The following is a 144179-nucleotide window of genomic DNA, read 5'->3' as shown; positions in this document are numbered from 1 at the left end:
GTGAGACAGCGAGATGTTTACGAACTTCCGTCATTAAAATCCTGGGTTCGATTCTGATTAATGGACACAGGGCATTTTTCAATGTGGATTTATTCTAAAAATAAATATTTTCACCTAGTCCTAGGGTAACGATGTCTGAGGGATTACGAAGGACAGCAATAAATCTTCAGCACCTTTGGTGTGAAGAACCCGAAGAGTCCATTTTGAATTCTAAAAACAATTTAGAAAAAACTTAAGACTAAGATATAGAGTCATTTTGATATTCTGATGATATTTTGATTTTGCTGCTCAAACAGCACAAATAATTATCTCATTGACCAAATATATTAATTTATTCCAAGTCCTAATGTATTATTCTATAGATGGATAAAATTAATTTTAATTAGGCTTTGCAGTAATAACAACACTTTAGGGTATCCATTTATTAGTCTGACATTTAAAAGTCGAAACATTTTAACTCTTTTTTTTGTTTGTTTGGGAATTTCGCACAAAGTTACTCGAGGGCTAGCTGTGCTAGCCGTCCCTAATTTAGCAGTGTAAGACTAGAGGGAAGGCAGCTAGTCATCACCACCCACCGCCAGCTCTTGGGCTACTCTTTTACTAACGAAAAGTGGGATTGACCGTCACACTATAATACCCCCACGGCTGGGAGGGCGAGCATGTTTGGCGCGACGCGGGTGCGAACCCGCGACCCTCGGATTACGAGTTGCGCGCCTTACGCGCTTGGCCATGCCGGGCCCGTCACATTTTAACTCCAATCCAAGGACAGACTCACAAAGCGGGCAACTGGAAACACTAGTGACTCGAGACGAAAAATATTATTGACCGAGCAGAATGTTTTACAACTAGGTAAATATATATATATCCATTTTATTTCTAACCCAAAATCTTATACCACTACGTAGCTCACATTGCATTATGACACACTGATCAACTTGAAAACATACCACAATGAATGAAGAGAAAATTATTTTTAACGAATTATGTTATAAAAAATTGCTTATATTTAAATTTTCGATTATTAGAATAGTTATATTTCATTAAAAATCTTATTCATTTCAAATCTTATCTGTTATAATAACGCTTAATTGTTTTATCTTGGAAATGCGTACGCACCTTGCTATATAAATGCGATTGTGACATTGTAAACAAAAGGCGAATGTAAATATACTTCAGCAGACATTTGTATAATAAAGTATAAAAACTTATCAAAGTTTTAAAAAGGTCTAAAGTTAGGTCGCATAATAACATGGTAAGTTTATTTGTTGATAGTATTAAGTATGGTGTATGGTAAAGTTTAGTCCTAACTAAATGGAAAAGACGTTCATAAGTTAAACTGTTAATTTATCTCTTCATCGAATATAGGCCTTACTTATTAATTAAAGGTTTAACTAATGTTAGGCCTAAGGCAAGTGGACTTAATGAAACCAGTATCTGCGATTATGATTATTTTGCGTTATTCTAGAAATCTTGTATTTAAAGAAGTACTTTTGCAATAAAGATAAAAAAACTTACCGCAGTTGTTTTGCGGTTCTCTGCTAGTGTAAATATAAATATAGGTTTACAGTGGGGTGTAAACGACAATTGACAACACCATAGATAAAAACAACTAATATTTTGCGGAAAAAACAATTTTTAAAATATGAACTGAATTTTATTTTAAAAAATAATTTGATTAAGAAAAGAAAACTAAAACTAAAATAAAATCAGGGGTTCGTTTCTCCCAAATGGACACAAAAGATAGCCTGAAGTTGCCTTGCTATAAGAAAAAACAAACCAAACGTTGAAGTATGAGGTTCGATTCCTCTCTGTGGACAGAGCACACATGACCCATTATATTCAAAGAAACACGAACTATTTATGTTATCTGCTATCCTCTCTAATTTCAAACTGAAGGAATCGACTGTTCTTCTTACAACGCGCTTACAGCTAAGCTGTCAGAAATGTTTTATAGTATCATACAGATTCATGTCCGACATGCTAGTATCGAAATTCGTAGCTCTAACCTAGGGTTGAGCCACATTCTACACATAGAGGCGACAATTTCAGTAAAAATAGAAAATGCCTAAAACGTAGCAATTATAGGTGACTTCCGTTTCAGTAAGTGTTTTATTTTTAAGTGGAATAAAATTGTGCATTATTAAGCTAAGAAATCGGGTTTTAACGGCTCATAAACTTAACCAGCCTCAGTCCACCTCTGCTAGTAGACAACTAGAAAAACATTAAGCGACTTCCATAAGCGACTTCCCAGTTTTGAGAACTCTGAGGTCGTATTTCGATGAAGGAGACAGAAATTGCTGTACGTAAGTAACTGATGTTGTAACGTTAGTGTGATCCTCTTACACTTATCACTTTATCTACGAACACAAGATAAATAATGGACCTTGAAACTCAAAACATGAAACGTCTTCCTTTGCATTTTATCTAGATTTTGATTACATAATAATAATAAGCCTTCCTAACAAGAGGAACCAGTTACAACAACCTCTCCTGTAACGTTTGAAACTGTAAAAGTGTTTAAACATAAATCAGAGAGTGTTTAATTCTTGTACAAGTAAATAATACGTGGCAGCTACTTCTATTAATTTATTTTACCACGAAATGTGATTGAAGTTGTTTAAGTATTAGTTTGTGTTAATATATTTCCATTTCGTCTTATTACTGACTTTTCATACATTAATGGAATTTATGTTAGCACTCGCGATTTGTTGCACATCCTGATTGAGATCTAAGTACAAAATTCAGGCCTGCTAGTAGTTAAAGTACAGGATTATGTCATTCGATCAATCTTGTGAACAGCCTAAATTATTAAAAACAAAAAACGTAGCGAAAGTCTATATATATGTAAAAACGGTTAGTTTGAGTTGAGAAATTTTTTTATGTAGAGGAGCAAACAACGTTTCGACCTTCTTCGGTCATCGTCAGGTTCAAAAAGAAAGAAAGAGGTAACTGACCGATAGCTGACCATATGTTTGAAGGGGTTGTGTAACTGAGTGTAAGAATGTAGAGGGCGTGCTAAGATGTTTGATTGCATTTATTAATACAGGTACAACAATAAACCAAAATTGGTTTATTTATAGCCTCTTTCCAAATCCTTCGAATTCCTTACAACATTATTGTCACTTTGGGAAAACAACAAAATAGGCATTTAAACTTTATAATATGCTGAAACGTTTATGTTAAAACAAGAATGAAAGAAATTTCAATTTATATACTTTAAACGTTTTAATAGATTGAGATAAAGCATTAAAATGCAAATTATACAGTTATTGTCCTCCACAGTCTCAAGGCGAGACATTAGAATTTACGGAATCTTGTTAATATTGTTGTTCACAACCTGAAGGTGAAACATTCAAAAGTACAGAATATTGTTAATATTGTTCTTCACAACCTGAAGGTGAAACATTAAAATTTACAGAATGTTGTTAATATTGTTGTTCACAACCTGAAGGTGAAACATTCAAAGGTACAGAATATTGTTAATATTGTTGTTCACAAGCTGAAGGTGAAACATTCAAAGGTACAGAATATTGTTAATATTGTTGTTCACAACCCGAATGTGAAACGTTCAAAGGTACAGAATATTGTTAATATTGTTGTTTACAACCTGAAGATAAAACATTCAAATGTACAGAATATTGTTAATATTCTTGTTCACAACCTGAAGGTGAAACATTCAAAGGTACAGAATATTGTTAATATTGTTGTTCACAACGTGAAGGTAAAACATTCAAAGGTACAGAATATTGTTAATATTGTTGTTCTCAACCTGAATGTGAAACCTTCAAAGGTACAGAATGTTGTTATATTGTTGTTTACAACCAGAAGGTGAAACATTAAAATTAATGTTGTTAATATTGTTGTTTACAACCTGAAGGTGAAAGATTCAAAGGTACAGAATATTGTTAATGTTCTTGTTCAGAACTTGAAGGTGAAACATTCAAAGGTACAGAATATTGTTAATATTGTTGTTCACAACCTGAAGGTGAAACATTCAAAGGTACAGAATATTGTTAATATTGTTGTTCACAACCTGAAGGTGAAACATTCAAAGGTACAGAATATTGTTAATATTGTTGTTCACAACCTGAAGGTGAAACATTCAAAGGTACAGAATATTGTTAATATTGTTGTTCACAACCTGAATGTGAAACATTCAAAGGTACAGAATATTGTTAATATTGTTGTTCACAACCTGAAGGTGAAACATTAAACTTTACAGAATGTTGTTAATATTGTTGTTTACAACCTGAAGGTAAAACATTTAAAGGTACAGAATATTGTTAATATTGTTGTTCACAACCTGAAGGTGAAACATTCAAAGGTACAGAATATTGTTAATATTGTTGTTCACAACCTGAAGGTGAAACATTAAACTTTACAGAATGTTGTTAATATTGTTGTTCACAACCTGAAGGTGAAACATTCAAAGGTACAGAATATTGTTAATATTGTTGTTCACAACCTGAAGGTGAAACATTCAAAGGTACAGAATATTGTTAATATTGTTGTTCACAACCTGAAGGTGAAACATTCAAAGGTACAGAATATTGTTAATATTGTTGTTCACAACCTGAAGGTGAAACATTAAAATTAATGTTGTTAATATTGTTGTTTACAACCTGAAGATGAAACATTAAAATTTACAGAATGTTGTTAATATTGTTGTTCACAACCTGAAGGTGAAACATTCAAAGGTACAGAATATTGTTAATATTGTTGTTCACAACCTGAAGGTGAAACATCCAAAGGTACAGAATATTGTTAATATTGTTGTTCACAACCTGAAGGTGAAACATTAAAATTTACAGAATGTTGTTAATATTGTTGTTTACAACCTGAAGGTAAAACATTCAAAAGTACAGAATATTGTTAATATTGTTGTTCACAACCTGAAGGTGAAACATTAAAATTTACAGAATGTTGTTAATATTGTTGTTCACAACCTGAAGGTGAAACATTCAAAGGTACAGAATATTGTTAATATTGTTGTTCACAACCTGAAGGTGAAACATTCAAAGGTACAGAATATTGTTAATATTGTTGTTCACAACCTGAAGGTGAAACATTCAAAGGTACAGAATATTGTTAATATTGTTGTTTACAACCTGAAGGTGAAACATTCAAATGTACAGAATATTGTTAATATTGTTGTTCACAACCTGAAGGTGAAACATTCAAAGGTACAGAATATTGTTAATATTGTTGTTCACAACCTGAAGGTGAAACATTCAAAGGTACAGAATATTGTTAATATTGTTGTTCACAACCTGAAGGTGAAACATTCAAAGGTACAGAATATTGTTAATATTGTTGTTCACAACCTGAAGGTGAAACATTAAAATTAATGTTGTTAATATTGTTGTTTACAACCTGAAGGTGAAACATTCAAAGGTACAGAATATTGTTAATATTGTTGTTCACAACCTGAAGGTGAAACATTCAAAGGTACAGAATATTGTTAATATTGTTGTTCACAACCTGAAGGTGAAACATTCAAAGGTACAGAATATTGTTAATATTGTTGTTCACAACCTGAAGGTGAAACATTCAAAGGTACAGAATATTGTTAATATTGTTGTTCACAACCTGAAGGTGAAACATTCAAAGGTACAGAATATTGTTAATATTGTTGTTCACAACCTGAAGGTGAAACATTCAAAGGTACAGAATATTGTTAATATTGTTGTTCACAACCTGAAGGTGAAACATTCAAAGGTACAGAATATTGTTAATATTGTTGTTCACAACCTGAAGGTGAAACATTCAAAGGTACAGAATATTGTTAATATTGTTGTTCACAACCTGAAGGTGAAACATTCAAAGGTACAGAATATTGTTAATATTGTTGTTCACAACCTGAAGGTGAAACATTCAAAGGTACAGAATATTGTTAATATTGTTGTTCACAACCTGAAGGTGAAACATTCAAAGGTACAGAATATTGTTAATATTGTTGTTCACAACCTGAAGGTGAAACATTCAAATTTACAGAATGTTGTTAATATTGTTGTTCACAACCTGAAGGTGAAACATTCAAAGGTACAGAATATTGTTAATATTGTTGTTCACAACCTGAAGGTGAAACATTCAAAGGTACAGAATATTGTTAATATTGTTGTTCACAACCTGAAGGTGAAACATTCAAAGGTACAGAATATTGTTAATATTGTTGTTCACAACCTGAAGGTGAAACATTCAAAGGTACAGAATATTGTTAATATTGTTGTTCACAACCTGAAGGTGAAACATTCAAAGGTACAGAATATTGTTAATATTGTTGTTCACAACCTGAAGGTGAAACATTCAAATATAGAGAATATTGTTAATATTGTTGTTCACAACCTGAAGGTGAAACATTCAAAGGTACAGAATATTGTTAATATTGTTGTTCACAACCTGAAGGTGAAACATTCAAAGGTACAGAATATTGTTAATATTGTTGTTCACAACCTGAAGGTGAAACATTCAAAGGTACAGAATATTGTTAATATTGTTGTTCACAACGTGAAGGTAAAACATTCAAAGGTACAGAATATTGTTAATATTCTTGTTCACAACCTGAAGGTGAAACATTCAAATATAGAGAATATTGTTAATATTGTTGTTCACAACCTGAAGGTGAAACATTCAAAGGTACAGAATATTGTTAATATTGTTGTTCACAACCTGAAGGTGAAACATTCAAAGGTACAGAATATTGTTAATATTGTTGTTCACAACCTGAAGGTGAAACATTCAAAGGTACAGAATATTGTTAATATTGTTGTTCACAACCTGAAGGTGAAACATTCAAAGGTACAGAATATTGTTAATATTGTTGTTCACAACCTGAAGGTGAAACATTCAAAGGTACAGAATATTGTTAATATTGTTGTTCACAACCTGAAGGTGAAACATTCAAAGGTACAGAATATTGTTAATATTGTTGTTCACAACCTGAAGGTGAAACATTCAAAGGTACAGAATATTGTTAATATTGTTGTTCACAACCTGAAGGTGAAACATTCAAAGGTACAGAATATTGTTAATATTGTTGTTCACAACCTGAAGGTGAAACATTCAAAGGTACAGAATATTGTTAATATTGTTGTTCACAACCTGAAGGTGAAACATTCAAAGGTACAGAATATTGTTAATATTGTTGTTCACAACCTGAAGGTGAAACATTCAAAGGTACAGAATATTGTTAATATTGTTGTTCACAACCTGAAGGTGAAACATTCAAAGGTACAGAATATTGTTAATATTGTTGTTCACAACCTGAAGGTGAAACATTCAAAGGTACAGAATATTGTTAATATTGTTGTTCACAACCTGAAGGTGAAACATTCAAAGGTACAGAATATTGTTAATATTGTTGTTCACAACCTGAAGGTGAAACATTCAAAGGTACAGAATATTGTTAATATTGTTGTTCACAACCTGAAGGTGAAACATTCAAAGGTACAGAATATTGTTAATATTGTTGTTCACAACCTGAAGGTGAAACATTCAAAGGTACAGAATATTGTTAATATTGTTGTTCACAACCTGAAGGTGAAACATTCAAAGGTACAGAATATTGTTAATATTGTTGTTCACAACCTGAAGGTGAAACATTCAAAGGTACAGAATATTGTTAATATTGTTGTTCACAACCTGAAGGTGAAACATTCAAAGGTACAGAATATTGTTAATATTGTTGTTCACAACCTGAAGGTGAAACATTCAAAGGTACAGAATATTGTTAATATTGTTGTTCACAACCTGAAGGTGAAACATTCAAAGGTACAGAATATTGTTAATATTGTTGTTCACAACCTGAAGGTGAAACATTCAAAGGTACAGAATATTGTTAATATTGTTGTTCACAACCTGAAGGTGAAACATTCAAAGGTACAGAATATTGTTAATATTGTTGTTCACAACCTGAAGGTGAAACATTCAAAGGTACAGAATATTGTTAATATTGTTGTTCACAACCTGAAGGTGAAACATTCAAAGGTACAGAATATTGTTAATATTGTTGTTCACAACCTGAAGGTGAAACATTCAAAGGTACAGAATATTGTTAATATTGTTGTTCACAACCTGAAGGTGAAACATTAAATTTACAGAATATTGTTAATATTGTTGTTCACAACCTGAAGGTGAAACATTAAAATTACAGAATGTTGTTAATATTGTTGTTTACAACCTGAAGGTGAAACATTAAAATTTACAGAATATTGTTAATATTGTTGTTCACAACCTGAAGGTGAAACATTCAAAGGTACAGAATATTGTTAATATTGTTGTTCACAACCTGAAGGTGAAACATTCAAAGGTACAGAATATTGTTAATATTGTTGTTCACAACCTGAAGGTGAAACATTCAAAGGTACAGAATATTGTTAATATTGTTGTTCACAACCTGAAGGTGAAACATTCAAAGGTACAGAATATTGTTAATATTGTTGTTCACAACCTGAAGGTGAAACATTCAAAGGTACAGAATATTGTTAATATTGTTGTTCACAACCTGAAGGTGAAACATTCAAAGGTACAGAATATTGTTAATATTGTTGTTCACAACCTGAAGGTGAAACATTCAAAGGTACAGAATATTGTTAATATTGTTGTTCACAACCTGAAGGTGAAACATTCAAAGGTACAGAATATTGTTAATATTGTTGTTCACAACCTGAAGGTGAAACATTCAAAGGTACAGAATATTGTTAATATTGTTGTTCACAACCTGAAGGTGAAACATTCAAAGGTACAGAATATTGTTAATATTGTTGTTCACAACCTGAAGGTGAAACATTCAAAGGTACAGAATATTGTTAATATTGTTGTTCACAACCTGAAGGTGAAACATTAAAATTTACAGAATATTGTTAATATTGTTGTTCACAACCTGAAGGTGAAACATTCAAAGGTACAGAATATTGTTAATATTGTTGTTCACAACCTGAAGGTGAAACATTCAAAGGTACAGAATATTGTTAATATTGTTGTTCACAACCTGAAGGTGAAACATTCAAAGGTACAGAATATTGTTAATATTGTTGTTCACAACCTGAAGGTGAAACATTCAAAGGTACAGAATATTGTTAATATTGTTGTTCACAACCTGAAGGTGAAACATTCAAATATAGAGAATATTGTTAATATTGTTGTTTACAACCTGAAGGTGAAACATTCAAAGGTACAGAATATTGTTAATATTGTTGTTCACAACCTGAAGGTGAAACATTCAAAGGTACAGAATATTGTTAATATTGTTGTTCACAACCTGAAGGTGAAACATTCAAAGGTACAGAATATTGTTAATATTGTTGTTCACAACCTGAAGGTGAAACATTCAAAGGTACAGAATATTGTTAATATTGTTGTTCACAACCTGAAGGTGAAACATTCAAAGGTACAGAATATTGTTAATATTGTTGTTCACAACCTGAAGGTGAAACATTAAAATTTACAGAATTTTGTTAATATTGTTGTTCACAACCTGAAGGTGAAACATTCAAAGGTACAGAATATTGTTAATATTGTTGTTCACAACCTGAAGGTGAAACATTCAAAGGTACAGAATATTGTTAATATTGTTGTTCACAACCTGAAGGTGAAACATTCAAAGGTACAGAATATTGTTAATATTGTTGTTCACAACCTGAAGGTGAAACATTCAAAGGTACAGAATATTGTTAATATTGTTGTTCACAACCTGAAGGTGAAACATTCAAAGGTACAGAATATTGTTAATATTGTTGTTCACAACCTGAAGGTGAAACATTCAAAGGTACAGAATATTGTTAATATTGTTGTTCACAACCTGAAGGTGAAACATTCAAAGGTACAGAATATTGTTAATATTGTTGTTCACAACCTGAAGGTGAAACATTCAAAGGTACAGAATATTGTTAATATTGTTGTTCACAACCTGAAGGTGAAACATTCAAAGGTACAGAATATTGTTAATATTGTTGTTCACAACCTGAAGGTGAAACATTCAAAGGTACAGAATATTGTTAATATTGTTGTTCACAACCTGAAGGTGAAACATTCAAAGGTACAGAATATTGTTAATATTGTTGTTCACAACCTGAAGGTGAAACATTCAAAGGTACAGAATATTGTTAATATTGTTGTTCACAACCTGAAGGTGAAACATTCAAAGGTACAGAATATTGTTAATATTGTTGTTCACAACCTGAAGGTGAAACATTCAAAGGTACAGAATATTGTTAATATTGTTGTTCACAACCTGAAGGTGAAACATTCAAAGGTACAGAATATTGTTAATATTGTTGTTCACAACCTGAAGGTGAAACATTCAAAGGTACAGAATATTGTTAATATTGTTGTTCACAACCTGAAGGTGAAACATTCAAAGGTACAGAATATTGTTAATATTGTTGTTCACAACCTGAAGGTGAAACATTCAAAGGTACAGAATATTGTTAATATTGTTGTTCACAACCTGAAGGTGAAACATTCAAAGGTACAGAATATTGTTAATATTGTTGTTCACAACCTGAAGGTGAAACATTCAAAGGTACAGAATATTGTTAATATTGTTGTTCACAACCTGAAGGTGAAACATTCAAAGGTACAGAATATTGTTAATATTGTTGTTCACAACCTGAAGGTGAAACATTAAAATTTACAGAATATTGTTAATATTGTTGTTCACAACCTGAAGGTGAAACATTCAAAGGTACAGAATATTGTTAATATTGTTGTTCACAACCTGAAGGTGAAACATTCAAAGGTACAGAATATTGTTAATATTGTTGTTCACAACCTGAAGGTGAAACATTCAAAGGTACAGAATATTGTTAATATTGTTGTTCACAACCTGAAGGTGAAACATTCAAAGGTACAGAATATTGTTAATATTGTTGTTCACAACCTGAAGGTGAAACATTCAAAGGTACAGAATATTGTTAATATTGTTGTTCACAACCTGAAGGTGAAACATTCAAAGGTACAGAATATTGTTAATATTGTTGTTCACAACCTGAAGGTGAAACATTCAAAGGTACAGAATATTGTTAATATTGTTGTTCACAACCTGAAGGTGAAACATTCAAAGGTACAGAATATTGTTAATATTGTTGTTCACAACCTGAAGGTGAAACATTCAAAGGTACAGAATATTGTTAATATTGTTGTTCACAACGTGAAGGTAAAACATTCAAAAGTACAGAATATTGTTAATATTGTTGTTCACAACCTGAAGGTGAAACATTCAAATATACAGAATATTGTTAATATTGTTGTTCACAACCTGAAGGTGAAACATTCAAAATATTGGTACAGAATATTGTTAATATTGTTGTTCACAACCTGAAGGTGAAACATTCAAAGGTACAGAATATTGTTAATATTGTTGTTCACAACCTGAAGGTGAAACATTCAAAGGTACAGAATATTGTTAATATTGTTGTTCACAACCTGAAGGTGAAACATTCAAAGGTACAGAATATTGTTAATATTGTTGTTCACAACCTGAAGGTGAAACATTCAAAGGTACAGAATATTGTTAATATTGTTGTTCACAACCTGAAGGTGAAACATTCAAAGGTACAGAATATTGTTAATATTGTTGTTCACAACCTGAAGGTGAAACATTCAAAGGTACAGAATATTGTTAATATTGTTGTTCACAACCTGAAGGTGAAACATTCAAAGGTACAGAATATTGTTAATATTGTTGTTCACAACCTGAAGGTGAAACATTCAAAGGTACAGAATATTGTTAATATTGTTGTTCACAACCTGAAGGTGAAACATTCAAAGGTACAGAATATTGTTAATATTGTTGTTCACAACCTGAAGGTGAAACATTCAAAGGTACAGAATATTGTTAATATTGTTGTTCACAACCTGAAGGTGAAACATTCAAAGGTACAGAATATTGTTAATATTGTTGTTCACAACCTGAAGGTGAAACATTCAAAGGTACAGAATATTGTTAATATTGTTGTTCACAACCTGAAGGTGAAACATTCAAAGGTACAGAATATTGTTAATATTGTTGTTCACAACCTGAAGGTGAAACATTCAAAGGTACAGAATATTGTTAATATTGTTGTTCACAACCTGAAGGTGAAACATTCAAAGGTACAGAATATTGTTAATATTGTTGTTCACAACCTGAAGGTGAAACATTCAAAGGTACAGAATATTGTTAATATTGTTGTTCACAACCTGAAGGTGAAACATTCAAAGGTACAGAATATTGTTAATATTGTTGTTCACAACCTGAAGGTGAAACATTCAAAGGTACAGAATATTGTTAATATTGTTGTTCACAACCTGAAGGTGAAACATTCAAAGGTACAGAATATTGTTAATATTGTTGTTCACAACCTGAAGGTGAAACATTCAAAGGTACAGAATATTGTTAATATTGTTGTTCACAACCTGAAGGTGAAACATTCAAAGGTACAGAATATTGTTAATATTGTTGTTCACAACCTGAAGGTGAAACATTCAAAGGTACAGAATATTGTTAATATTGTTGTTCACAACCTGAAGGTGAAACATTCAAAGGTACAGAATATTGTTAATATTGTTGTTCACAACCTGAAGGTGAAACATTCAAAGGTACAGAATATTGTTAATATTGTTGTTCACAACCTGAAGGTGAAACATTCAAAGGTACAGAATATTGTTAATATTGTTGTTCACAACCTGAAGGTGAAACATTCAAAGGTACAGAATATTGTTAATATTGTTGTTCACAACCTGAAGGTGAAACATTCAAAGGTACAGAATATTGTTAATATTGTTGTTCACAACCTGAAGGTGAAACATTCAAAGGTACAGAATATTGTTAATATTGTTGTTCACAACCTGAAGGTGAAACATTCAAAGGTACAGAATATTGTTAATATTGTTGTTCACAACCTGAAGGTGAAACATTCAAAGGTACAGAATATTGTTAATATTGTTGTTCACAACCTGAAGGTGAAACATTCAAAGGTACAGAATATTGTTAATATTGTTGTTCACAACCTGAAGGTGAAACATTCAAAGGTACAGAATATTGTTAATATTGTTGTTCACAACCTGAAGGTGAAACATTCAAAGGTACAGAATATTGTTAATATTGTTGTTCACAACCTGAAGGTGAAACATTAAAATTTACAGAATATTGTTAATATTGTTGTTCACAACCTGAAGGTGAAACATTCAAAGGTACAGAATATTGTTAATATTGTTGTTCACAACCTGAAGGTGAAACATTCAAAGGTACAGAATATTGTTAATATTGTTGTTCACAACCTGAAGGTGAAACATTCAAAGGTACAGAATATTGTTAATATTGTTGTTCACAACCTGAAGGTGAAACATTCAAAGGTACAGAATATTGTTAATATTGTTGTTCACAACCTGAAGGTGAAACATTCAAAGGTACAGAATATTGTTAATATTGTTGTTCACAACCTGAAGGTGAAACATTCAAAGGTACAGAATATTGTTAATATTGTTGTTCACAACCTGAAGGTGAAACATTCAAAGGTACAGAATATTGTTAATATTGTTGTTCACAACCTGAAGGTGAAACATTCAAAGGTACAGAATATTGTTAATATTGTTGTTCACAACCTGAAGGTGAAACATTCAAAGGTACAGAATATTGTTAATATTGTTGTTCACAACCTGAAGGTGAAACATTCAAAGGTACAGAATATTGTTAATATTGTTGTTCACAACCTGAAGGTGAAACATTCAAAGGTACAGAATATTGTTAATATTGTTGTTCACAACCTGAAGGTGAAACATTCAAAGGTACAGAATATTGTTAATATTGTTGTTCACAACCTGAAGGTGAAACATTCAAAGGTACAGAATATTGTTAATATTGTTGTTCACAACCTGAAGGTGAAACATTCAAAAGTACAGAATATTGTTAATATTGTTGTTCACAACCTGAAGGTGAAACATTCAAATTACAGAATATTGTTAATATTGTTGTTCACAACCTGAAGGTGAAACATTCAAAGGTACAGAATATTGTTAATATTGTTGTTCACAACCTGAAGGTGAAACATTCAAAGGTACAGAATATTGTTAATATTGTTGTTCACAACCTGAAGGTGAAACATTCAAAGGTACAGAATATTGTTAATATTGTTGTTCACAACCTGAAGGTGAAACATTCAAAGGTACAGAATATTGTTAATATTGTTGTTCACAACCTGAAGGTGAAACATTAAAATTTACAGAATTTTGTTAATATTGTTGTTCACAACCTGAAGGTGAAACATTCAAAGGTACAGAATATTGTTAATATTGTTGTTCACAACCTGAAGGTGAAACATTCAAAGGTACAGAATATTGTTAATATTGTTGTTCACAACCTGAAGGTGAAACATTCAAAGGTACAGAATATTGTTAATATTGTTGTTCACAACCTGAAGGTGAAACATTCAAAGGTACAGAATATTGTTAATATTGTTGTTCACAACCTGAAGGTGAAACATTCAAAGGTACAGAATATTGTTAATATTGTTGTTCACAACCTGAAGGTGAAACATTCAAAGGTACAGAATATTGTTAATATTGTTGTTCACAACCTGAAGGTGAAACATTCAAAGGTACAGAATATTGTTAATATTGTTGTTCACAACCTGAAGGTGAAACATTCAAAGGTACAGAATATTGTTAATATTGTTGTTCACAACCTGAAGGTTCAAAATTTACAGAAACATTCAAACCTGGTACAGAATATTGTTAATATTGTTGTTCACAACCTGAAGGTGAAACATTCAAAGGTACAGAATATTGTTAATATTGTTGTTCACAACCTGAAGGTGAAACATTCAAAGGTACAGAATATTGTTAATATTGTTGTTCACAACCTGAAGGTGAAACATTCAAAGGTACAGAATATTGTTAATATTGTTGTTCACAACCTGAAGGTGAAACATTCAAAGGTACAGAATATTGTTAATATTGTTGTTCACAACCTGAAGGTGAAACATTCAAAGGTACAGAATATTGTTAATATTGTTGTTCACAACCTGAATATTGTTAATATTGTTGTTCACAACCTGAAGGTGAAACATTCAAAGGTACAGAATATTGTTAATATTGTTGTTCACAACCTGAAGGTGAAACATTCAAAGGTACAGAATATTGTTAATATTGTTGTTCACAACCTGAAGGTGAAACATTCAAAGGTACAGAATATTGTTAATATTGTTGTTCACAACCTGAAGGTGAAACATTCAAAGGTACAGAATATTGTTAATATTGTTGTTCACAACCTGAAGGTGAAACATTCAAAGGTACAGAATATTGTTAATATTGTTGTTCACAACCTGAAGGTGAAACATTCAAAGGTACAGAATATTGTTAATATTGTTGTTCACAACCTGAAGGTGAAACATTCAAAGGTACAGAATATTGTTAATATTGTTGTTCACAACCTGAAGGTGAAACATTCAAAGGTACAGAATATTGTTAATATTGTTGTTCACAACCTGAAGGTGAAACATTCAAAGGTACAGAATATTGTTAATATTGTTGTTCACAACCTGAAGGTGAAACATTAAAATTTACAGAATATTGTTAATATTGTTGTTCACAACCTGAAGGTGAAACATTCAAAGGTACAGAATATTGTTAATATTGTTGTTCACAACCTGAAGGTGAAACATTCAAAGGTACAGAATATTGTTAATATTGTTGTTCACAACCTGAAGGTGAAACATTCAAAGGTACAGAATATTGTTAATATTGTTGTTCACAACCTGAAGGTGAAACATTCAAAGGTACAGAATATTGTTAATATTGTTGTTCACAACCTGAAGGTGAAACATTCAAAGGTACAGAATATTGTTAATATTGTTGTTCACAACCTGAAGGTGAAACATTCAAAGGTACAGAATATTGTTAATATTGTTGTTCACAACCTGAAGGTGAAACATTCAAAGGTACAGAATATTGTTAATATTGTTGTTCACAACCTGAAGGTGAAACATTCAAAGGTACAGAATATTGTTAATATTGTTGTTCACAACCTGAAGGTGAAACATTCAAAGGTACAGAATATTGTTAATATTGTTGTTCACAACCTGAAGGTGAAACATTCAAAGGTACAGAATATTGTTAATATTGTTGTTCACAACCTGAAGGTGAAACATTCAAAGGTACAGAATATTGTTAATATTGTTGTTCACAACCTGAAGGTGAAACATTCAAAGGTACAGAATATTGTTAATATTGTTGTTCACAACCTGAAGGTGAAACATTCAAAGGTACAGAATATTGTTAATATTGTTGTTCACAACCTGAAGGTGAAACATTCAAAGGTACAGAATATTGTTAATATTGTTGTTCACAACCTGAAGGTGAAACATTCAAAGGTACAGAATATTGTTAATATTGTTGTTCACAACCTGAAGGTGAAACATTCAAAGGTACAGAATATTGTTAATATTGTTGTTCACAACCTGAAGGTGAAACATTCAAAGGTACAGAATATTGTTAATATTGTTGTTCACAACCTGAAGGTGAAACATTCAAAGGTACAGAATATTGTTAATATTGTTGTTCACAACCTGAAGGTGAAACATTCAAAGGTACAGAATATTGTTAATATTGTTGTTCACAACCTGAAGGTGAAACATTCAAAGGTACAGAATATTGTTAATATTGTTGTTCACAACCTGAAGGTGAAACATTCAAAGGTACAGAATATTGTTAATATTGTTGTTCACAACCTGAAGGTGAAACATTCAAAGGTACAGAATATTGTTAATATTGTTGTTCACAACCTGAAGGTGAAACATTCAAAGGTACAGAATATTGTTAATATTGTTGTTCACAACCTGAAGGTGAAACATTCAAAGGTACAGAATATTGTTAATATTGTTGTTCACAACCTGAAGGTGAAACATTCAAAGGTACAGAATATTGTTAATATTGTTGTTCACAACCTGAAGGTGAAACATTCAAAGGTACAGAATATTGTTAATATTGTTGTTCACAACCTGAAGGTGAAACATTCAAAGGTACAGAATATTGTTAATATTGTTGTTCACAACCTGAAGGTGAAACATTCAAAGGTACAGAATATTGTTAATATTGTTGTTCACAACCTGAAGGTGAAACATTCAAAGGTACAGAATATTGTTAATATTGTTGTTCACAACCTGAAGGTGAAACATTCAAAGGTACAGAATATTGTTAATATTGTTGTTCACAACCTGAAGGTGAAACATTCAAAGGTACAGAATATTGTTAATATTGTTGTTCACAACCTGAAGGTGAAACATTCAAAGGTACAGAATATTGTTAATATTGTTGTTCACAACCTGAAGGTGAAACATTCAAAGGTACAGAATATTGTTAATATTGTTGTTCACAACCTGAAGGTGAAACATTCAAAGGTACAGAATATTGTTAATATTGTTGTTCACAACCTGAAGGTGAAACATTCAAAGGTACAGAATATTGTTAATATTGTTGTTCACAACCTGAAGGTGAAACATTCAAAGGTACAGAATATTGTTAATATTGTTGTTCACAACCTGAAGGTGAAACATTCAAAGGTACAGAATATTGTTAATATTGTTGTTCACAACCTGAAGGTGAAACATTCAAAGGTACAGAATATTGTTAATATTGTTGTTCACAACCTGAAGGTGAAACATTCAAAGGTACAGAATATTGTTAATATTGTTGTTCACAACCTGAAGGTGAAACATTCAAAGGTACAGAATATTGTTAATATTGTTGTTCACAACCTGAAGGTGAAACATTCAAAGGTACAGAATATTGTTAATATTGTTGTTCACAACCTGAAGGTGAAACATTCAAAGGTACAGAATATTGTTAATATTGTTGTTCACAACCTGAAGGTGAAACATTCAAAGGTACAGAATATTGTTAATATTGTTGTTCACAACCTGAAGGTGAAACATTCAAAGGTACAGAATATTGTTAATATTGTTGTTCACAACCTGAAGGTGAAACATTCAAAGGTACAGAATATTGTTAATATTGTTGTTCACAACCTGAAGGTGAAACATTCAAAGGTACAGAATATTGTTAATATTGTTGTTCACAACCTGAAGGTGAAACATTCAAAGGTACAGAATATTGTTAATATTGTTGTTCACAACCTGAAGGTGAAACATTCAAAGGTACAGAATATTGTTAATATTGTTGTTCACAACCTGAAGGTGAAACATTCAAAGGTACAGAATATTGTTAATATTGTTGTTCACAACCTGAAGGTGAAACATTCAAAGGTACAGAATATTGTTAATATTGTTGTTCACAACCTGAAGGTGAAACATTCAAAGGTACAGAATATTGTTAATATTGTTGTTCACAACCTGAAGGTGAAACATTCAAAGGTACAGAATATTGTTAATATTGTTGTTCACAACCTGAAGGTGAAACATTCAAAGGTACAGAATATTGTTAATATTGTTGTTCACAACCTGAAGGTGAAACATTCAAAGGTACAGAATATTGTTAATATTGTTGTTCACAACCTGAAGGTGAAACATTCAAAGGTACAGAATATTGTTAATATTGTTGTTCACAACCTGAAGGTGAAACATTCAAAGGTACAGAATATTGTTAATATTGTTGTTCACAACCTGAAGGTGAAACATTCAAAGGTACAGAATATTGTTAATATTGTTGTTCACAACCTGAAGGTGAAACATTCAAAGGTACAGAATATTGTTAATATTGTTGTTCACAACCTGAAGGTGAAACATTCAAAGGTACAGAATATTGTTAATATTGTTGTTCACAACCTGAAGGTGAAACATTCAAAGGTACAGAATATTGTTAATATTGTTGTTCACAACCTGAAGGTGAAACATTCAAAGGTACAGAATATTGTTAATATTGTTGTTCACAACCTGAAGGTGAAACATTCAAAGGTACAGAATATTGTTAATATTGTTGTTCACAACCTGAAGGTGAAACATTCAAAGGTACAGAATATTGTTAATATTGTTGTTCACAACCTGAAGGTGAAACATTCAAAGGTACAGAATATTGTTAATATTGTTGTTCACAACCTGAAGGTGAAACATTCAAAGGTACAGAATATTGTTAATATTGTTGTTCACAACCTGAAGGTGAAACATTCAAAGGTACAGAATATTGTTAATATTGTTGTTCACAACCTGAAGGTGAAACATTCAAAGGTACAGAATATTGTTAATATTGTTGTTCACAACCTGAAGGTGAAACATTAAAATTTACAGAATATTGTTAATATTGTTGTTCACAACCTGAAGGTGAAACATTCAAAGGTACAGAATATTGTTAATATTGTTGTTCACAACCTGAAGGTGAAACATTCAAAGGTACAGAATATTGTTAATATTGTTGTTCACAACCTGAAGGTGAAACATTCAAAGGTACAGAATATTGTTAATATTGTTGTTCACAACCTGAAGGTGAAACATTCAAAGGTACAGAATATTGTTAATATTGTTGTTCACAACCTGAAGGTGAAACATTCAAAGGTACAGAATATTGTTAATATTGTTGTTCACAACCTGAAGGTGAAACATTCAAAGGTACAGAATATTGTTAATATTGTTGTTCACAACCTGAAGGTGAAACATTCAAAGGTACAGAATATTGTTAATATTGTTGTTCACAACCTGAAGGTGAAACATTCAAAGGTACAGAATATTGTTAATATTGTTGTTCACAACCTGAAGGTGAAACATTCAAAGGTACAGAATATTGTTAATATTGTTGTTCACAACCTGAAGGTGAAACATTCAAAGGTACAGAATATTGTTAATATTGTTGTTCACAACCTGAAGGTGAAACATTCAAAGGTACAGAATATTGTTAATATTGTTGTTCACAACCTGAAGGTGAAACATTCAAAGGTACAGAATATTGTTAATATTGTTGTTCACAACCTGAAGGTGAAACATTCAAAGGTACAGAATATTGTTAATATTGTTGTTCACAACCTGAAGGTGAAACATTCAAAGGTACAGAATATTGTTAATATTGTTGTTCACAACCTGAAGGTGAAACATTCAAATTGTTGTACAGAATATTGTTAATATTGTTGTTCACAACCTGAAGGTGAAACATTCAAAGGTACAGAATATTGTTAATATTGTTGTTCACAACCTGAAGGTGAAACATTCAAAGGTACAGAATATTGTTAATATTGTTGTTCACAACCTGAAGGTGAAACATTCAAAGGTACAGAATATTGTTAATATTGTTGTTCACAACCTGAAGGTGAAACATTCAAAGGTACAGAATATTGTTAATATTGTTGTTCACAACCTGAAGGTGAAACATTCAAAGGTACAGAATATTGTTAATATTGTTGTTCACAACCTGAAGGTGAAACATTCAAAGGTACAGAATATTGTTAATATTGTTGTTCACAACCTGAAGGTGAAACATTCAAAGGTACAGAATATTGTTAATATTGTTGTTCACAACCTGAAGGTGAAACATTCAAAGGTACAGAATATTGTTAATATTGTTGTTCACAACCTGAAGGTGAAACATTCAAAGGTACAGAATATTGTTAATATTGTTGTTCACAACCTGAAGGTGAAACATTCAAAGGTACAGAATATTGTTAATATTGTTGTTCACAACCTGAAGGTGAAACATTCAAAGGTACAGAATATTGTTAATATTGTTGTTCACAACCTGAAGGTGAAACATTCAAAGGTACAGAATATTGTTAATATTGTTGTTCACAACCTGAAGGTGAAACATTCAAAGGTACAGAATATTGTTAATATTGTTGTTCACAACCTGAAGGTGAAACATTAAAAGGTACAGAATATTGTTAATATTGTTGTTCACAACCTGAAGGTGAAACATTCAAAGGTACAGAATATTGTTAATATTGTTGTTCACAACCTGAAGGTGAAACATTCAAAGGTACAGAATATTGTTAATATTGTTGTTCACAACCTGAAGGTGAAACATTCAAAGGTACAGAATATTGTTAATATTGTTGTTCACAACCTGAAGGTGAAACATTCAAAGGTACAGAATATTGTTAATATTGTTGTTCACAACCTGAAGGTGAAACATTCAAAGGTACAGAATATTGTTAATATTGTTGTTCACAACCTGAAGGTGAAACATTCAAAGGTACAGAATATTGTTAATATTGTTGTTCACAACCTGAAGGTGAAACATTCAAAGGTACAGAATATTGTTAATATTGTTGTTCACAACCTGAAGGTGAAACATTCAAAGGTACAGAATATTGTTAATATTGTTGTTCACAACCTGAAGGTGAAACATTCAAAGGTACAGAATATTGTTAATATTGTTGTTCACAACCTGAAGGTGAAACATTCAAAGGTACAGAATATTGTTAATATTGTTGTTCACAACCTGAAGGTGAAACATTCAAAGGTACAGAATATTGTTAATATTGTTGTTCACAACCTGAAGGTGAAACATTCAAAGGTACAGAATATTGTTAATATTGTTGTTCACAACCTGAAGGTGAAACATTCAAAGGTACAGAATATTGTTAATATTGTTGTTCACAACCTGAAGGTGAAACATTCAAAGGTACAGAATATTGTTAATATTGTTGTTCACAACCTGAAGGTGAAACATTCAAAGGTACAGAATATTGTTAATATTGTTGTTCACAACCTGAAGGTGAAACATTCAAAGGTACAGAATATTGTTAATATTGTTGTTCACAACCTGAAGGTGAAACATTCAAAGGTACAGAATATTGTTAATATTGTTGTTCACAACCTGAAGGTGAAACATTCAAAGGTACAGAATATTGTTAATATTGTTGTTCACAACCTGAAGGTGAAACATTCAAAGGTACAGAATATTGTTAATATTGTTGTTCACAACCTGAAGGTGAAACATTCAAAGGTACAGAATATTGTTAATATTGTTGTTCACAACCTGAAGGTGAAACATTCAAAGGTACAGAATATTGTTAATATTGTTGTTCACAACCTGAAGGTGAAACATTCAAAGGTACAGAATATTGTTAATATTGTTGTTCACAACCTGAAGGTGAAACATTCAAAGGTACAGAATATTGTTAATATTGTTGTTCACAACCTGAAGGTGAAACATTCAAAGGTACAGAATATTGTTAATATTGTTGTTCACAACCTGAAGGTGAAACATTCAAAGGTACAGAATATTGTTAATATTGTTGTTCACAACCTGAAGGTGAAACATTCAAAGGTACAGAATATTGTTAATATTGTTGTTCACAACCTGAAGGTGAAACATTCAAAGGTACAGAATATTGTTAATATTGTTGTTCACAACCTGAAGGTGAAACATTCAAAGGTACAGAATATTGTTAATATTGTTGTTCACAACCTGAAGGTGAAACATTCAAAGGTACAGAATATTGTTAATATTGTTGTTCACAACCTGAAGGTGAAACATTCAAAGGTACAGAATATTGTTAATATTGTTGTTCACAACCTGAAGGTGAAACATTCAAAGGTACAGAATATTGTTAATATTGTTGTTCACAACCTGAAGGTGAAACATTCAAAGGTACAGAATATTGTTAATATTGTTGTTCACAACCTGAAGGTGAAACATTCAAAGGTACAGAATATTGTTAATATTGTTGTTCACAACCTGAAGGTGAAACATTCAAAGGTACAGAATATTGTTAATATTGTTGTTCACAACCTGAAGGTGAAACATTCAAAGGTACAGAATATTGTTAATATTGTTGTTCACAACCTGAAGGTGAAACATTCAAAGGTACAGAATATTGTTAATATTGTTGTTCACAACCTGAAGGTGAAACATTCAAAGGTACAGAATATTGTTAATATTGTTGTTCACAACCTGAAGGTGAAACATTCAAAGGTACAGAATATTGTTAATATTGTTGTTCACAACCTGAAGGTGAAACATTCAAAGGTACAGAATATTGTTAATATTGTTGTTCACAACCTGAAGGTGAAACATTCAAAGGTACAGAATATTGTTAATATTGTTGTTCACAACCTGAAGGTGAAACATTCAAAGGTACAGAATATTGTTAATATTGTTGTTCACAACCTGAAGGTGAAACATTCAAAGGTACAGAATATTGTTAATATTGTTGTTCACAACCTGAAGGTGAAACATTCAAAGGTACAGAATATTGTTAATATTGTTGTTCACAACCTGAAGGTGAAACATTCAAAGGTACAGAATATTGTTAATATTGTTGTTCACAACCTGAAGGTGAAACATTCAAAGGTACAGAATATTGTTAATATTGTTGTTCACAACCTGAAGGTGAAACATTCAAAGGTACAGAATATTGTTAATATTGTTGTTCACAACCTGAAGGTGAAACATTCAAAGGTACAGAATATTGTTAATATTGTTGTTCACAACCTGAAGGTGAAACATTCAAAGGTACAGAATATTGTTAATATTGTTGTTCACAACCTGAAGGTGAAACATTCAAAGGTACAGAATATTGTTAATATTGTTGTTCACAACCTGAAGGTGAAACATTCAAAGGTACAGAATATTGTTAATATTGTTGTTCACAACCTGAAGGTGAAACATTCAAAGGTACAGAATATTGTTAATATTGTTGTTCACAACCTGAAGGTGAAACATTCAAAGGTACAGAATATTGTTAATATTGTTGTTCACAACCTGAAGGTGAAACATTCAAAGGTACAGAATATTGTTAATATTGTTGTTCACAACCTGAAGGTGAAACATTCAAAGGTACAGAATATTGTTAATATTGTTGTTCACAACCTGAAGGTGAAACATTCAAAGGTACAGAATATTGTTAATATTGTTGTTCACAACCTGAAGGTGAAACATTCAAAGGTACAGAATATTGTTAATATTGTTGTTCACAACCTGAAGGTGAAACATTCAAAGGTACAGAATATTGTTAATATTGTTGTTCACAACCTGAAGGTGAAACATTAAAATTTACAGAATATTGTTAATATTGTTGTTCACAACCTGAAGGTGAAACATTCAAAGGTACAGAATATTGTTAATATTGTTGTTCACAACCTGAAGGTGAAACATTCAAAGGTACAGAATATTGTTAATATTGTTGTTCACAACCTGAAGGTGAAACATTCAAAGGTACAGAATATTGTTAATATTGTTGTTCACAACCTGAAGGTGAAACATTCAAAGGTACAGAATATTGTTAATATTGTTGTTCACAACCTGAAGGTGAAACATTCAAAGGTACAGAATATTGTTAATATTGTTGTTCACAACCTGAAGGTGAAACATTCAAAGGTACAGAATATTGTTAATATTGTTGTTCACAACCTGAAGGTGAAACATTCAAAGGTACAGAATATTGTTAATATTGTTGTTCACAACCTGAAGGTGAAACATTCAAAGGTACAGAATATTGTTAATATTGTTGTTCACAACCTGAAGGTGAAACATTCAAAGGTACAGAATATTGTTAATATTGTTGTTCACAACCTGAAGGTGAAACATTCAAAGGTACAGAATATTGTTAATATTGTTGTTCACAACCTGAAGGTGAAACATTCAAAGGTACAGAATATTGTTAATATTGTTGTTCACAACCTGAAGGTGAAACATTGTTACAGAATATTGTTAATATTGTTGTTCACAACCTGAAGGTGAAACATTCAAAGGTACAGAATATTGTTAATATTGTTGTTCACAACCTGAAGGTGAAACATTCAAAGGTACAGAATATTGTTAATATTGTTGTTCACAACCTGAAGGTGAAACATTCAAAGGTACAGAATATTGTTAATATTGTTGTTCACAACCTGAAGGTGAAACATTCAAAGGTACAGAATATTGTTAATATTGTTGTTCACAACCTGAAGGTGAAACATTCAAAGGTACAGAATATTGTTAATATTGTTGTTCACAACCTGAAGGTGAAACATTCAAAGGTACAGAATATTGTTAATATTGTTGTTCACAACCTGAAGGTGAAACATTCAAAGGTACAGAATATTGTTAATATTGTTGTTCACAACCTGAAGGTGAAACATTCAAAGGTACAGAATATTGTTAATATTGTTGTTCACAACCTGAAGGTGAAACATTCAAAGGTACAGAATATTGTTAATATTGTTGTTCACAACCTGAAGGTGAAACATTCAAAGGTACAGAATATTGTTAATATTGTTGTTCACAACCTGAAGGTGAAACATTCAAAGGTACAGAATATTGTTAATATTGTTGTTCACAACCTGAAGGTGAAACATTCAAAGGTACAGAATATTGTTAATATTGTTGTTCACAACCTGAAGGTGAAACATTCAAAGGTACAGAATATTGTTAATATTGTTGTTCACAACCTGAAGGTGAAACATTCAAAGGTACAGAATATTGTTAATATTGTTGTTCACAACCTGAAGGTGAAACATTCAAAGGTACAGAATATTGTTAATATTGTTGTTCACAACCTGAAGGTGAAACATTCAAAGGTACAGAATATTGTTAATATTGTTGTTCACAACCTGAAGGTGAAACATTCAAAGGTACAGAATATTGTTAATATTGTTGTTCACAACCTGAAGGTGAAACATTCAAAGGTACAGAATATTGTTAATATTGTTGTTCACAACCTGAAGGTGAAACATTCAAAGGTACAGAATATTGTTAATATTGTTGTTCACAACCTGAAGGTGAAACATTAAAATTTACAGAATGTTGTTAATATTGTTGTTCACAACCTGAAGGTGAAACATTCAAAGGTACAGAATATTGTTAATATTGTTGTTCACAACCTGAAGGTGAAACATTCAAAGGTACAGAATATTGTTAATATTGTTGTTCACAACCTGAAGGTGAAACATTCAAAGGTACAGAATATTGTTAATATTGTTGTTCACAACCTGAAGGTGAAACATTCAAAGGTACAGAATATTGTTAATATTGTTGTTCACAACCTGAAGGTGAAACATTCAAAGGTACAGAATATTGTTAATATTGTTGTTCACAACCTGAAGGTGAAACATTCAAAGGTACAGAATATTGTTAATATTGTTGTTCACAACCTGAAGGTGAAACATTCAAAGGTACAGAATATTGTTAATATTGTTGTTCACAACCTGAAGGTGAAACATTCAAAGGTACAGAATATTGTTAATATTGTTGTTCACAACCTGAAGGTGAAACATTCAAAGGTACAGAATATTGTTAATATTGTTGTTCACAACCTGAAGGTGAAACATTCAAAGGTACAGAATATTGTTAATATTGTTGTTCACAACCTGAAGGTGAAACATTCAAAGGTACAGAATATTGTTAATATTGTTGTTCACAACCTGAAGGTGAAACATTCAAAGGTACAGAATATTGTTAATATTGTTGTTCACAACCTGAAGGTGAAACATTCAAAGGTACAGAATATTGTTAATATTGTTGTTCACAACCTGAAGGTGAAACATTCAAAGGTACAGAATATTGTTAATATTGTTGTTCACAACCTGAAGGTGAAACATTCAAAGGTACAGAATATTGTTAATATTGTTGTTCACAACCTGAAGGTGAAACATTCAAAGGTACAGAATATTGTTAATATTGTTGTTCACAACCTGAAGGTGAAACATTCAAAGGTACAGAATATTGTTAATATTGTTGTTCACAACCTGAAGGTGAAACATTCAAAGGTACAGAATATTGTTAATATTGTTGTTCACAACCTGAAGGTGAAACATTCAAAGGTACAGAATATTGTTAATATTGTTGTTCACAACCTGAAGGTGAAACATTCAAAGGTACAGAATATTGTTAATATTGTTGTTCACAACCTGAAGGTGAAACATTCAAAGGTACAGAATATTGTTAATATTGTTGTTCACAACCTGAAGGTGAAACATTCAAAGGTACAGAATATTGTTAATATTGTTGTTCACAACCTGAAGGTGAAACATTCAAAGGTACAGAATATTGTTAATATTGTTGTTCACAACCTGAAGGTGAAACATTCAAAGGTACAGAATATTGTTAATATTGTTGTTCACAACCTGAAGGTGAAACATTCAAAGGTACAGAATATTGTTAATATTGTTGTTCACAACCTGAAGGTGAAACATTCAAAGGTACAGAATATTGTTAATATTGTTGTTCACAACCTGAAGGTGAAACATTCAAAGGTACAGAATATTGTTAATATTGTTGTTCACAACCTGAAGGTGAAACATTCAAAGGTACAGAATATTGTTAATATTGTTGTTCACAACCTGAAGGTGAAACATTCAAAGGTACAGAATATTGTTAATATTGTTGTTCACAACCTGAAGGTGAAACATTAAAATTTACAGAATATTGTTAATATTGTTGTTCACAACCTGAAGGTGAAACATTCAAAGGTACAGAATATTGTTAATATTGTTGTTCACAACCTGAAGGTGAAACATTCAAAGGTACAGAATATTGTTAATATTGTTGTTCACAACCTGAAGGTGAAACATTCAAAGGTACAGAATATTGTTAATATTGTTGTTCACAACCTGAAGGTGAAACATTCAAAGGTACAGAATATTGTTAATATTGTTGTTCACAACCTGAAGGTGAAACATTCAAAGGTACAGAATATTGTTAATATTGTTGTTCACAACCTGAAGGTGAAACATTCAAAGGTACAGAATATTGTTAATATTGTTGTTCACAACCTGAAGGTGAAACATTCAAAGGTACAGAATATTGTTAATATTGTTGTTCACAACCTGAAGGTGAAACATTCAAAGGTACAGAATATTGTTAATATTGTTGTTCACAACCTGAAGGTGAAACATTCAAAGGTACAGAATATTGTTAATATTGTTGTTCACAACCTGAAGGTGAAACATTCAAAGGTACAGAATATTGTTAATATTGTTGTTCACAACCTGAAGGTGAAACATTCAAAGGTACAGAATATTGTTAATATTGTTGTTCACAACCTGAAGGTGAAACATTCAAAGGTACAGAATATTGTTAATATTGTTGTTCACAACCTGAAGGTGAAACATTCAAAGGTACAGAATATTGTTAATATTGTTGTTCACAACCTGAAGGTGAAACATTCAAAGGTACAGAATATTGTTAATATTGTTGTTCACAACCTGAAGGTGAAACATTCAAAGGTACAGAATATTGTTAATATTGTTGTTCACAACCTGAAGGTGAAACATTCAAAGGTACAGAATATTGTTAATATTGTTGTTCACAACCTGAAGGTGAAACATTCAAAGGTACAGAATATTGTTAATATTGTTGTTCACAACCTGAAGGTGAAACATTCAAAGGTACAGAATATTGTTAATATTGTTGTTCACAACCTGAAGGTGAAACATTCAAAGGTACAGAATATTGTTAATATTGTTGTTCACAACCTGAAGGTGAAACATTAAAATTTACAGAATGTTGTTAATATTGTTGTTCACAACCTGAAGGTGAAACATTCAAATTTACAGAATGTTGTTAATATTGTTGTTTACAACCTGAAGGTGAAACATTAAAATTTACAGAATATTGTTAATATTGTTGTTCACAACCTGAAGGTGAAACATTCAAAGGTACAGAATATTGTTAATATTGTTGTTCACAACCTGAAGGTGAAACATTCAAAGGTACAGAATATTGTTAATATTGTTGTTCACAACCTGAAGGTGAAACATTCAAAGGTACAGAATATTGTTAATATTGTTGTTCACAACCTGAAGGTGAAACATTCAAAGGTACAGAATATTGTTAATATTGTTGTTCACAACCTGAAGGTGAAACATTCAAAGGTACAGAATATTGTTAATATTGTTGTTCACAACCTGAAGGTGAAACATTCAAAGGTACAGAATATTGTTAATATTGTTGTTCACAACCTGAAGGTGAAACATTCAAAGGTACAGAATATTGTTAATATTGTTGTTCACAACCTGAAGGTGAAACATTCAAAGGTACAGAATATTGTTAATATTGTTGTTCACAACCTGAAGGTGAAACATTCAAAGGTACAGAATATTGTTAATATTGTTGTTCACAACCTGAAGGTGAAACATTCAAAGGTACAGAATATTGTTAATATTGTTGTTCACAACCTGAAGGTGAAACATTCAAAGGTACAGAATATTGTTAATATTGTTGTTCACAACCTGAAGGTGAAACATTCAAAGGTACAGAATATTGTTAATATTGTTGTTCACAACCTGAAGGTGAAACATTCAAAGGTACAGAATATTGTTAATATTGTTGTTCACAACCTGAAGGTGAAACATTCAAAGGTACAGAATATTGTTAATATTGTTGTTCACAACCTGAAGGTGAAACATTAAAATTTACAGAATATTGTTAATATTGTTGTTCACAACCTGAAGGTGAAACATTCAAAGGTACAGAATATTGTTAATATTGTTGTTCACAACCTGAAGGTGAAACATTCAAAGGTACAGAATATTGTTAATATTGTTGTTCACAACCTGAAGGTGAAACATTCAAAGGTACAGAATATTGTTAATATTGTTGTTCACAACCTGAAGGTGAAACATTCAAAGGTACAGAATATTGTTAATATTGTTGTTCACAACCTGAAGGTGAAACATTCAAAGGTACAGAATATTGTTAATATTGTTGTTCACAACCTGAAGGTGAAACATTCAAAGGTACAGAATATTGTTAATATTGTTGTTCACAACCTGAAGGTGAAACATTCAAAGGTACAGAATATTGTTAATATTGTTGTTCACAACCTGAAGGTGAAACATTCAAAGGTACAGAATATTGTTAATATTGTTGTTCACAACCTGAAGGTGAAACATTCAAAGGTACAGAATATTGTTAATATTGTTGTTCACAACCTGAAGGTGAAACATTCAAAGGTACAGAATATTGTTAATATTGTTGTTCACAACCTGAAGGTGAAACATTCAAAGGTACAGAATATTGTTAATATTGTTGTTCACAACCTGAAGGTGAAACATTCAAAGGTACAGAATATTGTTAATATTGTTGTTCACAACCTGAAGGTGAAACATTCAAAGGTACAGAATATTGTTAATATTGTTGTTCACAACCTGAAGGTGAAACATTCAAAGGTACAGAATATTGTTAATATTGTTGTTCACAACCTGAAGGTGAAACATTCAAAGGTACAGAATATTGTTAATATTGTTGTTCACAACCTGAAGGTGAAACATTCAAAGGTACAGAATATTGTTAATATTGTTGTTCACAACCTGAAGGTGAAACATTCAAAGGTACAGAATATTGTTAATATTGTTGTTCACAACCTGAAGGTGAAACATTCAAAGGTACAGAATATTGTTAATATTGTTGTTCACAACCTGAAGGTGAAACATTCAAAGGTACAGAATATTGTTAATATTGTTGTTCACAACCTGAAGGTGAAACATTCAAAGGTACAGAATATTGTTAATATTGTTGTTCACAACCTGAAGGTGAAACATTCAAAGGTACAGAATATTGTTAATATTGTTGTTCACAACCTGAAGGTGAAACATTCAAAGGTACAGAATATTGTTAATATTGTTGTTCACAACCTGAAGGTGAAACATTCAAAATTACAGAATATTGTTAATATTGTTGTTCACAACCTGAAGGTGAAACATTCAAAGGTACAGAATATTGTTAATATTGTTGTTCACAACCTGAAGGTGAAACATTCAAAGGTACAGAATATTGTTAATATTGTTGTTCACAACCTGAAGGTGAAACATTCAAAGGTACAGAATATTGTTAATATTGTTGTTCACAACCTGAAGGTGAAACATTCAAAGGTACAGAATATTGTTAATATTGTTGTTCACAACCTGAAGGTGAAACATTCAAAGGTACAGAATATTGTTAATATTGTTGTTCACAACCTGAAGGTGAAACATTCAAAGGTACAGAATATTGTTAATATTGTTGTTCACAACCTGAAGGTGAAACATTCAAAGGTACAGAATATTGTTAATATTGTTGTTCACAACCTGAAGGTGAAACATTCAAAGGTACAGAATATTGTTAATATTGTTGTTCACAACCTGAAGGTGAAACATTCAAAGGTACAGAATATTGTTAATATTGTTGTTCACAACCTGAAGGTGAAACATTCAAAGGTACAGAATATTGTTAATATTGTTGTTCACAACCTGAAGGTGAAACATTCAAAGGTACAGAATATTGTTAATATTGTTGTTCACAACCTGAAGGTGAAACATTCAAAGGTACAGAATATTGTTAATATTGTTGTTCACAACCTGAAGGTGAAACATTCAAAGGTACAGAATATTGTTAATATTGTTGTTCACAACCTGAAGGTGAAACATTCAAAGGTACAGAATATTGTTAATATTGTTGTTCACAACCTGAAGGTGAAACATTCAAAGGTACAGAATATTGTTAATATTGTTGTTCACAACCTGAAGGTGAAACATTCAAAGGTACAGAATATTGTTAATATTGTTGTTCACAACCTGAAGGTGAAACATTCAAAGGTACAGAATATTGTTAATATTGTTGTTCACAACCTGAAGGTGAAACATTCAAAGGTACAGAATATTGTTAATATTGTTGTTCACAACCTGAAGGTGAAACATTCAAAGGTACAGAATATTGTTAATATTGTTGTTCACAACCTGAAGGTGAAACATTCAAAGGTACAGAATATTGTTAATATTGTTGTTCACAACCTGAAGGTGAAACATTCAAAGGTACAGAATATTGTTAATATTGTTGTTCACAACCTGAAGGTGAAACATTCAAAGGTACAGAATATTGTTAATATTGTTGTTCACAACCTGAAGGTGAAACATTCAAAGGTACAGAATATTGTTAATATTGTTGTTCACAACCTGAAGGTGAAACATTCAAAGGTACAGAATATTGTTAATATTGTTGTTCACAACCTGAAGGTGAAACATTCAAAGGTACAGAATATTGTTAATATTGTTGTTCACAACCTGAAGGTGAAACATTCAAAGGTACAGAATATTGTTAATATTGTTGTTCACAACCTGAAGGTGAAACATTCAAAGGTACAGAATATTGTTAATATTGTTGTTCACAACCTGAAGGTGAAACATTCAAAGGTACAGAATATTGTTAATATTGTTGTTCACAACCTGAAGGTGAAACATTCAAAGGTACAGAATATTGTTAATATTGTTGTTCACAACCTGAAGGTGAAACATTCAAAGGTACAGAATATTGTTAATATTGTTGTTCACAACCTGAAGGTGAAACATTCAAAGGTACAGAATATTGTTAATATTGTTGTTCACAACCTGAAGGTGAAACATTCAAAGGTACAGAATATTGTTAATATTGTTGTTCACAACCTGAAGGTGAAACATTCAAAGGTACAGAATATTGTTAATATTGTTGTTCACAACCTGAAGGTGAAACATTCAAAGGTACAGAATATTGTTAATATTGTTGTTCACAACCTGAAGGTGAAACATTCAAAGGTACAGAATATTGTTAATATTGTTGTTCACAACCTGAAGGTGAAACATTCAAAGGTACAGAATATTGTTAATATTGTTGTTCACAACCTGAAGGTGAAACATTCAAAGGTACAGAATATTGTTAATATTGTTGTTCACAACCTGAAGGTGAAACATTCAAAGGTACAGAATATTGTTAATATTGTTGTTCACAACCTGAAGGTGAAACATTCAAAGGTACAGAATATTGTTAATATTGTTGTTCACAACCTGAAGGTGAAACATTCAAAGGTACAGAATATTGTTAATATTGTTGTTCACAACCTGAAGGTGAAACATTCAAAGGTACAGAATATTGTTAATATTGTTGTTCACAACCTGAAGGTGAAACATTCAAAGGTACAGAATATTGTTAATATTGTTGTTCACAACCTGAAGGTGAAACATTCAAAGGTACAGAATATTGTTAATATTGTTGTTCACAACCTGAAGGTGAAACATTCAAAGGTACAGAATATTGTTAATATTGTTGTTCACAACCTGAAGGTGAAACATGAAACATTTGTTAATTGTTGTTCACAGAATGAAACATTGTTAATATTGTTGTTCACAACCTGAAGGTGAAACATTCAAAGGTACAGAATATTGTTAATATTGTTGTTCACAACCTGAAGGTGAAACATTCAAAGGTACAGAATATTGTTAATATTGTTGTTCACAACCTGAAGGTGAAACATTCAAAGGTACAGAATATTGTTAATATTGTTGTTCACAACCTGAAGGTGAAACATTCAAAGGTACAGAATATTGTTAATATTGTTGTTCACAACCTGAAGGTGAAACATTCAAAGGTACAGAATATTGTTAATATTGTTGTTCACAACCTGAAGGTGAAACATTCAAAGGTACAGAATATTGTTAATATTGTTGTTCACAACCTGAAGGTGAAACATTCAAAGGTACAGAATATTGTTAATATTGTTGTTCACAACCTGAAGGTGAAACATTCAAAGGTACAGAATATTGTTAATATTGTTGTTCACAACCTGAAGGTGAAACATTCAAAGGTACAGAATATTGTTAATATTGTTGTTCACAACCTGAAGGTGAAACATTCAAAGGTACAGAATATTGTTAATATTGTTGTTCACAACCTGAAGGTGAAACATTCAAAGGTACAGAATATTGTTAATATTGTTGTTCACAACCTGAAGGTGAAACATTCAAAGGTACAGAATATTGTTAATATTGTTGTTCACAACCTGAAGGTGAAACATTCAAAGGTACAGAATATTGTTAATATTGTTGTTCACAACCTGAAGGTGAAACATTCAAAGGTACAGAATATTGTTAATATTGTTGTTCACAACCTGAAGGTGAAACATTCAAAGGTACAGAATATTGTTAATATTGTTGTTCACAACCTGAAGGTGAAACATTAAAATTTACAGAATGTTGTTAATATTGTTGTTCACAACCTGAAGGTGAAACATTCAAAGGTACAGAATATTGTTAATATTGTTGTTCACAACCTGAAGGTGAAACATTCAAAGGTACAGAATATTGTTAATATTGTTGTTCACAACCTGAAGGTGAAACATTCAAAGGTACAGAATATTGTTAATATTGTTGTTCACAACCTGAAGGTGAAACATTCAAAGGTACAGAATATTGTTAATATTGTTGTTCACAACCTGAAGGTGAAACATTCAAAGGTACAGAATATTGTTAATATTGTTGTTCACAACCTGAAGGTGAAACATTCAAAGGTACAGAATATTGTTAATATTGTTGTTCACAACCTGAAGGTGAAACATTCAAAGGTACAGAATATTGTTAATATTGTTGTTCACAACCTGAAGGTGAAACATTCAAAGGTACAGAATATTGTTAATATTGTTGTTCACAACCTGAAGGTGAAACATTCAAAGGTACAGAATATTGTTAATATTGTTGTTCACAACCTGAAGGTGAAACATTCAAAGGTACAGAATATTGTTAATATTGTTGTTCACAACCTGAAGGTGAAACATTCAAAGGTACAGAATATTGTTAATATTGTTGTTCACAACCTGAAGGTGAAACATTCAAAGGTACAGAATATTGTTAATATTGTTGTTCACAACCTGAAGGTGAAAGATTAAAAGGTACAGAATATTGTTAATATTGTTGTTCACAACCTGAAGGTGAAACATTCAAAGGTACAGAATATTGTTAATATTGTTGTTCACAACCTGAAGGTGAAACATTCAAAGGTACAGAATATTGTTAATATTGTTGTTCACAACCTGAAGGTGAAACATTCAAAGGTACAGAATATTGTTAATATTGTTGTTCACAACCTGAAGGTGAAACATTCAAAGGTACAGAATATTGTTAATATTGTTGTTCACAACCTGAAGGTGAAACATTCAAAGGTACAGAATATTGTTAATATTGTTGTTCACAACCTGAAGGTGAAACATTCAAAGGTACAGAATATTGTTAATATTGTTGTTCACAACCTGAAGGTGAAACATTCAAAGGTACAGAATATTGTTAATATTGTTGTTCACAACCTGAAGGTGAAACATTCAAAGGTACAGAATATTGTTAATATTGTTGTTCACAACCTGAAGGTGAAACATTCAAAGGTACAGAATATTGTTAATATTGTTGTTCACAACCTGAAGGTGAAACATTCAAAGGTACAGAATATTGTTAATATTGTTGTTCACAACCTGAAGGTGAAACATTCAAAGGTACAGAATATTGTTAATATTGTTGTTCACAACCTGAAGGTGAAACATTCAAAGGTACAGAATATTGTTAATATTGTTGTTCACAACCTGAAGGTGAAACATTCAAAGGTACAGAATATTGTTAATATTGTTGTTCACAACCTGAAGGTGAAACATTCAAAGGTACAGAATATTGTTAATATTGTTGTTCACAACCTGAAGGTGAAACATTCAAAGGTACAGAATATTGTTAATATTGTTGTTCACAACCTGAAGGTGAAACATTCAAAGGTACAGAATATTGTTAATATTGTTGTTCACAACCTGAAGGTGAAACATTCAAAGGTACAGAATATTGTTAATATTGTTGTTCACAACCTGAAGGTGAAACATTCAAAGGTACAGAATATTGTTAATATTGTTGTTCACAACCTGAAGGTGAAACATTCAAAGGTACAGAATATTGTTAATATTGTTGTTCACAACCTGAAGGTGAAACATTCAAAGGTACAGAATATTGTTAATATTGTTGTTCACAACCTGAAGGTGAAACATTCAAAGGTACAGAATATTGTTAATATTGTTGTTCACAACCTGAAGGTGAAACATTCAAAGGTACAGAATATTGTTAATATTGTTGTTCACAACCTGAAGGTGAAACATTCAAAGGTACAGAATATTGTTAATATTGTTGTTCACAACCTGAAGGTGAAACATTCAAAGGTACAGAATATTGTTAATATTGTTGTTCACAACCTGAAGGTGAAACATTCAAAGGTACAGAATATTGTTAATATTGTTGTTCACAACCTGAAGGTGAAACATTCAAAGGTACAGAATATTGTTAATATTGTTGTTCACAACCTGAAGGTGAAACATTCAAAGGTACAGAATATTGTTAATATTGTTGTTCACAACCTGAAGGTGAAACATTCAAAGGTACAGAATATTGTTAATATTGTTGTTCACAACCTGAAGGTGAAACATTCAAAGGTACAGAATATTGTTAATATTGTTGTTCACAACCTGAAGGTGAAACATTCAAAGGTACAGAATATTGTTAATATTGTTGTTCACAACCTGAAGGTGAAACATTCAAAGGTACAGAATATTGTTAATATTGTTGTTCACAACCTGAAGGTGAAACATTCAAAGGTACAGAATATTGTTAATATTGTTGTTCACAACCTGAAGGTGAAACATTCAAAGGTACAGAATATTGTTAATATTGTTGTTCACAACCTGAAGGTGAAACATTCAAAGGTACAGAATATTGTTAATATTGTTGTTCACAACCTGAAGGTGAAACATTCAAAGGTACAGAATATTGTTAATATTGTTGTTCACAACCTGAAGGTGAAACATTCAAAGGTACAGAATATTGTTAATATTGTTGTTCACAACCTGAAGGTGAAACATTCAAAGGTACAGAATATTGTTAATATTGTTGTTCACAACCTGAAGGTGAAACATTCAAAGGTACAGAATATTGTTAATATTGTTGTTCACAACCTGAAGGTGAAACATTCAAAGGTACAGAATATTGTTAATATTGTTGTTCACAACCTGAAGGTGAAACATTCAAAGGTACAGAATATTGTTAATATTGTTGTTCACAACCTGAAGGTGAAACATTCAAAGGTACAGAATATTGTTAATATTGTTGTTCACAACCTGAAGGTGAAACATTCAAAGGTACAGAATATTGTTAATATTGTTGTTCACAACCTGAAGGTGAAACATTCAAAGGTACAGAATATTGTTAATATTGTTGTTCACAACCTGAAGGTGAAACATTCAAAGGTACAGAATATTGTTAATATTGTTGTTCACAACCTGAAGGTGAAACATTCAAAGGTACAGAATATTGTTAATATTGTTGTTCACAACCTGAAGGTGAAACATTCAAAGGTACAGAATATTGTTAATATTGTTGTTCACAACCTGAAGGTGAAACATTCAAAGGTACAGAATATTGTTAATATTGTTGTTCACAACCTGAAGGTGAAACATTCAAAGGTACAGAATATTGTTAATATTGTTGTTCACAACCTGAAGGTGAAACATTAAAATTTACAGAATGTTGTTAATATTGTTGTTCACAACCTGAAGGTGAAACATTCAAAGGTACAGAATATTGTTAATATTGTTGTTCACAACCTGAAGGTGAAACATTCAAAGGTACAGAATATTGTTAATATTGTTGTTCACAACCTGAAGGTGAAACATTCAAAGGTACAGAATATTGTTAATATTGTTGTTCACAACCTGAAGGTGAAACATTCAAAGGTACAGAATATTGTTAATATTGTTGTTCACAACCTGAAGGTGAAACATTCAAAGGTACAGAATATTGTTAATATTGTTGTTCACAACCTGAAGGTGAAACATTCAAAGGTACAGAATATTGTTAATATTGTTGTTCACAACCTGAAGGTGAAACATTCAAAGGTACAGAATATTGTTAATATTGTTGTTCACAACCTGAAGGTGAAACATTAAAAGGTACAGAATATTGTTAATATTGTTGTTCACAACCTGAAGGTGAAACATTCAAAGGTACAGAATATTGTTAATATTGTTGTTCACAACCTGAAGGTGAAACATTCAAAGGTACAGAATATTGTTAATATTGTTGTTCACAACCTGAAGGTGAAACATTCAAAGGTACAGAATATTGTTAATATTGTTGTTCACAACCTGAAGGTGAAACATTCAAAGGTACAGAATATTGTTAATATTGTTGTTCACAACCTGAAGGTGAAACATTCAAAGGTACAGAATATTGTTAATATTGTTGTTCACAACCTGAAGGTGAAACATTCAAAGGTACAGAATATTGTTAATATTGTTGTTCACAACCTGAAGGTGAAACATTCAAAGGTACAGAATATTGTTAATATTGTTGTTCACAACCTGAAGGTGAAACATTCAAAGGTACAGAATATTGTTAATATTGTTGTTCACAACCTGAAGGTGAAACATTCAAAGGTACAGAATATTGTTAATATTGTTGTTCACAACCTGAAGGTGAAACATTCAAAGGTACAGAATATTGTTAATATTGTTGTTCACAACCTGAAGGTGAAACATTCAAAGGTACAGAATATTGTTAATATTGTTGTTCACAACCTGAAGGTGAAACATTCAAAGGTACAGAATATTGTTAATATTGTTGTTCACAACCTGAAGGTGAAACATTCAAAGGTACAGAATATTGTTAATATTGTTGTTCACAACCTGAAGGTGAAACATTCAAAGGTACAGAATATTGTTAATATTGTTGTTCACAACCTGAAGGTGAAACATTCAAAGGTACAGAATATTGTTAATATTGTTGTTCACAACCTGAAGGTGAAACATTCAAAGGTACAGAATATTGTTAATATTGTTGTTCACAACCTGAAGGTGAAACATTCAAAGGTACAGAATATTGTTAATATTGTTGTTCACAACCTGAAGGTGAAACATTCAAAGGTACAGAATATTGTTAATATTGTTGTTCACAACCTGAAGGTGAAACATTCAAAGGTACAGAATATTGTTAATATTGTTGTTCACAACCTGAAGGTGAAACATTCAAAGGTACAGAATATTGTTAATATTGTTGTTCACAACCTGAAGGTGAAACATTCAAAGGTACAGAATATTGTTAATATTGTTGTTCACAACCTGAAGGTGAAACATTCAAAGGTACAGAATATTGTTAATATTGTTGTTCACAACCTGAAGGTGAAACATTCAAAGGTACAGAATATTGTTAATATTGTTGTTCACAACCTGAAGGTGAAACATTCAAAGGTACAGAATATTGTTAATATTGTTGTTCACAACCTGAAGGTGAAACATTCAAAGGTACAGAATATTGTTAATATTGTTGTTCACAACCTGAAGGTGAAACATTCAAAGGTACAGAATATTGTTAATATTGTTGTTCACAACCTGAAGGTGAAACATTCAAAGGTACAGAATATTGTTAATATTGTTGTTCACAACCTGAAGGTGAAACATTCAAAGGTACAGAATATTGTTAATATTGTTGTTCACAACCTGAAGGTGAAACATTCAAAGGTACAGAATATTGTTAATATTGTTGTTCACAACCTGAAGGTGAAACATTCAAAGGTACAGAATATTGTTAATATTGTTGTTCACAACCTGAAGGTGAAACATTCAAAGGTACAGAATATTGTTAATATTGTTGTTCACAACCTGAAGGTGAAACATTCAAAGGTACAGAATATTGTTAATATTGTTGTTCACAACCTGAAGGTGAAACATTCAAAGGTACAGAATATTGTTAATATTGTTGTTCACAACCTGAAGGTGAAACATTCAAAGGTACAGAATATTGTTAATATTGTTGTTCACAACCTGAAGGTGAAACATTCAAAGGTACAGAATATTGTTAATATTGTTGTTCACAACCTGAAGGTGAAACATTCAAAGGTACAGAATATTGTTAATATTGAGATTGTTCACAACCTGAAGGTGAAACATTAAAATTTATAGAATGTTGTTAATATTGTTGTTCACAACCTGAAGGTGAAACATTCAAAATTACAGAATATTGTTAATATTGTTGTTCACAACCTGAAGGTGAAACATTCAAAGGTACAGAATATTGTTAATATTGTTGTTCACAACCTGAAGGTGAAACATTCAAAGGTACAGAATATTGTTAATATTGTTGTTCACAACCTGAAGGTGAAACATTCAAAGGTACAGAATATTGTTAATATTGTTGTTCACAACCTGAAGGTGAAACATTCAAAGGTACAGAATATTGTTAATATTGTTGTTCACAACCTGAAGGTGAAACATTCAAAGGTACAGAATATTGTTAATATTGTTGTTCACAACCTGAAGGTGAAACATTCAAAGGTACAGAATATTGTTAATATTGTTGTTCACAACCTGAAGGTGAAACATTCAAAGGTACAGAATATTGTTAATATTGTTGTTCACAACCTGAAGGTGAAACATTCAAAGGTACAGAATATTGTTAATATTGTTGTTCACAACCTGAAGGTGAAACATTCAAAGGTACAGAATATTGTTAATATTGTTGTTCACAACCTGAAGGTGAAACATTCAAAGGTACAGAATATTGTTAATATTGTTGTTCACAACCTGAAGGTGAAACATTCAAAGGTACAGAATATTGTTAATATTGTTGTTCACAACCTGAAGGTGAAACATTCAAAGGTACAGAATATTGTTAATATTGTTGTTCACAACCTGAAGGTGAAACATTCAAAGGTACAGAATATTGTTAATATTGTTGTTCACAACCTGAAGGTGAAACATTCAAAGGTACAGAATATTGTTAATATTGTTGTTCACAACCTGAAGGTGAAACATTCAAAGGTACAGAATATTGTTAATATTGTTGTTCACAACCTGAAGGTGAAACATTCAAAGGTACAGAATATTGTTAATATTGTTGTTCACAACCTGAAGGTGAAACATTCAAAGGTACAGAATATTGTTAATATTGTTGTTCACAACCTGAAGGTGAAACATTCAAAGGTACAGAATATTGTTAATATTGTTGTTCACAACCTGAAGGTGAAACATTCAAAGGTACAGAATATTGTTAATATTGTTGTTCACAACCTGAAGGTGAAACATTCAAAGGTACAGAATATTGTTAATATTGTTGTTCACAACCTGAAGGTGAAACATTCAAAGGTACAGAATATTGTTAATATTGTTGTTCACAACCTGAAGGTGAAACATTCAAAGGTACAGAATATTGTTAATATTGTTGTTCACAACCTGAAGGTGAAACATTCAAAGGTACAGAATATTGTTAATATTGTTGTTCACAACCTGAAGGTGAAACATTCAAAGGTACAGAATATTGTTAATATTGTTGTTCACAACCTGAAGGTGAAACATTCAAAGGTACAGAATATTGTTAATATTGTTGTTCACAACCTGAAGGTGAAACATTCAAAGGTACAGAATATTGTTAATATTGTTGTTCACAACCTGAAGGTGAAACATTCAAAGGTACAGAATATTGTTAATATTGTTGTTCACAACCTGAAGGTGAAACATTAAAATTTACAGAATTTGTTAATATTGTTGTTCACAACCTGAAGGTGAAACATTCAAAGGTACAGAATATTGTTAATATTGTTGTTCACAACCTGAAGGTGAAACATTCAAAGGTACAGAATATTGTTAATATTGTTGTTCACAACCTGAAGGTGAAACATTCAAAGGTACAGAATATTGTTAATATTGTTGTTCACAACCTGAAGGTGAAACATTCAAAGGTACAGAATATTGTTAATATTGTTGTTCACAACCTGAAGGTGAAACATTCAAAGGTACAGAATATTGTTAATATTGTTGTTCACAACCTGAAGGTGAAACATTCAAAGGTACAGAATATTGTTAATATTGTTGTTCACAACCTGAAGGTGAAACATTCAAAGGTACAGAATATTGTTAATATTGTTGTTCACAACCTGAAGGTGAAACATTCAAAGGTACAGAATATTGTTAATATTGTTGTTCACAACCTGAAGGTGAAACATTCAAAGGTACAGAATATTGTTAATATTGTTGTTCACAACCTGAAGGTGAAACATTCAAAGGTACAGAATATTGTTAATATTGTTGTTCACAACCTGAAGGTGAAACATTCAAAGGTACAGAATATTGTTAATATTGTTGTTCACAACCTGAAGGTGAAACATTCAAAGGTACAGAATATTGTTAATATTGTTGTTCACAACCTGAAGGTGAAACATTCAAAGGTACAGAATATTGTTAATATTGTTGTTCACAACCTGAAGGTGAAACATTCAAAGGTACAGAATATTGTTAATATTGTTGTTCACAACCTGAAGGTGAAACATTCAAAGGTACAGAATATTGTTAATATTGTTGTTCACAACCTGAAGGTGAAACATTCAAAGGTACAGAATATTGTTAATATTGTTGTTCACAACCTGAAGGTGAAACATTCAAAGGTACAGAATATTGTTAATATTGTTGTTCACAACCTGAAGGTGAAACATTCAAAGGTACAGAATATTGTTAATATTGTTGTTCACAACCTGAAGGTGAAACATTCAAAGGTACAGAATATTGTTAATATTGTTGTTCACAACCTGAAGGTGAAACATTCAAAGGTACAGAATATTGTTAATATTGTTGTTCACAACCTGAAGGTGAAACATTCAAAGGTACAGAATATTGTTAATATTGTTGTTCACAACCTGAAGGTGAAACATTCAAAGGTACAGAATATTGTTAATATTGTTGTTCACAACCTGAAGGTGAAACATTAAAATTTACAGAATATTGTTAATATTGTTGTTCACAACCTGAAGGTGAAACATTCAAAGGTACAGAATATTGTTAATATTGTTGTTCACAACCTGAAGGTGAAACATTCAAAGGTACAGAATATTGTTAATATTGTTGTTCACAACCTGAAGGTGAAACATTCAAAGGTACAGAATATTGTTAATATTGTTGTTCACAACCTGAAGGTGAAACATTCAAAGGTACAGAATATTGTTAATATTGTTGTTCACAACCTGAAGGTGAAACATTCAAAGGTACAGAATATTGTTAATATTGTTGTTCACAACCTGAAGGTGAAACATTCAAAGGTACAGAATATTGTTAATATTGTTGTTCACAACCTGAAGGTGAAACATTCAAAGGTACAGAATATTGTTAATATTGTTGTTCACAACCTGAAGGTGAAACATTCAAAGGTACAGAATATTGTTAATATTGTTGTTCACAACCTGAAGGTGAAACATTCAAAGGTACAGAATATTGTTAATATTGTTGTTCACAACCTGAAGGTGAAACATTCAAAGGTACAGAATATTGTTAATATTGTTGTTCACAACCTGAAGGTGAAACATTCAAAGGTACAGAATATTGTTAATATTGTTGTTCACAACCTGAAGGTGAAACATTCAAAGGTACAGAATATTGTTAATATTGTTGTTCACAACCTGAAGGTGAAACATTCAAAGGTACAGAATATTGTTAATATTGTTGTTCACAACCTGAAGGTGAAACATTCAAAGGTACAGAATATTGTTAATATTGTTGTTCACAACCTGAAGGTGAAACATTCAAAGTTAATATTGTACAGAATATTGTTAATATTGTTGTTCACAACCTGAAGGTGAAACATTCAAAGGTACAGAATATTGTTAATATTGTTGTTCACAACCTGAAGGTGAAACATTCAAAGGTACAGAATATTGTTAATATTGTTGTTCACAACCTGAAGGTGAAACATTCAAAGGTACAGAATATTGTTAATATTGTTGTTCACAACCTGAAGGTGAAACATTCAAAGGTACAGAATATTGTTAATATTGTTGTTCACAACCTGAAGGTGAAACATTCAAAGGTACAGAATATTGTTAATATTGTTGTTCACAACCTGAAGGTGAAACATTCAAAGGTACAGAATATTGTTAATATTGTTGTTCACAACCTGAAGGTGAAACATTCAAAGGTACAGAATATTGTTAATATTGTTGTTCACAACCTGAAGGTGAAACATTCAAAGGTACAGAATATTGTTAATATTGTTGTTCACAACCTGAAGGTGAAACATTCAAAGGTACAGAATATTGTTAATATTGTTGTTCACAACCTGAAGGTGAAACATTCAAAGGTACAGAATATTGTTAATATTGTTGTTCACAACCTGAAGGTGAAACATTCAAAGGTACAGAATATTGTTAATATTGTTGTTCACAACCTGAAGGTGAAACATTCAAAGGTACAGAATATTGTTAATATTGTTGTTCACAACCTGAAGGTGAAACATTCAAAGGTACAGAATATTGTTAATATTGTTGTTCACAACCTGAAGGTGAAACATTCAAAGGTACAGAATATTGTTAATATTGTTGTTCACAACCTGAAGGTGAAACATTCAAAGGTACAGAATATTGTTAATATTGTTGTTCACAACCTGAAGGTGAAACATTCAAAGGTACAGAATATTGTTAATATTGTTGTTCACAACCTGAAGGTGAAACATTCAAAGGTACAGAATATTGTTAATATTGTTGTTCACAACCTGAAGGTGAAACATTCAAAGGTACAGAATATTGTTAATATTGTTGTTCACAACCTGAAGGTGAAACATTCAAAGGTACAGAATATTGTTAATATTGTTGTTCACAACCTGAAGGTGAAACATTAAAATTTACAGAATATTGTTAATATTGTTGTTCACAACCTGAAGGTGAAACATTCAAAGGTACAGAATATTGTTAATATTGTTGTTCACAACCTGAAGGTGAAACATTCAAAGGTACAGAATATTGTTAATATTGTTGTTCACAACCTGAAGGTGAAACATTCAAAGGTACAGAATATTGTTAATATTGTTGTTCACAACCTGAAGGTGAAACATTCAAAGGTACAGAATATTGTTAATATTGTTGTTCACAACCTGAAGGTGAAACATTCAAAGGTACAGAATATTGTTAATATTGTTGTTCACAACCTGAAGGTGAAACATTCAAAGGTACAGAATATTGTTAATATTGTTGTTCACAACCTGAAGGTGAAACATTCAAAGGTACAGAATATTGTTAATATTGTTGTTCACAACCTGAAGGTGAAACATTCAAAGGTACAGAATATTGTTAATATTGTTGTTCACAACCTGAAGGTGAAACATTCAAAGGTACAGAATATTGTTAATATTGTTGTTCACAACCTGAAGGTGAAACATTCAAAGGTACAGAATATTGTTAATATTGTTGTTCACAACCTGAAGGTGAAACATTCAAAGGTACAGAATATTGTTAATATTGTTGTTCACAACCTGAAGGTGAAACATTCAAAGGTACAGAATATTGTTAATATTGTTGTTCACAACCTGAAGGTGAAACATTCAAAGGTACAGAATATTGTTAATATTGTTGTTCACAACCTGAAGGTGAAACATTCAAAGGTACAGAATATTGTTAATATTGTTGTTCACAACCTGAAGGTGAAACATTCAAAGGTACAGAATATTGTTAATATTGTTGTTCACAACCTGAAGGTGAAACATTCAAAGGTACAGAATATTGTTAATATTGTTGTTCACAACCTGAAGGTGAAACATTCAAAGGTACAGAATATTGTTAATATTGTTGTTCACAACCTGAAGGTGAAACATTCAAAGGTACAGAATATTGTTAATATTGTTGTTCACAACCTGAAGGTGAAACATTCAAAGGTACAGAATATTGTTAATATTGTTGTTCACAACCTGAAGGTGAAACATTCAAAGGTACAGAATATTGTTAATATTGTTGTTCACAACCTGAAGGTGAAACATTCAAAGGTACAGAATATTGTTAATATTGTTGTTCACAACCTGAAGGTGAAACATTCAAAGGTACAGAATATTGTTAATATTGTTGTTCACAACCTGAAGGTGAAACATTCAAAGGTACAGAATATTGTTAATATTGTTGTTCACAACCTGAAGGTGAAACATTCAAAGGTACAGAATATTGTTAATATTGTTGTTCACAACCTGAAGGTGAAACATTCAAAGGTACAGAATATTGTTAATATTGTTGTTCACAACCTGAAGGTGAAACATTCAAAGGTACAGAATATTGTTAATATTGTTGTTCACAACCTGAAGGTGAAACATTCAAAGGTACAGAATATTGTTAATATTGTTGTTCACAACCTGAAGGTGAAACATTCAAAGGTACAGAATATTGTTAATATTGTTGTTCACAACCTGAAGGTGAAACATTCAAAGGTACAGAATATTGTTAATATTGTTGTTCACAACCTGAAGGTGAAACATTCAAAGGTACAGAATATTGTTAATATTGTTGTTCACAACCTGAAGGTGAAACATTCAAAGGTACAGAATATTGTTAATATTGTTGTTCACAACCTGAAGGTGAAACATTCAAAGGTACAGAATATTGTTAATATTGTTGTTCACAACCTGAAGGTGAAACATTCAAAGGTACAGAATATTGTTAATATTGTTGTTCACAACCTGAAGGTGAAACATTCAAAGGTACAGAATATTGTTAATATTGTTGTTCACAACCTGAAGGTGAAACATTCAAAGGTACAGAATATTGTTAATATTGTTGTTCACAACCTGAAGGTGAAACATTCAAAGGTACAGAATATTGTTAATATTGTTGTTCACAACCTGAAGGTGAAACATTCAAAGGTACAGAATATTGTTAATATTGTTGTTCACAACCTGAAGGTGAAACATTAAAATTTACAGAATGTTGTTAATATTGTTGTTCACAACCTGAAGGTGAAACATTCAAAGGTACAGAATATTGTTAATATTGTTGTTCACAACCTGAAGGTGAAACATTCAAAGGTACAGAATATTGTTAATATTGTTGTTCACAACCTGAAGGTGAAACATTCAAAGGTACAGAATATTGTTAATATTGTTGTTCACAACCTGAAGGTGAAACATTCAAAGGTACAGAATATTGTTAATATTGTTGTTCACAACCTGAAGGTGAAACATTCAAAGGTACAGAATATTGTTAATATTGTTGTTCACAACCTGAAGGTGAAACATTCAAAGGTACAGAATATTGTTAATATTGTTGTTCACAACCTGAAGGTGAAACATTCAAAGGTACAGAATATTGTTAATATTGTTGTTCACAACCTGAAGGTGAAACATTCAAAGGTACAGAATATTGTTAATATTGTTGTTCACAACCTGAAGGTGAAACATTCAAAGGTACAGAATATTGTTAATATTGTTGTTCACAACCTGAAGGTGAAACATTCAAAGGTACAGAATATTGTTAATATTGTTGTTCACAACCTGAAGGTGAAACATTCAAAGGTACAGAATATTGTTAATATTGTTGTTCACAACCTGAAGGTGAAACATTCAAAGGTACAGAATATTGTTAATATTGTTGTTCACAACCTGAAGGTGAAACATTAAAATTTACAGAATGTTGTTAATATTGTTGTTCACAACCTGAAGGTGAAACATTCAAAGGTACAGAATATTGTTAATATTGTTGTTCACAACCTGAAGGTGAAACATTCAAAGGTACAGAATATTGTTAATATTGTTGTTCACAACCTGAAGGTGAAACATTCAAAGGTACAGAATATTGTTAATATTGTTGTTCACAACCTGAAGGTGAAACATTCAAAGGTACAGAATATTGTTAATATTGTTGTTCACAACCTGAAGGTGAAACATTCAAAGGTACAGAATATTGTTAATATTGTTGTTCACAACCTGAAGGTGAAACATTCAAAGGTACAGAATATTGTTAATATTGTTGTTCACAACCTGAAGGTGAAACATTCAAAGGTACAGAATATTGTTAATATTGTTGTTCACAACCTGAAGGTGAAACATTCAAAGGTACAGAATATTGTTAATATTGTTGTTCACAACAAAACCTGAAGGTGAAACATTCAAAGGTACAGAATATTGTTAATATTGTTGTTCACAACCTGAAGGTGAAACATTCAAAGGTACAGAATATTGTTAATATTGTTGTTCACAACCTGAAGGTGAAACATTCAAAGGTACAGAATATTGTTAATATTGTTGTTCACAACCTGAAGGTGAAACATTCAAAGGTACAGAATATTGTTAATATTGTTGTTCACAACCTGAAGGTGAAACATTCAAAGGTACAGAATATTGTTAATATTGTTGTTCACAACCTGAAGGTGAAACATTCAAAGGTACAGAATATTGTTAATATTGTTGTTCACAACCTGAAGGTGAAACATTCAAAGGTACAGAATATTGTTAATATTGTTGTTCACAACCTGAAGGTGAAACATTCAAAGGTACAGAATATTGTTAATATTGTTGTTCACAACCTGAAGGTGAAACATTCAAAGGTACAGAATATTGTTAATATTGTTGTTCACAACCTGAAGGTGAAACATTCAAAGGTACAGAATATTGTTAATATTGTTGTTCACAACCTGAAGGTGAAACATTCAAAGGTACAGAATATTGTTAATATTGTTGTTCACAACCTGAAGGTGAAACATTCAAAGGTACAGAATATTGTTAATATTGTTGTTCACAACCTGAAGGTGAAACATTCAAAGGTACAGAATATTGTTAATATTGTTGTTCACAACCTGAAGGTGAAACATTCAAAGGTACAGAATATTGTTAATATTGTTGTTCACAACCTGAAGGTGAAACATTAAAATTTACAGAATATTGTTAATATTGTTGTTCACAACCTGAAGGTGAAACATTCAAAGGTACAGAATATTGTTAATATTGTTGTTCACAACCTGAAGGTGAAACATTCAAAGGTACAGAATATTGTTAATATTGTTGTTCACAACCTGAAGGTGAAACATTCAAAGGTACAGAATATTGTTAATATTGTTGTTCACAACCTGAAGGTGAAACATTCAAAGGTACAGAATATTGTTAATATTGTTGTTCACAACCTGAAGGTGAAACATTCAAAGGTACAGAATATTGTTAATATTGTTGTTCACAACCTGAAGGTGAAACATTCAAAGGTACAGAATATTGTTAATATTGTTGTTCACAACCTGAAGGTGAAACATTCAAAGGTACAGAATATTGTTAATATTGTTGTTCACAACCTGAAGGTGAAACATTCAAAGGTACAGAATATTGTTAATATTGTTGTTCACAACCTGAAGGTGAAACATTCAAAGGTACAGAATATTGTTAATATTGTTGTTCACAACCTGAAGGTGAAACATTCAAAGGTACAGAATATTGTTAATATTGTTGTTCACAACCTGAAGGTGAAACATTCAAATATAGAGAATATTGTTAATATTGTTGTTTACAACCTGAAGGTGAAACATTCAAAGGTACAGAATATTGTTAATATTGTTGTTCACAACCTGAAGGTGAAACATTCAAAGGTACAGAATATTGTTAATATTGTTGTTCACAACCTGAAGGTGAAACATTCAAAGGTACAGAATATTGTTAATATTGTTGTTCACAACCTGAAGGTGAAACATTCAAAGGTACAGAATATTGTTAATATTGTTGTTCACAACCTGAAGGTGAAACATTCAAAGGTACAGAATATTGTTAATATTGTTGTTCACAACCTGAAGGTGAAACATTCAAAGGTACAGAATATTGTTAATATTGTTGTTCACAACCTGAAGGTGAAACATTCAAAGGTACAGAATATTGTTAATATTGTTGTTCACAACCTGAAGGTGAAACATTCAAAGGTACAGAATATTGTTAATATTGTTGTTCACAACCTGAAGGTGAAACATTCAAAGGTACAGAATATTGTTAATATTGTTGTTCACAACCTGAAGGTGAAACATTCAAAGGTACAGAATATTGTTAATATTGTTGTTCACAACCTGAAGGTGAAACATTCAAAGGTACAGAATATTGTTAATATTGTTGTTCACAACCTGAAGGTGAAACATTCAAAGGTACAGAATATTGTTAATATTGTTGTTCACAACCTGAAGGTGAAACATTCAAAGGTACAGAATATTGTTAATATTGTTGTTCACAACCTGAAGGTGAAACATTCAAAGGTACAGAATATTGTTAATATTGTTGTTCACAACCTGAAGGTGAAACATTCAAAGGTACAGAATATTGTTAATATTGTTGTTCACAACCTGAAGGTGAAACATTCAAAGGTACAGAATATTGTTAATATTGTTGTTCACAACCTGAAGGTGAAACATTCAAAGGTACAGAATATTGTTAATATTGTTGTTCACAACCTGAAGGTGAAACATTCAAAGGTACAGAATATTGTTAATATTGTTGTTCACAACCTGAAGGTGAAACATTCAAAGGTACAGAATATTGTTAATATTGTTGTTCACAACCTGAAGGTGAAACATTCAAAGGTACAGAATATTGTTAATATTGTTGTTCACAACCTGAAGGTGAAACATTCAAAGGTACAGAATATTGTTAATATTGTTGTTCACAACCTGAAGGTGAAACATTCAAAGGTACAGAATATTGTTAATATTGTTGTTCACAACCTGAAGGTGAAACATTCAAAGGTACAGAATATTGTTAATATTGTTGTTCACAACCTGAAGGTGAAACATTCAAAGGTACAGAATATTGTTAATATTGTTGTTCACAACCTGAAGGTGAAACATTCAAAGGTACAGAATATTGTTAATATTGTTGTTCACAACCTGAAGGTGAAACATTCAAAGGTACAGAATATTGTTAATATTGTTGTTCACAACCTGAAGGTGAAACATTCAAAGGTACAGAATATTGTTAATATTGTTGTTCACAACCTGAAGGTGAAACATTCAAAGGTACAGAATATTGTTAATATTGTTGTTCACAACCTGAAGGTGAAACATTCAAAGGTACAGAATATTGTTAATATTGTTGTTCACAACCTGAAGGTGAAACATTCAAAGGTACAGAATATTGTTAATATTGTTGTTCACAACCTGAAGGTGAAACATTCAAAGGTACAGAATATTGTTAATATTGTTGTTCACAACCTGAAGGTGAAACATTCAAAGGTACAGAATATTGTTAATATTGTTGTTCACAACCTGAAGGTGAAACATTCAAAGGTACAGAATATTGTTAATATTGTTGTTCACAACCTGAAGGTGAAACATTCAAAGGTACAGAATATTGTTAATATTGTTGTTCACAACCTGAAGGTGAAACATTCAAAGGTACAGAATATTGTTAATATTGTTGTTCACAACCTGAAGGTGAAACATTCAAAGGTACAGAATATTGTTAATATTGTTGTTCACAACCTGAAGGTGAAACATTCAAAGGTACAGAATATTGTTAATATTGTTGTTCACAACCTGAAGGTGAAACATTAAAAGGTACAGAATATTGTTAATATTCTTGTTCACAACCTGAAGGTGAAACATTCAAAGGTACAGAATATTGTTAATATTGTTGTTCACAACCTGAAGGTGAAACATTCAAAGGTACAGAATATTGTTAATATTGTTGTTCACAACCTGAAGGTGAAAGATTAAAAGGTACAGAATATTGTTAATATTCTTGTTCACAACCTGAAGGTGAAACATTCAAAGGTACAGAATATTGTTAATATTGTTGTTCACAACCTGAAGGTGAAACATTCAAAGGTACAGAATATTGTTAATATTGTTGTTCACAACCTGAAGGTGAAACATTCAAAGGTACAGAATATTGTTAATATTGTTGTTCACAACCTGAAGGTGAAACATTCAAAGGTACAGAATATTGTTAATATTGTTGTTCACAACCTGAAGGTGAAACATTCAAAGGTACAGAATATTGTTAATATTGTTGTTCACAACCTGAAGGTGAAACATTCAAAGGTACAGAATATTGTTAATATTGTTGTTCACAACCTGAAGGTGAAACATTCAAAGGTACAGAATATTGTTAATATTGAGATTGTTCACAACCTGAAGGTGAAACATTAAAATTTACAGAATATTGTTAATATTGTTGTTCACAACCTGAAGGTGAAACATTCAAAGGTACAGAATATTGTTAATATTGTTGTTCACAACCTGAAGGTGAAACATTCAAAGGTACAGAATATTGTTAATATTGTTGTTCACAACCTGAAGGTGAAACATTCAAAGGTACAGAATATTGTTAATATTGTTGTTCACAACCTGAAGGTGAAACATTCAAAGGTACAGAATATTGTTAATATTGTTGTTCACAACCTGAAGGTGAAACATTCAAAGGTACAGAATATTGTTAATATTGTTGTTCACAACCTGAAGGTGAAACATTCAAAGGTACAGAATATTGTTAATATTGTTGTTCACAACCTGAAGGTGAAACATTAAAATTTACAGAATATTGTTAATATTGTTGTTCACAACCTGAAGGTGAAACATTCAAAGGTACAGAATATTGTTAATATTGTTGTTCACAACCTGAAGGTGAAACATTCAAAGGTACAGAATATTGTTAATATTGTTGTTCACAACCTGAAGGTGAAACATTCAAAGGTACAGAATATTGTTAATATTGTTGTTCACAACCTGAAGGTGAAACATTAAAATTTACAGAATATTGTTAATATTGTTGTTCACAACCTGAAGGTGAAACATTCAAAGGTACAGAATATTGTTAATATTGTTGTTCACAACCTGAAGGTGAAACATTCAAAGGTACAGAATATTGTTAATATTGTTGTTCACAACCTGAAGGTGAAACATTCAAAGGTACAGAATATTGTTAATATTGTTGTTCACAACCTGAAGGTGAAACATTCAAAGGTACAGAATATTGTTAATATTGTTGTTCACAACCTGAAGGTGAAACATTCAAAGGTACAGAATATTGTTAATATTGTTGTTCACAACCTGAAGGTGAAACATTCAAAGGTACAGAATATTGTTAATATTGTTGTTCACAACCTGAAGGTGAAACATTAAAATTACAGAATGTTGTTAATATTGTTGTTCACAACCTGAAGGTGAAACATTAAAATTTACAGAATATTGTTAATATTGTTGTTCACAACCTGAAGGTGAAACATTCAAAGGTACAGAATATTGTTAATATTGTTGTTCACAACCTGAAGGTGAAACATTCAAAGGTACAGAATATTGTTAATATTGTTGTTCACAACCTGAAGGTGAAACATTCAAAGGTACAGAATATTGTTAATATTGTTGTTCACAACCTGAAGGTGAAACATTCAAAGGTACAGAATATTGTTAATATTGTTGTTCACAACCTGAAGGTGAAACATTCAAAGGTACAGAATATTGTTAATATTGTTGTTCACAACCTGAAGGTGAAACATTCAAAGGTACAGAATATTGTTAATATTGTTGTTCACAACCTGAAGGTGAAACATTCAAAGGTACAGAATATTGTTAATATTGTTGTTCACAACCTGAAGGTGAAACATTCAAAGGTACAGAATATTGTTAATATTGTTGTTCACAACCTGAAGGTGAAACATTCAAAGGTACAGAATATTGTTAATATTGTTGTTCACAACCTGAAGGTGAAACATTAAAATTTACAGAATGTTGTTAATATTGTTGTTTACAACCTGAAGGTGAAACATTAAAATTTACAGAATATTGTTAATATTGTTGTTCACAACCTGAAGGTGAAACATTCAAAGGTACAGAATATTGTTAATATTGTTGTTCACAACCTGAAGGTGAAACATTCAAAGGTACAGAATATTGTTAATATTGTTGTTCACAACCTGAAGGTGAAACATTCAAAGGTACAGAATATTGTTAATATTGTTGTTCACAACCTGAAGGTGAAACATTCAAAGGTACAGAATATTGTTAATATTGTTGTTCACAACCTGAAGGTGAAACATTCAAAGGTACAGAATATTGTTAATATTGTTGTTCACAACCTGAAGGTGAAACATTCAAAGGTACAGAATATTGTTAATATTGTTGTTCACAACCTGAAGGTGAAACATTAAAATTTACAGAATGTTGTTAATATTGTTGTTCACAACCTGAAGGTGAAACATTAAAATTAATGTTGTTAATATTGTTGTTTACAACCTGAAGGTGAAACATTAAAATTTACAGAATATTGTTAATATTGTTGTTCACAACCTGAAGGTGAAACATTCAAAGGTACAGAATATTGTTAATATTGTTGTTCACAACCTGAAGGTGAAACATTAAAATTTACAGAATGTTGTTAATATTGTTGTTCACAACCTGAAGGTGAAACATTCAAATTTACAGAATATTGTTAATATTGTTGTTCACAACCTGAAGGTGAAACATTCAAAGGTACAGAATATTGTTAATATTGTTGTTCACAACCTGAAGGTGAAACATTCAAAGGTACAGAATATTGTTAATATTGTTGTTCACAACCTGAAGGTGAAACATTAAAATTTACAGAATGTTGTTAATATTGTTGTTCACAACCTGAAGGTGAAACATTCAAAGGTACAGAATATTGTTAATATTGTTCACAACCTGAAGATGAAACATTCAAAGGTACAGAATATTGTTAATATTGTTGTTCACAACCTGAAGGTGAAACATTCAAAGGTACAGAATATTGTTAATATTGTTGTTCACAACCTGAAGGTGAAACATTAAAATTTACAGAATGTTGTTAATATTGTTGTTCACAACCTGAAGGTGAAACATTCAAAGGTACAGAATATTGTTAATATTGTTGTTCACAACCTGAAGGTGAAAATTTCATAGGTACAGAATATTGTTAATACTCTTGTTTACATCCTGAAGATGAAACATTAAAATTTACAGAATGCTGTTAATATTTGCAATAGTTGCAACATGTAGAAACATATCACAGTGACATGGATTTCAATAAGTGAAGTATTTCGTTAGTATATTTTAAGAGTGGTATTTCTGTTAGAAAAAGGTCTTTTTTGTTGTATTGTAGGAGGAGTATGTGTATATAAGAAAAACACTTATTTAAGTAGAAAGATGAAACGCTATATTACAACGTATTAAATCCACAAAGATGAAACGCTATATTACAATGTATTAAATCCACAAAGATGAAATGCTATATTACAATGTATTAAATCCCAAATGTGTAATTGTTGAAAACAGAAATGTGAGAAAGGAAATCAGATATCAGTGTTATTTAAGGTTGTATTCTTGACCTCACTCGTTATCAATTTAATGTATTATCAGTGATACGTTAAATCTATTTTGTACTTAAGAATGAATTTGTTCTGGTGTAAAAACGTAAATCTATGAAATTTTCTACTTCTGGTTCGCAGTAAAAATTCAGTAAAACATTGTTGTAACTTTGAATTAAGTACTGCTTTTTACACCCACACAATTCATTGATTGTAGAGATCATGGGTTTTACGTCAGGCTCTTGTGAATGAACGATGTATTACGTCAGTCGCGCGTGAATGCAGCCTCCAGTGAGAATATCTTTTAGCCTGTAACGTAAGAGAGCACGTGCTTCGCGTGAGAACTAACGAGTTGCTAGTTGGTAATTCGGACAAACTAAAGCAACATTTCACCAAAACCGAATTATTCTACTGAATTTCTATTTAAGGGAAAGGGATGGGGGGGGCGAATACATATTTATTAAAACACCAATTTGTTTCTGTATGTAATATCGTAATTCTGTTATTGTGGTGGTGGTATACGTTAGACCGATGTCTAACAGAGATTAACGATATTATAGACAAGTAATTTATGTCTGTGTCATATATACAAAAGTGTGACTGAACTATTTCAAGCTGAGGAGCCTTCTTTAAGAGGGATAGGTGGTTCGATTCATACAGTAACCTCCCAACCCCCACCCGCATTGAATAATGAAGTACACTCGTAAAGATAGACAAAAATATGTGTAAGTAAATGTAATAATGATAAGTAGAAAGAGAAGGAGTACTGAAAGACAGATGGATAGATAAGTAAAAGGGAAGAAAAACACATAGGTAGACAAAAACAGAGAGGTGTAGATTGAAGTAAAAAGGAACATATAGATAGACAGATAACACACAGGCATAGATAAATAGAACGGAACAGACTATATATATATATAGATTTTATTGAGGTTTCCTTGAGGACTGTCTCTACCACACAACTGGTTCCTTCCGTTCAGTTGGTGTACTACGAAATGTCAGAGGTCGGTATTGACGACTATTTACATAAGGACGCCATGTATAACTCTAAGATCACGTGATACTAAGCAACGAATATTCATAAATAAGCTTCTCGTGTCGTAGCCGCAATTTTGTTGTTCGTTAAATACACCAGGTGGAACAAAATCGTTGTGGCTTCAAGGTTCTTTTTTATATTTATCATTAACAATATTTATTATTGCCATAACTTTCACAGAAAACTCGAGGGTTAATAGTATGCGGCCCGTTGCAACAAAAATGCGCTATAAATCTTGTTAATTGGTCAGAAAAAGAAGAGCCCAAAAGTGGGCGGCGGGTGCTACTCCCTTCTCTTTATTCGATTTACAGTTAGGAACGACTATGTCAGATGACCCTTGAGCAACTTTCTATGAAATGTTTAATTCCACTGACAACAACAAACTAGTGATAACATCGTGTAATCGTTAACACTACTGTACTTCCAGGCCTTTAAAAATGCTAGGTTCACTGAACTTAAGAAAATTCATTGAAATCCAATTTTCTCGAATGAGGGAACAGAGGCGGGAGTTACGTAAATTTCTTTTTAACACCAAATTTTCTTTGGACCCCAATTTTCTAAACATATTCACCAACCAGTTATGGTATATTTTTGTTTCTTTATTAAAAGGCACAATATTTTCTCGGATGGCCGCTTGGTGGTGAGCAGTCGCATTACCATGGCAACGACGCATGGGACTGAACACGAATATAAGCAGACAACGTAACAGAAAATTTCGGGTGGTAACGAAGACGCGAGAGTAAATAACTGAGCAAGAAAACCGTGTGTTACTCGCCTGCAAAGTTAGCGAATTCTAGGCTTCTGAGCCGATTCAACCTGAACTTTCTTCGATTATCTTGTACTGGTAAGATTAGCTAAAACGTTCTACTAAATTCTGAGATAATTGATCGGTGGAAAACCTCTGGTGCTGTATTTTGTCTTAAAGTTTCATTCTCCAGACAATTAATTTTTAAATTTTAACTGTAGTATTATAATATTCAGTGACTCTGAAATAACTATAGGTCATTTAGACTACGTAATATCAGGACCAGAACAACTATATGTCATATAGACCGTATAGTGTCAGGACCAGAAGAACTATATGTCATATAGATTGTGTAATATCGGGATCGGAACAACTATATATCATATAGACCGTATAGTGTCAGGACCAGAAGAACTATATGTCATATAGATTGTGTAATATCGGGATCGGAACAACTATATGTCATATAGACCGTGTAATATCGGGACCGGAATAACTGTATGTCGTATAGACCGTGTAATATCGAGACCGGAACAACTGTATGCCATATAGACCGTGTAGTATCGGGACCGCAACAACTGTATGTCATATAGACTGTGCAGTATCGGGACCGGAACAACTGTATGTCATACAGACCGTGTATTATCGGGATCGGAACAACTGTATGCCATATAGACCGTGTAGTATCGGGACCGGAACAACTGTATGTCGTATAGACTATGTAATATCAGGACTTAAATGGTTACAGGTCATTTTTACTGGGAAGGTTTAGTGTTTAGGGTTCTCGGATTGTGATTCAGGTGATTCATATTTTGCATAATTATCCTGAGAACTAGTGATTAGCGCCTTCCATCTACCAATTCTCGTGAAGCTTCGAGAAATTAGTTCCCAATTGGATTATTTGAGAGGTGTGCTGCAGTATGGTTTTTATTTAAACTTCATCTTTTTTTATATATATTTCTATATTGCGATAACGAGACGCGAACCATTCGCCCTACGATCCTCATTCTCGTATTAAAGCCGCAAGCCACGTCCGGCTCCGTGTGCTACAAAATCAAACAACTTTGTAGTCAACAGAACTCAGAGTGGGCCCTCCATGATAGATACTGCAGGAGTTGGACCTTCAGTACGATAGCTGTATGTTTTTTATCTTAGTAAAGTGTCTGATAATATCGTGTTTATATTAGTTACATCGTAGTAAAGCGTCTGATAATATCGTTTTTATATTCGTTACATCTTAGTAAAGTGTCTGACAGTATCGTTTTCATATTCGTTACATCGTAGTAAAGTGTCTGACAGTATCGTTTTTATATTCGTTACATCGTAGTAAAGCGTCTGGCAGTATCGTTTTTATATTCGTTACATCGTAGTAAAGTGTCTGATAATATCGTTTTTATATTCGTTACATCGTAGTAAAGTGTCTGATAATATCGTTTTTATATTCGTTACATCGTAGTAAAGTGTCTGACAGTATCGTTTTTATATTCGTTACATCGTAGTAAAGCGTCTGGCAGTATCGTTTTTATATTCGTTACATCGTAGTAAAGTGTCTGATAATATCGTTTTTATATTCGTTACATCGTAGTAAAGTGTCTGATAATGTGTATATATTCGTTACATCATAGTAAAGTTCCTGATAGCATATGGTTTATGATCGTTACATATTAATAAAGCTCCTCATATAATGTGTTTTGCTTTTTTTATAGTCTTTACACCTTAGTAAAGTTCCTGATAGCACATGGTTTATATTCATTTTATCTTAATAAAGAATCTGGTTGCATATGGTTTATATTTGTAATATTTGAGTATCAATATATTCTCTAAAGTGCAATATATATCATAAAATTCAGTAAACTGTATGAAGTAAATGTTTGTATTTTGTTAAATCGTTGTCACATTTCGTTGTATTATCTTATATAGTATACTGGGATGAATATTCCAGGGAAAATCTAATGAATTAGAAATGTATTTTATTTTACCTGGTAAAAAAATTCCAAACAATATATTATTGTTGTTAGATGAAAGTAACAGTAAGAATGGGATCCCATTGTTTAAGTTTTTCAACAAACATGAAAGTTATATTTGGCTGTTGACAACAAAACTTCTTATCTGAATTTTCTGCGGAACAAAAGAATGTTCGAGAAAACGAAGAATAAAATTATTAACAAAGTAATAGAATCAAAATTGCTTTGCTCCAAACTTAATGTATTTCATATTTATGTATTTGAAATAACAGTCACTGCTTTGTGTCACCTTCTATGTTCTATGTACGATAAATTTTTCAATTCAAGGGTATCTACGTAAATGATCCAACTAAAATAATTAATGCCTGTTTTATTAACGTAAACGGAAGGAACTTCTATCTTCTAATAAGTTCGTATATGTCAGAAGACAAAGTGGAACTTTATTGATATTTCTATTGTGACGTTATTTGGTTAACTACGTTTTCTAATAATTTGATTATAGCGTTATTTTTCATTGGTTTCAGAATAATAAAATTATCTTATTTTCCATTAGGTACTGCTTGAAAATAAAATATTACAAACTTAATTCTGAATACATTATTTTCTCTCATCATTACGTTCTTATTCTATAAAGTAGATTTATGGATTCCTCAAGTTGAATAGAAAACTTATTTGTTTTGTTTTGTTCACATTCAGCTGTTTGAGTTTAAAAGTAGGCCTAATACAGTAAGCCAGTTTGAGTAGAAAGTAGGCTTAATAGAGTCATCAGTTTGACGAGAAAGTATTTCTTCCATAGTCACCAGATGAATAGAAAGATGGTTTGCTACAACTATTACCATGACCAGAAAGTATATTTACTGCAGTAATATTAGAACAGATTGACCCACTTGAGTTGGAAGTTTCTACTACCAATACAATTTTGTTAATACCAATACCTTATAAGTATAAATTGTCTAATTAAAGTACAGATATGGATCTACTATGTTTCATGGATACATTTTCCAATCAAACCCAAAGTTCTATTTTCTCCACTTCTTTTATTTCACATCTTTCACTATACAAGCTGTATGCCGATCTTTACCTTCATTTCTAAAACATCCATGTTTCAAAATATTGAGCGTATAGTGGCTGAATATAAAATGCTCGCTTCGTGGTCTTCTTTCTTTACCTTTTTGTCATTACTGGCATGACTCAGTTTCAGTCTTGTGTGTGAACGTGTGTTTTCCCATGACTCATCTTACTTCAGAATATTCTACCACTAACCCTAATTTTTAGACACTAAAGTGTCTCCATAGCTACATATAAACTTTTAAAGGTATCATCGTATATTGAAATGTATTTCGTTTCGCTTACAAAAATGTCGATAGAGTATGTAATCTATTGCTCAGTAATCCATGTAACAAAATAACACGCATATTTGTAGTCTTGTATCATACAATAAATGTATGTTTTCTGTTATAAACTTTTAGGGTCATCCCAAGATAATCAATGTTTTGTACCTCCTCCTAAACATATTATTATCTTCAATAACAGTCATGTTCTGACTTAGAACAAACAGTTTATTACGTACAACAATAATCGAATTGTACCTTAAGACAAACAGTTTTATCACATACAACAATAACCGTGTTGTACCTTCAGGCAAACAATTTATTACATGCAACAATAACCATGTTGTACTTTCAGACAAACAGTTTATTACATGCAACACTAACCGTGTTGTACCTTAAGGCAAACAGTTTATCACATGCAAGAGTAACCGTGTTGTACCTTAAGACAGATTTTATCACATGCAAGAGTAACCGTGTTGTACCTTCAGACAGTTTATTACATGCAACAATAACCATATTGTACCTTAAGACAAACAGTTTATCATATGTAAGAGTAACCGTGTTGTACCTTTAGAAAAACAGTTTATGACATATAACAATAACCGCGTTGTACCTTAAGACGAACAGTTTATCACATGTAAGAGTAACCGTGTTGTACCTTTAGAAAAACAGTTTATTACATGCAACATTGACCGTGTTGAACCTTCAGTCAAACATTATTTAATGCAACAACAACCGTGTTGTACCTTCAGACAAACAGTTTATCACATGGAACAGTAACCGTGTTGTACCTTCAGACAAACAGTTTATCACATGGAACAGTAACCGCGTTTTACCTTCAGTCAAACAGTTTATTACATGGAATAATAAGTGTTGTACCTTAAGACAAACAGTTTATCACATGCAACAATATCTGTGTTGACCTTAAGACAAACAGTTTATGACATATAACAATAACCGCGTTGTACCTTAAGACGAATAGTTTATCACATGTAACAATACCTTAAGACCAACAGTTTATTTGGTTATATCACTTGTTAGTAGCTTATTATATAGTTTAATAAACTGATTGGCTACATTATGTAAATTATGCCGTTTTACATATAATTCGTCAGTGTGTATGTGTGTTTGTGTATATATATACATACATACAAAACCAATTCGATTTGTTATCTTCCCTACTGATCCTGTAATACGCGAAATTGAAAGACGCTGCTCATTCCGACGCCATGGTGAATAAGAAGACTTCCCTACCTGGCTAATCCACGTAATGTCAAAAACTAACAATCCAACATTGGAGCCAACAGCCCCGTGAGGTGGTTAAGTAAACTGCTAGTGGTCTTCGTGCGTTTATCGAGTGACAAATATGTGTGTGAACGCAAGGTGCCTGTATCGAGTGACGAGTATGTGTGAATCAGCTTTAAACATTAGTTCACAGCTGTAGACGTCAGCAGTTGTCTGTAAGTGAAGTAGATATCACATCATCGCTATAACAATAGGTGCCGTGGGTTACATCAACTTTCTACCATACACCAAAATCACTGGCCATAGTAAATGAATACCTTGCAGTTCATTCGTCATGACAAGAAACCCACTTGAAGTAATAACCTATCTCAAGACGGCTGGCATAGTTATTAAAGCTTTTATTAAAATAAAGTAGAGAACAACGCTTATACCTTCTTAGGTCATCTTCAGGTTAAGAAAGAGAGTTTGGAACTGATTTTAATAAGTTTTAGTACCCATACCAGCCATCTTGAGATACATGCAGTCCATTATTGATAACCGTATAGTACGTTACCACAAACCATACTTTGTAATACCGCTGATCACACAAGGGTAATCTGTTACTGAAACAACTCCTGACTATGGAGTAAAATAACAGACGTGCTTACAGAGAAAAACAACTGCATGTTTTCTTATCAGAGAAGCGCTTAAAGAAAACATAATTTTTTCCACCATGTTCTCAGTAAATTTGTGGTTAGTGTTTTAAACTGTATTGTTTCTTTACTTTACGGCTCCTTACAAAGATTGTGGCGATTAACCTTACCTTCAGTATAGAAGAAATATCGAAGTTAATTTCCACTGAATCTTTTTAATTAGCATCTTTGAACTGTCTCGGTTTATGTAAACGTCAAGCTCACGTGATAACGTTCCATTAGATGCCAGGCCTGGCATGGCCAAGCGCGTAAGGCGTGCGACTCGTAATTCGAGGGTCGCGGGTTCGCGCCCCGTCGCGCTAAACATGCTCGCCCTCCCAGCCGTGGGGGTGTATAATGTGACGGTCAATTCCACTATTCGTTGGTAAAAGAGTAGCCCAAGAGTTGGCGGTGGGTGGTGATGACTAGCTGCCTTCCCTCTAGTCTTACACTGCTAAATTAGGGACGGCTAGCACAGATAGCCCTCGAGTAGCTTTGTGCGAAATTCCCAAACAAAAAAACAAACCATTAGATGCCATTTGATTACTTTGTCCTCGCTGTTTCTTGATTTCAGAAGTGACGAATAGCGTTACCTAGTATCTAAAGATAGAACTAAATAGATCCAGTTTGGTCTCAGCTGATCGATAAACCACAGAAAGTCCCCAAGTGCAAATATGAGTTTCTGGTAAACACATGTAGTTTAGGTTATAGACCGTGCTTATGTTGAATAAAAAAATGAAGTCATCTGACGCTGTAGGTATTAATTACAATAAACACAAACTAAATTGATTACGACACGTTGTGTATGGGAGACAACAATCGTCTACTTTCAATATGTATAAAAAAACTTACTGTCTTTATACGTTCTCTTTAAGTGTGGACTGAAGATGTAACAGCATGAATATTCTTGAGGAATGCCGCTGATATCGTATAAAACCCTAGGTGTTCATCCAAGTATCTTACTTTCTTACATGCTAGCGTTACTCTTAATGTAAAAAAACAGAGCATCTAATCGGGTTCTCTCATCACACATAGTCCTTGTGACACAGAAAAACCGCTAAACATGTAATCATTTTAAAAGTTCAAAATCTGAACTTAGTTTGGAAACTGGTACGTGAGTTACTCTCTCTCTTCATCAGGTTTAATTTTAACATATTGTCGTTTCAGGCTGTTGTGGCCGTTTCGTCTGTTATTTCAGCTCCTGCCCAAAATTAAGAATATTGTCTTGAGTGTGGTGACTCGGAATTCAGTTTGTGCCAGAGATAAGGGACACTTAACTGGACGTTTTGTTTTTTCTGTGAAGTTATTCACTTTTGACATTTTCACAGTTTTGTACTCCTCCAATCAATATACGCATTACGTTTAATTAACTAGACCAAGACCAATCATGTCAGCTGTCTTTAACAATCAGACAGATTAGGTCGTAGTGGAACTTTATTTCGCTGGGCGGTGTCGGTTGTACTTGTCCTCAATACCAATGTTTTTCAATTTTATTTTTATTACCTAAACAATCTACCAAACTAATAGCATGACATTCTGTTCTTACTTTAACAAAGTTTAATTCCTTTATGATTTGCTGTGTATTACTATTAGATGGTACAGAAAAAAATGAAACATAATTAAGATTTTAAATCTTAATGGTGTCGTATGCTCACGTGAGCGGAACAGCTAGACCAGCCTCACTGATGGATTAAGGCGAAGGGACTGTTGGGGCTGTGAGGTTTAGTTTTATAACTTAGTATCTAGTTGTGATCGTAATGGGCACAGTAGAAGAGTTAAACCCGAAGCCCGTCTGACCCTTAATCCACTACTGGTCAGGCTAGAGTTCGTTTGTAGCTAGCCCTAATTTTCAACTACTGCTAAAGCAACTTTGACTCCATGACGAGAACAATGGGACTTGTATAACGCGGTCACTATTTAAAGTCGGGAACGATTCAGTAACATTACGTTTCGCACCTTGCATCCTTCGATCCGCTGATTTACATGGTAACCACGAGAAGACACTCAGCCCTCATCTGAAAAAAAAACACGTTAACTTTGATGGTTATACTTCAGTTATTAAATGATTTATTGTGTTTCTTAACATTTCTAGTTCGTATTTCTGTTTATAACGTAAGTTCTGTGAAAATTAAAGATAAATCAATTCCCATATTAATTCAGTTCAATACTTACGACCATGACAGTGTTTCTTTAGTAAACCGATTTAGCTTGATCCATGTAATATAATAGTGTTGATTAATTAGAAAGTATATATTTAAATTATAACCGATACCAGGCTCAAGTAGTTAATATGTAAATTAAAGCAAATTATATTTCATACTAACGCCCATTGCCTATTCTTTAATTTCGACTCAAAATGTTAAAAAATAAATCTTTATAATTTTGTAAATTAATATCTGTGGTTAATGTACGCTTAAGTCACACTCATTCATTAGTTACTTTGTAAGTTTGTATTGGGCGTTGCTTGTTGTTTAGTGAGCGCTGAATGTGGATTCTAGGGTGCATGGGTCGAAGCTCTTTGTTGCAAAAACGCATTTTCGCACTTGGGGGCCGTCGGTGCACAATTTGAGTGACAATCAAATCCCACCACTCGGTCTGACAAAGTAGTCTAAAAGTTGGCACTTGCTGCCTCTAATATAAAAGTTCAATAATAGAAGTGATATGTGCAGTTATCCCTCGTGTAGCTTTGTGTGAAAATCTAAAACTAGGCCTTTGTCTGCAAGTTCATTTATCATAAGATTGGTTTGGTTAATTACCTGTAGGCCCGGCATGGCCAAATGCTTTAAGGCATTCAACTCGTAATCTGAAGGTCGTGGGTTCGAATCTCCGTCGCACCAATCATGTTCGCCCTTTCAGCCGTGAGGGCGTTATAATGTTACGGTCAATCCCACTATTCGTTAATAAAAGAGTAGCCCAAGAGTTGGCGGTACGTGGTGATGACAAGCTGCCTTCCTTCTAGTCTTACACTGCTAAATTAGGGACGGCTAGCGCAGATAGCCCTTGAGTAGCTTTGCACGAAATCCAAGACAAACAATCTGTAATATATAACCTCCATTTCATAACCTGTGATTCTAGAAACTAGCCACTCTCTTACTACTCCTATTGAAAAAAGTTTTCCTTGTTTATCTGACCCTGTCTCACATTTTAAATCCGCAGCGGTTATATGTTTAGCTATTAAACTATCGACATGAAATATTCATAATTGACCCAATAAATACTTTTTTTCTGTTTATGAACCTAATATTAAAGTTTTTTTAAAAAAAATACGTTCATAATATTCTGATAATGTAGTGGTTATAACTTTCTAGAAACTAGTGTGTTGATGATATTCCGACAGTATAGTGGTTCTAACTTTCTAGAGACAAGTGTGTTGGTGATATTCTGATAATGTATTGGTTCTAACTTTCTAGAGACTGCAGTATACTGATGATATTCTGATACTGTAGTGATTCTAACTTTCTAGAGACAAGTGTGTTGATGGTATTCCGACAGTATAGTGGTTCTAACTTTCTAGAGACTGAAGTGTACTGATGATATTTTGATACTGTAGTGATTCTAACTTTCTAGAGACAAGTGTATTGATGGTATTCCGACAGTGTAGTGGTTCTAACTTTCTAGAGACAAGTGTGTTGACGATATTCCGACAGTATAGTGGTTCTAACTTTCTAGATACAAGTGTGTTGATGGTATTCCGACAGTGTAGTGGTTATAACTTTCTAGAGACAAGTGTGTTGGTGATATTCCGACAGTATAGTGGTTCTAACTTTCTAAGAGACTAGTGTGTTGATAATATTCTGATAATGTAGTGGTTTCAACTTTCTAGAAACTAGTGTGTTGTTGATATTCTGATAAAGTTGTGGTTCTAACTTTCTATAGAGTATTGTGTTGTTGATATTCTGCTGATGTGATGGTTCTAGTAGTTTTAGCTATTATAAGATAAACACATTTCTTGTCCACCTAAAAACTGAGTATCGGGAAAATCGTTTATCGTCTTTGTGTCCAGGTCTGTGAACCGTCAAGATTTCAAACTTTTTAAGGAAAGAACTTTTGTTGAAAAACATTTTCTGCCGCCACCAAATTTTAATTACCATAATTACCATTTTAATTACTGTGTAAATCATATCAGCATTTTATAACACGTGACTGAGAGGGAGCTTTTCAAAGATAATGTTCTTTTTTTAATGGAAAAAAATTCGAAATTCGTGACGTCAGCGAATGCCATGGAGGCTTTATCGAGGAAATATCGATATAAAAAGTAGTGCAGGGAAAGTAATTTATTTGTGTGTATCCAATGGCAAAGATACACAGTGGATGTCTGCGTCATGTTTGTAAGCTCTCACGTTTTTATCTCCGAATTAGTTGGGGTTATTTGTTTGTTTATTTGTTTTTGAATTTCGCACAAAGCTACTCGAGGGCTATTTGTGCTAGCCGTCCCTAATTTAGCAGTGTAAGACTAGAGGGAAGGCAGCTAGTCATCACCACCCACCGCCAACTCTTGGGCTACTATTTTACCAAAGAACAGTGGGATTGACCATAACATTATAACGCCCCCACGGCTGAAAGGGCGAGCATGTTTGGCGCGACGGGGATGCGAACCTGCGACCCTCAGATTACGAGGTCGCACGCCTTAACACGCTTGGCCATGCCAGGCCGTCTTCATCAGAAAACACAAAATAACGAATTGCGATCAAAGCCAGCATATAACATCGCCTGACGATGACCGAAGAAGGTCGAAACGTTGTTCGCTCTTCTATGTAAAAGTGTTTTCTCAGCCCAAACGAGCCGTTTTTGCATATAAATTTCTCAACAAGTGGGTTTCTCGTCATCACTGATTAAAAACTAGTTTATATCGAGCCAGATCCTTTAACCGTACTTGCACCTAGTTTATATCAAGCCAGTTCTGTTAACACTATTGAAAACTAGTTTATGACAAACCTGTTCCGTTAACCCTACTTACAACTAGGCTATATCAAGTTAGTTCTGTTAATCCAATTGAAATCTAGTTTATATCGATCCATTTGCGTTAACCCTAATGAAAACTAGGTTACATCAGTCAATTTTCATTAAACCTTACTGAAAGTTTTTCTATCAAGTCAGTTCCGTTAACCCGACTGAAAAACTAGTTACTACTAAGCCGGTTCCGTTAATCCCGTTGATAACTAGTTATTTGATGTATTAATTCAGTTGTGTTAACTTATACTGTAAACTAGCTTCCAGCATTAAATATTACTTTTAAACCTTTCTTTTGTTATTTATATTATTAGAAGCTTAATAGTAAAATATTATTATTTTATCATTTTACACATGAAAAATCTCCTCCAATTTAAAAACAACAAGAAAATTTGTCACCAATCAAATCACGAGAGAAAATTTTTTTTTCACCAGTGAGGAATATCGAAACCTGAAACTAGACAAAGCCACTAAACTAGGCTGTAAGAATTTACTGTACTTCAAATAATTCGTTCTTCTCAAACCGATATCCAGTATGAGATAACGAGTAAACTTTGATAAGCTAAGCCTACAAGAGAACCTTCTGAAGCATGCAGAAAACTAGTTTTGAATCACACATGAGTAAAACTGAACCACTTTTTAAAACGACAGAATATGAGAGAACAGGTTAAGAAGCAACTGGAAGGAAACCTCGTTGAACTGATTCAAGTTGATTTATTTGAACGTCGCCGTGTATAAATTTAGAATATAATGAAACATTAGGATGGAAGTTTTAAAGCGACGAAATAAATTGTGAGTGTAAAATCTGTGAGAATTATAGATTACGTAAGTTTTCACTTTATTATATAGTACTGAGTGATAAATTCACTTAGGGAAGTAAATTCTTTGGGAAGTATTATTTGTAATGGAAAACACTGACTTTGAGATGGTTGAGGTTTAAACTTACAAAATCCTTTATTTCGTAGACATCATAGTGTTGTAACGTTGTTGTGTGTGATCAAACTGAAACAAGAAGGATATAAAGTCCAGTTAACGTGATTTATGCTCTTGAACTGTTCTAGGACTTTGTAGAAATTTTCAGACATTAAGCCACACACGGCAAACGAGTTCAGTCTTCCCCTGTTCAAACTACAATACAAACATTTATAATAAAAACATAGCCTACAATAAGAGTGTGGTCGAAATAATCAAAATCCTCAACAGTAGTTCTCAATACCCACGGTAAGAATAACACATATAGGCCATTGTCTACCTTTGCACTTGACAACAAACAAAGAGAAAAACCACATCTATGTGTCGCGATGTCTCATAACTTTTATTGTTTGCTCTTAATATTCGAATCTACTATGTGTGTGTGTCATCTCAACTGTTGGGCTGAGTCACTCTGTATTACTTAAATATTGTTTAGGAGTGAGTCACTGTATCATTTAAATATTGTTTAGGACCGAGTCACTGTATCATTTAAATACTGTTTAGGACAGAGTCACTCTATGATTTAACTATTGTTTAGGAGTTAGTCACTCTGTATTACTTAAATATTGTTTAGGAGTGAGCTACTCTGTAGTACTTAAATATTGTTTAGGAGTGAGCTACTCTGTAGTACTTAAATATTGTTTAGGAGTGAGCTACTCTGTATTACTTAAATATTGTTTAGGAGTAAGTCACTGGATTACTTAAATATTGTTTAGGAGTGAGCTACTCTGTATTACTTAAATGTTGTTTAGGACTGAGTAATTCTCTATGGCTGGCCAGCATGTTACACAAGGCAAAAGGTGGAAAGTCAGAATAAATCTATTGAAACTTGTTTATTTAAAGACAACAAACCTTAAAACCAGGGTTAGAAGGGTTACTTCGTTTGAAACTTATTTAAGAATGTTGATCATTGACAGAAGTAAATACTATGATAAGATATAAATATCACTATTCGAATTTTGAACTCTAGATATTCAGGACATTTTAAAATCACTAGTTTTCTTTAACTGAATAATCGAAATGTAGTTAATTATTTATGAAACCGGGAACAGAAGACAAAAAAACTCATTTCGCTCCATAGCGATTTCCAACCTCTGATGTAAACCGCCCAGCATATTATCGTTAAATTTTCAAATTTAATAAGTATCGTATGAACTATGACGTATTCATGTTAGCTTAAAATCATGAAAAGCTATGAGAAGAAAATTTTGTGGTTTAAATTAGACTTTTGTTGCCATGGTAACATAGTACAGGATATTTTTCCTTTTAGGTTCCGGAAAATTCTAATAACTCGTGAGACTATGATGCTCTTTAGATGCTGCCATTTCTCGTGTGTTTCATTATACTTTATGGTTTATTTTTTAACTTCATCAATCAAGTAACTGAGCGTGACGTAGGCATTTTATTTAGACATTTGTGAAGTCATAGTATGACGTCATTTATAGGTACCAAGCCTAATCGTTTAATATAATTCCAAATTATTTTGAACCTAACACAAATGCTTTTAATTAGCGATTTATACCTTTATATATTGACAAAGTTATCGATGAAAGGAAGGTATCATTTAAGAGACAAACAAAACCAGAACCCACTCTTGGACAATTCGCGTACCATCTTAAACAGACATGATTATCCATAACAGCCACCCATCTGTTATGTAACATGAGGAATTATGGTTCAGTTGAGATTTCAAAAAGTGTCTCTGTGTCTAATGTATGATAGACCTAGTGGTTACAGTCCGAGCTGAGGATTTGCCATAAAGATAAAAAACGATATTATTATTATTATTATTAACACTTCCGGACCGTGGATGAGTTATAAAAGTAACTATATGATTAATGTAGGTTAAGAGTTGGCGGTAGGTGCTGTCAACTATCAGTTCAAATTGTAACTGACTAGAGCCAGACATCCCTTAATTCTCTAGGGATAAAATAACCTTTTGGTTTACATTGGAAATTTTAGTTGATTTCGAACCCAAACTTCTTCATGAAAAATGAAAACAATAATTTGTTTTGCGTGAAAATACAATACTTCGCTTTGTTTGTGTGAAAACAGATTAGTTCTTCACTTTATCTTCTGTGTAAACACAGTAGTTTTTCACTTTGCTTTGTGTGAAAAAAACAGTAGCCCTTCACTTTGTTTTGTGTGAATTTCGTTTTCGTTGTTGAAAAAAAATTGCGACTTTTGAGAAGTTTACTCTTTAAACACAGAATTACAGGATGCACTATCATACACTATCATGCACTATCATACACTATCATGCACTATCATGCACTATCATGCACTATCATGCACTGTCATGCACTATGATACACTATCATGCACTGTCATGCACTATCATACACTATGATACACTATCATGCACTGTCATGCACTATCATACACTATCAACTGAGGGTATTGAAACCAAATGTTTTGCCTCATAAACCTTCAGACTTATTGCTGAGACACTGAGAATGTTCTTTTTGATTCTGACAAATATAACTCCGATACCAGTTTTCTTCTTCAAGAAGATAGGGTTGTTTAAGGCGGGGGAACCATCATTTTCATAGAGAGAGATAAGAGTTTCTGTGTTTTCATACAATAATACTGAGAAGAGTAAGATTTACAAGGAATTCAGACGTAGATATAAATAAAGGTCTAATTGAGCTGTTTGTTTCACATACAGATGTCACTCTTTCTGCTCGTTACATACGTACGTTGACTTGGCCACCATGATGATAACCTTGTTTGATAAACCAGGAGATTTTTTATTGTTTTATACTTTCTTGTAGTTCAAAAATAAATAATATATATTAACGAAATCTTAATCTTAAAGACGAAAATCAAAGTATGGCTAATATATATGTACTATGCTCTTTTGAATACATTAGCTTAGAGACAAAGAATTATATGACTCTGCTGATTCCGGATATCGAAACCTGATTTTTGCGTCCTTAGATTTAGAGTTGAATCACAGGGGGACAGGGAAGCTAAACGTAGTGTGCAGGTTGAAACTTTCTTAAATAGTTCAGGAATCCAATAAAAAACAGAGCGGCATTTGTTCTCTCTTGATAATTCCATTGATAATGGTTCATTCTCACGGAGTTTCTCACACTGAATGTAACATGACGATCTTGTAACAAGAAGATGTTATTGGACCAATTGTACAAGATTTTATTCGTTAGATGACAAGTTAGGAAACTACTACTAAACAATGGATACTGTCCATTATGGATATTGTACATTTTATATTATGGTTGAGTGATGTTACTTCAATGGATACTGTCCGTTATGGCTGAGTCATGTTACTTCAATTGATATTGTATATTATGGCTTAGTGATGTTACTTTAATACAAACTATTCGTTATGGCTGAGTGATGTTACTTCCATTTATATTATACATTAGAGATGAGTAATGTTACTTTAGTGGATACTGTTCGTCATGGCTGAGTGATGTTACTTCAGTGGATACTCTGTTATGGCTGAGTGATGTTACTTCAGTGGATACTCTTTTATGGCTGAGTGATGTTACTTCAATGGATACTGTCTGTTATGGTTGAGTGATGTTACTTCAGTGAATACTATCTGTTATGGCTGAGTGATGTTACTCTATTGCACACTGTCCATTGTTACTTTATGGGAGTTACATTATGCCTGAGTGACGTTACTTCATAAAATGTTGTCCATTGAAGCTGACTGATATTGCTTTAGTAGCTTCTGGTAATCAAAGTTAAATGTTGTTATGTAACACAAGTGATAAAGATTTGCAAAAATTAAATACGATCCAGATATGATAGTGCTCAAAAGTACAGAAACAGGGTAGAGATGAGTACACAAAACCATTAAAAAATTATTACATAAGTAGCCAAATCTTTCGAAAAAGAATTTTTATCTACAACCAAATGTCGAATTTCTGCCAGTTTCATGAATTCAGGTTTGAATAAAATAAAATTTAACTGTAATAGTGACATACAGTTTTACAGTGGCTAATAAACATATGCTTTTAAGACGAACCCGTTATTTACTGGCTACATGTGCAAAGTTTTGTATGTTTTTTTGTTTTCATCCTTGTTTTTTTTTATTTTAAGGGCATTGCCATCATTTCGTCATACTTACCTTTCGAAAAAATCTTTAGTACTTGTTTCTCATTTTTTGTATAATCGATTTCACTGAAGTAGGTTGATAGGCGAACATTTGTTTTATTTTTATAATTCAGTAGTGCATTTAGATATTGCTAAGATCAGTTTTCTACTTTTGGACAACCTTAGCGGAGGTGAAGTGAAGCTTGAATGATTTCTTTAGGACGGTATGAGTACATCAAAATGCTGGAACTGATGTTAAGATAATATTTACGGTATTCACAACTTCAAACTTCATCCCAGCTCACTACATGTGCTTACAATCGACTTGACCACATGTTAGGGTAAAGGACATTATACAATTTCAAGCCATGGAGTATGATAACAAATATACATAAACAGCTCTTGGCCTTGACCCCAACGAAGATTTCAGCAAAAGTGCAAAATCCATAGTTTTGATAATTAAGAAACTGATGTTTAGAAACTCAGAATCCATGCTAAACAAGTATATCGGTTTTACAATGCCTTGATATCTTAAATAATAGTTTAGATTATTCTTTGTTTCTTTATAGTGAAATTGTTTTGGCAGATATCAACATGTTTATGAAAAGTAGCAAACGGTCGTTATATAAGAATATTTGTGCTGCCATCTAGCGACTAGATATTAAACCTTTTTTATGAAACTTAAATAATATAAGTTTGTAAACTGAACTCACCACTAAATTGGTTTTTATTTTTATTATTTTCTCACAGAAAAAACATGTAGCACAATAACAAAATAATATTATTATTATAGAATGGATGAAACACTTGGTAAGTAATACTATAACTCAACATTAGCAGTTATTTGTAAGCAACATAGAGTAATAGATTGAATGCAATGCCCGTTACTTTACCTGCTCATACCTACACGTTAAGCACTATAGTACTTCCTGATAGTGTGTTTCCAATAGAAGAAAGAGGCAACAGTTTTATCTATCGAGAAGAATGAGTAAAACAATAAGATAACATCCCATCTTTAGGGAAATGTAAGTAAAAGAGAATAAAGCAAGAGCAAAGCTGCGAGAACGATAAGGAAAAAGTAAAAATAAAGCATCTAACTTGTCGGTGAAAATAAATATAAAATTATGAATATAAGATAACAATAGAACAAGAGTATATCAGTTGAAATGAAAAAACAAAAGAGATAATAAGTTATCTGTAGAGAAGGATAAGTAAGAAAACAATGTGCTAAGTAAGAAAGCAGAAGAAAAACGTAATTTATATAAAAGGGTAAGTAATAAAGCAACCGGATAACCAGTCATTTTTCAAGGAGGACAAGTAAGAAAACAGTAAAAAAAAAGTTTTTTTTAGAATCCCTGTGATAATTATTTGTGTTTCATGATTGTGTTAGAGCCACAGGCCTGAATCACTACAGTTTATCGAGAACTTGTTTTTCTTGATGTGGTTTTACAAACTTAAAAGGTGTTTTAATTAGTGCTCGTATAATTATAATAACATAACGAGTTTGACGTCTGTTAGTCTTGGTTTTGATGGATTGATTGTGGTATATTTAATCAGTTTTCAGACCAAAACATCTTCCATGTTTGCCATCAATTTGAATCAGATTAAAACAAAGCTCCTGCTCCTCGTGGGAAAATTAATCAGGACTAAGGACATTTCGTCTGAACTCCTTGACTCTGAAGCAGACACCAAACTGCAAGTAAGTTTTAGGCCAATTTAGGAACAGAAGTTTTTGTAACAATTCTATATTAAGAGAAATAATCTTCTCAGACAAGCTCTTCTGCTCAAGATTCAAGCATCAAAAGTAAGTTAAGAGTTTATAATAAACATATTTAGATTTAATAGAGACTGGCATGGGAGCTAGATTATTGGACTTGCAATCTGCGATTCGTGATCAAAACACTTCGCCGGACACGTTCGTCCTTTCAGCATTTGAGGCATTATAGTAACCCTCCTCCCTCAGGATTCATCGAATAAACTTAAGATAGGATCTAAAGAATGATCTATTTTATATTGTATATCTAAGGTAGGACATGTTTTATATTGTATATCTAAGGTAGCATCTGCTTTTGATTATGTATCTAAGGTAGAATTTATTGTATATTTATAACTGAGATAGAATTTATTGTATATTGTATATCTAAGGTTGAATACATTCTATATAAATTAGGTTTAGTAACGGAGATTCCTTTGTCAAGATCAAGTCATATTTGACTGTTTTGTTTCAGGACTTAGTATCAACTTAGTATCTTCTGTTAAACATGAACTGATGTGTCTGTTTGTCTTCTGTTACAGAATATTCTGTAGAAGGAATGTGAACTTATTTTGATCAGTTTCTTCTTGTGTTTCTTTTCTTCCAGAAATGTCTAACCACCCTCGATCTGACTTCTCTTGGAGTCGGAAGTTGCGTTGGAACAGGAATGTACCTTGTTTCCGGAATGGTGGCGAAAAATGTTGCTGGTCCGGGAGTCATCCTGTCTTTTCTTGTCGCTGCTGTGGCTTCACTCTTTTCAGGTTTGAACTTGTTAACGGTAGATGTATTTGTTAAGTTGTGAACATTTATTAGATCGGAAACTCGTGCTCGTACTAAAAGAACTTATGTACATATTTATTAACTCGAGAACATTTTGGTTGTGGATAGAACATCAGCGTGCTCTGATAGTAGGTGTAGCTCAAAAACATGAAAGCTCGAAGAAATGAGAAAAGCTTAAATTAGTGTAGAACTTTGAGTTAGAAGCTTTTAACATAGATAAACCTCACTTAAGTTAGGAATAAACAAAATGGAATATTACACACAACTATTAATAAAACGTGTGCGTTTCGGCAGGAAATTCAACTGAGCAGGCAACATGGCGCCTGTAACAAACGTAGGCCTAACTCTTTGCCTGATTCATAGAACATTATTTATTGAAATTCCTCCAAACCGTCGTCCTTCCTACGGTAACACATCTGGTGGTCTTCCAGTCATTGTTTAATTATAATGTTAACGCTCTTGTTTCCGTCTCTAGAGCTCAGCCATGATCATATATTTTCCCCCTGTAGAGTGCTGCCATACTTACTAATCGCTTTTAAGAGAGATTCAGGACGCACCGAGCGGATTGTTTTCTTCACCAATAAACTTGGACACAAAGTTAATTATTGTTAAGAATGTTTCTGGAAGAATGGAATATTTTTTTTAAATCTAAAAACGTGGAACAATAAAATAGGTAATGTTGTGTACATGAAACCGTCACTATGTGGTGAAACGAAATGATGCCTTTACACCAGTGAAATGTATAATTGTCTTTGGTTTCCTTAAATTTAAAAAAAAAGGGTTCAAGAAACAACATAATTCACTCGGTTTCTAGAAATTAGTTGTTTTTGTTTGTAGTTGAGAACTAAACTACACAAAGGGCTATCTACGCTCTACCCACCATGGATATTGAAACATGGCTTCTAGCTTCTGTTACTTTGGTGTTGCTAAATATATCTGTTATTTTTTTACTTGTAATAAAATATATTATTGTATCTATCAGTGTTATTTACGTATATTATTGTTTCTACTTGCTAATAAATACACTATTATATTAATAGCGTATTACTGCTTCTGTTTATTGTTAAACAGATATTGATATTACTATTAACTTATTTATATTAATCAAAGTTCTTGATCCAACAGCCTGTGCTTGGGTAAAACCTATACTCTGAAGAGATTTTATTATGTTGTCTTAATGTAATAATGTGTTGTATTTATTTACTGGGCCCGGCATGGCCAAGGGTGTTAAGGCGTGCGAATCGTAATCTGAGGGTCGCGGGTTAGCAACCCCGTCGAACCAAACATGCTCGCCCTTTCAGCCGTGGGTGCGTTATAATGTGACGGTTAATCCCACTATTCGTTGATAAAAGAGTAGCCCAAGAGTTGGCGGTGGGTGGTGATGACTAGCTGCCTTCCCTCTAGCCTTACACTACTAAATTAGGGACGGCTAGCACAGATAGCCCTCGTGTAGCTTTGTGCGAAATTCGAAAAACAAACAAACAAACAAACAAACAAACAATTTATTTACTTAGGGATGAAGCAGTTCTTTATATGTTTGCTTCAAATACTTAACATGGAATTTGTAGAATTCTGAAAAGTTTGCCTGCATTACTATTTGTTATAAGTAAACTGTTGTTTTTCTGTGTTCTCTACAATACCGCTACGACAACCATAGTTGAAAGTTGCAGAAAGAAATGGAGTTGACAAATCCATCTACTTATGTTCTACAGAAGTCTTAGCTATTCCGTTCTAGATTGTACACTATACCAACGATCAATATAAATGTTACATATCTAGACTGGATTCAAAAGATGAAAAACATTTGTTTAACACTAGTCTTCGTGTGTAATTCAACCATATTGATGAAGGTCTTGTAGTATATAGATCATGCTTTCTGCCATCGACCCATTCTTATTTTTAACTGAAAAATTCCGATTCCACAGCAATCCCACAGGCAACAACTAACCAGTTGCTAAAAAGGCATAACTAACATAATGTGTTAACACAAAATCTCTAACGTTTCTGAGTGACATAAAGCAGCACTGATGGAGCTGGAAAGTTCTCTAACATCATATATGTAACTGACAGTACTATATATACTTTAGAGTGGTTGTTTCTCAGGTGGATGTAAGAAAGCTAAGTAGCTACATGTTAAAACCGTCACGTGTATTTATGTCCCAGGAGAGAGAATTATTTTTATCAGATCAGGAACAACTGTAATGGCTCGATATCGACCTTCTCTGCACTAGTGAGGTAAAAGGAACGACAGTAGAGGATTTTTATCGACAGTTAGAGAGAACAAACCAATGTGTGATGTAGAAATCAATAGGACAACATACCACCAGTAGGGGGCACTGTTAACATTAGTAAAGGGGTTAACTCTCGCGAGAAAGCTGGTTTTCTCGAACATTTCTATTTATTGTTTTTTTTTTGCTAAGCGCATTATTGTTGCTGCGAAATGTGTTCATTGTTTCTATGTTATCAAACACGTTGTCTATTGTTGTTAACATATATATCGCTTTATCTCTTAATTTCTAGTTTAGTTTTGTTCTTTTCACGCACAGCCACTCGAGAGTTGTCTATGTTACCCCCCCTAATGTAAAGGTGAGAGACCAGAGCTTGTCACAGATAAGTCGTATATACCAACATATTGTGAGATTGACTGTAACATTGTAACACCCCAACAGTTGAAAGGGCAACCCAGAGATTGAAAGTCGGATCATAACCAACGGGCAACATCAAGCCCATAATTATTACCAAACAAGTTGCCCTGCATGGCCAGGTGGTTAAGGCACTCGACTCATAATCCGAGAGTTTCAGGTTCAAATCCCAGTCGCACCAAACATGCTTGTCCTTTCAGTCGTGGGGACGTTATAACGTGACGGTCAATTCCACTAGTTGTTGGTAAAAGAGTAGCCCAAGAGTTGGCGGTGGGTGGTGATGACTAGTCTTTGCTAAATTAGGGACGGCTAGCGCAGATAGCCCTAGAGTAGCTTTGCGCGAAATTCAAAAGAAACCAAAACCAAATATATTTTTATTTCCGCTAATTTTTTGTGTATTTATACGTATGTACTTGTGGTTGTTTTTACAAGTTGCGATCTTTAAAGTAAGAAAACGTATTTTAAACAAGTATGGAGTGTCGATTATTCTCAACTGCACTCGTAACGTTAAATAATGTCGTATTTGTAGCCAACGTTCAACATTCTATTGATGTGTTTAAATTGAAAATCGATAGTGGTTACTTGTATATGTGAATATCAAATCTTGTGAATTTACGTATAATTTATAGATGAACATGAAACAAAAAATAGCAGTACATTGGGTAAATTTGTACATGGGAAACAGTTGTAGTAAATATTTGGATAAGCTGTTTGGATAGATGGCGTCTCGTGTGTTGTGAAGGTGATCAAATAAAAGTCCATCAACGTATAAAAACGACATCCATAAATATATTATTTATTTACTGTTGAAAATGAAAAATAAATACACAATTTTTTAAACGTAAAATTAAATCACCAGGGTTTTGCCACTGAAGTTCACGAAGCGCATGCAATGCAAATTCCAGAAACTGGTTTTACAATCGTGTAATACATCAGAAGCTAGGCACTCTAAAAAACCTTCTAACTTTAGTATACACCAGAAAAAACATCGATGAAGTTACACACTAAACTTACTGCTTCTGTTACACATTTAACTCAATGCTTGAATAACAAACTAATTGTCTGTCACATTAGCTACACACACTATTGACGAATTTGAAATAAAGAGAAAGGGCTATCTGCGCTAGCCGGCCCTAATTTTGCAGTGTAAGACTAGAGGGAAGGCAGCTAGTCATCGACACCCACCGCCAACTCTTGGGCTACTCTTTTACCAACGAATAGTCGGACTGACCATCACATTATAATGCCCCTAGGGCTGAAAGGGCGAGGATGTTTGGTGCAACGGGTATTCGAACCCGCGAACCTCAGATTACGATTCGAACACCTTAACCCACCAAGAGAAAGGGAAGGAAGACACGCACCTTTAACAGACAAACTCACTCAAAAGAATCCACTAAATGAAGGGCACCTAATCTCTGACACTGCACATATAGGTCGTTAGCATACATTTATCAGAAACTTGGACAAGACTAGCACCTGATTATAACCTTAAAATAACGTCTAGATTATTTTCACCCCGGAAAAGAAAATTAAACGTGTTAAGGAAATTGTATAACGAAACCATCTCACCAGGAAACATTTACAAAATATAATGTAACAATTTCCTGCCTTTTTACATCGGTGAAACAGGACGCACATTTAAAGATAAGGTAAAAACGACACCATAAAACCCTTCCGGAATCTATGAACATGTGAATAAAAAATACATTTTTCTGAACACAACGTTACACTACCCTGACGCTAACAAAAACCAAACAGTCCCACAATTAACAATTAGATTGGCACATTTCTGTATATTTTTCACCAGTACGTTTGCAGTTCGAATTAGTCAGTTTTTCTATTTCTTCTCTTCGATAACAAATAAATAATCTATCAAATCAAAGAGTATCGATATGTACATGTATCAGTGACCATTATCGATTCTTTAATCTAAGTAAGTTATTTGTTGTGGATCACTGGTTTCACGCCAAAAACCTTCTGCGCCATTAAAATCCCTAATGTGTAGTTCGCACCACCAATGAAAATGTCGTACGTGTTAAAACAATAGTCATCCTTGTTGTAAAACTTATAATTTTATAAAACAAACAAACAAATGAAACTTATCACTAGAAAGTAAACTCGAACGAAACCCGTGGTGGACAGAGCACACATAGCTCACTGTGTAGTTATGTGCTTAACAACAAACTGAGACCACCGTATATTTTATTTTTCTTCACCCTAGGTGTGTGTTATGCTGAATTCGGAGTTCGAGTCCCTCACACTTCTGGGTCAGCATACATGTACAGTTACGTCACCGTCGGAGAATTCATCGCTTTTGTTATTGGCTGGAACATGATATTAGAATATCTCATTGGCACTGCTGCTGGAGCATGCGCAATTAGTGCATGTATCGATGCTATGTGTGGCGGTGCCATCAGTGACGTCATCAGCAGTTATTTAGGGACCGTTATAGGTAGGTACTTCAGTATCAAACGTGTCACTTGCAATCTAAGTATAACTGTTATGTCGAGAAGGAAACGTAACCATACCGTAAATGTACGAATTACAGGAACACGTGAATAATAGAAGAATCGCTTATCCATCTGACTTTCATTCATAGTGTTCATTCAACTTCGTTAAGAAAAAGAAAAGTCTGCTTTGTTAAGCCTTTCGATCTGTCGTTTTTCAAATTAAGGATTTAGTAAAACTTCGTGAATTTTGTCAAATGCTTGTTATTACATGAAGGAAAAACTTTCAGTTTATTTTATAAGCAATTAAAACTGAAAGTTTGAAGTACACCTACTTATGTTCCTGTTTTTGTTGCCTGCAGGTCATACTCCAGATTTACTTGCAGCGATCATAACTGTTCTGATGACAGCGCTTCTAGTGGCGGGTGTTAAAAAATCACTTCGTTTTAACAATATTCTAAACGTTTTGAACCTGTCAGTATGGGCGTTTGTGATAGGAGCAGGGCTGTTCTACGTTGACACTAGCAACTGGACCAAACATGGAGGTTTTTTACCGTACGGTTGGTCAGGGGTGAGTATATTTCAAATGATTTTTGGTTTAGTAGTCACTTGTAGTGATTTGATTCTGTTTGAATGTTTGTCTTCTTTTTACTACTGTTGTACGTCTTGACACTCGTTATCGATCGACATTAATTTTAGTTTTAGTTCAAACGCAGAAAGTTATCAAAGCATTGGGAACCAGTAGGCTTAACGTTTATGGTAAAATCATGTAACATGGAGTATTTTGCTGTATCTCGAGTTTTTGTCGATTGGGTTACAGAATTCAAATCAGTGGTGTGTGAAAAAACGAACTTTAAAAATTAAAAACGACAACAACATCTGCAATCGATACTGATGTTTTATGTATAAATAATTGATATGAATTTTCATATGCTGTATGTATCATCAAAATCTGGGTCCGGCACGGCCAGGTGGTTAAGGCGCTCAACTCGTAATTTGAGAGTTGCGGGTTCGAATCCCCTTCCCACCAAACATGCTCGTCTTCTCAGCCGTGGAGGCGTTGTAATGTTCCAGTCATTCCCAATATTGGTTGGTAAGAGAGTAGCCCAAGAGTTAGCGGTGGGTGTTAATGACTAGCTGCCTTCCTTCTAGTCTTACACTACTAAATTAGGAACGGCTAGCGCAGACAGCGCTCCTTTAGGTTTACGTGAAATTCAAAACAAAGAAAAAGTCGTAAAGAATTTGCTCACTCATTATTCTCAAGTAAATATAACAGTTTCTTTATTTTGTTATTTGAACTACGGCAGCTTCGTCACTTAGTGAACAGAGAAATGTGTAGTTTATTGACAAATTGTAACTGACAAAAATAAATACACAGTAAAATAACAGGTGGCAGTTTTGAATAATTATCTCGATTTTTTTAAGTTGTTATTTATAATGCAAAGCTTAAGCCGATTTATTTCTAACCGGACACCGTAAAGAAATTCAAAATATTTCCTTAATTCTAATATGTAAACCAGTTTTAGTATTTTATCTCATATTTAATAACTATAAGACTAGTGTTGGAACTGTCACATAGTTATCACGGGTTAAATAACAGGGTTAAACTATAGGGTGTCCCAAAAAAATGTATACACACTTTGAATGATTATAAATACAAAGTTTATTAAGATATGCATATCCAGGTTTTATAATCCAAGTTTACGAAGACAAGTGTGGAATCTTTTGAGTTATCGCAGGTGTTCGAACTGATGACCGTTTTGATCCAGGCACCGCTGATAACGTGGACAGATGGAATTGCAAACTTCACGAATCATTTCATTTGGTATTCGATGCATTCTCTTTCAATTGCTGCTCACAGCTCATTGATTGTTGCAGGTTTTGTGCTATAAACTTTGTCTTTGACGTATCTCCATTAAAAAAAAAAAAAGTCCAGAGGTGTGAGGTCTGGTGAACGTGGGGGAAATTCAGTGCTACTTCTTCGCCTGATCCATCTGTTCGGCAAATTTTCGTCAAGATAGGCCTTCACTTTACGATGGTAGTTGGGAGGTGTTACATCTTGTTGGAAATAAAACTCTTCATCTCCAAATTGCTCTTGAATGTGTGGCACAACAGATTCTTGCAGCAAGTTTGATAAAGGAGACCAGTGACTGTGTTTTCGAAAAAGAATAGTCCAGTTACACCCAGTGTTGGTAATCCACACAACACTGTAACCCTAGTAGGTTTACGTGGTGTTCAACCGTAACATGCGGGTTCTGAGGTGCCCAGTAGGTGCAATTCTGGCTATTGACTGAGCCATTTAACTTAAAAGTGACCTCATCGCTCCAGACAATCTTGTTTGGCCAGGTACCACTCACAAAATTTAACTCTCAGATCAGAATCGTATTCATTAAGGGCGTGGACTAATACCGGAACAAGACTTTTCGAATGAACACGCTTCAACATGCGATAGACGCTGGATTTTGGTATTCCTATCTCATGGACTGTTTGCTGAACAGATTTTCTTGGGGATTGGTGGAGACTTTCTAATAGTTCTGCCTCTCGTGTGAGACTCGTGGACGACCACGGTCTTCCAGAACACCCTTTATGGACGTTTTGAACAGTTCCATTTGTTCCAAACTTATCTCTGATGTGAGTAATGGTGAGTTGCGTTGGTGAATCTGTTTGAAACTCCCTTCTCAACCGTCTTTACACTTCAGCTACCTTCTCACACTCCCAGTAGCACTTTAAGATAAATTTCCTTTTCTCAAAGCTTAGTTTTGTTTCTGCCATTACTTCAAATCAGTTGCACCTGTAAAAAAAAGAAAGTCTGAGTGAGTTATAATTATTCAAAGTGTGTATACATGTTTTCGATACACTCTGTATTTTGAACTGTAGTACAAATTGTGTCAGAACATATTAAACCAACTACTCGATTAACCTTTCCAGGTGTTGGCTGGAGCAGCTACCTGTTTCTATGCATTCATCGGATTTGACATCATAGCAACCACTGGAGAGGAAGCCAAAAACCCAAAACAGTCAATTCCGCGAGCAGTTATCATCAGCTTGGTCATCGTGCTGACTGCTTACATAACGTCCAGCGTGATTGTAAGTACACCTGAGTAACCTATATGTTCCTATGTGTTTTAGTCGATTCACTGACCAGAAAAAAACGAACTCCTCTCCTAAATAAAACATCCAGACTCTACATGAATTAACTCGGAGATGTTTGTTTTATCAACATCATGAAAACAGGGGCTACTGATATTAAAGGAAACAACACCGAATAAGAGTCAAGTATATACACTTATCTGGTGCATTAAATTAGGTTATTTTAGTATTTTTATATAATCTATACTACCTGTGAAGCTCTGGATTCTTGCACTCTAGTCTCTGTGAGAAGAAGTGGAAAGAATATATTAAATAAGCAGTAGTAGTTTGTAGAAGGAACCAAAACAAAGGAGGAGGAGCTTGTACAAGGGACCAAAACATAAGAGTAGTAGTTTATAGAAGGAACGAAAATATATGAGTAGTAGTTTGTAGAAGCGACCAAACACAGGAGTAGTAGTTTGTAGAAAGAACCACAAAAATGGAGTAATAGTTTGTAGAAGGTACCAAAACAATGGAGAAGTAGATTGTACAGGGAACCAAAATATCGGAATAGTAGTTTGTAGATGGGATTAAAAAAAGGAGTAGTAGTTGGTGGAAGGAACCAAATCATTCGAGTAGTAGTTTGTATACTAGTTTGTATACGGAACCAAAACATAGGAGTAGTAGTTTGTAGAAGGAACCAAAACATTTGAATAGTAGATTGTAGAAGAAACCACAACAAACGAGTAGTAGTTTGTAGAAGCTACCAAACATATGAGTAGTAGTTTGTAGAAAAACTCAGAACAAAGGAATAGTTGTTTATAGAATGAACCAAAACAAAGGAATAGTAATTTCTAGAAGGAACCGAAACAAAGGAGTAGTAGTTTGCAGAACGGACCAAAACATAGGAGGAGTACTTTGTACAAAGAACCAAAAAATTTTGAGTAGTATTTTGTAGAAGGAACCAAAACATAGGAAGAGTAGTTTGTAGAAGGAACAAAAGATTGGAGTAGTAGTTTCTAAAAGGAACCAAGAAATTTGAGTAGTAGTTTCTAAAAGGAACCAAAACATAGGAGTATTAAGTTGTAGAAAGATCCAAATTATAGGAGTAGTAGTTTGTAGAAGGAACCACATCAAAGGAGTACTAGTTTGTAGAAGTGACCACTACAAAGAAGTAGTAGTTTCTGGAAGTGACCAAAACGAAGAGGTTTGTGTAATGAATTCAAACATTGGAGTTGTACTTTGTATAAGGAACCAAAACATAGGAGTAGTAGTTTGTAGAAGGAACCATAACAGAGGAGTAGTAGTTTGTAGAAGGAACCACAACAATGGAGTAATAGTTTGTAGAAGAAACCAAAACAATGGAGTAGTAGTTTGAACAGGGAACCAAAATATTGTATAAGTTGTTTGTAGAAGGAACCAAAACATAGGAGTAGTAGCTTGTTGAAAGAATCACAACAAAGGAGAAGTAGTTTGTAGAAGGAACCAAAACAAAGGAGCAGTAATTTGTAGAAAGAACCGAATCAAAGGAGTTGTTGTTTGTGGAAGGAACCAAAACATAGGTGTATTTTGTGGAAGGAACTGAAACATTGGTGTAGTAATTTGTGAAAAAAACCAAAACATAGGAGGTAGAGTTTGTAAAATGGACCACAACGTAGGAGTAGTAGTTTGTAGAACGGTTCAAAACATAGGAGTAGTAGTATGTGGAAGGAACCAAAACATAGGAGTATTAATTTGTAGAAGGAACCAAATTTTTGTGGTAGTTTGCTGAAGAAACCACAACATAGGAGGAGGAGTTTGTGAAATGGTCGAAAATGTAGGAGGAGGAGATTGTAAAAGGAACCCCAACAATGGAGTAATAGTTTGTAGAAGGGACCAAAACAAAAAAGTAGTAATTTGTAGAAGAAACCGAAACAAAGGAGTTGTTGTTTGTGGAAGGAACCAAAATATAGGAGTAATAGTTAGTGGAAGGAACGAAAGATAGGAGTATTGGCTTGTTGAAGGAATAACAACAATAGAGTAGTAGTTTCTGGTAGGAACCAAAACAAAGGAGGAAGAGTTTGTGGAAGTGACCAAAACGAAGGAGTGGTAGTTTGTGGAAGGAACCAAAACAAAGGAGTATTAATTTGTAGAAGGAATCAAAACATAGGAGTAGTAGTTTGTAGAAGGAACCACCACAAAGGAGTAGTAGTTTGTGGAAGTGACCAAAACATCGGAATAGTAGTTTATAGAAGGAACGAAAATGTAGGAGTAGTAATTTGTAGAGGCGACCAAAACATACAAGTAGTAGTTTCTAGAAGGAACCACAACAATGGTGTAATAGTTTGTAGAAGAAATCAAAATATTGGAATAGTAATTTGTAGAGGGAACCAAAACAGGAGTAGTAGCTTGTAGAAGGAATCACAACAAAGAAATAGTAGTTTGTAGAAGGAACCAAAACAAAGCAGTAGTAATTTGAAGAAAGAAGGGAAACAAAGGAGTAGTTGTTTGTGAAACAAACCAAAACATAGGATTAGTTTGTGCAAGGAACTGAAACGTTGGTGTAGTAATTTCTAGAAGGAACTAAAATAAAGGAGTCGTAGTTTGTGGAATGAACCAAAACATTGGAATAGTAGTTTGTGGAATGAACCAAAACAAAGGAGTAGTGATTTGTAGAAAGGACCAAAACAAAGGATTAGTAGTTTGTAGAAGGGATTAAAAGAAAAGGAGTAGTAGTTGGTGGAAGGAACCAATTCATTGGAATAGTAATTTGTATACGGAACCAAAATATAGGAAGAGGAGTTTGTAGAAGGAACCCCAACAAAGCAGTAGTAATTTGTAGAAGGGACCAAAACAAAGGAGTAGTAGTTTGTGTCAGGGACCAAAACGAAGGAGTAGTTATTTGTGGAAGGAATTAAAACAAAGATGTAATTGTTTGTGGAAGAAATTAAAACAAAGGAGCAATTGTTTGTGGAAGGAACCAAAACATAGGAGTAGTAGTTGGTGGAAGGAACCAAAACAATGGAGTAGAAGTTTGGACAAGAGACCAAAACAGGAGTAGTATTTTGTGGAAGGAACCATATCATTGGAGTAGTAGTTTGTATACGGAACCAAATGGTAGGAGGAGGAGTTTGTAGAAGGAACCCCAACAATGGAGTAGTAATTTGTAGAAGGAACCAAAACATAGGAGAAGTAGTTTGTGGAAGAACGAAAAATAGGAGTATTGGCTTGTAGAAGGAATAACAACAATGGAGTAGTAGTTTCTGGTAGGAACCAAAACAAAGGAGTAGTAGTTTGTGGAAGTGACCAAAACAAAGGAGTAGTAGTTTGTGGAAGTGACCAAAACATCGGACGGGTAGTTTATAGAAGGAACGAAAACGTAAGAGTAGTAAATTGTAGAGGCGACCAAAACATACAACTAGAAGTTTCTAGAAGGAACCACAACAATGGTGTAATAGTTTGTAGAAGAAACCAAAATATTGGAATAGTAATTTGTAGAGGGAACCAAAACAGGAGTAGTAGCTTGTAGAAGGAATCACAACAAAGAAATAGTAGTTTGTAGAAGGAACCAAAACAAAGCAGTAGTAATTTGAAGAAAGAAGGGAAACAAAGGAGTAGTTGTTTGTGGAAAGAACCAAAACATAGGAGTAGTTTGTGGAAGGAACTGAAACATTGGTGTGGTAATTTGTAGAAGGAACTAAAATAAAGGAGTCGTAGTTTGTGGAAGGAACCATATCATTGGAGTAGTAGTTTGTATATGGAACCAAATGGTAGGAAGAGGAGTTTGTGCAAGGAACTAAAACATAGGAGTATTAATTTCTAGAAAGATCCAAATTATAGGAGTAGTTGTTTGTAGAAGGAACCACATCAAAGGAGTAGTAGTTTGTAGAAGTGACCACAACAAAGGAGTAGTAGTTTGCTGAAGTGACCAAAACAAAGAAGTAGAAATTTGTGTAATGAACCAAAACATTGGAGTTGTACTTTGTATAAGGAACCAAATCATAGGAGTAGTAGTTAGTAGAAGAAACGAAAACATTGGAATGGTAGTTTGTAGAAGGATCCAAAACATTGGAGTAGTAGTTTCTAAAACGAACCAAACATTGGAGTAGTAGCTTCTAAAAGGAATCATAACATTGGAATAGTAGTTTGTGGAAGGAGTCTAAAGAAAGTAGTAGTAATTTGTAGAGGCGACCAAATCATACAAGTAGTAGTTTCTAGAAGGAACCACAACAATGGTGTAATAGTTTGTAGAAGAAACCAAAATATTGGAATAGTAATTTGTAGAGGGAACCAAAATAAAGCAGTAGTAATTTGAAGAAAGAAGGGAAACAAAGGAGTAGTTGTTTGTGGAACGTACCAAAACATAGAAGTAGTTTGTGGAAGGAACTGAAACATTGGTGTGGTAATTTGTAGAAGGAACTAAAATAAAGGAGTCGTAGTTTGTAAAAGGAACCATATCATTGGAGTAGTAGTTTATATATGGAACCAAATGGTAGAAGGAGGAGTTTGTAGAAGGAACCTTAACAAACGAGTAGTAGTTTTTAGAGGGAACCAAAACAATCGTGTGATAGATTGTAGAAGGGACCAAAACAAAAGAGTAGTAGTTTGTAGAAGAAACCCCAAAAAGTAGTAGTAGTTTGTGGAAGGAACCAAAACATAGGAGTATTAATTTGTAGAAGGAACCAAATTTTTGTGGTAGTTTGCAGAAGGAACCACAACAAAGGAGTAATAGTTTGTATAAGTGAATACAAGAAAGGAGTAATAGTTTGAGGAAATCACCAAAACGAAGAAGTAGTAGTTTGTGTAAGGAACTAAAACATTGGAGATGTAGTTTGCATTAAGAACCTGAACATAGGAGTAGTAGTTTGTTGAAGGAACCAAAACATTGGAGTAGTAGTTTGTAGAAGGAACCCAAACATTTGAATAGTAGATTGTAGAAGTAACCACAAGAAAGGAGTAGTAGTTTGTAGAAGGAACCAAAACAATGGAGTAGTAGTTTGTAGAAGGAACCAAAACATGAGTAGTAGTTTGTAGAAGGAACCAAAACAAAGGAGAAATAGATTGTAGAGGGAACCAAAACATAGAAGTAGTAGCTCGTAGAAGAAATCAGAACAAATAAATAGTTGTTTGTAGAAGGAACCAAAACAAAAGAATAGTAATTTGTAGAAGGAACAGAAACAAAGGAGAAGTTCTTTGTGGAAGGAACCTAAACAAAGGAGTAATGGTTTGTAAAATGCACCAAACCATAGGAATAGTACTTTGTAGAAGGAACCACCACAAAGGAGTAGTAGTTTGTGGAAGTGACCAAAACATCGGAATAGTAGTTTATAGAAGGAACGAAAATGTAGGAGTAGTAATTTGTAGAGGCGACCAAAACATACAAGTAGTAGTTTCTAGAAAGAACCACAACAATGGTGTAATAGTTTGTAGAAGAAACCAAAATATTGGAATAGTAATTTGTAGAGGGAACCAAAACATAGGAGTAGTAGCTTGTAGAAGGAATCACAACAAAGAAGTAGTAGTTTGTAGAAGAAACCCCAAAAAGGACTAGTAGTTTGTGGAAGAAACCAAAACATAGGAGTATTAATTTGTAGGAGGAACCACAACAAAGGAGTAATAGTTTGTATAAGTGACCACAAGAAAGGAGTAATACTTTGAGGAAATCACCAAAACGAAGAAGTAGTAGTTTGTGTAAGGAACTAAAACATTGGAGACATAGTTTGCATAAAGAACCTAAACATAAGTGTAGTAGTTTGTTGAAGGAACCAAAACATTGGAGTAGTAGTTTGTAGAAAGAACCCAAACATTTGAATAGTAGATTGTAGAAGTAACCACAAGAAACGAGTAGTAGTTTGTAGAAGGAACCAAAACAATGGAGTAGTAGTTTGTAGAAGGAACCAAAACATAAGAGTAGTAGTTTATAGAAGGAACGAAAAGATAGGAGTAGCAGTTTGTAGATGCGACCAAACATAGGAGTAGTAGTTTTAGAAGTAACCAAAACAATGGAGAAGTAGATTGTAGAGGGAACCAAAACATAGAAGTAGTAGCTCGTAGAAGAAATCAGAACAAGGAAATAGTTGTTTGTAGAAGGAACCAAAACAAAAGAATAGTAATTTGTAGAAGGAACAGAAACAAAGGAGAAGTTCTTTGTGGAAGGAACCTAAACAAAGGAGTAATTGTTTGTAAAATGCACCAAACCATAGGAGTAGTAGTTTCTAGAAGGAACCAAAATAATGGAGTAATAGTTTCTAGAAGGAACCAAAACAATGGAAAAGTAGATTGTACAGGGAACCAAAATATCGGAATAGTAGTTTGTAGAGGGAACCAAAACATAGGAGTAGTAGCTTGTAGAAGAAATCAGAACAAAGGACTAGTTGTTTCTAGAAGGAACCAAAACAAAATAATAGTAATTTGTAGAAGGAATAGAAACAAAGGAGTAGTAGTTTGTGGAAGGAACCAAAAAATTGGAATAGTAGTTTGTAGAACGACTCAAAACATTGGAATAGTAGTTTGTATAAAAAACATAAACATAAGAGTAGTAGTTTGTAGAAGGAAACAAAGCATAGGAGGAGGAGTTTGTAGAAGGAACCAAAACAAAGGAGTAATAGATTGTGGAAGGAACCAAAATATTGGAGTAGTAGTTTCTAAAAGGAACCAAAAAATTGGAGTAGTAGTTTCTAAAAGGAACCAAAAGATAGGAGGAGTAGTTTGTAGAAGGAACCAAAACATAGGAGTAGTAGTTTGAATAAGGAACCAAAACATACGATTAGAAGTTTGTAGAAGGAACCCCTACAATGGAGTAGAAATTTGTAGAAAGAACCGAAACAAAGGAGAAGTTGTTTGTGAAAGGAACCAAAACATTGGAGTAGTAGTTTGTAGAAGGAAACAAAATAATGGAGTAGTATTTTGTTCAAGGAACCAAAACATTGGAATAGTAGTTTGTAGGTAGACTCGAATCTCTGAAATAGTAGTTTGTGTCAGGAACCAAAACAAAGGAGTAGTGATTTGTAGAAGGGATTAAAACAAAGTATTAGTAATTTGTAGAAGGAAGAGAAACATAGGAGTAGTTCTTTGTGGAAGGTACCTAAACAAAGGAGTAATTGTTTGTAAAATGCACCAAACCATAGGAGTAGTAGTTTGTAGAAGGAAGCAAAAAAATTTGGAGAATTCGTTTGTAAAAGGAACCAAAACATAGGAGGAGTAGTTTGTGGAAGTAACAAAACATAGGAATAGTAGCTTTGGAAGGAACCAAAATAAAGAAGTAGTAGTTTGTAGAAGGGGCGAAAACAAAGGATTAGTAGTTGGTGGAAGGAACCAAAACAATGGAGTAGTAGTTTGGACAAGGGACCAAAACAAAGTAGTAGTTGTCTGCGGAAGGAACCAAAACATAGGAATAGTAGTTTGTATACAGAACCAAAACTTAGGAGGAGGAGTTTGTAGAAAGACCCGAAACAAAGGAGTAGTTGTTTGTGGAAGGAACCAAAACATTGGAGTAGTAGTTTGTAGAAGGAACCACATCGAAGGAGTAGTAGTTTGTTGAAGGAACCACAAGAATGGAGTAATAGTTTGTAGAAGAAACCAAAACAGTGGAGAAGTAGTTTGTACAGGAACCAAAATATTGGAATAGTAGTTTTAGAGGGAACCAAAACATTTGAATAATAGATTGTAGATGAAACCACAACAAACGAGTAGTAGTTTGTCGAAGGACCCAAAACATAAGAGCAGTAGTTTATAGAAGGAACGAAAAGATAGGAGTAGTAGTTTGTAGAAGGAACAAAATGATTTGAGTAGTAGTTTCTAAAAGGAACCTAAAGATAGGAGTAGTAGTTTGCGCAAAGAACCAAAACATAGGAGTATTAATTTCTAGAAAGATCCAAATTATAGAAGTAGTAGTTTGTAGAAGGAACCACATCAAAGGAGTAGTAGTTTGTAGAGGTGCCCACAACAAAGGAGTAGTAGTTTGTGTAATAAACCAAAACACTGGAGTTGTACTTTGTATAAGGACCCAAAACTTAGGAGGAGTAGTTTCTAGAAGGAACCAAAACATAGCTGTAGTAGTTTCAAGAAGAAACCAAAACATAGGAGTCGTAGTTTGTAGAAGGAACCAAAACTTAGGAGGAGTAGTTTCTAGAAGGAACCACAACAGAGGAGTAGTAGTTTGTAGAAGGAACCACAACAAAGCAGTAGTATTTTGTTAAAGGAACCCAAACAATGTAGAAGTAGTTTGCAGAAGGAACAAAAACATAGGAGGAGTAATTTGTCGAGGCGATCAAAACATTCGAGTAGTAGTTTGTAGAAGGACCCAAAACATATGAACAGTAGATTGTAGAAGGAACCACAACAATGACGTAATAGTTTGTAGGAGCGACCAAAGAAAGGAGTAGTAGTTTGTGGAAGGAACCAAAACATTGAAATAGTAGTTTCTAGAAGGACCCAAAACAAGCAGTAGTAGTTTGTGGAAAGAACAAAGACAAAAGTGTAGTAATTTGAAAAAGTAACCAAAACAAAGGAGTGGTAATTTGTGGAAGAAACTAAAACATTGGAATGGTAGTTTGTAGAAGGTTCCAAAACATTGGTGTATTAGTTTGTAAAACGAACCAAACATTGGAGTAGTCGCTTGAAAAAGAAACCAAAACATTGGAATAGTAGTTTGTGGAGGGAACCTAAACAAAGGAGTAGTAATTTGTAGAAGGAACCAAACAAAGGAGAAGTAGTTTGTAGAACAGACCAACACATAGGAGTAATAGATTGTAGAAAAAAACCAAAAAATTTGGAGAAGTAGTTTGTATAATGAACAAAAAATTGGAGATGTAGCTTGTGGAAGAAACCAAAACATTGGAGGAGTAGTTTGTAAAATGGTCCAAAATATAGAAGGAGGAGTTTGTACAAGGAACCCCAACAATGGAGTAATTGTTTGTAGAAGGGACCAAAACAAAGGAGTAGTAATTTCTAGAAGGAACAAAAGATAGGAGTATTGGCTTGTAGAAGGAATAACAACAATGGACTCGTAGTTTCTGGTAGGAACCAAAAGAAAGGAGTAGTAGTTTGTGGAAGTGACCAAAACATTGGAATAGTAGTTTGTAGAAGGAACGAAAATATAGGACTAGTGGTTTGTGGAAGGGGCCAAAACAAAGGAGTAGTAAGTTGTAGAAGGGAACAAAGCAAAGGATTAGTAGTTTGTAGAAGGGTTTAAAAAAGGAGTAGTAGTTAGTGGAAGGAACCAAAACAGTGGAATAGTAGTTTGTAGAAGAACTCAAAACATTGGAATAGTAGTTTGTATATTATTGTATCTATCAGTGTTATTTACGTATATTATTGTTTCTACTTGCTAATAAATACATTATTATATTAATAGCGTATTACTGCTTCTGTTTATTGTTAAACAGATATTGATATTACTATTAACTTATTTATATTAATCAAATTTCTTGATCCAACAGCCTGTGTTTGGGTAAAACCTATACTCTGAAGAGTTTTTATTATGTTGTCTTAATGTAATAATGTGTTGTATTTATTTACTGGGCCCGGCATGGCCAAGCGTGTTAAGGCGTGCGACTCGTAATCTGAGAGTCGCGGGTTTGCAACCCCGTCGAACCAAACATGCTCGCTCTTTCAGCCGTGGGTGCGTTATAATGTGACGGTTAATCCCACTATTCGTTGATAAAAGAGTAGCCCAAGAGTTGGCGGTGGGTGGTGATGACTAGCTGCCTTCCCTCTTGTCTTATACTACTAAATTAGGGACGGCTAGCACAGATAGCTTACGAGTAGCTTTGTGCGAAATTCGAAAAACAAACAAACAAACAAACAATTTGTAGTTTGTAGAAGGAACCAAAACTTAGGAGGAGTAGTTTCTAGAAGGAACCACAACAGAGGAGTAGTAGTTTGTAGAAGGAACCACAACAAAGCAGTAGCAGTTTGTAGATGCGACCAAACATAGGAGTAGTAGTTTTTAGAAGTAACCAAAACAATGGAGAAGTAGATTGTAGATGGAACCAAAACATAGAAGTAGTAGCTCGTAGAAGAAATCAGAACAAGGAAATAGTTGTTTGTAGAAGGAACCAAAACAAAAGAATACTAATTTGTAGAAGGAACAGAAACAAAGGAGAAGTTCTTTGTGGAAGGAACCTAAACAAAGGAGTAATTGTTTGTAAAATGCACCAAACCATAGGAGTAGTAGTTTCTAGAAGGAACCAAAATAATGGAGTAATAGTTTCTAGAAGGAACCAAAACAATGGAAAAGTAGATTGTACAGGGAACCAAAATATCGGAATAGTAGTTTGTAGAGGGAACCAAAACATAGGAGTAGTAGCTTGTAGAAGAAATCAGAACAAAGGACTAGTTGTTTCTAGAAGGAACCAAAACAAAATAATAGTAATTTGTAGAAGGAATAGAAACAAAGGAGTAGTAGTTTGTGGAAGGAACCAAAAAAATTGGAATAGTAGTTTGTAGAACGACTCAAAACATTCGAATAGTAGTTTGTGTAAAAAACATAAACATAAGAGTAGTAGTTTGTAGAAGGAAACAAAGCATAGGAGGAGGAGTTTGTAGAAGGAACCAAAACAAAGGAGTAATAGATTGTGGAAGGAACCAAAATATTGGAGTAGTAGTTTCTAAAAGGAACCAAAAAATTGGAGTAGTAGTTTCTAAAAGGAACCAAAAGATAGGAGGAGTAGTTTGTAGAAGGAACCAAAACATAGGAGTAGTAGTTTGAATAAGGAACCAAAACATAGGAGTAGAAGTTTGTAGAAGGAACCCCTACAATGGAGTAGAAATTTGTAGAAAGAACCGAAACAAAGGAGAAGTTGTTTGTGAAAGGAACCAAAACATAGGAGGAGTAATTTGTGGACGGAACCAAAACATTGGAGTAGTAGTTTGTAGAAGGAAACAAAATAATGGAGTAGTATTTTGTTCAAGGAACCAAAACATTGGAATAGTAGTTTGTAGGTAGACTCGAATCTCTGAAATAGTAGTTTGTGTCAGGAACCAAAACAAAGGAGTAGTGATTTGTAGAAGGGATTAAAACAAAGTATTAGTAGTTTGTAGACAGGGATTTAAAAAAAGGAGTAGTAGTTAATGGAAGGAACCAAAACAATTGTGTAGTAGATTGGACAAGGGACCAAAACAAATGAGTAGTAGTTTGTGAAAGGAACCAAATCATTGGAATAGTAGTTTGTGGAAGAGACCAAATCATTGGAGTAGTAGTTTGTAGAAGGAACCAAAACATAGGAGTAGTAGCTTGTAGAAGGAACCAAAACAAAATAATAGTAATTTGTAGAAGGAATAGAAACATAGGAGTAGTTCTTTGTGGAAGGTACCTAAACAAAGGAGTAATTGTTTGTAAAATGCACCAAACCATAGGAGTAGTAGTTTGTAGAAGGAACCAAAAAATTTGGAGAATTCGTTTGTAAAAGGAACCAAAACATAGGAGGAGTAGTTTGTGGAAGTAACAAAACATAGGAATAGTAGCTTTTGGAAGGAACCAAAATAAAGAAGTAGTAGTTTGTAGAAGGGGCGAAAACAAAGGATTAGTAATTTGTAGAAGGAACAAAAGATAGGAGTATTGGCTTGTAGAAGGAATAACAACAATGGACTCGTAGTTTCTGGTAGGAATCAAAAGAAAGGAGTAGTAGTTTGTGGAAGTGACCAAAACATTGGAATAGTAGTTTGTAGAAGGAACGAAAATATAGGACTAGTGGTTTGTGGAAGGGGCCAAAACAAAGGAGTAGTAAGTTGTAGAAGGGAACAAAGCAAAGGATTAGTAGTTTGTAGAAGGGTTTAAAAAAGGAGTAGTAGTTAGTGGAAGGAACCAAAACAGTGGAATAGTAGTTTGTAGAAGGACTCAAAACATTGGAATAGTCGTTTGTATAAAAAACATAAACATAAGAGTAGTAGTTTGTAGAAGGAAACAAAGCATAGGAGGAGGAGTTTGTAGAAGGAACCACAACAAAGGAGTAATAGATTGTGGAAGGAACCAAAATATTGGTGTAGTAGTTTCTAAAAGGAACCAAAAATTTGGAGTAGTAGTTTCTAAAAGGAACCAAAAAATTGGAATAGTAGTTTGAATAAGGAACCAAAACATAGGAGTAAAAGTTTGTAGAAGGAACCCCAACAATGGAGTAGAAATTTGTAGAAAGAACCGAAACAAAGGAGAAGTTGTTTGTGAAAGGAACCAAAACATAGGAGGAGTAATTTGTGAACGGAACCAAAACATTGGAGTAGTAGTTTGTAGAAGGAAACAAAATAATGGAGTAGTAGTTTGTGGAAGGAACTAAAGCATTGGAATAGTAGTTTGTCGAAAGACTCGAATGTCTGGAATAGTAGTTTGTGTCAGGAATCAAAACAAAGGAGTAGTAATTTGTAGAAGGGATTAAAACAAAGGATTAGTAGTTTGTAGACAGGGATTTAAAAAAAGGAGTAGTAGTTAATGGAAGGAACTAAAACAATGGAGTAGTAGATTGGACAAGGGACCAAAACAAATGAGTAGTAGTTTGTGAAAGGAACCAAATCATTGGAATAGTAGTTTGTGGAAGAGACCAAAATAAAGGAATAGTAGTTTGTATACAGAACCAAAACATAGGAGGAGGAGTTTTTAGAAGGAACCCTAACAATGGAGTAGAAATTTGTAGACGGGACCAAAACAAAGGAATAGTTGTTTGTGGAAGGAACCAAAACATAGGAGTAGTAGTTTCTAGAATTGCCCAAAACAAAGCAGTAGTAGTTTGTGGAAAGAACCAAAACAAAAGAGTAGTAGTTAGTGGAAGAAACCAAAACATTGGAGTGGGAGTTTGTAGAAGGATCCAAAACATTGGAGTAGTAGTTTGTAAAACGAACCCAAACATTGGAGTAGTAGCTTCTAAAAGTAATCATAACATTGGAATAGTAGTTTGTGGAAGGAACCTAAACAAAGGAGTAGTAATTTGTATAAGGAACCAAAACTAAGGAGAAGTAGTTTGTAGAACATACCAAAAGATAGGAGTAGTAGATTGTAGAATAAACCAAAAAATTTGGAGAAGTAATTTGTACAATGAACGAAAAATTGGAGTAGTAGCTTATGGAAGAAACCAAAATATAGGAGGAGTAGTTTGTAAAATGATCGAAAATATTGGAGGAGGAGTTTGTAGAAGGAACCCAACAATGGAATAGTAGTTTCTAGAATGGACCAAAACAAAGCAGTGGTAATTTGCAGAAGGAACCGAAACATAGGAGTAGTAGTTTATAGAAGGAACCTCTACAAACGAATAGTACTTTGCGGAAGTAACCAAAACAAAGAAGTAGTTGTTTGTAGAAGGAACGAAATTATAGGAGTAGTAGTTTATGGAAGGGATCAAAACAAAGGAGTAGTAAGTTGAAGAAGGGACCAAAACAAAGGATTAGAAGTTTGTAGAAGGGATTTAAAAAAGGAGTAGTAGTTGGTGGAAGGAACCAAAACAATGGAGTAGTAGTTTGGACAAGGGACCAAAACAAAGGAGTAGTAGTTTTGGAAGGAACCAAATCATTGGAGAAGTAGTTTGTATACAGAAGCAAAACATAGGAATAGTAGTTTGTATACAGAACCAAAACTTAGGAGGAGTAGTTTGTAAAAGGAATCCCAACAATGGAGTAGAAGTTTGTAGAAGGGACCAAAACAAAGGAGTAGAAATTTGTAGAAAGATCTGAAAAAAAGGAGTAGTTGTTTGTGGAAGGAACCAAAACATAGGAGGAGGAGTTTATAGAAGGAACCACAATAAAGGAGTTGTGGTTTGTGGAAAGAACCAAAACAAAGGAGTACTTGTTTGTAGAAGTATAGAAATATAGAAAGAATATATAGAAGAATTAGCTTCTAGAAAAAATAACAACAATGAAGTAGTAGTTTCGGGAAGGAACCAAAACAACGGAGGAGTAGTTTGTCGAAGGAACCGGAACAAAGGAGTAGTTGTTTGTAGGAGGGACCAAAAAAAGGAGTAGTAGTTTGTGGAAGGAAGAAAACATTGGAATAGTAGTTTCTAGAAGGACGCAAAACAAAGGAGTAGTAGTTTGTTGAAAGAACCAGACAAAGGAGTAGTAATTTGAAGAAGTAGCCAAAACAAAGGAGTAGTAGTTTGTGGAAGAAACCAAAACATTGGAATGGTAGTTTGTGGAAGGATCCAAAACATTGGAATAGTAGTTTGTAAAAGGAACCAAACATTGGAATAGTAGTTCGTAAAAGGAACCAAACATTGGAGTAGTAGCTTCTGAAAGGAACCTTAACATTGGAATAGTAGTTTGTGGAAGGAACCAAAACAAAGGAGAACTAGTTTGTACAACAGACCAAAACATAGGAGTAGTAGATCGTAGAAAAAACCAAAAAATTTGGAGAAGTAGTTTGTACAATGAACAAAAAATTGGAGTAGTAGCTTGTGGAAGAAACCAAAATATAGGAGCAGTAGTTTGTTAAATGGTCCATAATATAGGAGGAGGTGTTTGTGGAAGGAACGAAACATAGGAGTATTGGCTTGTAGAAGGAATAACAACAATGGAGTAGTAGTTTCTGGAAGGAACCAAAACAAATGAGTTGTAGTTTTTGGAAGTGACTAAAACAAAGGAGTAGTAGTTTGCAGAAGTAACCAAAACAAAGAAGTAGTATTTTGTAGAAGGAACCAAAACATAGGAGTACTAGTTTGTGGACGTGACCAAAACATTGGAATAGTAGTTTGTAGAAGGAACGAAAATATAGGAGTAGTAGTTAGTGGAAGGGACCAAGAAAAAGGAGTAGTAAGTTGTAGAAGGGACCAAAACAAAGAAGTAGTAATTTGAAGAAAGATCCGAAACAAAGGAGTAGTTGTTTGTGGAAGGAAGCAAAACATAGAAGGAGGAGTTTGTGGAAGGAACCAAAACATTGGAGTAGTAGTTTGTAGAAGGAACTAAAACAAAGGACTAGTAATTTGAAGAAAGAACCGAAATAAAGGAGTAGTTGTTTGTGGAAGGAACCAATACATTGGAGTAGTAGTTTGTAGAAGGAAACAAAATAAAGAAGTAGTAGTTTGTAGAAGGGGCGAAAACAAAGGATTAGTAGTTTGTAGAAGGGATTTAAAAAGAGGAGTAGTAGTTGGTGGAAGGAACCAAACAATGGAATAGTTGTTTGGACAAGGAACCAAAACAGGAGTAGTAGTTTGTATACGGAACCAAATGGTAGGAGGAGGAGTTTGTAGAAGGGACCAAAGCAAAGGAGTAGTAGTTTGTAGAAAAAAACCAAAAAAAAAGGAGTAGTAGTTTGTGGAAGGAACCAAATGGTAGGAGGAGGAGTTTGTAGAAGGAACCATAACAATAGAGTAGTAGTTTGTAGAAGGAACCAAAACAAAGGAGTAGTAGTTTGTACATGGAACCAAAACATGGGAGTATTAATTTGTAGAAGGAACCACATAAATGGAGTAATAGTTTGTAGAAGAAACCAAAATATTGGAATAGTAATTTGTAGAGGGAACCAAAACAGGAGTAGTAGCTTGTAGAAGGAACCAAAACATAAGAGTAGTAGTTTATAGAAGGAACGAAAATATATGAGTAGTAGTTTGTAGAAGCGACCAAACATAGGAGTAGTAGTTTGTAGAAGGAACCACAAAAATGGAGTAATAGTTTGTAGAAGAAACCAAAACAATGGAGTAGTAGTTTGTGCAGGGAACCAAAATATTGGAATAGTAGTTTGTGGAAGGAACCGAGACATTGGTGTAGTAGTTTGTAGAAGGAACTAAAACATTTAAACAGTAGTTTGTAGAAGGACCCAAAACATTGGAATAGTAGTTTGTGGAAGGAACCAAAACAAAAGAGTAGTTATTTGTGGAAGGGACCAAAACAAAGGATTAGTAGTTTGTAGAAGGGATTAAAAAAAAGGATGAGTAGTTGGTGGAAGGAACCAATTCATTGGAGTAGTAGTTGGTATCCGGAACCAAAAGATAGGAGGAGGAGTTTGTAGAAGATACTTCAACAAAGGAGTAGTAGTTGGTATACGGAACCAAAAGATAGGAGGAGGAGTTTGTAGAAGGTACCTCAACAAAGGAGTAGTAGTTTGTAGAAGGAACCAATAGAATGGAATAGTAGTTTGTAGAAGGAACCAAAATATAGGAGGAGTAGATTGTAGGAGGAACCAAAACATAGGAGGAGTAGTTTGTAGAAGGAACCACAACAAAGGAGTAGTAGCTTGTAGAAGGAACCACAATAAAGGAGTAGTAGTTTGTAGAAGGAACCATAATAAAGGAGTTGTTGTTTGTAGAGGGAACCAACACAATAGAATTTGTTGAATATATTGTTTGTTTTTAAGATGTTATGACTACTGTTTTTTTGTTTTTTACTTTCTTCTGTATATTAGGCGATAAAACGGCCCCACCTGGATGTAGTGTTCTATAATGTTTTATACCTTAAACGTTTTATTTTCTATTTCCAGTATCAGAAGACTTAATTTTCAGTACATTTTATCTGATCTTACTGTTTTTGTTTTAATTATTATTTACAGTTTCGACAAAAAGTGTTCGTACCCCTGCGTCTCGAGTGGGTTTTTGCTCATAATTTAAAAAGTATCACGATTAGGCTAATAGAAGTATAGTATATTATAAATATTATACTAACGCACATCTACATAAATTGTCATGTACATTGAGCGACAAATAAACTGTCTTTAAAGATATAGCCAAACATAGAGGGGCAGAAAGTGTTCGTGCGCCTGCTTTAATGGTCAGTTGTGTAGCCTTTCAGGTGAATTACTTGGCGCAATCTGTCCTCGTAACCCTCCATGATCGTTTGAAAATAATCGACTGGTATTTTCTTCCATTCTTCTTTATAGAAGGCTTCCAACTCTTGCAAGTTTTTCAGATGACGCTGATGAACCGTGGTCTTCAACTCATGCCAAACGTTTTCAATTGGGTTGAGTTCGGGTGACTGCGATGGCCACTCCAGAACGCTTATATGGCTTCTCTGCAACCAGGATTACACATATTTCGATGTGTGCTTAGGGTCATTGTCGTGCTGGAAGATCCATCGACGCTCAAGCCGCAAGTTCCGAGCATCATTCTTGATATAAGTGTCTAATATATCAACGTACTCTTCTTTTTTCATGATTCCGTTGATGCGGTGAAGATTGTCTACACCAGAAGAGCTGAATAAACCCCATAACATGATCGAGCCACCTCCGTGTTTAACTGTAGGGACGGTGTTCTTTGAAAGATTTCGTTCCCCTTCTTACGAAAAATATTGCAAACATCATTGTGGCCGAAAAGCTCGATTTTAGTCTCGACTGACCAAAGAATACTCATCCAATAGGTAAAGGGTTTATCTACATGTTCTCGTGCATACCTCAATCGTGCTTCTAAATGAACAGGCTTTAAATATGGAGTTCTACGAGGACGGCGTGCTTTGAACCCGGAAGAGCGAAACATGTTCGTAACTGTAGAGGTGCTTACTTCAACCCCAATTTCCCTTACCAGTTTCTGTATGTCAGTACGTGTTAAACGAGGGTTTCTACTAACGTCTCTGAGAACCTTTCTCTTGGTACTCTCTGGAATTTTGGTGGAACGTCCAGAACAAGTTAGGTTAGCAGTTGATCCTGTAAGATTAAACTTGGCAATTATGCTTTAAACAGTAGATTTCGGCACATTAAGTTGTGTATCAATACCGGAAAGAGACACACGAGACTTGTATTTTACAATAATTCGGTTTTTTTAAATCACTGGACAGTTGTTTCCTGTTCGCCATGATAACCAAGCAGATAATGACGGAGACGGCGCTAAATTGCCGGAAGTAAATATTTTGCTGGCTAAATTCCAATAATTATAAACGCAGTGTCTAGTTCTGGAATGCTGTAATGTAGTTTATTCGCTAAACTAAAAAATTTTACGGGAATATCAGTTTTTTCACACGTTCTGAAATGTACAAACACTTTCTGCTCCTCCTATTTTTGGTTACTTGTTTATAAACAGTTTATTTGTCGTTTTATTTGCATAAAAAAATTTATGTAGATGTGTGTTAGTATAATATCTATATGTTACACTTCTGTTAGCCTAATCTTGATACTTTTTAAGTTATGAGCAAAAAAAACCACTCGTGACGCAGGGGTACGAACACTTTCTGTCGTAACTGTAGATGTTTTCTATGAATGAAAGAGTTTACACTCTCCCAGTGTTATCTATGGAAGAACAAACACAGAAATCTTACTGTGCAGTTTTGTTCTAAAAGATCTCGTTTTCAAAACCTTTTCAATGAGCTCTCTGAAAGAAAAAAAGAGAGAAAAAAATTATATTTAATTCGAAAATAGAAATATCGAATGAAATTCACTTTTTTGTAAGATATCCTGACTGACATTTACATTTTTTGTGATTTGTCAGATTACACTCATGGTTCCCTATGATAGGCTGAACCCAGAATCAGCTCTAGTCGCCATTTTCGGGCAGAGAGGAGCCCCAAATTCAAAGTTCATAGTGGCTGTTGGAGCACTAGCTGGGTTAATCGTTAGTATGTTTGGTTCCATGTTTCCCATGCCTCGAGTTGTTTACGCCATGGCAAAGGACGGCCTTATCTTCAGGTATGTATGTACTTATACAATATACAATGAAACCTCAATTATAAGTCGAATGCCCTCGCTAATACAGCAGTATGTCTACAAATTTACAACGATAAAATCAGGAGTTCAATTCTCTTTGGTGGGCTCAGCAGATAGCCCGATGTGGCTTTGTTATAAGAAAACACACACACACGTAAGTCGAATTTGTGTATATGTGTTTAAAGGTAAAGTAGTATCCCATATCAATGTATACCAATTTGTTTTAATAAGATACAAACTTACTGTACCAACAATGTCTTTTAAAGGTACAGTCCTACGCCAATAATTTGTTTAAGTAATAGACAAACTTAGTAAACCAACAATGTCTTTTAAAGGTAAGGTTGAATCCTCCACCAATAATTTGTTTTAATAATAGGCAAAGTTACTTAAGGAACAATGTGATTTAAAGGTAAAGTAGAATCCTAGACCAATAATTTGTTTTAGTAGTATGCAAACTTACTGTACCAACAGTGCGTTTTAAAGGTGGCGTTCACAATGTGTTTTGAAGATAATTTCCTAAAGCTTTCGTCAAAACATTTTACAGTTTCTTCAATTTGTCGGTAAGTTAGTGTGAGGAACGATCTTAGAGATTGTACGAAAGTATAATAGACATTGGGATAAACATGTTTTTAACAGGGTAAAACAAGAATAGTTTTTTATGCCACTTTTACAAGCGGAAGAAAAGATGTTTTGAAAAAATTAAAACATCATTTCTTTGGTACTTATTGACACGTCAGACCTGAACATAGATATTTATAAAGTGAGAAATAAACTAAATGATATTATATGATAACGAAACATGTTTAAAATGTTTATTACCTACGTGGAAGAAAAGTCTCCAAAACCTGATATATAGGTTGAATATATCAGTGTTTCTTTGAATATTTTTGTACCGTATTTGTATATTAAGTATATAAATTTGTTTCATGTTACCACGTTTGTGTTTACATGTTATGTTACATTCTCCCTATAGGAAGATGTATCTTAAACTGTAAATATAGTAAATGTGTTGACACATTCAGTGTTTTTATAAATTGTATTACTTGTGTTTTTATGTTGTTCCTTCACATTCTCATATTTAAACTTGGATCTGACGTAAATCTTACAGAGCATTATTACTGTCTCAGGTCTCTTTCACGAGTTTGGCCCTATACGGAAACTCCAGCTGTTGCTACTGTCGTTCTAGGGGGAGCCACTGCTTTCGTTGCTACTTTCATGAGTTTGGATGTACTGGTGGAAATGATGTCAATAGGTGAGAAATTCAAAGTTTCTACTCTTTGATTAAATTAATAAAAATATTTTTACTATATCAGTAAGCTGATACACTTTCTTATTGTGACATTTAATAATATTATTGTGTCAACCATAATACATAAATAATTTATGGAAATGATCTGTCTTAGTCTGTTACTTATACAATTAAATAATCTCTACATATGATTCATCTCAGTATCTTACTTGTAATTTGTCATTTAGTTTTTCTTTGTTACTTTCACCTGTACTTTTCTGTCTATTGTCTTTCACCTTACATTTATAGTTATAGTTTGTGTGTTATTCTAATCTTATCAGTGAAGCTGCTGTTATTTTTCATCATTCTTCACTGTTTTTCATTTTTTCTCCACTCTCCTATAAAAAGTGCTCTTTTTTCTCACTATATCTTACAAGTACCTTTTGTGTTTTCCACTTACATAGCATATTATTTTTCTATTTGTAAGTATCGTATGTACTTTACTTTATTTCCCACTGTTTCGCATACCTTTTTTTCAGTGTACCTTTCTCTCTTAAATAACTTTAATCATTACTTCACATTAAAAATTTCAAATTTTCCATCCTCTTACGTACCTCTATCTAGTTTATTGTTACTAGTTTAAAAATATTTTTCATTTGTTGTACATTTTTCTACAAGACGCTCTCTGTTGAGTAAAACCGGAACTACAAACTACAAAAGCACCAACAAATTTCACTCACGTTAAACACATGTAGTATATTTTCTTCAGGGACCCTGATGGCCTACACTCTGGTGTCCACGTGCGTCCTGATTTTGCGGTATCAACCCCACAAAACTACCCTAGTCGAACTTCTGCCCGAGTCCATCAGATCTGCTTGTCCCACCCCCTGCAAAGAGGTGGCAACGCCTATTAATGTATCAAGAACAACGATTCACACGAAACGAACCAATCGAGTGGATTCTTCTGATAGCGAGGATTCTCCGGCCCTGAATCCATCAGAGAAATTTCCAAGTCAACAGAAATCTGAAGATCTTGATCTCCTCGTGCCTAACGGTAACGTGGAAAACTCCAGTTATGGAACAGTCCACCAGGGGGCATCGTCAACATTCAGGATTTCTGGTCTATTTCACAAACTCTACAATAAGGTCATGACTCGACTTTTCCTTACGAATGGACTGTTCGAAAACCGCCAACAGAGTGCTCTGGGCAATTTGTAATGAAGGTCGTTGGATTGCTCTACCTTCTAATCATCATCTTTGATTTGATTATCGTTTGTTCGATGCCTGCCTTGGAAAACAATGATACAACAGCGTTAATGTCTCTGTTGCTGTGCCTTTTTGGGATTGTCGTTTGTTTGGTTGTCATTGGATGTCAGCCTCAGACGAAGTAAGTCAAACTACACCCTGAAGTGTTAACATCGTATGATTGTTTATCTAGGAGGTATTCCTTTGAGTAACAAATAGATCAGCAATGTTGTCTGCTACTCCAGTCTCTGATCAGGTTTATATACTATTGATATTGAAATGGTTTACACAATAGTCAAGTAAGATACTGCTTACACAACAAATATAGCAGTGTTTGTAACAGTTTGTAAATCAGTGAAACCAGATAAAAAAGTAATATCTAATGATTGAGTGTATATAAAAAACAATAACTGTAAATTGGTGCTTTAAACTGGTTGAAAGAAGGTCAACTATGACCATAAACTGTTAAAGGAAGAAAAATAATCACCATAAACTGGTTGCAGTGACATAAACAATGACTGTAAAACTGGTTGAAGAGGCATAAACAATGACTGTGAACTGGTTGAAAGACGGTAAATAATAACTGTAAAATGACTGACTGACAGAAAGTCTACATTGAATACAAAATGGTTGAAGGGTCATGAACAATGACTGCAAACTAGCTGAAGGGAGATAAAAACTGAGGAACAACGATCTTTAAATGATGATAAAAATAAAACATTTAGTGCCTAGAGCTTACCTAAACTGTAATAACAGTAACTACATTTACAAAATGTTTTTGTCTTAATTTCAGAAATGAACTCAAGTTCAAAGCTCCAGGTGTTCCACTGGTGCCAACTGTAGCTGTTATAGTCAATATTTATTTAGTTCTCAAACTATCTGTTCTCTCACTCATTCGTTTTACTGTTTGGATGATTGTAGGTGAGTCTAAAAGTGTTATCGTATGAGAACTGTAATTAGCTATAAAACGTATCTATACATGTGTCATTTACATTATCTTTAAGAAGGACAAGAGGTTCTGATAGTTTAATAATATCATTACTAAAAATGTCAATACTAAAAGCACCCAAAGTTTAATAACTACATCACTAAATACTACCAAAGTTTGATAACTACATCACTAGATACTACCAAAGTTTAATAACTACATAACTATATGCTACCAAAGTTCAATAACTACATCACTAGATACTACCAAAGTTTGATAACTACATCACTAGATGCTATCAAAGTTTAATAACGTTATCACTAGATGCTACCAAAGTTTAATAACTTTGCCACTAGATGCTACCACAGTTTAATAACTAGATCACTAGATATTACTAAAGTTTAATAAGTACATCACTAGATACTCCCAAGTGTTTTATTGTGAACATAAAAACGGGTAATTTTTTTAATTTTCACGTGCTTCAGGATTCCTCGTGTACTTTTTGTATGGAATAAAGAACAGCTCTCTGGATAGTCTTCCCGAGCCCGCCCTGGAACTGAAAATACCTGACAGGATAAGGGGAAAGGGAATGAAGGTTTTCCAAGAACCCCGTGAAAGAGATTTGAACAATGAGTGTTCAAACAATGTTTTGTCACTGCCAATAGATGGCGCTGATAGTCTAGTTAACATGAATTATCGACCGATTATTAAAGAAAATAAAAATGGAAGTCCTAAGAAAAATCAGTGGGAGACTTTTGAATAAAAGAAGTTATGAAAGGTTTTATTTGAAATGTAAAACGGTTTTTGATTTAGTGAGGTCTTACTTTTTAATTGTCGTTCCATAGCTATTTTCTCCTCCATTGTTGTAACATTGTATTTATTTCTTTTAGTTCTGTTTAAAAGGTTTTTTTCTCACGGGAATGATGAACATGTTTGTTAGTGATATACACGAGATTAAAATAATTAATTGAAATCTTGATAAGTTTGGTTGAAAACCTTAAGTTTTTGGTTACTCGTTAACAGTTTAAGAATATACAGGGTGGTCCATAAGTCCCTACCCATCCATATATCTTATGTATCCTGTGTATCTGTGTGGTGTCACCAGTATTCTTGCGCTCATGTACCCACGTACTTGTCACAATACGCTCTTCAAGTGTAAATGGGCTTACATCGGCCATATTTCTCTGAAAAAAAAGAAAAAATTATAATACATGCGTAATTGAATATAACATAATAACATATGGATGGGTAGGAACTTATGAGCCACCCTGTATAATAAAAATATTTCATTGTTGTGAAAACATACACATTTTAGTTTTAAATGAATATATACAAGACCAAGTAGAATGTTTATATTTTAATTTTGTAACTTATTGTTTGAACACTTGTGACGGGCTTGTTTTCATGTTACGAATATTTGAACAGTGGTTCCTTTAATAGGAGGTTAAAGGGGAATTTGGAGAATGTTAAAAAAATGAAATTATGTGTCACGTGGGCTTGCAACTTGTTACAAAGTAAAAGTTTGTTAGCAGATAGGAAACGTTTTCTGTGTTATGACCGTTTTGTTTGGTTCGATAATTATCGTATTGAAAGGAATTTGCTATTTCGCCTAACGTTTCGTTCATCATCGCCACGTGATTATAGTTTTATCAATATTTACATGCCCAAACAATAAGATTACTTACCACCAAAGTGAAAAACACCATCACCTTTGCGTAGTGCATTTGTTGCCCACATGATGTCGCTTGAGCTGTTATCTTTGTTTGCACTGGTTAACTGACGCAACAGCCTACATGAACAGTTTAGTTTTGAGCATAAACTTCAGGTTAAACTTCGCGTCGTTTCAGTCAGACAACCGTCTTTCGAATTGAGTTGCAAAATTTGTGAAATACAGTTGAAAACAAGCATTTACTAGGGTAAACGAAACGTAATGTAAATATTTTGTAATTGCAGTTATAATCATAGTAACACCAATGTCGTGTAATTGATACTATTCGACTCAATTATAAATTACAAACGTGGTAAGTAATGAACATTATTCTCAGATAAGAACTAGACGGGCCTGGCATGGCCTAGCGCATTAAGGCGTGCGCTTCGTAATCTGAGGGTCGCGGGTTCGCGCCCGAGTCGCGCCAAAACATGCTCGCCCTCCCAGCCGTGGGGGCGTTATAATATGACGGTCAATCCCACTATTCGTTGGTAAAAGAGTAGCCCAACAGTTGGCGGTGGGTGGTGATGACTAGCTGCCTTCCCTCTAGTCTTACACTGCTAAATTAGGGACGGCTAGCACAGATAGCCCTCGAGTTGCTTTGTGCGAAATTCCAAAAAAAAGAACTAGACGTAGAGCGAGAGTTATGCTTTGAAATCAGTGACGAATGTATGTAGAGAGCGTTTTGTGTAACTTTGAGAAATTTTACGAATCGCAGAGACAAATAAAGTAAATTGGAATTTGGTAAACGTCAAATTTCCCAAAGTCATTCAAAACGCGTTCTTGAACGTTAAGCGTATTGGACAAAAGTGTAGTCAGGTCTGGCATGACCAGGTGGTTAGGGCGCTTGACTCGCAATCTGAGGCTCTCGGGTTCGAATATCCGTCCCATGAAACATGCTTGCCCTTTCAACAGTGGGGGCGTTTTAGTGTTAGGTCAATCTTTATGTTCGTTGATAAAAGAGTAGCCCAAGAGTGATGACAAACTGCTTTCCATCTAGTGTTACACTGCTAAATTAGGGACAGCTCGCACAGATATCTCTCGTGTAGCTTTGCGCGAAATTAAAAACAAACAAAAGTGTAGCCCTTTTTCAACACGTGTTACAAATGTGTGCTCGTAGCACGCGCTTCACGTATGATGAATCCATAGACATATATAAATTGCGCAAAGAAAATTTGAAATGCTCGTGAACTTTCTGACACAAGTAGACATTAGTCAAAGAAACTGGTATGAAATGAACTTAAGAAAATGGTTGAATTTAAATAATTATTTCTTCTTGTGATATTTGAGATTACGTTTTATCTAAAATTTCGTTTTACATTTGTAAATATTGAAACAATGGTAAACATTATGAAAATGAAACAGAGAAACATTTTTTATAAATGTGTAAGTTGTACGAGATCTATAGATAATACAACCTTTTAGGCTTAGCTAATAAGATGTATTAAGCACATGAGAAGTTTAAGGCGTGTTTAATGTTTCATGTACTTCAGGTTGTATTAGCTCACCTTTTAAATGTTCGTATTTATTTTATTTAAATTTTTACGTTATACTATATTTTACTAAAATGTTAACATTTTGAGTTTAAATTGTGTAAATACATTTTTTCTAGTTTATACAAATATGAAATAAAATATATTTGTTGTCAGTATAAAATTCGCATGTCTGGACAAACTTTAATAAACTTCGAAACTAGAAACTAGTCCAGCTTGAATAAAATTGTTTTGGTTGTTTTGTCATGCGAAAAAAAATCAAATAAATTTCTGAAAGTTGTTGTGGAACTTCTAGGACATGTCTCAACGTTTAATCCTTAAACAGTGGGAATTTTGTAGGTGGCAGCATCAATTGATGATGGCCGCTGTTTAAAAGGAAAAGAGACACAATGAAAGCATGAAAAGTAACCATTTATTTAATGGATTGTTTGCATGAGAACAACAAGTTTCCTTTTAATAATAATGTGTTAAAGTGATATTAGAAAAAAAAAAAAAGAAACCGTAACTATATTTCCTATTGTCCAACCAATTTTGTTTATTAAATTTGCTTAAAATTCAAGAGTATTGTTACAAGTCCAACAAGCTTCAGAATATCTGTGGCAGGTGCACGTGATGTCATGATGGGCCCTCACGTCAGAACGATTTAATTAACTTTTAACACCAGACTTGTGACGTCTCATGTAGGAAATTAGTCCAGTGCAGACACAGATGTTGCAAGTGTAAGCAGGGTCTGTTGCTCGTACTGGCACTGTGAGTCAAACCTGCACGTGCTATAACCCGCCTTATCTGCCATGTTCTTCTGCATTGTTTGTTACAACAACGATGCCGGTTGCCAACCAAAGCTAAAGAGCCCACCTGTCCTGTGAGCCAGCGACGTTTCTGGGCGAAACCGATATGACCTTGGCTACCGGTGCGGCCCAATGAGACTAAAAACTCACCGCCATACTTTGTCCAAATCACCAATCAAGCCAGGCATGACCTGATGATAAGGGCGCTTGACTCGCAATCTGTGGGCCCCAAGATCGAATCTTGTCATGAAACGTACTCGTCCCTTCAGCCATGGGAGCATTAAAGTGTGACAGCCATGGTTAATTCTACTCTTTGTTGGTAAGACAGTAGCCTAAAATTTGACGGTGGGTGGTGGTCACTAACTGTCTTCCTTCTTGTCTACCACTTCAAAAATTGGAACAGATAACTTGGACAGCTTTGTGAAAAATTCAAAATTCAGCCACCTATCAAGAAAACACAATATATAATGCTATACCACCAACGAGAAACTAATACTGACCTATTTACACGATCAATCACTTGCTGCAATTTATTGTCAATAGTATGATCTTGTTTCACACCCTATTAATATATATATGGTTACATTGTTAACAGGACCATTCATGGCCAAGTGGTTAGGGCGCTCGACTCGTCACACTAAACATGCTCGCTCTTTAAGCCGTGTGGGGGGGGGGTGATATATATAAGTCAATCCCACTATTCATTAGTAAAAGATTAGCTCAAGAGTTGGCGGTGGGTCTTACCCTGCTAAATTATGGACGAAGAAGTAAGATATCACAAATGTAGCTTTGTGCAAAATTTAAAACAAAGAAACAAACATTGTTATCTTTTCGTATTCCAGTTTATTTCTTCTTTTGTAAAGCAAAGGAATATTAGCGACGTCTATTATTTATGGTCTCCATTAATTCAGTCCAATCCTGTCGATCCCATACGTCATTTCAATTCCCTGATATAATCCATGGATTTGTGAAATATTTGTTATTTCTGTATTCAGTTTGTTATAAGTATGTCTGACAAAATATTCATAATTCATGCTTGTTATTGAGTGGCCTGCAAATGTATGAATTTCATAAACTATACAATCCATAAAACACCTGGTTTAAAATAATTTATTGAGCAATAAAAATAAACTTAATTATTTAGGTATTAAGAGCTGAGTTCCTTTATCAATTGTGGAATTTTAGTCTTAAATAAAAAAATATGGTTTCATGAAATAATCTGCTGTGTGGTATTTTCGTATAAAACTGATTTTTGCAAAGAGTATGAGGTAATATTATTAACAGGATAAGTTATAAATTAACACCGAATTTAACTACAGTGTCTGAGATTGGGCAAAGAAATGACCAGATTGGATGTGCTGTATTATACAAATTGAAAGTAAGCTTTATTCGAATTATTCGACAAACACTGATGGTTGTCCTTTACTGGACTTGAGATTCACTAAACTGCCTTTTTTTTCTCAACATGTTTTATTATTAACCAGTTTACTTGAGATACCATGTAGAAATGTTCACATCTATCAATAGGGGGAAGTTGGACTTGTCCATAATGACTAGTGCAACCCACGCTACTGTCATTCTCATTCAAAGTAGGAGCGATTGCACTCTCAATATATAATCTACTTTATCAGTTAAGAATACCGTTATTGTTCGTTGTTGTTGTTGTTGTGTTTTGCACAAAGTACAGAATTACAACAATATTTCCACTGACAGAACAGATATTACCTCTATTCAACAAAATGGCAGCCATAATGCTTTTATAGGTCATATGTTATGCGAATACTGTATATATTTAGAATGAATGAAATATTTAAAAGTTTTGTGCATTAAAATAACAATGTAGAAATGTATGATATGCCTACTTAGTACACTTTTCTTCCACCTTCGTTTCAACTTTGTCCTCAAACTGACAATTATATTTAACTTTAGAATCAATTAAATTTATACTTGCAACACGACCAACTTTCTCTTGCATCTGTTGATGTTAATTAATAAAAAACACTTTAAGTATGAAAAATATAGGTGCTTCTAAGAAAGTATTTGGTATGTAACTTAACGAAATGAAGCCACATTGTAGTCACACTTAAAACATTGATAAGAATGTTACAACAAATATTCATTCATCAGTTGGCCAAGTAACATTTATTGTTCGGCTTGGGACATAATGGTGGGTAAATGTACACAGACAAACAAAACACCACAAGTTGTTAATAACTTATCAACTGTGAGAATAGGAGTAACGACTGCTGTGAAAATAAACTCCAACAACCTGATATGTTCTAGTGCTCTGTGGGAAACATTCAGTAGTTTTCCAAAACTGGAATAAATTCTTGCTTTTCAAACACTGGAATATGCCCACTAGAACTGAAAATGATATGATTGTGTAGTTTGAATCTTGAAACTATAAGTAAAAAACTTACTCTGGGTACCAAGTTATGTTCCATCTTATTAACGCTAATTCCTCACTTAACTGAGATTTAAGGCGAGATATGGCCAGGTGGTTAAGGCACTGAGCTCGTATTATGAGCGGGTTCGAGTCCCCGTCGCACCTACAATGCTCGCCCTTTCAGCCGTGGGGCGTTATAATATAATGGTCAATCCCACTATTCGTTAGTAAAAGAGTAGTCCAAGAGTTGGCGATGGATGGTGATGACTAGCAGCCTTCCCTCTAGTCTTACATTGTTACATTGCTAAATTAAGGGCAGTTAGCGCAGAAAGCTTTCGTGTAGCTTAGCGCAAAATTCCAAAACAAACTGAGATTTAAAGGTGAATTTTTCAGAAAAAAAGAAAACTTTGCAGTCAAAAGAACTACTCATACTGATTAATTTTGCAGGTTCACATTTTTTATAAAAAATATGTGCTAATAAATGAAACATAAAACTTGGTACAGAAAGAACCCTTTCCGAGCGGCAGTCTGAACATTTTAGTTTTAACGTTTGTCGCTAGAAAAAGTACTGTGACGTAATAGTTGCTAAACAAACCGCCAACGCCAGCGCTTTGAATGTAAATAAACATGGCCAGTGCATACGGAGAAACAGAGGCGGAGTCTGTTTTGACTTTGTGTTCTGAACAGTGTCGAGTAGCACCATATCAATTCAAACCTACTCTGAACGAACTTAGAACAGTTACTTTTGACACAGATCTGACAAGTTCTAGTGATGAGGACAGTTCTACGAGCGAGAGTAGCAGAACTGTGAGTGATACTGATAACGTCCAAGCCGGTTGCGAGTCGGTCATACCTCCAGTGGAAGATTGGTAAGCCTAAGTCATGACAACAAATATGGTCTGTATTATTTCACGTGCAGTTTTAAGCATCTCGAAACCTGTCTTATGTTTATAAATTATTGGTATCACAGACTGGGTTTTATTTGTTTATACTTTGTCGACTATGGTAACTAATACTCGGCCCTTCTACAATCATTGTACCGGGTATTTATGACTCGTAGCAAAATGAATTTCAATTATACGTCATAATTCTGTCTATAAAATCAAACTAGATGTAGCAGTCTGAATAGTTAATTTATCTTGAAATGTTAAATTTGAAAAATTGAATTCTTCAAACTTTTCCATATTTAAAAAATGATACAAAAACGTCTACAGAATGATCTATCAGCTTTTAAACTTGGAATATACTTTATTTGAGATAGATCTGTCTACTGTCTAGACTAGGAAATCAAGGTTTCACTGACTTTCAGGTGCCACAAATGCAAAACATGCTCATGAATGTGAAATGTGTATGTCTAGTTACATTCTTCAAAAACTTGTACTTTTTAAATACACACATACCTTTAAGTTTGTTCTTTTCGTGATGGCAAGGGGTGGAACCTGTACGCAGCAGACTGAGATCAGTCCTCAGCTCTACACGAGGAAAGATGGTGGGGACGATCCTGTCTACTGTCGATGGTTTTTTCAGTCCCAACCTGCCTGGCTTGAAACCCACGAAATCCAAAACAGTGGGATCCGACACAAAACATGAGCATTCAAAGTGATCTTGACAAAGCTTTGCATGGTATGAAGGAGTCCAGTTCTTCCTATTGACCATCCGCACCCACTGTCGCCACCTTGCCGGTTTTTCTCCTTGCACGGAAACGAAAAGAAGTTTTGCCCGATGCCGAACCGTTTTTACAACCATAAGCAACGCAGTAAACCATGTTATCATAAAACAAACATAAAGTAGCAATATCAAAACAAAAAATAATGTCACAAAGTAAAAGTATGTAATCCGAAAAAAGCACCGATAGATTTACATAAAACACCAGCACTGAAAGGAACACAATAGTCGGTGCTCAACGAAGGGTGTTTGGCAAGTATTACGTTATAGTTGTAAAACGTCACGGAAACAGCCGAACGACCGAGAGGAACTTGAGTTCGAGGACCCGCATATTTTGTTTCAATTTTTACTCAAAAACTAAAGTGTTTAAAAATATGGCAACCACACAGGAATTATACCTAACCAAAGTACAGCTTCTAAGGCAATTATTAAATTTGTTGAAAATTGACCTTTAAGCCTAATAATAAATTACAGGCTATAAGTCTAGAATTATCCACAGGAGTAAATTTACTGTGTTAACTGAATGTCGCTTTATTACTACTCAGTAGATGGAATTTAAACATTTGGTGTACATGATTATACGTTTATTACAATGCATATGTAAATTTGTAACTGCATGTAGTTATCATATGTTTGGCACCTTCATTTCGACCAGATTTAAATACGACGTGGGCCTAGAGCCGATGTTGTTCATTATAGATGTTTATTATTAAGCTGTTGTTTTTGAATTAAGCACAGAGCTACTCAATGGGCTATCTGTGCGCTGCCCACCACGGGTATCGAAACCCGGTTTTTAACGTTGTAAGTCCGCAGACATACCGCTGAAGCCACTGGGGGCTATTATTAACCAAAACGCTTACCGGTTTATATCAATTTATTCCGCAGATTTTCCACTAGGGAGTATGTGTTATAGCTAAGTTATCATGTATTTTATATGTGAGTTTGAATATATTTTCATCTCCACAGAAAGTTGAGTACGTTATATTAAAATTACTTTGAATTTGCAAATCAACAAGTAACACGACAGTAATATCACATATAAAGTTCCAGTGAATGTCATGTAACAGAACCACATTTTGACGTTGCTTAGCCCTTGGTAAATAGCGTGAAGAAAACGGATCGCTTTAGGGAAGGATACAAGACAGGCCTTTCGGGCGCTAAATATTCATACATCCAGATCATAAGCACAAACATAGGCTGAGATAATTTTGAGTTAAAATAACGTTTTGAAAAAAACTTACATTAGTAACCAGTTGTTTGGTTTTGCATGATTAGTTAAGAAACCAAATCAAATGAAATATCACAATTATTTTGTTTTGTCGAATTTCGAAACGTGCTACTAGTGATGCTAATATTTTAAATATTTGTATTAGCGAACCATTGTAGTAAAATACAAATTTGCTCATCGAAAATGATAACCTACATGTACATTTATTACATACTAATGACAGTAGCTTATTTTCATACCACCTGCATTATACAGATATATGCACAATATTTAAAACAATTTCTGTAGGACGTGAAGAGACGCAGAGATAAACAGCTATCTAGTAGCACGACATAATTTTAATTTAATTTTAACTACTACTACAAGATTCGCAGAGTCATCATTGAAACCTTTGTTACTAGACGCCATCTTATAATTTATATATTGTTGTTTTTTTCGAATTAACTATAACCCTGGAGGATGAATTAACTTTTAATTTAGTGTTACGTCTGCTCACTAATGTATGCAATCTTTATTTATTAACATTATACATCTGTTATCTCTTTTTTATACGTTAGAACTGAAATGTATAATAAGGATTGTCCATTGAAAGGTGAGAACTTCAAATTTCCATATAATTAAATAAATTAATTATAATTATTAGTCATTAAAAATGTTAAACTTAGGCTTAAGGCGTTTTAAGTGAAAATGCAAAAGATTTAAAATGAATTAGTTATAATTTAACACAAAACAATTCGTTACCAACTTGTGTTAGAGACAAAGAGTCTTTAGATGGCCACACCTGTCAAATGAGCTCGCAGCCAAAAGTATTGTCAACATTAATTGTTATAGTGTTAAAGGGTTTTTTTCTTTGCTAGTGAGACATTATTATATTTATAAGTAGTTGTGTTGTCATAGAACATTAAAACTAGGTCTATTATTCTATCCAACATTTCATACTTTATTCAGTTCCTTATATTTTTTATTTTTCAAATATGAGTGTTTAATAGTATTTCAACCACACTATGTCTGTCCAGGTCCATGACCAACGACACATTTTGCTGGATAAAGAGCTGATTTGGCGGGATAGGACACTACAAACATAATAGTTTGTAATATTAACATAATAACACTACAAACTTTTAAACATATCATTGGCGTAATTTTGACCCTGTAGCAAAGTGCTCTTATGAATGGGGAATAGAGACCCTGTATGACTGTCATGCAAAAATCAATGTTTTATCCTTGACTTGAATGGTTTGGGTTAATGTGGAAAATAAGGTTCCCCCAATAGACAAAAATACATATATGATCCACCGCTTACTCTTAATACTAATGTCTTATCATCTCACAATCTCTAATAACTTTCCAACGTAACAATTGTTCTTGCAGTAAATGGCCTATATATATATATATTGTTCTGACTGTTACTATGTTTCATACGTTCTGAATAGAGTAAATCTCGGCGTTACCAATGTGTGTGTGTGAGAGAGAGAGAGAGAAAACATAAGGCCTAAGGGACGGAATAAATGTTTGATGACAAGTAAAGTCAATACTATGCATTGTTAGAGATATTAATCATTGTAGATAGTTGTATATTTGATTTTCTGGTCTGTATAAGTACACATTTCTTGTTTGGTTTGTGGGTTCGGAATTTCGGATCCAGTAACTTCCTTATAAGCCTTCTTTTAGTTATTATTTACGTTGGTTACTATAGCATTAAACACAAAGCTACACAATTGGCTGTCTGTGCGAGTGCGAGTCCTAGTACACTTCTAGTAACTTGATTTTGTTCAGAAAGGACCAATAATATATTATTCTCCCCACCTGTAAACTCTGAAGAATTTACCAAGTATTTTCACTCTGAATTTTCCTATATAACGGGCAAATTGCAAAGTATAGTTGTTGCACTATACTTGTGATATATTCAAGTGAACGGAATTAACCTTAAGAGCTTGAACGATAAATTCACTTTACAAAACATTAGCTCTAGGTATGGAATTACCACGAATTGAGCTGAGTGGGGTTAACTGAGTTCCGTTGTTTGTTCCTAGCGAATTAAAAAAAAAAAAGCGACACGTACTATGATTTTTTAAACCACTCCCTTAGGGAGAATGAGCTATTGGGGGGGGCTAGAATAAAATTTGGGGTGTATGTCTCCCTCACCCAAAGCGCCGGCCCTGTTACAAAGTAATATTACGTAAAATCGAATAATAAGTGTGGACAAACGAAAGACGTTTACTAACTTCACTTAATATAAAGCAGACGGAGTGATGTTCATCAAAGTACTCAGTAGGACTATAGAATACAAATATTCATATCTTTCTCAACCTGTGTTCCTCGCTTTGCGTTGCTGTTTATCTTTGTGTTGGAAGATAATCTAAAGCAGGGTCACCAAACTACGGCCCTCGAGGTCATTTTGTTTCGGCCCATCAGCAGCTAGCCGCTTGGAAATAAAAAGTGACATATTATCAAATGTCCGACTGTCATAACAAAATAAATCACACCGATGGTCGCTTTAAGCTGGCAAACACAAGACGTAATGATATCGAGAAATATATCCACTTCTGTCAGATCCAACCTGGTTGTCAAAGTTGTCATTTTTGGTTGACATCACATCCCACATGAATTAATTGAACTTAAACTTCAGGGGAATAATAACCTTGTCTGTGATCTCTATAAAATCATTAAAGGATTTCGGAGAAAGCTGTCATTGTTTGAAGCACATTTGGAAGGAGGAAACCTCTCTCATCTTTAGTGTTTCAATGAGTTTCACGCTGGAATCATAGAAGATGTCAACCTGGAGTTTCAGAAAAAGATTATTGGTGATTTAAATAAGCATTTTTAGAGAGATTTTCGGATCTCGACAGAATCGAAAGTGACATTCTCCTTTTTCAGAATCCTTTTGATTGTGTCATTGATGACATGCCAGTGGAACTTCAGCTGGAGGTCATCGATTTGCAAGGAAATGACTTGTTGAAAGAAAAACACAGAGAGGGCAACTTATTGAATTTTACAGCTGCATACCTGAAGATGATTTTCCAAAGCTGAAGCAGTTCGCATCTGGTATGGCATCAGTGTTCGAAACAACTTATGTCTGTGAACAAGCATTTTCAAAAATGAAGTATGTGAAGTCGGTACATCGATCAAGGTTGACTGATGAACATTTGAAAGCAATTCTAATGACTGGATGCAGCAATTCAAAACCGAACATTGAAGATATTTTGAAAGCCAAACGCCAATTTCATAAATCTCAGTAACTTTTTTGCGGCTCAGTGAAATTCAGATATGTACACGCTATGTGACAATTGTTTTTGCTAATGTCACCTTCTTTGATAACCTTTTGGTAAATAAAAATGTTAGTTGTATTTCTGTTTGTTATTTATTATATGTGTGTATTGCATGCTACTCCCACATGGCTAATGTGGCATCCTAAACTTAGTGTTAAGTCTTTTACAGAGAGCTTCTGTTCTAGCTTATGAGTATTGAACATAATGATCATGTGGCCCACGCTTCTCATTTCCCAAGTAATCTGGCCCCTTGTGAAAAACGTTTGATGACCCATGATATGAGGTTTAAACTGCATAATATATAAAGGATGTTACTATTTAAGCCTTACACAAGATTGCATTTATCTGGATGAGGAATCATATTATGCTAATATAATAATAGGTGGGATAAAGCTGTGCCATTTGTATTAAACGTCAGAAGATATACGTGTAAACCAGTTATCATTCTAAGTCTGTATTATATATCCGGTTTATAATTATTTATAGTATTATCAGAAAGAGTTTTTTGATATCAGAGTGATAATATACAGTAATTGAATTAATTTGGCTAATGTTTGAAATTAGGCCAAAGAAGTAAAGTAGCTATATATGTATATAAATATATAAAAACTTTTAATTTCCAAAGAAAAACATTAAGCTCAAGTTTTTTGTGATTTTGTTTGCAAAGGAAACCCGTATAAAAAAGGTTAACCTGATTTGCAAAAAACATGCTACTGTAGTCGGTGAAGGAACCGATGACCAAAAAGTAAATGGCCATCGTTTTAGTATATTTCATTTCCATATTCTAAAATGTCAGATATTACAGACTGGAAAATGGTCTGTATGACTGTGTGGGTCTAATTACTTGTACTTGAATAACGCACGTATATAAAAGTTATTGGTCTATCTAGGCCTTACAATGCAATAAACTAAATTTTGAAAAAACAATAAAAAACTCAAATCTAGCACTTATATTTCAATTATTTATTACGTTTTTTTAAAAAAATTATTTCCTTCAAGTTTATTATATTCATCAAATCTGAAGACACTCTAATGTAAATACTTGTATTAACTTGTGTAAATACAGCTAAAGTACCAGAGTGTAAAATATTGTATACAGTATCCAAACTTATCTAAATACAGCTGAAGTACCAGTGTATAATATTGTATACAGTATCCAAACTTGTCTAAATACAGCTGAAGTACCAGAGTGTATAATACTGTATGCAGTATCCAGTCTTTTGTAAATACAGCTGAAGTACCATAGGGTTAAATACTGTATGCAGTATCCAATCTTGTGTAAATATAGCTAGAGTACCAGAGTGTAAAATATTGTATACAGTATCCAATCTTTTGTAAATATAACTATAGCACCATAGTATAAAATACTGTATACAGTATCCAATCTTGTTTAAATTCATTTGAAATTTGCTTGCTTTAGAAGTGTGTCTGGTTTAACTAGAGAGTTGATTTCTCTATTTAAATATCAATGTATTGTTAAACAAAATTATTTTTGAAACCTACCATTAAAGATAGACACATCCATCTCTTAATAAAGCCAAGGGCTTTTAAAGATAAAACTCACTTCTTAAAGCTGACATTGTAGTTGTCGTGCACATGTAGATTTACTGTTTAGTCCCATTTTGAAACCAATACTACACAAGTGCAGGCAATTAATGGAAGAAATGTTTTAAAGGTAACATTTTAGTTTGGCAGGTGAAACTTGAAAGCCCACATCCTCAACAAGCAGTTTCAGTGTTTAATACAGCATGGCACAATAGTTTAACCTCACAGATACAATCTCTAATTGAATATTTAATGATTGACATTTAAACACAGCTTAAAGTGTATAAACAACTCAACTGGAAAGGGACATCAACAAGAAACGCACCTCGATATTACATAAACATAAATTCTGGATGTATTACTTCTCATACATAAACTTCTAGTCATTTTATGGTTTGTTTTGTTTCCTGTATTAACATTCTATGAAATACTTAGCAACAGACAGAAACTATGGAAGAAATATTTCTTCTGGATATTCAATTTAGCAAATTTGGGACTTGTCTTATTGTGAAGTGGAAAATCTGGTGTACATGTGTGGCCTGTGATTTGGATGCTGTGACATTGAAAGTGTGATATAAGTATTACATTTTTAATGTGCCATACCCAAATCTGGACATTTTAATTTCCACACAGTCTCACACTTGATAAGTGCTTAGAAAATTCTTTTGGTTTTTCTTTTAAAAGCACTAACTTCCACCAGGTTTTCTGTTTCTTACATATTATATCATATCAACTGTGTTTGAACCTTTTACTATACAGGGTGTTCCAGAAGACTGAATCTATAAGTAAAATGTGCATTATATTATTAAAGTTCACGAAATAATACAGTATCCAATCTTGTTTAAATTTATTTGAAATTTGCTTGCTTTAGAAGTGTGTCTGGTTTAACTAGAGTTTGATTTCTCTATTTAAATATCAATGTATTGTTAAACAAAGTTATTTTTGAAACCTACCATTAATGTAGGTTGATTAATGTACTTGATTAATCAATTAATAAATATATTACAATATGGTAATATATTTACCATATATTAATTTATAAAAATTAATGTCAGTTTTATACTTTTCAGTAAAGATTTATGTTACTTCAGTGTGCAGTTTGGATCTATATAAATGTAGTAGTAATCAACTGTGTTTGAACCTTCTACTATACAGGGTGTTCCAGAAGACTGAATCTATAAGGAAAATGTGCATTATATTATTAAAGTTCACGAAATACATTTTTAATGTCAGTTTTATACTTTTCAGTAAAGATGGCTGTTACGGGTGTGCAGTTTGGATCTATATAAATGTAGTAGTATTGTCTGTTGTATGTCCACATAACTAGTTCGCAGGGTTTAGATGGATTATCACAAAATACTGATAAAGAGGTTTATGCATTTTGTGGTTTTAAGGGCATGATGGTACCACTACTTCACCTCTTGTTCATGGATCTTCACCAGATTTGGCATGAAGGTTTGTTGGGTTTATGTGGAGATAAATGCAAACATATGATTTAACATTTTATGTTTTGTAGTTTTTATGTTTTTTATTATTATATCTAAGAGAATAAACTTTTCATATTCTAAGATAACCTTTCTTTCATCAAGAATTTATGTAACTTCAGTCTTGGTGACTGATACTCCAGCTAGTAATAAATTAATCAAGAAGACATTATTTCCCCTTATGGGTTCAGACTTCTGGGACACCCTGTAGTGAAGTAACATTTTTTGTGCTTGCAGACATGTAATATTTCATAATAAAAAGAGGCCTATTGTGAATTTTCTCTAAATTCTATTATATCAAAATGTTTATTAGTTGTAACTAAACATTAACACATACTGTTTTTTTACCCTCTACCACAACCAGGCTCTGTGGACTATTTTTTACTGTTTTTACCCTCTTCCACAACCAGGCTCTGTGGACTTTTTTTACTGTTTTTACCCTCTACCACAACCAGGCTCTGTGAACTTTGTTTTACTGTTTTTACTTTCTACCAAAACCAGGCTCTGTGGACTTTTTTTACTGTTTTTACTTTCTACCACAACCAAGCTCTGTGTACTTTTTTTTACTGTTTTTACCACATATTACAACCGGGCTCTGTAGACATTTTTTACTGTTTTTACCATATATTACAACCAGGCTTTGTAGACATTTTTTACTGTTTTTACCCTCTACCACAACCAGGCTAAGTGGACTTTTTTGTACTGTTTTTACTTTTTACTTCCAAAACCAGGCTCTGTGGACTTTTTGTACTGTTTTTACTTTCTACCAAAACCAGGCTCTGTGGACTTTTTTGTACTGTTTTTACTTTTACCAAAACCAGGCTCTGTGGACTTTTTTGTACTGTTTTTACTTTTTACCAAAACCAGGCTCTGTGGACTTTTTTTTATTGTTTTTACTTTCTACCAAAACCAGGCTCTGTGGACTTTTTTGTACTGTCTTTACCCTCTATCACAACCAGGTTCTGTATACCTTTTTGTACTGTTTTACCCTCTACCACAACCAGGTTCTATGAACTTTTTTTACTGTTTTCACCACATATTACAACCAGGTTCTGTGGACTTTTTCTTACCCTCTACCACAGACAGGCTCTGTGGACTGTTTTCACCTTCTTCTAAGATTATGTTTTGTTTAAATGTTGAGATTTTGTGTGTTGTTCTATTATTCTTTGACTTAAGTATTGGATGTTTAGTTATCATAAAGAATTGTATACATTGAAGATTTCTGTTTTAACAGTTTGCTGCAACAATATTTTATTTAATTGAGTCATTGAGGGTACTCGGACACTTAAATTGAGAGTAGTATAGTAATTGTAATAATTTATATTGATTTCAGCTTTTCAGGATTTTTATGGACAAGTAAGTGTTGAGAAGGTGGTAGTTAAATCTGATGAAAGATCCTTTCCCACAAAACTAACCTATGTTACTGGTCAGAAGAGTGAAGGAATGGTTTCCTTGACTATGCAACAGGTATGTACCCAATGATCAATGATACTAATTTATTAATCTGTAATTGTTATGTGATCTGCAGTCACTGTGAACATGCAGTTAGTAGAATTTCCTCGACAGTAGCGTGACATAATTTGTTTAAGTAATAGACAAACTTAGTAAACCAACAATGTCTTTTAAAGGTAAGGTTGAATCCTCCACTAATAATTTGTTTTAATAATAGGCAAAGTTACTTAAGGAACAATGTGTTTTAAAGGTAAAGTAGAATCCTAGACCAATAATTTGTTTTAGTAGTATGCAAACTTACTGTATCAACAGTGCGTTTTAAAGGTGGCGTTCACAATGTGTTTTGAAGATAATTTCCTAAAGCTTTCGTCAAAACATTTTACAGTTTCTTCAATTTGTCGGTAAGTTAGTGTGAGGAACGATCTTAGAGATTGTACGAAAGTATAATAGACATTGGGATAAACATGTTTTTAACAGGGTAAAACAAGAATAGTTTTTTATGCCACTTTTACAAGCGGAAGAAAAGATGTTTACTTATTGACACGTCAGACCTGAACATAGATATTTATAAAGTGAAAAATAAACTAAATGATATTATATGATAACGAAACATGTTTAAAATGTTTCTTACCTACGTGGAAGAAAAGTCTCCAAAACCTGATATATAGGTTGAATATATCAGTGTTTGTTTGAATATTTTTGTACCGTATTTGTATATTAAGTATATAAATTTGTTTCATGTTACCACGTTTGTGTTTACATGTTATGTTACATTCTCCCTATAGGAAGATGTATCTTAAACTGTAAATATAGTAAATGTGTTGACACATTCAGTGTTTTTATAAATTGTATTACTTGTGTTTTTATGTTGTTCCTTCACATTCTCATACTTAAACTTGGATCTGACGTAAATCTTACAGAGCATTATTACTGTCTCAGGTCTCTTTCACGAGTTTGGCCCTATACGGAAACTCCAGCTGTTGCTACTGTCGTTCTAGGGGGAGCCACTGCTTTCGTTGCTACTTTCATGAGTTTGGATGTACTGGTGGAAATGATGTCAATAGGTGAGAAATTCAAAGTTTCTACTCTTTGATTAAATTAACAAAAATATTTTTACTATATCAGTAAGCTGATACACTTTCTTATTGTGACATTTAATAATATTATTGTGTCAACCATAATACATAAATAATTTATGGAAATGATCTGTCTTAGTCTGTTACTTATACAGTTAAATAATCTCTACATATGATTCATCTCAGTATCTTACTTGTAATTTGTCATTTAGTTTTTCTTTGTTACTTTCACCTGTACTTTTCTGTCTATTGTCTTTCACCTTACATTTATAGTTATAGTTTGTGTGTTATTCTAATCTTATCAGTAAAGCTGCTGTTATTTTTCATCATTCTTCACTGTTTTTTCATTTTTTCTCCACTCTCCTATAAAAAGTGCTCTTTTTCTCACTATATCTTACAAGTACCTTTTGTGTTTTCCACTTACATAGCATATTATTTTTCTATTTGTAAGTATCGTATGTACTTTACTTTATTTCCCACTGTTTCGCATACCTTTTTTTTCAGTGTACCTTTCTCTCTTAAATAACTTTAATCATTACTTCGCATTAAAAATTTCAAATTTTCCATCCTCTTACGTACCTCTATCTAGTTTATTGTTACTAGTTTAAAAATATTTTTCATTTGTTGTACATTTTTCTACAAGACGCTCTCTGTTGAGTAAAACCGGAACTACAAACTACAAAAGCACCAACAAATTTCACTCACGTTAAACACATGTAGTATATTTTCTTCAGGGACCCTGATGGCCTACACTCTGGTGTCCACGTGCGTCCTGATTTTGCGGTATCAACCCCACAAAACTACCCTAGTCGAACTTCTGCCCGAGTCCATCAGATCTGCTTGTCCCACCCCCTGCAAGGAGGTGGCAACGCCTATTAATGTATCAAGAACAACGATTCACACGAAACGAACCAATCGAGTGGATTCTTCTGATAGCGAGGATTCTCCGGCCCTGAATCCATCAGAGAAATTTCCCAGTCAACAGAAATCTGAAGATCTTGATCTCCTCGTGCCTAACGGTAACGTGGAAAACTCCAGTTATGGAACAGTCCACCAGGGGGCATCGTCAACATTCAAGATTTCTGGTCTATTTCACAAACTCTACAATAAGGTCATGACTCGACTTTTTCCTTACGAATGGACTGTTCGAAAACCGCCAACAGAGTGCTCTGGGCAATTTGTAATGAAGGTCGTTGGATTGCTCTACCTTCTAATCATCATCTTTGATTTGATTATCGTTTGTTCGATGCCTGCCTTGGAAAACAATGATACAACAGCGTTAATGTCTCTGTTGCTGTGCCTTTTTGGGATTGTCGTTTGTTTGGTTGTCATTGGATGTCAGCCTCAGACGAAGTAAGTCAAACTACACCCTGAAGTGTTAACATCGTATGATTGTTTATCTAGGAGGTATTCCTTTGAGTAACAAATAGATCAGCAATGTTGTCTGCTACTCCAGTCTCTGATCAGGTTTATATACTATTGATATTGAAATGGTTTACACAATAGTCAAGTAAGATACTGCTTACACAACAAATATAGCAGTGTTTGTAACAGTTTGTAAATCAGTGAAACCAGATAAAAAAGTAATATCTAATGATTGAGTGTATATAAAAAACAATAACTGTAAATTGGTGCTTTAAACTGGTTGAAAGAAGGTCAACTATGACTATAAACTGTTAAAGGAAGAAAAATAATCACCATAAACTGGTTGCAGTGACATAAACAATGACTGTAAAACTGGTTGAAGAGGCATAAACAATGACTGTGAACTGGTTGAAAGACGGTAAATAATAACTGTAAAATGACTGACAGAAAGTCTACATTGAATACAAAATTGTTGAAGGGTCATGAACAATGACTGCAAACTAGCTGAAGGGAGATAAAAACTGAGGAACAACGATCTTTAAATGATGATAAAAATAAAACATTTAGTGCCTAGAGCTTACCTAAACTGTAATAACAGTAACTACATTTACAAAATGTTTTTGTCTTAATTTCAGAAATGAACTCAAGTTCAAAGCTCCAGGTGTTCCACTGGTGCCAACTGTAGCTGTTATAGTCAATATTTATTTAGTTCTCAAACTATCTGTTCTCTCACTCATTCGTTTTACTGTTTGGATGATTGTAGGTGAGTCTAAAAGTGTTATCGTATGAGAACTGTAATTAGCTATAAAACGTATCTATACATGTGTCATTTACATTATCTTTAAGAAGGACAAGAGGTTCTGATAGTTTAATAATATCATTACTAAAAATGTCAATACTAAAAGCACCCAAAGTTTAATAACTACATCACTAAATACTACCAAAGTTTGATAACTACATCACTAGATACTACCAAAGTTTAATAACTACATAACTATATGCTACCAAAGTTCAATAACTACATCACTAGATACTACCAAAGTTTGATAACTACATCACTAGATGCTATCAAAGTTTAATAACGTTATCACTAGATGCTACCAAAGTTTAATAACTTTGCCACTAGATGCTACCACAGTTTAATAACTAGATCACTAGATATTACTAAAGTTTAATAAGTACATCACTAGATACTCCCAAGTGTTTTATTGTGAACATAAAAACGGGTAATTTTTTTAATTTTCACGTGCTTCAGGATTCCTCGTGTACTTTTTGTATGGAATAAAGAACAGCTCTCTGGATAGTCTTCCCGAGCCCGCCCTGGAACTGAAAATACCTGACAGGATAAGGGGAAAGGGAATGAAGGTTTTCCAAGAACCCCGTGAAAGAGATTTGAACAATGAGTGTTCAAACAATGTTTTGTCACTGCCAATAGATGGCGCTGATAGTCTAGTTAACATGAATTATCGACCGATTATTAAAGAAAATAAAATGGAAGTCTTAAGAAAAATCAGTGGGAGACTTTTGAATAAAAGAAGTTATGAAAGGTTTTATTTGAAATGTAAAACGGTTTTTGATTTAGTGAGGTCTTACTTTTTAATTGTCGTTCCATAGCTATTTTCTCCTCCATTGTTGTAACATTGTATTTATTTCTTTTAGTTCTGTTTAAAAGGTTTTTTTCTCACGGGAATGATGAACATGTTTGTTAGTGATATACACGAGATTAAAATAATTAATTGAAATCTTGATAAGTTTGGTTGAAAACCTTAAGTTTTGGTTACTCGTTAACAGTTTAAGAATATACAGGGTGGTCCATAAGTCCCTACCCATCCATATATCTTATGTATCCTGTGTATCTGTGTGGTGTCACCAGTATTCTTGCGCTCATGTACCCACGTACTTGTCACAATACGCTCTTCAAGTGTAAATGGGCTTACATCGGCCATATTTCTCTGAAAAAAAAGAAAAAATTATAATACATGCGTAATTGAATATAACATAATAACATATGGATGGGTAGGAACTTATGAGCCACCCTGTATAATAAAAATATTTCATTGTTGTGAAAACATACACATTTTTAGTTTTAAATGAATATATACAAGACCAAGTAGAATGTTTATATTTTAATTTTGTAACTTATTGTTTGAACACTTGTGACGGGCTTGTTTTCATGTTACGAATATTTGAACAGTGGTTCCTTTAATAGGAGGTTAAAAGGGGGAATTTGGAGAATGTTAAAAAAAATGAAATTATGTGTCACGTGGGCTTGCAACTTGTTACAAAGTAAAAGTTTGTTAGCAGATAGGAAACGTTTTCTGTGTTATGACCGTTTTGTTTGGTTCGATAATTATCGTATTGAAAGGAATTTGCTATTTCGCCTAACGTTTCGTTCATCATCGCCACGTGATTATAGTTTTATCAATATTTACATGCCCAAACAATAAGATTACTTACCTCCAAAGTGAAAAACACCATCACCTTTGCGTAGTGCATTTGTTGCCCACATGATGTCGCTTGAGCTGTTATCTTTGTTTGCACTGGTTAACTGACGCAACAGCCTACATGAACAGTTTAGTTTTGAGCATAAACTTCAGGTTAAACTTCGCGTCGTTTCAGTCAGACAACCGTCTTTCGAATTGAGTTGCAAAATTTGTGAAATACAGTTGAAAACAAGCATTTACTAGGGTAAACGAAACGTAATGTAAATATTTTGTAATTGCAGTTATAATCATAGTAACACCAATGTCGTGTAATTGATACTATTCGACTCAATTATAAATTACAAACGTGGTAAGTAATGAACATTATTCTCAGATAAGAACTAGACGGGCCTGGCATGGCCTAGCGCATTAAGGCGTGCGCTTCGTAATCTGAGGGTCGCGGGTTCGCGCCCGAGTCGCGCCAAAACATGCTCGCCCTCCCAGCCGTGGGGGCGTTATAATATGACGGTCAATCCCACTATTCGTTGGTAAAGAGTAGCCCAACAGTTGGCGGTGGGTGGTGATGACTAGCTGCCTTCCCTCTAGTCTTACACTGCTAAATTAGGGACGGCTAGCACAGATAGCCCTCGAGTTGCTTTGTGCGAAATTCAAAAAAAAAGAACTAGACGTAGAGCGAGAGTTATGCTTTGAAATCAGTGACGAATGTATGTAGAGAGCGTTTTGTGTAACTTTGAGAAATTTTACGAATCGCAGAGACAAATAAAGTAAATTGGAATTTGGTAAACGTCAAATTTCCCAAAGTCATTCAAAACGCGTTCTTGAACGTTAAGCGTATTGGACAAAAGTGTAGTCAGGTCTGGCATGACCAGGTGGTTAGGGCGCTTGACTCGCAATCTGAGGCTCTCGGGTTCGAATATCCGTCCCATGAAACATGCTTGCCCTTTCAACCGTGGGGGCGTTTTAGTGTTAGGTCAATCTTTATGTTCGTTGATAAAAGAGTAGCCCAAGAGTGATGACAAACTGCTTTCCATCTAGTGTTACACTGCTAAATTAGGGACAGCTCGCACAGATATCTCTCGTGTAGCTTTGCGCGAAATTAAAAACAAACAAAAGTGTAGCCCTTTTTCAACACGTGTTACAAATGTGTGCTCGTAGCACGCGCTTCACGTATGATGAATCCATAGACATATGTAAATTGCGTAAAGAAAATTTGAAATGCTCGTGAACTTTCTGACACAAGTAGACATTAGTCAAAGAAACTGGTATGAAATGAACTTAAGAAAATGGTTGAATTTAAATAATTATTTCTTCTTGTGATATTTGAGATTACGTTTTATCTAAAATTTCGTTTTACATTTGTAAATATTGAAACAATGGTAAACATTATGAAAATGAAACAGAGAAACATTTTTTATAAATGTGTAAGTTGTACGAGATCTATAGATAATACAAACTTTTAGGTTTAGCTAATAAGATGTATTAAGCACATGAGAAGTTTAAGGCGTGTTTAATGTTTCATGTACTTCAGGTTGTATTAGCTCACCTTTTAAATGTTCGTATTTATTTTATTTACATTTTTACGTTATACTATATTTTACTAAAATGTTAACATTTTGAGTTTAAATTGTGTAAATACATTTTTTCTAGTTTATACAAATATGAAATAAAATATATTTGTTGTCAGTATAAAATTCGCATGTCTGGACAAACTTTAATAAACTTCGAAACTAGAAACTAGTCCAGCTTGAATAAAATTGTTTTGGTTGTTTTGTCATGCGAAAAAAAATCAAATAAATTTCTGAAAGTTGTTGTGGAACTTCTAGGACATGTCTCAACGTTTAATCCTTAAACAGTGGGAATTTTGTAGGTGGCAGCATCAATTGATGATGGCCGCTGTTTAAAAGGAAAAGAGACACAATGAAAGCATTTATTTAATGGATTGTTTGCATGAGAACAACAAGTTTCCTTTTAATAATAATGTGTTAAAGTGATATTAGAAAAAAAAAAGAAACCGTAACTATATTTCCTATTGTCCAACCAATTTTGTTTATTAAATTTGCTTAAAATTCAAGAGTATTGTTACAAGTCCAACAAGCTTCAGAATATCTGTGGCAGGTGCACGTGATGTCATGATGGGCCCTCACGTCAGAACGATTTAATTAACTTTTAACACCAGACTTGTGACGTCTCATGTAGGAAATTAGTCCAGTGCAGACACAGATGTTGCAAGTGTAAGCAGGGTCTGTTGCTCGTACTGGCACTGTGAGTCAAGCCTGCACGTGCTATAACCCGCCTTATCTGCCATGTTCTTCTGCATTGTTTGTTACAACAACGATGCCGGTTGCCAACCAAAGCTAAAGAGCCCACCTGTCCTGTGAGCCAGCGACGTTTCTGGGCGAAACCGATATGACCTTGGCTACCGGTGCGGCCCAATGAGACTAAAAACTCACCGCCATACTTTGTCCAAATCACCAATCAAGCCAGGCATGACCTGATGATAAGGGCGCTTGACTCGCAATCTGTGGGCCCCAAGATCGAATCTTGTCATGAAACGTACTCGTCCCTTCAGCCATGGGAGCATTAAAGTGTGACAGCCATGGTTAATTCTACTCTTTGTTGGTAAGACAGTAGCCTAAAATTTGACGGTGGGTGGTGGTCACTAACTGTCTTCCTTCTTGTCTACCACTTCAAAATTGGAACAGATAACTTGGACAGCTTTGTGAAAAATTCAAAATTCAGCCACCTATCAAGAAAACACAATATATAATGCTATACCACCAACGAGAAACTAATACTGACCTATTTACACGATCAATCACTTGCTGCAATTTATTGTCAATAGTATGATCTTGTTTCACACCCTATTAATATATATATGGTTACATTGTTAACAGGACCATTCATGGCCAAGTGGTTAGGGCGCTCGACTCGTCACACTAAACATGCTCGCTCTTTAAGCCGTGGGGGGTGGGTGATATATATAAGTCAATCCCACTATTCATTAGTAAAAGATTAGCTCAAGAGTTGGCGGTGGGTCTTACCCTGCTAAATTATGGACGAAGAAGTAAGATATCACAAATGTAGCTTTGTGCAAAATTTAAAACAAAGAAACAAACATTGTTATCTTTTCGTATTCCAGTTTATTTCTTCTTTTGTAAAGCAAAGGAATATTAGCGACGTCTATTATTTATGGTCTCCATTAATTCAGTCCAATCCTGTCGATCCCATACGTCATTTCAATTCCCTGATATAATCCATGGATTTGTGAAATATTTGTTATTTCTGTATTCAGTTTGTTATAAGTATGTCTGACAAAATATTCATAATTCATGCTTGTTATTGAGTGGCCTGCAAATGTATGAATTTCATAAACTATACAATCCATAAAACACCTGGTTTAAAATAATTTATTGAGCAATAAAAATAAACTTAATTATTTAGGTATTAAGAGCTGAGTTCCTTTATCAATTGTGGAATTTTAGTCTTAAATAAAAAAATATGGTTTCATGAAATAATCTGCTGTGTGGTATTTTCGTATAAAACTGATTTTTGCAAAGAGTATGAGGTAATATTATTAACAGGATAAGTTATAAATTAACACCGAATTTAACTACAGTGTCTGAGATTGGGCAAAGAAATGACCAGATTGGATGTGCTGTATTATACAAATTGAAAGTAAGCTTTATTCGACAAACACTGATGGTTGTCCTTTACTGGACTTGAGATTCACTAAACTGCCTTTTTTTTTCTCAACATGTTTTATTATTAACCAGTTTACTTGAGATACCATGTAGTAATGTTCACATCTATCAATAGGGGGAAGTTGGACTTGTCCATAATGACTAGTGCAACCCACGCTACTGTCATTCTCATTCAAAGTAGGAGCGATTGCACTCTCAATATATAATCTACTTTATCAGTTAAGAATACCGTTATTGTTCGTTGTTGTTGTTGTTGTGTTTTGCACAAAGTACAGAATTACAACAATATTTCCACTGACAGAACAGATATTACCTCTATTCAACAAAATGGCAGCCATAATGCTTTTATAGGTCATATGTTATGCGAATACTGTATATATTTAGAATGAATGAAATATTTAAAAGTTTTGTGCATTAAAATAACAATGTAGAAATGTATGATACGCCTACTTAGTACACTTTTCTTCCACCTTCGTTTCAACTTTGTCCTCAAACTGACAATTATATTTAACTTTAGAATCAATTAAATTTATACTTGCAACACGACCAACTTTCTCTTGCATCTGTTGATGTTAATTAATAAAAAACACTTTAAGTATGAAAAATATAGGTGCTTCTAAGAAAGTATTTGGTATGTAACTTAACGAAATGAAGCCACATTGTAGTCACACTTAAAACATTGATAAGAATGTTACAACAAATATTCATTCATCAGTTGGCCAAGTAACATTTATTGTTCGGCTTGGGACATAATGGTGGGTAAATGTACACAGACAAACAAAACACCACAAGTTGTTAATAACTTATCAACTGTGAGAATAGGAGTAACGACTGCTGTGAAAATAAACTCCAACAACCTGATATGTTCTAGTGCTCTGTGGGAAACATTCAGTAGTTTTCCAAAACTGGAATAAATTCTTGCTTTTCAAACACTGGAATATGCCCACTAGAACTGAAAATGATATGATTGTGTAGTTTGAATCTTGAAACTATAAGTAAAAACTTACTCTGGGTACCAAGTTATGTTCCATCTTATTAACGCTAGTTCCTCACTTAACTGAGAATTAAGGCCCGACATGGCCAGGTGGTTAAGGCACTGAGCTCGTAATATGAGCGGGTTCGAGTCCCCGTCGCACCTAACATGCTCGCCCTTTCAGCCGTGGGGGCGTTATAATGTAATGGTCAATCCCACTATTCGTTAGTAAAAGAGTAGTCCAAGAGTTGGCGATGGATGGTGATGACTAGCAGCCTTCCCTCTAGTCTTACATTGTTACATTGCTAAATTAGGGACAGTTAGCGCAGAAAGCTCTCGTGTAGCTTTGCGCAAAATTCCAAAACAAACTGAGATTTAAAGATGAATTTTTCAGAAAAAAAAGAAAACTTTGCAGTCAAAAGAACTACTCATGCTGATTAATTTTGCAGGTTCACATTTTTTATAAAAAATATGTGCTAATAAATGAAACATAAAACTTGGTGCAGAAAGAACCCTTTCCGAGCGGCAGTCTGAACATTTTAGTTTTAACGTTTGCCGCTAGAAAAGTACTGTGACGTAATAGTTGCCAAACAAACCGCCAACGCCAGCGCGTTGAATGTAAATAAACATGGCCAGTGCATACGGAGAAACAGAGGCGGAGTCTGTTTTGACTTTGTGTTCTGAACAGTGTCGAGTAGCACCATATCAATTCAAACCTACTCTGAACGAACTTAGAACAGTTACTTTTGACACAGATCTGACAAGTTCTAGTGATGAGGACAGTTCTACGAGCGATAGTAGCGGAACTGTGAGTGATACTGATAACGTCCAAGCCGGTTGCGAGTCGGTCATACCTCCAGTGGAAGATTGGTAAGCCTAAGTCATGACAACAAATATGGTCTGTATTATTTCACGTGCAGTTTTAAGCATCTCGAAACCTGTCTTATGTTTATAAATTATTGGTATCACAGACTGGGTTTTATTTGTTTATACTTTGTCGACTATGGTAACTAATACTCGGCCCTTCTACAATCATTGTACCGGGTATTTATGACTCGTAGCAAAATGAATTTCAATTATACGTCATAATTCTGTCTATAAAATCAAACTAGATGTAGCAGTCTGAATAGTTAATTTATCTTGAAATGTTAAATTTGAAAAATTGAATTCTTCAAACTTTTCCATATTTAAAAAATGATACAAAAACGTCTACAGAATGATCTATCAGCTTTTAAACTTGGAATATACTTTATTTGAGATAGATCTGTCTACTGTCTAGACTAGGAAATCAAGGTTTCACTGACTTTCAGGTGCCACAAATGCAAAACATGCTCATGAATGTGAAATGTGTATGTCTAGTTACATTCTTCAAAAACTTGTACTTTTTAAATACACACATACCTTTAAGTTTGTTCTTTTCGTGATGGCAAGGGGTGGAACCTGTACGCAGCAGACTGAGATCAGTCCTCAGCTCTACACGAGGAAAGATGGTGGGGACGATCCTGTCTACTGTCGATGGTTTTTTCAGTCCCAACCTGCCTGGCTTGAAACCCACGAAATCCAAAACAGTGGGATCCGACACAAAACATGAGCATTCAAAGTGATCTTGACAAAGCTTTGCATGGTATGAAGGAGTCCAGTTCTTCCTATTGACCATCCGCACCCACTGTCGCCACCTTGCCGGTTTCTTCTCCTTGCACGGAAACGAAAAGAAGCTTTTGCCCGATGCCGAACCGTTTTTACAACCATAAGCAACGCAGTAAACCATGTTATCATAAACAAACATAAAGTAGCAATATCAAAACAAAAATAATGTCACAAAGTAAAAGTATGTAATCCGAAAAAAGCACCGATAGATTTACATAAAACACCAGCACTGAAAGGAACACAATAGTCGGTGCTCAACGAAGGGTGTTTGGCAAGTATTACGTTATAGTTGTAAAACGTCACGGAAACAGCCGAACGACCGAGAGGAACTTGAGTTCGAGGACCCGCATATTTTGTTTCAATTTTTACTCAAAAACTAAAGTGTTTAAAAATATGGCAACCACACAGGAATTATACCTAACCAAAGTACAGCTTCTAAGGCAATTATTAAATTTGTTGAAAATTGACCTTTAAGCCTAATAATAAATTACAGGCTATAAGTCTAGAATTATCCACAGGAGTAAATTTACTGTGTCAACTGAATGTCGCTTTATTACTACTCAGTAGATGGAATTTAAACATTTGGTGTACATGATTATACGTTTATTACAATGCATATGTAAATTTGTAACTGCATGTAGTTATCATATGTTTGGCACCTTCATTTCGACCAGATTTAAATACGACGTGGGCCTAGAGCCGATGTTGTTCATTATAGATGTTTATTATTAAGCTGTTGTTTTTGAATTAAGCACAGAGCTACTCAATGGGCTATCTGTGCGCTGCCCACCACGGGTATCGAAACCCGGTTTTTAACGTTGTAAGTCCGCAGACATACCGCTGAAGCCACTGGGGGCTATTATTAACCAAAACGCTTACCGGTTTATATCAATTTATTCCGCAGATTTTCCACTAGGGGTATGTGTTATAGCTAAGTTATCATGTATTTTATATGTGAGTTTGAATATATTTTCATCTCCACAGAAAGTTGAGTACGTTATATTAAAATTACTTTGAATTTTCAAATCAACAAGTAACACGACAGTAATATCACATATAAAGTTCCAGTGAATGTCATGTAACAGAACCACATTTTGACGTTGCTTAGCCCTTGGTAAATAGCGTGAAGAAAATGGATCGCTTTAGGGAAGGATACATGACAGGCCTTTCGGGCGCTAAATATTCATACATCCAGATCATAAGCACAAACATAGGCTGAGATAATTTTGAGTTAAAATAACGTTTTGAAAAAAACTTACATTAGTAACCAGTTGTTTGGTTTTGCATGATTAGTTAAGAAACCAAATCAAATGAAATATCACAATTATTTTGTTTTGTCGAATTTCGAAACGTGCTACTAGTGATGCTAATATTTTAAATATTTGTATTAGCGAACCATTGTAGTAAAATACAAATTTGCTCATCGAAAATGATAACCTACATGTACATTTATTACATACTAATGACAGTAGCTTATTTTCATACCACCTGCATTATACAGATATATGCACAATATTTAAAACAATTTCTGTAGGACGTGAAGAGACGCAGAGATAAACAGCTATCTAGTAGCACGACATAATTTTAATTTAATTTTAACTACTACTACAAGATTCGCAGAGTCATCATTGAAACCTTTGTTACTAGACGCCATCTTATAATTTATATATTGTTGTTTTTTTTCGAATTAACTATAACCCTGGAGGATGAATTAACTTTTAATTTAGTGTTACGTCTGCTCACTAATGTATGCAATCTTTATTTATTAACATTATACATCTGTTATCTCTTTTTTATACGTTAGAACTGAAATGTATAATAAGGATTGTCCATTGAAAGGTGAGAACTTCAAATTTCCATATAATTAAATAAATTAATTATAATTATTAGTCATTAAAAATGTTAAACTTAGGCTTAAGGCGTTTTAAGTGAAAATGCAAAAGATTTAAAATGAATTAGTTATAATTTAACACAAAACAATTCGTTACCAACTTGTGTTAGAGACAAAGAGTCTTTAGATGGCCACACCTGTCAAATGAGCTCGCAGCCAAAAGTATTGTCAACATTAATTGTTATAGTGTTAAAGGGTTTTTTTCTTTGCTAGTGAGACATTATTATATTTATAAGTAGTTGTGTTGTCATAGAACATTAAAACTAGGTCTATTATTCTATCCAACATTTCATACTTTATTCAGTTCCTTATATTTTTTATTTTTCAAATATGAGTGTTTAATAGTATTTCAACCACACTATGTCTGTCCAGGTCCATGACCAACGACACATTTTGCTGGATAAAGAGCTGATTTGGCGGGATAGGACACTACAAACATAATAGTACTTTTAAACATATCATTGGCGTAATTTTGACCCTGTAGCAAAGTGCTCTTATGAATGGGGAATAGAGACCCTGTATGACTGTCATGCAAAAATCAATGTTTTATCCTTGACTTGAATGGTTTGGGTTAATGTGGAAAATAAGGTTCCCCCAATAGACATAAATACATATATGATCCACCGCTTACTCTTAATACTAATGTCTTATCATCTCACAATCTCTAATAACTTTCCAACGTAACAATTGTTCTTGCAGTAAATGGCCTATATATATATATATTGTTCTGACTGTTACTATGTTTCATACGTTCTGAATAGAGTAAATCTCGGCGTTACCAATGGATGGCGGGCATGTTATAGTTCAAATACTACTATACATTTTGTGTGTGTGTGTGTGTGTGTGTGTGAGAGAGAGAGAGAAAACATAAGGCCTAAGGGACGGAATAAATGTTTGATGACAAGTAAAGTCAATACTATGCATTGTTAGAGATATTAATCATTGTAGATAGTTGTATATTTGATTTTCTGGTCTGTATAAGTACACATTTCTTGTTTGGTTTGTGGGTTCGGAATTTCGGATCCAGTAACTTCCTTATAAGCCTTCTTTTAGTTATTATTTACGTTGGTTACTATAGCATTAAACACAAAGCTACACAATTGGCTGTCTGTGCGAGTGCGAGTCCTAGTACACTTCTAGTAACTTGATTTTGTTCAGAAAGGACCAATAATATATTATTCTCCCCACCTGTAAACTCTGAAGAATTTACCAAGTATTTTCACTCTGAATTTTCCTATATAACGGCAAATTGCAAAGTATAGTTGTTGCACTATACTTGTGATATATTCAAGTGAACGGAATTAACCTTAAGAGCTTGAACGATAAATTCACTTTACAAAACATTAGCTCTAGGTATGGAATTACCACGAATGAGCTGAGTGGGGTTAACTGAGTTCCGTTGTTTGTTCCTAGCGAATTAAAAAAAAGAAAAGCGACACGTACTATGATTTTTTAAACCACTCCCTTAGGGAGAATGAGCTATTGGGGGGGGGCTAGAATAAAATTTGGGGTGTATGTCTCCCTCACCCAAAGCGCCGGCCCTGTTACAAAGTAATATTACGTAAAATCGAATAAGTGTGGACAAACGAAAGACGTTTACTAACTTCACTTAATATAAAGCAGACGGAGTGATGTTCATCAAAGTACTCAGTAGGACTATAGAATACAAATATTCATATCTTTCTCAACCTGTGTTCCTCGCTTTGCGTTGCTGTTTATCTTTGTGTTGGAAGATAATCTAAAGCAGGGTCACCAAACTACGGCCCTCGAGGTCATTTTGTTTCGGCCCATCAGCAGCTAGCCGCTTGGAAATAAAAAGTGACATATTATCAAATGTCCGACTGTCATAACAAAATAAATCACACCGATGGTCGCTTTAAGCTGGCAAACACAAGACGTTATGATATCGAGAAATATATCCACTTCTGTCAGATCCAACCTGGTTGTCAAAGTTGTCATTTTTGGTTCACATCACATCCCACATGAATTAATTGAACTTTAAACTTCAGGGGAATAATAACCTTGTCTGTGATCTCTATAAAATCATTAAAGGATTTCGGAGAAAGCTGTCATTGTTTGAAGCACATTTGGAAGGAGGAAACCTCTCTCATCTTTAGTGTTTCAATGAGTTTCACGCTGGAATCATAGAAGATGTCAACCTGGAGTTTCAGAAAAAGATTATTGGTGATTTAAATAAGCATTTTTAGAGAGATTTTCGGATCTCGACAGAATCGAAAGTGACATTCTCCTTTTTCAGAATCCTTTTGATTGTGTCATTGATGACATGCCAGTGGAACTTCAGCTGGAGGTCATCGATTTGCAAGGAAATGACTTGTTGAAAGAAAAACACAGAGAGGGGCAACTTATTGAATTTTACAGCTGCATACCTGAAGATGATTTTCCAAAGCTGAAGCAGTTCGCATCTGGTATGGCATCAGTGTTCGAAACAACTTATGTCTGTGAACAAGCATTTTCAAAAATGAAGTATGTGAAGTCGGTACATCGATCAAGGTTGACTGATGAACATTTGAAAGCAATTCTAATGACTGGATGCAGCAATTCAAAACCGAACATTGAAGATATTTTGAAAGCCAAACGCCAATTTCATAAATCTCAGTAACTTTTTTGCGGCTCAGTGAAATTCAGATATGTACACGCTATGTGACAATTGTTTTTGCTAATGTCACCTTCTTTGATAACCTTTTGGTAAATAAAAATGTTAGTTGTATTTCTGTTTGTTATTTATTATATGTGTGTATTGCATGCCACTCCCACATGGCTAATGTGGCATCCTAAACTTAGTGTTAAGTCTTTTACAGAGAGCTTCTGTTCTAGCTTATGAGTATTGAACATAATGATCATGTGGCCCACGCTTCTCATTTCCCAAGTAATCTGGCCCCTTGTGAAAAACGTTTGATGACCCCTGATATGAGGTTTAAACTGCATAATATATAAAGGATGTTACTATTTAAGCCTTACACAAGATTGCATTTATCTGGATGAGGAATCATATTATGCTAATATAATAATAGGTGGGATAAAGCTGTGCCATTTGTATTAAACGTCAGAAGATATACGTGTAAACCAGTTATCATTCTAAGTCTGTATTATATATCATGTTTATAATTATTTATAGTATTATCAGAAAGAGTTTTTGATATCAGAGTGATAATATACAGTAATTGAATTAATTTGGCTAATGTTTGAAATTAGGCCAAAGAAGTAAAGTAGCTATATATGTATATAAATATATAAAAACTTTTAATTTCCAAAGAAAAACATTAAGCTCAAGTTTTTTGTGATTTTGTTTGCAAAGGAAACCCGTATAAAAAAGGTTAACCTGATTTGCAAAAAACATGCTACTGTAGTCGGTGAAGGAACCGATGACCAAAAAGTAAATGGCCATCGTTTTAGTATATTTCATTTCCATATTCTAAAATGTCAGATATTACAGACTGGAAAATGGTCTGTATGACTGTGTGGGTCTAATTAGTTGTACTTGAATAACGCACGTATATAAAAGTTATTGGTCTATCTAGGCCTTACAATGCAATAAACTAAATTTTGAAAAAACAATAAAAAACTCAAATCTAGCACTTATATTTCAATTATTTATTACGTTTTTTTTTAAATTATTTCCTTCAAGTTTATTATATTCATCAAATCTGAAGACACTCTAATGTAAATACTTGTATTAACTTGTGTAAATACAGCTAAAGTACCAGAGTGTAAAATATTGTATACAGTATCCAAACTTATCTAAATACAGCTGAAGTACCAGTGTATAATATTGTATACAGTATCCAAACTTGTCTAAATATGGCTGAAGTACCAGAGTGTATAATACTGTATGCAGTATCCAGTCTTTTGTAAATACAGCTGAAGTACCATAGGGTTAAATACTGTATGCAGTATCCAATCTTGTGTAAATATAGCTAGAGTACCAGAGTGTAAAATATTGTATACAGTATCCAATCTTTTGTAAATATAACTATAGCACCATAGTATAAAATACTGTATACAGTATCCAATCTTGTGTAAATATAGCTAGAGTAACAGAGTGTAAAATATTGTATACAGTATCCAATCTTTTGTAAATATAACTATAGCACCATAGTATAAAATACTGTATACAGTATCCAATCTTGTTTAAATTCATTTGAAATTTGCTTGCTTTAGAAGTGTGTCTGGTTTAACTAGAGAGTTGATTTCTCTATTTAAATATCAATGTATTGTTAAACAAAATTATTTTTGAAACCTACCATTAAAGATAGACACATCCATCTCTTAATAAAGCCAAGGGCTTTTAAAGATAAAACTCACTTCTTAAAGCTGACATTGTAGTTGTCGTGCACATGTAGATTTACTGTTTAGTCCCATTTTGAAACCAATACTACACAAGTGCAGGCAATTAATGGAAGAAATGTTTTAAAGGTAACATTTTAGTTCGGCAGGTGAAACTTGAAAGCCCACATCCTCAACAAGCAGTTTCAGTGTTTAATACAGCATGGCACAATAGTTTAACCTCACAGATACAATCTCTAATTGAATATTTAATGATTGACATTTAAACACAGCTTAAAGTTTATAAACAACTCAACTGGAAAGGGACATCAACAAGAAACGCACCTCGATAGTACATAAACATAAATTCTGGATGTATTACTTCTCATACATAAACTTCTAGTCATTTTGTGGTTTGTTTTGTTTCCTGTATTAACATTCTATGAAATACTTAGCAACAGACAGAAACTATGGAAGAAATATTTCTTCTGGCTATTCAATTTAGCAAATTTGGGACTTGTCTTATTGTGAAGTGGAAGCCAGAGTGAAAAATCTGGTGGACATGTGTGGCCTGTGATTTGGATCCTGTGACATTGAAAGTGTGATATAAGTATTACATTTTTAATGTGCCATACCCAAATCTGGACATTTTAATTTCCACACAGTCTCACACTTAATAAGTGCTTAGAAAATTCTTTTTGTTTTTCTTTTAAAAGCACTAACTTCCACCAGGTTTTCTGTTTCTTACGTATTATATCATATCAACTGTGTTTGAACCTTTTACTATACAGGGTGTTCCAGAAGACTGAATCTATAAGTAAAATGTGCATTATATTATTAAAGTTCACGAAATAATACAGTATCCAATCTTGTTTAAATTTATTTGAAATTTGCTTGCTTTAGAAGTGTGTCTGGTTTAACTAGAGAGTTGATTTCTCTATTTAAATATCAATGTATTGTTAAACAAAATTATTTTTGAAACCTACCATTAAAGATAGACACATCCATCTCTTAATAAAGCCAAGGGCTTTTAAAGATAAAACTCACTTCTTAAAGCTGACATTGTAGTTGTCGTGCACATGTAGATTTACTGTTTAGTCCCATTTTGAAACCAATACTACACAAGTGCAGGCAATTAATGGAAGAAATGTTTTAAAGGTAACATTTTAGTTCGGCAGGTGAAACTTGAAAGCCCACATCCTCAACAAGCAGTTTCAGTGTTTAATACAGCATGGTACAATAGTTTAACCTCACAGATACAATCTCTAATTGAATATTTAATGATTGACATTTAAACACAGCTTAAAGTTTATAAACAACTCAACTGGAAAGGGACATCAACAAGAACGCACCTCGATAGGTACATAAACATAAATTCTGGATGTATTACTTCTCATACATAAACTTCTAGTCATTTTATGGTTTGTTTTGTTTCCTGTATTAACATTCTATGAAATACTTAGCAACAGACAGAAACTATGGAAGAAATATTTCTTCTGGCTATTCAATTTAGCAAATTTGGGACTTGTCTTATTGTGAAGTGGAAGCCAGAGTGAAAAATCTGGTGGACATGTGTGGCCTGTGATTTGGATCCTGTGACATTGAAAGTGTGATATAAGTATTACATTTTTAATGTGCCATACCCAAATCTGGACATTTTAATTTCCACACAGTCTCACACTTAATAAGTGCTTAGAAAATTCTTTTTGTTTTTCTTTTAAAAGCACTAACTTCCACCAGGTTTTCTGTTTCTTACGTATTATATCATATCAACTGTGTTTGAACCTTTTACTATACAGGGTGTTCCAGAAGACTGAATCTATAAGTAAAATGTGCATTATATTATTAAAGTTCACGAAATAATACAGTATCCAATCTTGTTTAAATTTATTTGAAATTTGCTTGCTTTAGAAGTGTGTCTGGTTTAACTAGAGAGTTGATTTCTCTATTTAAATATCAATGTATTGTTAAACAAAGTTATTTTTGAAACCTACCATTAATGTAGGTTGATTAATGTACTTGATTAATCAATTAATAAATATATTACAATATGGTAATATATTTACCATATATTAATTTATAAAAATTAATGTCAGTTTTATACTTTTCAGTAAAGATGGCTGTTACGGGTGTGCAGTTTGGATCTATATAAATGTAGTAGTAATCAACTGTGTTTGAACCTTCTACTATACAGGGTGTTCCAGAAGACTGAATCTATAAGGAAAATGTGCATTATATTATTAAAGTTCACGAAATACATTTTTAATGTCAGTTTTATACTTTTCAGTAAAGATGGCTGTTACGGGTGTGCAGTTTGGATCTATATAAATGTAGTAGTATTGTCTGTTGTATGTCCACATAACTAGTTCGCAGGATTTAGATGGATTATCACAAAATACTGATAAAGAGGTTTATGCATTTTGTGGTTTTAAGGGCATGATGGTACCACTACTTCACCTCTTGTTCATGGATCTTCACCAGATTTGGCATGAAGGTTTGTTGGGTTTATGTGGAGATAAATGCAAACATATGATTTAACATTTTATGTTTTGTAGTTTTTATGTTTTTTATTATTATATCTAAGAGAATAAACTTTTCATATTCTAAGATAACCTTTCTTTCATCAAGAATTTATGTAACTTCAGTCTTGGTGACTGATACTCCAGCTAGTAATAAATTAATCAAGAAGACATTATTTCCCCTATGGGTTCAGACTTCTGGGACACCCTGTAGTGAAGTAACATTTTTTGTGCTTGCAGACATGTAATATTTCATAATAAAAAGAGGCCTATTGTGAATTTTCTCTAAATTCTATTATATCAAAATGTTTATTAGTTGTAACTAAACATTAACACATACTGTTTTTTTATCCTCTACCACAACCAGGCTCTGTGGACTATTTTTACTGTTTTTACCCTCTTCCACAACCAGGCTCTGTGGACTTTTTTACTGTTTTTACCCTCTACCACAACCAGGCTCTGTGGACTTTGTTTTACTGTTTTTACTTTCTACCAAAACCAGGCTCTGTGGACTTTTTTGTACTGTTTTTACTTTCTACCACAACCAGGCTCTGTGTACTTTTTGTACTGTTTTTACTTTCTACCACAACCAAGCTCTGTGTACTTTTTTTTACTGTTTTTACCACATATTACAACCGGGCTCTGTAGACATTTTTTACTGTTTTTACCATATATTACAACCAGGCTCTGTAGACATTTTTTACTGTTTTTACCCTCTACCACAACCAGGCTCTGTGGATTTTTTTGTATTGTTTTTACTTTCTACCACAACCAGGCTCTGTGGATTTTTTTGTATTGTTTTTACTTTCTACCACAACCAGGCTCTGTGTACTTTTTGTACTGTTTTTACTTTCTACCACAACCAGGCTCTGTGTACTTTTTGTACTGTTTTTACTTTCTACCACAACCAGGCTCTGTGGATTTTTTTGTATTGTTTTTACTTTCTACCACAACCAGGCTCTGTATATTTTTTTGTACTGTTTTTACTTTCCACCACAACCAGGCTCTGTGGACTTTTTTTACTGTTTTCACCCTCTACCACAACCAGGGTAAGTGGACTTTTTTGTACTGTTTTTACTTTCTACCAAAACCAGGCTCTGTGGACTTTTTTGTACTGTTTTTACTTTTTACCAAAACCAGGCTCTGTGGACTTTTTTGTACTGTTTTTACTTTTTACCAAAACCAGGCTCTGTGGACTTTTTTTTATTGTTTTTACTTTCTACCAAAACCAGGCTCTGTGGACTTTTTTGTACTGTCTTTACCCTCTATCACAACCAGGTTCTGTATACCTTTTTGTACTGTTTTACCCTCTACCACAACCAGGTTCTATGAACTTTTTTTACTGTTTTCACCACATATTACAACCAGGTTCTGTGGACTTTTTCTTACCCTCTACCACAGACAGGCTCTGTGGACTTTTGTTTCACTGTTTTCACCTTCTTCTAAGATTATGTTTTGTTTAAATGTTGAGATTTTGTGTGTTGTTCTATTATTCTTTGACTTAAGTATTGGATGTTTAGTTATCATAAAGAATTGTATACATTGAAGATTTCTGTTTTAACAGTTTGCTGCAACAATATTTTATTTAATTGAGTCATTGAGGGTACTCGGACACTTAAATTGAGAGTAGTATAGTAATTGTAATAATTTATATTGATTTCAGCTTTTCAGGATTTTTATGGACAAGTAAGTGTTGAGAAGGTGGTAGTTAAATCTGATGAAAGATCCTTTCCCACAAAACTAACCTATGTTACTGGTCAGAAGAGTGAAGGAATGGTTTCCTTGACTATGCAACAGGTATGTACCCAATGATCAATGATACTAATTTATTAATCTGTAATTGTTATGTGATCTGCAGTCACTGTGAACATGCAGTTAGTAGAATTTCCTCGACAGTAGCGTGACATAATTAAGTCTTTCAATCCATTAAAAATATATTAAACAACAACATATATAAACTTAACCTTGCAAGAGACAACAATGAGAGTATTTCTGTCATAGTTGTTGTTTCTCTATTTTTCAAAACTTGGCAAGCTTTGTTAAGCTGTGGTTACAACTGACAGACAGTCCATGAGGCAGATTTGGTGTATTGTCAATTTAGTTGTTGTTATTTTCAATATAACATGATAAAATAGTTCCAGTACTTCCTGTTAAAGAGAATTTACTCTGTTGTTGGTGTTGTCTTATAACATGCTTATAACAATAAGCATGATACACTGTGTTTACATAAATTTTAATATACTATCATTTTGGTTATTGTAATGATCTTGGCGATCACCTGTTAAAATAGTGCTAATGTTAATTGAATAAGAATGTTTATAAGAAGTTTTTAGACAATTGCTAGTTCAATTTACAACATTTAATAGATTAGTACTACAATTAATCTTGTAACAATATATATAAAAAACTACTAGTTCAGATAACCTTATATTTGTAGAAGTGATGGAATTTCTTCATAATAATTAAGCCATCAACATAATAACAAAACTAATTGATTTGATGAAATTAACGTCTGATTTGTTTTTTCACATTTTATTTAGATTGGTTTTTCCTGATATTTCATTCTTCAGTGTGTGAAATATGTATGGGATGAAAGGAACAGAGAATTTAAGAGGCTCAGGTAAGCCTAAAGTGATAACTATTAGAATAGAGTATATTAAAGTAAACCTCTGAAATATTGCTTTATATTTGTAACCTAGGGTTTATCTTCCTTTTAAGCATGTTTTTATAGAACAACATAAGGTCTTTGAATAAAATAAAGTTCAAAAAACAACTTTTATCTCAACCATTTTGCTCATGTTAATAAAGTATGAATTTTTAGTGTAAATATTTCTTGTCTTGTTTTCATTTAACTTATGTTTGAGTTGCACAGCAAATCATTTTTTCAAACAAAGAAAACTATTATTCCCAGAATTCTTGCAGTGCCAGAAATCCTTAGTTTTAAAATTCTTGGAAATATTACTGAAAACTCCTGAATGTT

At 33.5% G+C, this 144179-nt stretch overlaps 1 protein-coding gene across 1 annotated transcript; it reads left to right on the top strand.

Moving 5' to 3' along the window:
- Positions 1 to 56447: 56447 nt before the first annotated feature.
- On the top strand, positions 56448 to 125354 carry LOC143228539 (uncharacterized). Its single transcript, XM_076459781.1, has 18 exons — positions 56448 to 56570; positions 73227 to 73368; positions 74030 to 74183; positions 79066 to 79296; positions 79654 to 79862; positions 82220 to 82378; positions 100666 to 100862; positions 102008 to 102132; positions 102878 to 103322; positions 104147 to 104274; positions 104767 to 105025; positions 119691 to 119818; positions 121181 to 121314; positions 121612 to 121700; positions 122239 to 122363; positions 123110 to 123728; positions 124376 to 124503; positions 124996 to 125354. Exons 2-18 carry the CDS (start codon positions 73249 to 73251, stop codon positions 125352 to 125354), a joined length of 3609 nt encoding a protein of 1202 aa, XP_076315896.1. The 5' UTR covers positions 56448 to 56570; positions 73227 to 73248.
- The last annotated feature ends 18825 nt before the right edge of the window (positions 125355 to 144179 follow it).

Source organism: Tachypleus tridentatus, chromosome 10 (assembly GCF_004210375.1).
Source record: "Tachypleus tridentatus isolate NWPU-2018 chromosome 10, ASM421037v1, whole genome shotgun sequence".
Taxonomy (NCBI): domain Eukaryota; kingdom Metazoa; phylum Arthropoda; class Merostomata; order Xiphosura; family Limulidae; genus Tachypleus; species Tachypleus tridentatus.
This window is presented reverse-complemented; position numbering and strand designations above follow the sequence as displayed.

What these genes read in the sequence shown, in the direction of transcription:
- LOC143228539 (XM_076459781.1), top strand. Translation starts at nt 73,249, where the DNA reads ATGTTTGCCATCAATTTGAATCAGATTAAAACAAAGCTCCTGCTCCTC. An exon ending in ACATAACGTCCAGCGTGATT is followed by an intron (nt 82,379 to 100,665) that starts GTAAGTACACCT and finishes GTGATTTGTCAG; the next exon opens with ATTACACTCATGGTTCCCTA. An exon ending in AAGGACGGCCTTATCTTCAG is followed by an intron (nt 100,863 to 102,007) that starts GTATGTATGTAC and finishes TTACTGTCTCAG; the next exon opens with GTCTCTTTCACGAGTTTGGC.